Source organism: Ischnura elegans, chromosome X (assembly GCF_921293095.1).
Source record: "Ischnura elegans chromosome X, ioIscEleg1.1, whole genome shotgun sequence".
Lineage (NCBI taxonomy): Eukaryota > Metazoa > Arthropoda > Insecta > Odonata > Coenagrionidae > Ischnura > Ischnura elegans.
Genome location: NC_060259.1, coordinates 90663870 through 90808048, shown reverse-complemented (window position 1 = coordinate 90808048; position 144179 = coordinate 90663870). Strand labels below are relative to the sequence as shown.

The 144179-nt window shown below is 37.9% G+C and overlaps 6 protein-coding genes across 7 annotated transcripts; 4 read left to right on the top strand and 2 right to left on the bottom strand.

The window, feature by feature from the left end:
* Positions 1 to 11321: 11321 nt before the first annotated feature.
* On the top strand, positions 11322 to 32197 carry LOC124170968. 2 transcript variants are annotated; one of them, XM_046550055.1, is made up of 4 exons: positions 11322 to 11480; positions 25625 to 27209; positions 28155 to 28425; positions 31150 to 32197. In XM_046550055.1, the coding sequence occupies exons 1-4, from the start codon at positions 11328 to 11330 to the stop codon at positions 31442 to 31444; spliced, it is 2304 nt and encodes a 767-aa protein (XP_046406011.1). In that variant the 5' UTR covers positions 11322 to 11327; the 3' UTR covers positions 31445 to 32197. The 2 variants fall into 2 exon arrangements, with proteins under 2 accessions (XP_046406011.1, XP_046406012.1); XM_046550056.1 differs by lacking the exon at positions 31150 to 32197 and having other exon boundaries at positions 28202 to 28412.
* Positions 32198 to 43808: 11611 nt separating this feature from the next.
* Positions 43809 to 52364, top strand: LOC124171428. The gene is made up of 6 exons (XM_046550601.1): positions 43809 to 43918; positions 44005 to 44033; positions 45146 to 45332; positions 47614 to 47903; positions 48763 to 49066; positions 52020 to 52364. The coding sequence occupies exons 1-6, from the start codon at positions 43883 to 43885 to the stop codon at positions 52188 to 52190; spliced, it is 1017 nt and encodes a 338-aa protein (XP_046406557.1). The 5' UTR covers positions 43809 to 43882; the 3' UTR covers positions 52191 to 52364.
* Positions 52365 to 56879: 4515 nt separating this feature from the next.
* Positions 56880 to 76205, top strand: LOC124171682 (vitellogenin receptor-like). Its single transcript, XM_046550922.1, has 5 exons — positions 56880 to 56989; positions 57075 to 57103; positions 57502 to 57685; positions 68544 to 68755; positions 75711 to 76205. The coding sequence occupies exons 1-5, from the start codon at positions 56957 to 56959 to the stop codon at positions 76045 to 76047; spliced, it is 795 nt and encodes a 264-aa protein (XP_046406878.1). The 5' UTR covers positions 56880 to 56956; the 3' UTR covers positions 76048 to 76205.
* Positions 76206 to 90194: 13989 nt separating this feature from the next.
* On the top strand, positions 90195 to 101292 carry LOC124171742. Its single transcript, XM_046551020.1, has 5 exons — positions 90195 to 90400; positions 90487 to 90515; positions 90613 to 90796; positions 95069 to 95292; positions 100928 to 101292. The coding sequence occupies exons 1-5, from the start codon at positions 90368 to 90370 to the stop codon at positions 101223 to 101225; spliced, it is 768 nt and encodes a 255-aa protein (XP_046406976.1). The 5' UTR covers positions 90195 to 90367; the 3' UTR covers positions 101226 to 101292.
* A 6994-nt stretch (positions 101293 to 108286) lies between these two features.
* On the bottom strand, positions 108287 to 115924 carry LOC124171495. The gene is made up of 6 exons (XM_046550672.1): positions 115844 to 115924; positions 115288 to 115316; positions 115075 to 115198; positions 110061 to 110266; positions 109663 to 109983; positions 108287 to 108499 (listed from the first exon to the last, which is right to left on the bottom strand). The coding sequence occupies exons 1-5, from the start codon at positions 115883 to 115885 to the stop codon at positions 109671 to 109673; spliced, it is 714 nt and encodes a 237-aa protein (XP_046406628.1). The 5' UTR covers positions 115886 to 115924; the 3' UTR covers positions 108287 to 108499; positions 109663 to 109670.
* Positions 115925 to 130898: 14974 nt separating this feature from the next.
* Positions 130899 to 137027, bottom strand: LOC124171635. Its single transcript, XM_046550838.1, has 6 exons — positions 136947 to 137027; positions 136390 to 136418; positions 136177 to 136300; positions 133196 to 133401; positions 132795 to 133118; positions 130899 to 130992 (listed from the first exon to the last, which is right to left on the bottom strand). The coding sequence occupies exons 1-5, from the start codon at positions 136980 to 136982 to the stop codon at positions 132803 to 132805; spliced, it is 711 nt and encodes a 236-aa protein (XP_046406794.1). The 5' UTR covers positions 136983 to 137027; the 3' UTR covers positions 130899 to 130992; positions 132795 to 132802.
* Positions 137028 to 144179: the final 7152 nt, after the last annotated feature.

Here is a 144179-nt window from a genome sequence, read left to right as displayed (position 1 = left end):
TTTTCATTTTTTATCCAAAAACTTCGAATAACAATCTCTAACAACTAAACGACTAAATTTAGCTTCTCTCCTACATCTCTGCTGCAAATATTTCTTGAATGTGTTCCCTCCATAGGCTAGAAAAGTGGTTCTTAGCTGAATGCTAGTGCTCCTCCCTCCGCCACCATCTAATTTTCCGAAACCTTTCCCTGTCCCCGCTCCTTCTCTAACTTCTATTAAGAAACACAATATACACCTCTCCTGACGCATCCAAAAATTAATTTTTAAGACATGTCAAATATACAATCTATTATTCCAGGATAAAATTTTATCTCGTTCATTAAAATGCGACAAAAAATTACAAGTTCATCTTGCCTTGTTATTTATCTCATTTATGTTGATAAGTAGACCCAAACATGGAAAGGTTAACGTGTTACTTGAGTTAAAATGATTTTCACTGTTATTATATTTTTGCATTCATGTTGTCACCAGTGCCTCTGAAGAAGCGACAATCAAGGGTCTTGAAAAATCAGTGCAACCTGGTCTCATGGTATGACCAGAAATTTTATTTTAAATATTATATATGTATGTTAATAGAATATAAATTATCATCTTTATTCGTTCAATATTTTCCTACACTAACAAAAATAGAGTCATTGATAGAAAAGTTCCTAGATATTCTCACTTTCACTAATAATTAGGCCGGAAATAAAAATGGAGGAATTATTTTACACCTACCAAGGTAATTGCTCTTCGTACCTTCTGAATGGCGCAGTTTCTGCGACAGTTAGTGGGTTCTGCAAGCAATGTGCGCATTTTGTTCAACCTATTCACGGCCAAACGGCTCCCATTAATTTGACAGTGACAAACGTTTAAATCCGAATTGTCTCGTTTGCGTGGCAACTCTGATGACCGCCCACAATTATCACATGAATAATCGATAAGTCAGTATAAAGACCTGAAGAACATTTTGCTTTCACGCCATACTTTCATGAACAGTCAACTATTAAGACTAAATGTCGGCCACATAAACAAATTTCAAGTTTGAAATATATCTGCCATTATGCCGGTCTCAAGAGAAAAACAAATTCACAAAGGGAAATAAGGCGGGCTATTTGACTTTCCTAACAGGCTCCTCCAGCCTCTAAATACTTTAAATATTGTAGATAAAGGACTTTGAATGCTTATAATAACATTCTTTTTTTCATCACACGCAGCTCTATGACGCATTTTTTGGAAATCTTTATCTTTTCCGTTTAAAATACGGGCGTTGCTTTAAAAGCTGCCATTCTGTTGGATAAGAGGGAATAATATTCCTGCAGGTTCTAAGGGAAAGATTTGCTGCACCCTCAACATTTTTCCCCAATGCAGAGCATATGGGATTATTTTCATCCACTTCTTTGGGATGAGAAGTCCACAAAACTTGTGACAATACAGCAATTTTTTCTTGTGGCTAAACCCGTTTCTATACACGTGTGCAATCTCTACTCCGAGAAGCCGAAATCTTTTTTCCGATGCGGATAATCCGTCAAATACGTCATACATTCATACGTCTCACAATCAGTTCATGTCCTTCTCCGCGAATTATTTTCGGATAGAAAGTTACGCGAAGCTTAAGGCTCTGAATGTACTCAATGAACCAGCATGGTCATTATTTTGAATAAAAACCAAACTGACTGAAAACACTGCACGGAAAATTAAATTGTAGCCCATATACACTTAAAACTTAAAAAACCTTCGTTACATTGGAAAGTATGGACTATCCATTTTTTGAGGAATTATTTAACTGCTTTCATTTAAATTTCATTCTGAAGCAGTTTCTGGGCACAATTTTTAGTAGCATTGAACATAGCCGCATGTTCTTTAATCATGCTCAAAATATATAACAAACTTAAACGAATACACGAAAACGTAGTTGCATTCAAATGACAAGGGTGAAACAACTGTCGTCAAATATCTACATGAATCAAACAGACTTAAGGACGGCATAACTTTCGATTTAAGATACAAGAATCGAAGGGAAAAAATAGCACCTGGCTCAACAAAACATGGATTCTCTCTTGAAGGCTCGAAAGTTAGAGGTCACACTTAAACCTCAATTAATAATTAAAAAAATAATTAAAATCACCAGAAAATATTTCACCGCAGCGGAGATAAGGATGAATTATTGCGAGGTTCAAATTTTGAAAAAAAAATCAAGCTTAAAAATTCGTACGCTGAGTCATTATTTTTCACTTAGCGATAGAAACGAGCCTGAACTTGATTGTAGCAGGATTTGGTATCTACCTTCTCACCATAAGGCAATACTGTTTCTCAAAATTTCTTTCCTTTTTATAGCTATCACAATTTACTTGATTTAAACGCTACGTACTTCATTGAATACTAAACTGATAAAATGCTCAAGGCATTTTTCACATCATCATCACTGGCTTACAATCCTAGGATTGGTTTGACGCAGCTCTCCGCTCAGTTCTCCTATCAGCTAATCTTTTCACTCCTACGTATTTCTTCTCTTTCACATCTCTCTTTACTTGTTCCATATATTTTGTTCGAGGTCTTCCTTTTCCATTCTTGCTTCCACCTGTCCTTCGACGATTGTCTTCATCAGGCCATCATGTCTCAAGATGTGGCCTATAAGGTTGTTCCGTCTTCTTACTAAGGTTTTCATGAGGCTTCTCTTCTCTCCTACTCTTCCTAGGACTTCCTCGTTACTAACTCGGTCGATCCATTTGATTTTTAATCATTCTTCTGAAGCACCACATTTCATCACATAAGTGATATTTTTATTTAATGCAAATTCCTTTGAAATGAGAAAGCAAACCCCAGACTTAGTCATCAGCGCATTCAATTCAAACCCTCAGAAGGTCCACGGCTGTACTCGCATTTGGACGATATTTTTTGGGGGCGTTACAAGGATTCTTGGAGGGTTGAACCCAGGACTCTTCGATCAGTAGCTAGTCGCTCATCCCACACGGCGACCACTTTTCCCAAATGCAAAGGTGAAACCATCAAATCATTTCACAAAATTATGCAAGTTACGTTCCTACGATCTTACGAACTTGATTCACTCCCCTATACGACGCTATCACATTATTTTTTAGTGTTTCATATGCAAGATCTGAATAAGGAACTTGAAAAGGGTGTGAAATTGGCAAAACGCGTCGGGTAGTGGAGAAAACAAAAATTTTAAGTGGAAATAAAAAAAACAGCCAGTTTTAAAACTAATTGAACTATTTTTATCGTACGAAATAGGGATTTGAACATTTAACCAAATAAGAAGAAACGTTTTTCTCACTCCATATATATCGTTTTACTAGCTACTCAACTGTAAGCCACATTTTAATCACCCTGGCCGCATTGGAGCATAAGAAGGCAAAATCCACTATTCGCGAATAAGTCAACTTTAAGTTTCCCATTTCATCTAGGTTTTCAAGCGGTATAGTTATTTCACCCCTTTCGGTCTAAAGACGCTCACTGTAATCCAAGCGAAATTATTGCCAACAAAACCAACGGGCGTGGTGAAAATCAGAGGAAATATACAGAGATCAATAAATTACATATCTTGAAAGAAGAATTTCTGGTTATTTGATAGGTAAAATATTTGGAGCTGAAAAACTTTGATGGTCCATTTAAGATGGAACAAGTTATTTTTTTTAGCACAATTTAAAATTTTTCATTCAAAAAACACAAAACTTAATCTGTAAGTAATCAAACATTTATGTCATTGGCGGACTATCTCGCGTTATTCCTTTTTTTTTGGCACATGGAGGGTACACAATGAAAATTTGTGATAAATAAACACGTTTATGGTGATCAATTCAATTTTTCCTTAAACTATTGGAATAGTGGTCACTCCCATGCTAACTTTAATCCGCCCCTTATATTCTGTCGCACGTTATTGGAAATATCTACTATTTCCTGCCATTAACATATTCCTATCCTTCCCAAATAAGGTGAGCGAAGGAAGTTATGAGGCTATTTAAGAACTAAATTTACCCTTGCACACGTGTTTTGCGATTTCTCCAAACGGGTCTTCCAAATGTTTTCACAAGTCTCATTTTCACGAGAATTTGCTGAAATTGAATTTCACGGTATTTTAGTTCCATATGATACTTTAATTAATTCATCTCACTATCCTCGCAAAATGTAGTAAGAGTAAGTGGTGCAATCAATATTCCCTTGATACTTTATAAATCGTTGTCGTTAAACTGTTAACTGCGGTCAAATTATCCTCCGAAAAATTCAGGGGCCATTATGAACGAATGCATATTTTCAAAGCAAGCATTTTTATTTCTCTCAAATGTATGATAAGAACTAGTTGGTTGGGCAAATAAAGGATTATGATGAAAAACAATGTTTCCTTCGGTTTTCTTCTTACCGATGTAAGATAAAATGAGTTTTTAACTACGTGGTCACGTAGTCACAACCTAACGGAAAAACACTCGAATAGTGTCGTGGTAGTTTCAAGGGTCGTACCACTTTTTCTTGCTGAAAAATTACTTGTGGCAATTAAAGTTTCTTCGCCATTCCTAAATATTATGAATAACGTTAATTATGCTTTGTGATAAACAATGTAATGCTGAAAATAATTAAGCAAATAATAACACTTCCGAGATTAAATGAAATCGAGATGAGATTATCGTGCCATAATGACAACAATGATTGTAAAACCTTAAATTTGATGTATTTAAGTTCAGTAATTAGTCTAAAAACCAATACGGTGGCCTTCCACGCAATAAATTGAGAAGTAACACGAAAATATCATAAAAAGGATGTAATGCCGCGGTTCTTTTTAACAAGTTAACGGCTGCCCCCGGCAGTTTCTGAATATCAAGTTCCGTCACTCTCCGAATGCAGTATTATTATTACATAATAAGTGAGAAAATTTATTGCTTTAAATGTAAAATACTTGAATGCTGTAATTTTTAAGAATTTTTCACATATATAGTTGGTCTAAGGAAGACCTCTATGGACTAATAAAATTAAAATTGATCGGGTTCGTGTGGTGGCTAGAGTGTTGGCTTCCCATCCCGTGGGCTCGAGTTCAAGTCTCGGCAGTGGCAGAGAATTTTCTAAGACTGCCCGATCCCTGCTTGAATGTTGAGTGGAGAACACTTCAAGCGCAACACTCCGTCCGTCGGATGGGACGTAAACCGTGGTCCGCTTTTCGTTAAGAGCAGGCTAATGCCGACGCCGGGTTTCTCTCCACCCTTCCTTAGCCATCCTTCCCTCATGGCGCAAATGACCTCAGCTGTCGGTCGCCTCCTCCAAATACCATACCAAAATTGAAATTGAATAAATAGGGGCGAATTAGTTACGAATCAAAGTTTTCGGAAAATTCAGCGACAGATAGACTTCAATGCATATTCTAGAGATAAAATTTCAGAAAGGATTCCACGCTGCAGCAAGCCTTTTTGGGGAGATGACCCGAAAAATTTCTCGAATTTACCCGTATAAATTACTAGCTGCAACCCGCATGGCTCAAATGTGTGTTGGAGCTTAAAATCTAAAGTGAGCTCTAGTAGAAAAGGTAAATAGTACCTAAGTCTAGTACGAAGCACTCACTTCATGAGTTCAATTGCATTGCTGATTGTAATTTATCATAAAAATAGATATATCCTGCATTTTTCTTTATTTTCGCACCTTATATTTCTCCGAAATTGATCTGAAAGAACACGTTTCAACTCTGTGTATGAATCGAATTTGCAGAGCAGCCTGTGTACGAACTTAATAGCTCGATAAAAATGCTAGGTACAATTTCTCACAAAATTATTTGTCAAAATCATTAATATTTTTAATTGTATTATATTCATTATACGGAAAAAGTCATATCCTTCGCGAGCAGTCTCAACCCTTTCATTAAAAAATGTTCTTCAGAAAGCAAAATAAGCTCAAAATCATTAAAGCATTTAACAAACTGCCAATGCGAGCCACCAAGGTCTATAAGAATTTACGTACAACACCTGCAAATATAAGAGAACTCTATGCACCTTATACTGTGTGTCAGGTCTAAATTCCAATAGATTCAGAGATAAACTCGATTTAATACTCTGTTCATAGGATAGATTAAAGATATCAGAGCATGTATTCGTGTACAATATTGGGTTATCACACCGAGATATTTGCCATGTACCTTACCAATTCTTTACTTAACAGAGAGTGCCCAGCATTGTGTGACCTATCCATACATCGACGGATTTGCCATCAAAACACAGACACATGCGAAATATCTCGTCTTAGAATTCTAGCCTTTTGAACAGATCTATGGAAAGGTATTCTCCTATTTCCCCCTATTTCGGTATTTTGAAGAGGCATTAATGCGTGTTTAACTAATTCCGGTTTTTAAGACCTAATTTTCAACTTGCAATACTTGCTGTAGTGTTAAAAGCTATAAAATTTACCAGAACATTTTAAAACTATTTGTGAATATATACATGGGATTCCAAAAGCAAATGCTCCATTTGCATTTTTAAAATAAGCGTATTTCATTCACTAACAGTGTAATAATATTAATCATATCTTTATGCGATGGAATTCAAAACTATGGCATTTCATAAATTTTTATATTTTAAAGTCGCATATAGCTATGAATTACACAAGTCTTAAAATAAGTGGTGTAAAGCTAGGTCCAAACAAAAACTCTTGCAGTAGAAAAATTTTACGTAGGGTTCAGAATAATTGAAGTTTATTTAAGAAGTAATATAACCTTCTCCTTAAAGTGAGTCATAAAAATGCTTACGAACATAATCAGTATGCGTCTTAAGAGGCACCATTCTCAATTATTTCCGGGCCTGTAAATGTCCGTATCCCCGTATATTCTTTTGCTCTAATCCAGGGCCCACCTGCACAAGAATCTCAGCTCTGGGAATAAACGATGGGAATTTTTAAGAGCTTAAGAATATAGCCTAAATTGCATGTTAAAGCAGGAAAAATAATAACATTTCTTAACACTGGCCATGGTGCTAAAAAATATAATTTTGCAGCATGGGAAAAATTATGTATATAATTCGTTCGTCATTGAGACAATACATGGCATGGTGTGAGAAATGCAACAAAAAATTTATTTACCCAAAAGACTGGGACCATCTCTGAGGTTGAACTGCAACGCAAACGATTCATTTAATTACATTTAACACCAGGGAAAATACGCACCAAAGTAATATGCTAATACCTACTATACTAATAGAAATGACTAAATTGTTCCATTTGATTTCTTAAAACTAAATTGTTTAAAATTTTAAGCTGAGACACAAAAGTCGAAAAAATTGAGAAATACTTTAATATTATTGACAACATAATATCAAAAAAAATTTCACCTCAAATAGATTTCTCAGGCAAATTAAGCAACAAATCAATTTCAAATCATCAAATCGTCGCCAATGCAAAAAAAATACACAAAATTACGGAGCCTGGTTACATTTCTGACAAATTATTTATATCTGGTGGCTAAAGTTAGTAAGCATTGGACGATAAAGTGAATTCTATAAAAATAGAACCATATCTACAGTAACTGAAGTGAAAGATCTTTTATTGGTCTTAACCCATTAATGCCCAGAAGATTTTTTTCAAAATATTTTACTTTTTTTGCTTAAATTATGATTAGACATCACCCCTGATGTGGGAAGAAATGTTTAAAAAAATCTCTGTCATTTGCATAGTACTTAATCCTATACGTATCTTAAGATACATCTGGGCACTTAAGGGGTCAAAAAAATGTACATTATCATTTAATTGTGTTTGTGCACGTTTTTGCTATATAATTCATTACTGATGCCTTCATCACTGTTTTTTGAACTTCAATTTTAATTTTTATCCATCAAATAATATAATGTTGAGTATTATTACGTGAACAATTTACATTTGCATTTTGAAATTTTACTGCGGTGTGACCCTGTATCCCAGTTTTCTATACCGTAGCCATCTCTGTACAACTGATACATCAACTCTCATCTATAATAAGTGAACCATCATTTTTATTCCTGACTGTTGTCCGATAACTTGCCAAGAATTGATCGCACAGGTCCACTCCACCCATGTGAGAATTGTATTCTGCGATCGCCAATGGCATTGGAATATTATTTTTTTTCTTTTCGGAAACAGAAAAACAAACAGGAGTTTTCATTTTACTATGCATGCTATCAGTAATCATGGTAACTATTTATTACTCATCGTTAGAAACTTTTCGACTTAACTTCAGCAGTCCCTCTTTTGATTTTTGAAATGCAGCTTTTTCTGGAAGGTTATATACATAATTGATTCTATTGTCACGAAGTGTTCCAGTGCCACACAAGCTCCTTCCAGTCAACTTTCTAAGCAGCTTCTCTGATGTGAATAAGTTGCCAACAAATATATTTGTACCTGGTGGTAATTTACACTCATCCATGAGTCCTAAAACTACATCTCCTCCTTGACCAAGATCTGTTCTCTCAAGATTGGCACCAGCATGATAAAGGTTGACTTGATTCAGAAATACACCATAATTACATATAACCCAAATCTTACTGATTTCCCTCTAATACATTGCTTGCAGCCGTATCTACCATAGTAGGGGTCGATTGATTCATCCACCAAACAGTATCCTCCAGCGATTACAATTTTGAAAGTCTTGTTCAAAATCTCAAACAAAAGTTGAACTTTATATAACCTAACCTTGCCATCATTCTTCCCATTATAATAATTATCTGCCAGATGCAGAAACCTTAAAATTTCTTCAAACCTGTTCCTTCGCATTGACTGAGAAACTATTTCGGTGGTGCAGTCTGGAGATGATCTCCGATAAAGCGATCGACTAGGTACACGGTGATAACCTGAGAGTAGCGATATTCCAAACACTTTATAAATCTCTTCGATTTGTACCTACGAATGAACTGACATTTTTAACAAATGTTCAGAAAACTTGTCTTGAATTTTTCTGCTGACAGTGTTGATGGTAGAGCTATTTCAGATATGTTTCACCTCTGCTCCATCACTAAGGTACGTCTTCTCTTCTCAACGGTAAATGGGAGCTGTGCTGTTTTCCTGACTTATATAGCAAGGGGTGCGCTACAAAAGATCATACACAAAAGAGACGGTAGAGAAGTTTTTAAAGCACCGTTTCCTCATTATGTCAGGTGTATCCATCAGAGACTCGAACTTGAATACTAAATACAAATTTTTGGGTGACATAGTATGGTGCATAGTTTCCTTACCAATGTTGACTGAAGTTACTTATTTCCTACACTGATTTCCGACTTGCAATCTGGATTTCATTGCCTGCGGAAAGTTTAACGAGAAAAAAAGTAATCAATGCATTCCACCGTCAGCGATACAGAATACAAGTGATGCCAGGATAGTGGCGGATACACATGGGGGCCAAAGGGGTGCGCGCCCCCCTCTTACGGGGCCGCCCGCATTGCCTAATATTGCAGAACTACAATTGTAACTCATTCACATCATAAGATGGCATTGCCTTATATTTTAAATAAAACTTTCCTAAACTTTGAATGTGACTTGATTATTTTTCGTTACGATACAAGTAAAGGTATCTCAAGATATCTTTTGCGCCCCCCTTGAATTTTTTCTGTTTCCGCCACTGTGCCAGGATAGGCAACTTGATGTCGCGAGCATTTGTGCCTCCAGAAATTCAATACTGATTCATGTTATGCTTCCAATGAAGGTAATTTATTGCAATTCAAATGAGGATACAACACACTATAATTCTGAGAAAAAACCTGTTTTTGCTGTATTTACCTAATTGTTCAATATTATCTTTCATGAAATGGCAGAAATATAAAATTGTCTTTGAGGTATCACATAATTAAGTTTATAAAATAATTATTTACTTATTTATTCAATAAATATAGTGAAATATACCTGTAAGTCAAAACTTGAGTTTTTAGTACCACAAGTGCCCAGACGTATCTTTAGATATGTCAAAACTTTACTGACTAGTTTTGTCATGAGCTTGAAAGAAAAATGAATTTCTTTAAAATGATAATATTCCTTATACATTTAAAATAAAACAGGTAAAAACTGGATTCGGATAACTCAATACTTTATGCAAAAATTAAATTTTCACATGACCATAGCGTAGCCATTTCCGAGTAGTTCATGACCAGCCATGTGAAATTAAGCATAACAATTGCAAATATAGAGTTTAATCATCTAAATCACTTGTATACCATTTGAAGACTTTCTTCTGCCATATTACGTAAAGAAATTGCATAAAAAATTAACTAAAGAGTATATAGGAATTTTTAAAGTATGACGTATCTAAAGATACGTCTGGGCATTAATGGGTTAAGCAATTCTTTCATTCGGTGAAAATTAAAATATTTCACAAACGCTTACATTCTCCAAGGAAAACCTATCCTTAGGAGAAATGCACATCATTAACTAAGGCAAAATTTTATAAAAAGCTTGAAAAATGTTCCAATACGTTTCGAGTCTTGGCGGTAACCTATGTAGAACGTTAGCATGAGTCTTTTATAGATGAAACTGCTCGTTCAGGTGGTAGAAAACCCGACGCAATTTCGGAAAATTCGGAATCCCGGTGAAGGAAATTTACTGTTCCAGCGTGTACTGTTCCAGTCTTCTACTTCTATAAATGCGTTCGACAAAAATAAAAAGAACGATGGATCGATATCAGAGCTTAAGTTTCTGAGTTCTTTGCAATCACGGCGTTTTTAATAAACATATGGAATAACTAATCTGTGTTAGAATCGGGAGCAGATGTAAGGGGGAGGTCTAAGGGGTCATTACTCTACTCCAAATTTTTTCAAAAAACTTTAATTTTTATTATATTAATAGTTTTTGTGTCTTTAAGGGCTTAACATTGCTCAATGAATACCAATGAAAAGAGGCTCCAAAATGCGTAAAAATTGTCAGTTTAAAAACGTTTACAAATCTCTCCCAGGGGTATTCCATACTCCCCGGACCCAGGTTATGACACCCCCAAATTTGATCCTGAATCTGCTGAAATGCTGATTAGAATTACTACATGCGGAAATTCCTCAGAAGATCAGGCCCAAAAAAATGGCCGGCAAAAAACCCACTATGAAATTAACGCAAAATTACCAGAACCCTACGAAAATATGTCACAAAGGGTTACGGAGTGAGTGACGTCCAGCGGGAATTCCAACAGGCTCCGCTGTTTAATCGCGGTGTTTAGGACGAAATAAAAACGAGAAATGGGAAACGCTGAGGACTGGGGGAAGTAACCAAATGCCTGGGGCCCCCACCCCTTACACCCTTCAACCCCCGTCCCCAGGGGTGGGGGCGGACGCGGCCTGCGCATAGGGGCCCCGTCCGCGGGGGCGGGGCGGCCGAGACACCGGGGGCATAAAGGCGAGGAGGCAGGCCTCCACAGCATGCACTCCTGCCCCCGGCGTCGAAGCGACAGCACCCCTGAGAGCTCCAAGCGAACGCGACTCCCAGTGGAGGATCAGAGGAGCGCCGTGAAGATGGGAAAGAGCGGATCCAGAGGACCCGCGCGGCTACTTCTGCTGCTGGCCGCAGCTCAAGTAAGTGCACGCATTTCGGAAACGGACGTCAGCCCTTAGCCTCCCAAAGTTTCAACGGTCAGTGGCCAGTACAATCTTTGGATTTGAGTAGCATCACCGATTCTGTTTACCATACATTTGGTTCAAATAGGTCTTGAAGAAAAGGTTTGGAGACTTTATATTCAGGCGTCAGACCCTAGATTCAACAAGTCTCAACGAATAGTGACCAATACTAGCTTTTGAGTTTGAATGTCATCTTCGATACTGAATAATATTTGAGTTGTTTCAAATACGAATATGAGCGTGTATAGACTGTTTCTAAACTCATGTCAGCCCCTAAATTCACGAGTTTCCAACGATCAGTGACCAGTAATATATTTTTGTGCATGAATATCATCACCGATATTGAGTACCACATATTTGATACAAGTTAGTGGAACGTTTTGTGACAGTTTCTAGAATGACGTCTCACCTATCACTCACGAAGTTGCAACGATCAGTGGCCACAAAAATTTGCAATGATGGAATACATACTTCATAAAATTACATGGTGAAAAGAGTTTAGAAAATAAGATCGATTTCAGAATTTTTCAAGATTGAAGTCATCTTTTACATTCACTAAGTTTCAATTCAAATAAAAAGTACAAAATTTAACGCTTGGATATCATCACCTACATTGAGTAGCAGCAGTAGTATTCTATACAAATAAGTGAAGAGTTTCGAAATAGCCCTGCGCGGATTGGCGTTCGAGCATAAGAATACGCGGGAACTCTTTTTAGGTCGTCTTCGACTGCGGCATTTTTAGGCACAAAAATTAGAAAGAATGGGTTGATGCGATTGCTGAATGTAATAGTTTGATAGTTGCCTCCTAACCCTATGTGTTTGGGTTAAAATCCTCGTGGTGGCTATGATTTTCAGAAGTATTTCGTCACCTGCGTAGATGTTGTGTGGAGGATACTTCGAGCTTAGCACTCCGTCCATCCGCCGTTTAGTCGTAGACCTCTTGTCATCATCGTTGAGAGAAAGCTAATTAAATATTCATAAATGGCAGGCCTTTTATTCAAGAAATTTCCACGGTCTTTGGAGCTTCAAAATAATCAGCAGTATTAAATATCGTACATTTGTTACAAGTCATTGGAGCTTACGAGACCGTCGGCACAGTTCAGAGCCCATACGAATGGGTGAATAGGGACTTCTGATGGGTCGCCTCCGTTTGCAACATCTTCGAGCACAAACGCTAGGCTTTTAGATTTAGACAGTGTCACAACGATCAGTGACCATTCTTGATAAATTCACCGAGTCGACAGCGCGATATTTGGTGTTGAAATATCATCACCATATTGAAAACCATACATTTCATTCAGGTAAAGAGTGTTCCAAGACTGTCCAATGCGGATAAGCGGCTCTAGTCCGAGAGATTAGATTAGCACAAGAGCTGTTCTCTGATTGTCTTCGTTTGTGACTGAAGATGTAAAAGTGTTTTATTTTTATATTATAACGAACAGTGGCCAGAAAAAATTAGTGTTTCGATTACCTGATAAGGGAATTCTCCTGTGCCTGCGAAAATTTAGCCTTTGACAGTGCTGGGTTCAACTACGGCGTAAGCTTTACATTTTCACCGACGTTTCTGTTTCCAACTCCAAGTTCCAAGACATTGATTTTCTAACACTTTTTGGAATAACATAAAACGCCAAGCACCGAAACACATGTAAAAAACATAGCCACCAAAATTTCACTGAACACTGTCCAAAAATAGTTATAATAGTTGAGTTTCGTCTCCACGAAATATCATGCACGTACAAACTTACAAGACGAAGGGAATTGCTTTCGAATTTTTAATAAACGGGGATCATTTATATCATTGGTATTTTATGCATCATCAAATATAACTCTTTGAAAGCTTTCTTCGTTTGTATCCAGAGCAGTAACTCCAAAAATAGGTCCAAAGAAACAGATTCCCCATTCCCCTAAGTGTATGCCTTCAAGTGTGGCGAAGACACAAGCACGCATTGTACTTAGTTATAATAAAAAGTTATAATAAAAAGTTCCTAATGAAGGCTTGGATGTTGACACACCATTGTGGTCGTGCATAATGTATTGCCAAATTTAAAATAAAATTACAAGAAGATCACCGAGTTGGAAACGTACGGGAAAATTAAATATTTCACATTGCTGTTTTCGGATTTCCCATCAGGTTTAGGGTTACATTTATGCCAAAATTTTTATCTTCAATAGGTTATCAACCACTCACTCTATTAATTCAAAACTAACTTTGGCGTCATTTTTGGGAATAACATCATGTTACTTGAAAATTTAAGGCTCAAACAGCAACTGCTAATTTCAATACTTGAACTATAAGCGTTCCTAAGCCACATCACTTTCATTATATGTTTGCCTTGCACTGCTATCCTGACCAAGAAAACATCAAGTACAAAAAGAACCTTTTACAAGTTTTCCCTCCAGCCAAGGGTGAATTTTTGGTCAATATCTCGTTTAATAACTTGATTATTATATGCGAGGAAAATGTGTCTCAATGCGATTTTTTCCACACTATATCATGTCCGTTGACCTCATCCTAGTCCCCGCAAATGCTAAAGCATATTAAGGAACTAGCAAAATACCACATCGACACCCTTAATAATATCACCGATTCGGAGATAAAAGCATTGGCGCATGTTCAGATCTTGACCCGATGGAAAACAGATGAACCCACCGCCAGCAAAATTCGCTGGGAAATCACAAACGACAAAAATCACACGATTACTTAAATTCTCAAAGGGGCTCTCAAAGCAATGGAATGGAGATTAAAAGCTTAACCTGCTACTCAGGTGAGACAGCAAGAATACCTGTTAACAACTTCCCAACAACGGACGATTGCTTAAATTTCTACGTAACCATCACGCGAGCATGACGTATGTTTGCATTTCTCTTCGTGCAGATGAGTTAGGCCACTAAGTTATTTCTGAGTTGAAGATCGAAACTTTGGAGATTTCGGTGGGAATGTTAAGAATAACTGGAAGTCAATCACACGGAATGCGTACTCTTATTTCAGGTCGCTTTCAAAATATATTAAATTAGGATTTAAGGGGAAAGTCCCAACAACGGCGATAAAGTTCCCTTACGCAAAGATGACAACAACATCACGACCTTCAAGCCCTACTTGCTGAAAAATTACTTAATTCTAGAGATGTACTTAAGGCTTCGACCTTATCATCAACGTAAAGAAGCGTGTAGTGCATGTTCTTGAGTTCCCAATCAAATAAGGGACCCCACGATCTCCTTTTCTCGAGCCAGGACTCTAGGATTAGCAACAAGGAAGGAGCTCCTGATCCATAAGAAAATAAGATACAAGTTTTCAAGGAATTTACTTCGTCTAAGAAATAACTTAGAAATGACGGCAAATAGAAGATTGCTCAATTTTCCACGTGACGAATGGAGCACTATTCTCGAAAGATCTACTTAATATGCGAAAGTAAGGATCGAATTACCTGAGGGTGAATTTCTTCCGCTCCTGATATTTGAAAATGGGTCTACTACGCAGGAAGAGCCAATGAAAGCTGATGTTTCATTATAACATGTATAGTGATCTTTGCTGAGGCGACCAAGATAATATGGGAATTATAGTTCGTATTACCTTTATTTCCTCGGGCATCTGCATGCTCATCTCAGACACCTACTAGAATGAAAATTAAACTATGAGATCTTGCACTCAATTGACTCAGTGTATTATATTCATCTCAATTACTTCGCAGAAACAAATCGTCTCACGATTGTTTGGAAACGTGTGACGTAATGTTTTAATTCCGACTTAAATAAAAAAATTCATCCTTAAGCAAAAAGACTATTCATTTACTTAAATTCCCACTACTTCAATTGAGCAATAACTATCATAAATCTTTAATTTTCCAATTCTTACCTATTGCATCCATCAGCAGGAATTTTTTTAACTATGCCTTCAGTAGCCAAGAGTGTGTTTTTACAATGTGAAAATTATTAGAATCGTTCAGTCCTAATTCATTCTTACCAAGATTCAATGGCGTTCAATACCACACTTAAAAGCATCTCATTTAGTGATTTTCAGGGAATAATTTACATAAAACCGAAACATTTTCAGAGTGAGAACAATAAACGCACTACCCAAGAATAGATACGTGCACTACGCCTTAAAAATTAAAAAAATATGAGTTCATTTCTTTCGCGCTCTGATGCGTTTCTCCTCGCCGTCCTTAATTCCGAAGCATATGTTTCCATGAGATGCATTATCATTACAACTACGCTTGGTAATTTTCGTAATGGTTGAGCGAGTACGTTAAGAATAGTGCCCATGCAAAAAGTGAAAAAGTAATTTTTTCAGGATAAGCTTTTAAAGGTCACTTCATCTTTCTTTAGGCCACCGTATTCAGAATTTTCATTTTTCACAACGAAGTTTCCACTCATTTTTCGAGAGTCTGTGAAACTTTAATACTGCTTAAGTATTTCTTGCATAGGCGTGAATGAAACACAAAAAGGAATTCAAATTTGTCCAGCCAAATATCTTCCTGCAGAATAAACTAAATCTAAGGCAACGTTATTAACGTAGCCCAAGAATGAAGATCATGCATGGACTTGTAGCGACTTCTCATACTCAGTGTTCCAGAATGATGCCAAGGTAGAAGCATTTCATCGAAATCTTAATCCCACAATCAGTGTCGAGAGAGAATATCACGATTTATAATCCACTTGATAGGTCAGATGGAGTATCTTTTGTTGCTTCTTGAATGAATATTGAGTTTTTTAATAGAAAGTTAAATGGATATACATAAAGTATTCAGCTTTCGTCACCTCTATGTGAAAGTTTCCTTCAATGCAGTTGAGAGTAATTCACATTTTAGGTTCCCTTCTATCAATGCGTACGATAATGGTCAAAGTCAGATAATTAAAAAAAGACGCTCTTTATACACACGGCATCATAAATAATAACATCGCATTACCTACTTCGATTCATGACTGACATACCAAATGCTACCCCACATATTTATAATTAAATTTCGGCCATTTCCAAAACCATTAAGTTCATCAGGAGAACATTATTACATTCTTGGATTTCGTAGACGAAGAGGGTAAATTAATAGTTTTTAACTCACATGAAAGATTATATAAGGTCAGTATAGGTCATTGTGGCATAATTCCATGCCGATACAGTAGAAAATCAAATCCGGATGTTTTAGATGAAATTTAGGCTTCTTAACCTCTCAGGCCCTAGTCCTGGCAGTGTAAGAGATGTTGACAGGATTCTGGCATGTATTCGATTGTAGCACGGAGGACACTCCCAGAACAGCGTTTCTTCCACGGAGAAGAGAAAAAATTACTGCTGCCCGCCTATAATACGCTATCGTCACCCATTTCGGGTGGAAAGGTGTGATATTGGAGGGAAGTGAACGAATTTCAATCGGATCAATTACGTCGATATGACATGGGCAGTTGAGTGAAGGGGAAATGTAAGAGCAGGTAGAAAGCGAGTCTGGATGGCAGTGCCCTTTAAGAAAGGTGAAAGTAAGGCCAAGACCTAATCTTCCACATTGGTACCTAATTGGCCGCCGGCAATACTCGTAAAACGTTCGAAATCACCGGGATTTAAACGAAGGCACTTTATTCGTAACACTAGCAATATATCAAACCAATCCTCAACTTTTGTGGCGAATAGACTGACGTCACTATGCTAGCATCTCGGATAATTTTTCCGATATTCCTCCTGATAATATACCCCTCAGCGGGCCGGTACCCACGCGTCTTTCTCGGAGCTGTTGACTTCTGCTAACGCCTTCATTTTCAAAAGACGAAATTATTGAATAGAATCACAGTATAGTACCTAATTAATAGAATTCCGTAGATGGAAGTGAAAGGTGAGTTGCGACGAAAAGAAACTTCTCCATTCAGCCACTCTCTCGCCCGTTTCAATCAAGAAAATCATAAATTGTTGTCCCCCGCTTTACAAAATTTCGTGACGCCATTGCAGTTCTGGCTCATAATGGATAAACTTTTGCCGATGGATGTAACTATGCACAAAATGGTAAACAATAAAGAACCATATGTTCCCGAGTTGGGTTGACCGGCACAGAAGGAGTGCGTGACGTCACCAAATTGAGTGTAGAGAATCTCGATTTTATTCGCTGTGAATAGCTCCAGAAGTCAGCGACGGATTGAAAAATGGAGAAATACGGGTATTTTTGTTGTTATATATTTTCCAAAATCAGCACTTTAAATAAAATGGCCAGCAAATGCATCTGTTAGGGTGGCCAGTTATAAGAGCGACACTCCACTTACCCTTTGCCAAGAGCAGCGTACTGTGTCTTTAATTTATTTTTTTCACATCTCAATGCTTATTACGCCCTCATTCTTCAAAAGGACTATTTATTATAGGGAGAAACGCTTTTAATTTGTGAGATGTTTTTTTTCCAGCATGTTACCTATTTTTTGTGATCTACGTCCTGATATGACGTCATCGAAACTAGGACGTTTTCGCTTGCTGTGGACATCATGCGGGCTTGTCGCCCCTCCACTACACAGTCGAGATCAGCAGAAGTATCTAGCACCAATATGGATTTAAAATGTGCAACCTATCTCGAAAATGAAATAGTTTTCTAAATGACACAACCTAGCATGCCCCATACGCCTTTTGCTCGCAATTTTTGTGGGGACTTCACATTATCGCAGGGATGGTTCTATTACACTTTTTCAGGGACAATTCTATTCACGGAAATCTATTTCACAGGTCACAGATTGTTTTATACTCTATCACATATTGATTATTATTTCAGCAAAACAGTTTTACTAGCGCGAGTGAAAAAACATTCATTTCAATGAGAGTGAGATCAAGATACGTGGGTTACAGTCATTCAGGGGTCACTGTTTGTCTTTTATATGAGTTACAAAAGTCATAATTACCTAAATAACTAAGGGAATCACGACGGGGAAAGTGTTATTGCCGTGACTTCCGGAAATGTGACTACGGACATTACAAAAAAACATACCCTTTGATGCAATTCCAGTGAAAATAAATTTTGATTTTGCCGCCAAAATTCCTCCCTTACTTTCAATTATTTTCCATAAGAATATAACTGAAACCCAATGAAGCGTAGTCAACATGCATTCAATGGAGTATAAGATAGCTCACTGGGAATTGAAGACATAAAAGTCTAGCACTGAGTGATCGTACGATACAAGAAGAACGTTGAGCTCAGTATGCATATGAGGGTATGTTTGACAGCATGTCCTTCATAAAAATATTCGTATAATTTTATCGAAAACTCAACAGATTTAAAATTTAACGCTCCAGATTAGGACTCTAATTTGGAGTTACTAACATCTCGACGTTTTTCGGGCTGAACGTGGACAAGTGAAGCTATCCACCAAGCTCCAATCTTAAAGACCGAAGTAAAAATATTGACGGTTTTAGATTGGTGCTGTTTTTCAAAAAATATTCTAGGAAACTACCATAAAATTCATACAGCCTCATTTAAAATATTTAAATACGGTCAAGAGCCTACTCAACACAACCCACTCCGAAAGAAGTTTTGCAAGTAAATATTTAAATTTCAAGACTTACCTGATAAAAGTTACAACCGAAGATTAATATTAGTTTTTAAGCAAATAATAAGAATACACAACCCCCAATGAGCAGTCCATATTTCTTAAATAATAAAAAAAACTAATGTCAAATATAACCTAGCACTGAGTAAATGAGTGGCTATGCGGCAAATGTTAAATAATAAGGTTTTTAGAGCTAAATTGCTCATTTCAAGCATTCTCTAGCATAAAACCTAGATTAAGGAATTAATAAAATTAAAAAACGCTTGAAACTGGAGGAAAAACAGGTAGTACTTGAATTTAACTGGATTACCGTAAACTATATTCGCGCTATGAACTTCATGGATTTAATTGCCAAGCTCTCAACCTTCTTAAAACATGTGATTGACATCAATGAATGTCATGCCCAGTTACAGAACAGAATTGTCTTCGATTAATTTCTCAGCACTCGCTAGAAGGAAGCACGGTTAAAGCACTCAGTACGGGTTGGGGTCCTTTTTGAACTTGTGCAAAGAATCCATGAAGGGAAGGCAACCAACAATGCCCCTACCGAATGATCGCTTTCTGTCAAAGTAAAAAATTACTTGAAGAATTCAGAGAAATGTACTGAGAAACAGAAGACTTCTACTTGGATTAATGAAGTTTCAAGGCAATAATTCGTAAATAAAGCTTCAATATACCTCCAATAAACATTAAACTCCATTTTTGCACTGATTTACACATAATAAATTTTCAATAAACGCCGGTTGGATCCTAGATCAGCTTTTATAATGAAATTACTTAAATAACAAATTAAGACAAATAGTCTTTCTGTCCCTCTTTATGAAACATTTATGAACCATAACAGATGTCGCATAACCTAAACCTTTGCTTTTACACATAGTTTCACTTTCCGCCTCCATACGATACATCTTACTCAATCTTTCAAATCAAGTTGTTATATTCATTTAGAGCTCCTTTCTCGTCAGCACCTCAGAAAACATTTTTTCAAGCACTCATTAGCCTCGATTTGTATTAAAATAGCACTTAGAATCAAAGTAATTCCCCTCTTTTTCGTACCGTTTTAACGGAACGCAACCTCTCCGCAGGAATGTAATTGTTATCGCTGGGAAAATACACCTTTACACGGGGTAACATTGATGAAAATATAAAAGTCAGAGTGGATGCTAATACCCAATGCTAGTGGAAAAAAATATATTATTTAGCCATTGCACAACACAAAATCATTTTCAATATCTTGATCTCTACTGTCAAAGGATTGATTAAGCTTCTTAATAATTTCTTGAATCGGAAAAATAATGATACATAGATATGCATGCGATATTGCGCCAAATTCATTTCTTGATCGGCAATTGGTAAAAGGGGGTAGCTGAAAGTCAATTGCTACCTCACTAGGTAAAGGATCAATAGAAGGAATTTAAAATACCCCCTAATGTAACCATGCGTAGTATTTATATCCTTCAACCAGTACAAATTAAGCAAGAATCATTAAAAAAACATTAATTGGGAAATTTGTGCAACAAGTGGCGAAGATTAAAATAAAAAATATGCCCAACTAGGAAAAACGTACCGTCAAAGTAAAATAGTCAGTTTTCAACAAAAATATTTAGCTTCACACAGAAATTTTGCTTCAGAAAGAAGTAACTGGAAGATTATTTAGAAGCATCAGTTGGAAGTATCATTGAATCAACCTTCATTTCTCTCGAGAAGGGGGTTGAATATTAAATTCAAGACTTCTCCATCATTCTTAAACCGTTTAAGAGAGTGGTCTTAGCGAAGGGACTAAATCATCACTTTAATCACTTTCACTGAAACGTGGCCGTTCTAAGCCAAGTTTTTAAGCTGAGATGCTGAACACAAAGAAGCACCGTACTTCTGGGAGAGACGGAGGTAGCTTTACCCGAGGATGCACACTGCGATGCCCGCATTGAAAAGGCGGTGAATGCCTCAAAGGACACCCGCAAGGAAGCTGGTGGAAAAACCATGACAAAGCTGATATCTATACATATAAAACAGGATGTCTGTTCGCTATGCGTTTCCTTACGGCTCCACGGATTGTGACAAACGCTAGTACGTTGGACTATCTCATGCTCCCAAAGCCAGTAGTGCTACTTTTGATTGCGTCCGACGCCTCCTTCGCGTAGTTATCTCATTATCGTCCGTTACCTTACGTCATACAACTTCTGTGGCTGGACATCCTGCCGGACTGGTGAACCACTAAACACTCTCGAAGGGTATAACACTCAGGATTCTAAACTCTATATATTGATCCTCTTGATGGAAACCTTTTTGTAGGGGTATGCATTCACATGATAGTTTTGGTATTCGCACGTACGACAACACATAATGGTCAATGTTGTAGAGCAGAGTATAAGCTGATTCCGTGCGCGGTATACAAAACTCGTCTTTTTCCATTGTTTGCCATTAGATATGTATACCAGCATCCTATCTGCTTTGTTCCTTTACTTTAAAATCCTGCCATGAGATCATGAATTCCAACTTTCCCAATTCTCTGGGTATTATCCTTCCCGAGCAACGCCGGGTAGCCTGCTTATGGTTTATAAAATATTCTGTATCAGAAAAATTTTTGAAAACTTGTTAAAATTTAAGTAAGATATACGTACATTTTCAAAGCTTAACTAGCAGCTAAAATGGGGTTTGATAATATAAAATATCATTATCAGGATGTAAACATACTTTTGAATTAGTACTAAGGTCCAGCATACGTAACAGGTGTCTGTAACGCAACAATCTCTGGTATGTGATATAGTAAAGCGTAGTTGCTGAATAAGTTATATGGCATAGAAACGTATTGTAGTGATAAAGTAAGTTATGTAAAATTATCTGGTTCTCAAAACAATATTGCAATGTATTTTAAGGCATGAACCAGTGGGTGAAAGCGAATTCATTCTTCAGAGTTTATCCGGAGATGAATATACAGCTATCTATTCTTGCTAATCATTCATTCCAATGCATAAACATCTGCCTTCATGCCCCAAGCCCATTAAATGCAGCCCTTGTTATTAGCCAACCTTCCCCCTTCTGCCTGTCTGTATTTGTCACTTTTAATTTTTATTTTCTCTGCTTGATTTTCGATACTTTCTCCCCCGTAATTTCTTAGCGAGGAAGATCTAGATTTAAGCAATTTCACTAGAAAAAAAATAAATTTTCAAGTGCTCTACTGCATAAACTGGACAAAGGCCGCCAAGTGCGTTCGACTCAAAACAGTTTTTTCTGTTGAAACATCCCTCTTTCTCGACCAGAAATAGTTCCCTCCAATGCTCCACGAATGCTGCATTTTTATACTTACTTAAAGGCCTGGTTACACGATGTATTAACATGCACAAGTTCATGTTTGTTTGCGTGAATGTCTTTTGTGGACCAAAATGAAACATGTAAAAATGCATGCACAAAATTAGAACATGTTCTTTTTTTCCGTTCATGAGTTTGCACAAGTTAGGTGGTTACACGTTGCGTTTTCGTGTCTATTCACACGTTCACACTTTTAGACATTAACTTGTACGTGTAAATGTACCGTATAACCAGGCCTTAAGACTTTTTAGATTTTTATTGATCCATGATAACCGTATTTTTACCTTATAGATTCAATGTTTTGCGATGTATGACCTAAATTAGTGTACGATATTTTATCAATTACCCGCTGTAAAATAGTGACGGACCCAATACCGATGATAATATGAAAGTGATATTCAAATGGTATTCTGGCAGCTGTTACATTTCCAATGTATTTTGTAGTATTGCTATTATTTAATACTCTACACCTTGAATAGACTAGGTGAAACTATTTTAAAGAACACTACCTCACAAGTTTGAAACAAGGAATGTCTTGAAAAGGTCCTGAATGAAAAATAAAATATGTTTTCCCACATAAAATTGTGGAACATGATTTTATGTGGAAAACATGCTTTAATTGTCATTAAATGTGAATAAATTCCATAAAGTAACGCCTCAAACCATCAACTTGAAAAGGTACCATTAAGTTCATGGCTACTGAAATATTCTTGTAGGCATAACATTCATTTGGTTTGGTGCTTCTATAAAGTCACGGCCACCAATGGCAAAATGAATGAATCTATAATGCATATGATCCAGCAATATCGCGGAAAAGGAATTTTTCACATGATAATTTTCCGCAATGATCCAAAGATCCAAGGGTGAGAAGTCCCAACCCTTTTTCCATCGCTCGGCGCGCTATGTTAGCTAGAGCTGTGTCGTTCATGAATGAATCGTTCATTTCGAACTGTTCATTGGCATGAACCGAATGAATCAAAATACGCTCCTCGTTCTAAAGGGTTCATAAAGAATCGTGTGGTTCATGTCATTCGTGTGATTCACGTGGAATCAAAGAATCATTTAGAATCGAAGAATCATTTAAGTATTGAAGAATCATGTACAAATGTAAGAATCATTTGAACAATCGTCACAGTAGTTGAAGAAAGGTCTTGAATAACTTTGCGGGCCGCGGATGACAGTAGGTTTTTCTAGTCATTAAGAGCATTGGCGGATCCAGAGAGCCTCTATTTATTACCATATTACATTTATTACCATTATACCTAGAGTAAATTTTATTCACCAGAAGTTTCCTCCCAAGCCCCCCCACCTAGCCTCCTACATAGTCGCTCGTCCAGTTACCGTAGCTGAAATCATCGCTGGCACCGTCTTTCAGTCAGTCTAACGCACGGCCGCAGCGAAAGTAACGCCACGTTTGGCTTTTGATAGAATGGCGGTCGTAAGCTGTGAGCACTACGTAAAAAGTGATAAAAAAGGGGACGGCGGAGTCACCGTACTACTCAGAAAATGATGGATTGAGCGCACACTCCTTTGTTCCGGAAACACTATCAGAGGAACTGAGAGAATTGATTGTGTGATTCAGGCTTAACATAATAGATAAACTCTCTGAATATCCAACTGCAAATGGTTGTAAATTAAAAACTGGGGAATAGTTAAGTGAAAAGTTCCAAAAATCTGTGACTCAACAAAGTGTTAAGTAAAAACGATCGATAACCATTATTTGCCGTTAGAGAGACAAACTCCAAACGCGGACTAAGCGAAGGCATTGAGAATGGAAAGGGCTGAGGTCTTCTTGCTCATTTCCTTACGAATTCCTTGTCGATCTTGAGAAGCAATAAGAGCTGGAGACTCTCTCTCGACACAATAACGCTGGCTCTTTGCCATTCTCGTCACTCGAAACGAAGGGACGAGCCTTGACACATCTCCTACTTTCGACGTCTCTTCGGACCGTTGGCAGTAAAAACACACCCTCCGACAAGTCAAGTCAAGGCTGTCAATGAGTTCGAGATTAGTTTCTTCAAGGGAAACCATGAATTGAGAACGATGTGCTGGATACTTCAAAATTAACTGAAAGCCAAAGCTATTCCTATTAACACAATTCAGCATAAGATGTAATGGAAAAAATGTGATAATCGAATAAGTATAATAATTGAAACAAATTAATTTTACTGTAAATTACGGTTACATGCGTTTACATTGTTTCTTTACTGATAAGTATTCTCATAGTAAGGATCTACTGAAATTTACCCGTGTACCAGGATTTCTGTATAATAAAATAATGGCTTCCAACGCTTCAAACGAAGAGCACAAAAAATTCTTTCCACGCACATTTCTGGCACGGATTTCTATGATTCCGGCAATATTGCGTCATTAAGATATTCAACACATTCATTTGCGACACCAACCAAAATTTCGTACATAGTCATAAAATCACGCATTATATGAGATGACGTCAACCGTTAACTTCAAGACATCTAGTTGAATGAATCGTAAGTTTAATTCCACTAGATTTTTCAATGGTCTTCGTAGCTAAAATATCTAGCGATGATAAGTTGCTTTTATATTACCTATTCTGTTTCTCAGACCTTATATTACCTATACAATTTTTCATTATATCTCACTGTTATTTTTCGAAAAGCTACCATGGCAAAATCTCGACAAACTGCCCCATGAACACCAAACCTGTAGTTATGCATACTTGAGTCTGAAAACAATATTATCATAGATTTATCAAATGGGGTAAAATTCCTTCAGAACAGAAGAAATTTATATTCATCACATCCTCATTGTGTGTAAACACAAAAAAGTATGTGAATATGGCAGCGTGGCGAAAAAAATCCACATTCATATCTTCAGTTTAGGCTTGGAGCTATTTATACGTCATTTATTACATCCAAACTCTACTTTTCTCCATCGTTGAACAATTTCATTTCTGAACCCAGAGTATCTATAAGCATATTTATTTTTATCTACGAAGGTATTTATTTCTGGCAATGGGGTTTTAATGTTACCCGACGCCATTGTGTTATGGTAGTATTGTAAAATAACATGTATAGGCAGGGAGTAAGTTATCACTGATGCATGAAAAATTTATGCTTTCAACAATATTAATTCAAATAACACATATTGCTTTAGTTTTCCATGGTTTCTCTAGTGTAGATATATATAATAAGTAAAATACTGATAAAATCTTTCTGTCGAATTAAAGAATAGAGTTATGCGTATTCAAACCGTAAGTAATTACCGAAGACCTGACTTCATTGTTATCCCATCTCTTTTCCAAACAGGTTGTCTTTGGGGAAGGAGCCCATCAGAAGTCCAGCAGCCACGTGATTCCTGAAAGACCTCAGATACTAGACTCCACGCATGGAATCCAAAAAAGATCAGTATCGATCCTCGCTCGAAACGGAGATCTACCATACTTTAGGAAGGAATGGAATAAGAAACTCCACCCTGGTTTCCGCGGCATGAATGTGGAAGACAAGGACGAAGAAGACGCCCCAAGCAAACGCTACGTAGGTTCTCTGGCGCGGGGAGGTGGATATCCAACTGTACAAGGCAAACGGACGATAGGAAGCCTGTATGACACACTTGAAGATTACAGCCCGGAAGAGGAACCACTCGAGACTTATATACCAGAGGATTGGTCAGGAGAGGACGATTCTGGCTTCTCTCTAGGGAAAAGAGGAGGCATTAGCTCCTTAGCAAGGGCTAACAGCTATGGTCCGTACCAGGGAAAATATGGTAAATGGAAGAGAAGCGTGGCAGCCCTGGCGAGGAGTGGGGAGTTACTGTCAATAGGGAGGGGATCCAATCAAGAAAGAGACGGCAGTGGAAGCAGTGCCAGCAAGCGGGGACTTGGCTCCATACTCAGAAATGGGGGGATATCAACAATAGGGAAAAACTCTGTGCACATGACCTCAATGGTGAATGGAAAACGTGGAATTGAGTCCCTCGCGAGAAACTACGCTCTCCCTTCCATGATTAGCCAAGACTACGACACCAAATCAGACCTTCCAGAGGAGTTTGATGAGTCCATCGCCCTTCCCTTGAATGAACCAGCTTACGAAGAGATAGTCCCAGTAGAGGAAAGTGAGGAGCCGAAGGAAGTGGTCGATGCTGAGGAACTGATAGCAAAGCGCCATCTCGGCTCGTTTGTCCGGACATACGGATTCAGGCCAGGCACGAAGCGAAATATTGGATCAGTTTTGCGCACTGGTGGATTTGGATACACTGGGAAGAGGAACGAAGAATTTTACCCTTATGAGCTGTTCTCCAATGACAAGAGGCACTTTTCTTCACTGCTGAAGAACAATGCAGCGTATGCGCCCCACAAAAGAGATGACGATGATTACTTCGACGCAGAAAAGCGACACCTGTCCTCTATACTCCACGACCGCATGGCGTATGGCAAAAGATATTTGGGATCGATTGCACGCCAAGGGATGCTAGGTGGTCGCCATGAGAAAAAAGATAGCTCCGACTGGGGTTTCAACGAGGGACAGTGGACCAGGGGGGATTCTAGTGTGGGGAAGCGGAGCATTGCCGACGGTGATACTGGCCTTCCTAAGGGTGAGACTTATTTTGATCGGCAGGACGACGTAAGAGCGATGAATGAGACAGCCGAGGACGAGCTCAAAAACGCCGCTGGATCCGGTACCTTAACGCGGCCAAGATCCTCTCGCCAAGCCCAAGGCGAGACAAAGAAAGCAAATGAGGACACTCCTAAACACAGGCAACGTAGATCATTAGCGGCCCCGTATGGATCTTCGGATGAATATCCGATGCCAGTTTTGCAAAATTCCGATTTCTACGACTTAGGGAATCAGGATGAGGAAGAATGGGAGGGTACTCCGGGGAAGCGTTTTATGGGTAAGTTGCAACATTTTTCAAGGGTTTTTCAAATATTTGCAAGCATTTATGTGTGCAGATAATTAATGTCCCAAACTTTCTCATATTAAAATGCAATGGAGATACCATGCAATTAAATATATGTATATTTTTGTAGTACTTTCAAACTTTATGACTATTTTATCACTTTTGTTCGTACTTTTTGCATGTCAACTTAAGAAATGTGCTATTATTTAATAATCTCAACAGTCTACCGCGTGAAAATATCTGTTAAAACTTTACCACCTGAATTTTACTTGATTTTGAGTAGTTTAGTACCTATTCAGTTTTACTTTACTTTAAGCTTGCATATATGTTCCTCACTAACCCTGTTCTCTTTCGGTGAATGGTAAAATTTTGCCTGTAAGTAAGTAGATAAAAGTTTTTACGCATCATTTGTACAGAAGTATCTTTCCAAAAAGGAACATCCTCATAGTTCCAGTTTCAGCACGCAGGAAACCATCATTATGGCATGAATTATATAGATATTTCAGCATGGCAAGTGTGTTTTCAGTAAAAGGTCACCTAAAACAGCCTCTGTTACCCTATCCTGAATATCCTGCACCTTCGATTTTGCTCGTAGAACATACCAAAACTTTCGTAGCATAGCCGCTTTTGTAGTGCATAAAGGAGCAGTCGTAGGTTCACCGCAGTAGTAGATTTTAATCCTCCGTAATGAAGCATGAGTGTGTTCGAGTGTGGTAGATGAGAGCACCCAGTAGAACTTTGCGCCGATGACATGCCCCTCCCCTCCCGCCTGAGGCAAGTCGACGTGATCCGACATCCGAAGGGCAGGGAGGGCGCGGTAAGCCCTCGATAACCCACCAAGCCCGTCCTCGAAAACTCCCAACAATGTCTCCTCACCTACCCTGGCATCGCCCTTCCTCAAACCTGCCCACCCGCCTCCTCTTCGCCCTGCCCGGCTAGATAACACTGCAGGGTCGCTGGACCGCTGGGGTTGGTTCCCTCGGCAGTTTCCCCGCGCCGTGACGCCGGACGATGGCTCTGGGGTGGAGGCGACGCAGCTCGCGGACAGCAGCAGCCGGAGTTGGGAGGCGCCGCCGGGCGCCTTGTTCCAGCTGCATAAGCGCCACATCGGGGCCCTGGCGAGACTCGGGTGGCTGCCGGCTATCCGAAGCCAGAGGCGATTCTCACGCGGGTTGGGAAAGAGGAGCGGAGAGGAGTATTTTGGTGGAAGGTCAGGATGAGTCGATGGATGGAGTAGTTGCACCAAATCCACAAGAATCGTCGTCGATAGTCACCCCTTACGAGTAACCCTGTATACAAGTAGCAGCATTCAGGGTTTTTGGTCATGCATAGAATGCCCCTTAATGCAGTAAATTATGGGTGAGGCCAATTGATCACGTAGCTGCGATTATGGCATTGATTTCACCAAATCCTAATCTCCCAATGTTTTCAACCTTATTCCACTAAACTATATGCTAGGCAGAACATTTCCGAGCATCATAAAATGGAGTATGCATTCGTCCCTATAAAACGAGAAAAAAAATATGACGAAATTTTATAGATAATTTTGGCATTGCTACTACCGCTCCAAACTGAGAATCTTTGGTTTTTAAACGGAAAATATTCAGTTAAAAGTAGCTTTTACTTCGTAAAACTTCACAAATTTATAGGTTTTTTTTACATTATTTAGCCATGAATTTCGTTCTTTGAGCTTTGATAGAAAAATCTAATATTTGGCTGATGCTTGAGAAGTAATAACACAGGTATCTTGTATCAGTTGAAGTTAATAAAAAGTAACTTCAATAATCATTCCTTTCCATATCGGTTGTGACCGTATTTTCTTTGAACATTTCTTAGGAAATCATTACAGCGTTCAGGTATCCACGCAGTGTGAATGAATCGCGGGGTCTGAATTCGCAAGGGGTGTACCAATATCATTGATAAGAAAACGAGATTTTCCTCGTGCATTCAACTAAAAAAGAAAAATCTACATTAAGCCCATGTTGTCACTTCACATATTTCCTCAATTTAAAATTTCTGGTCAAAAACATTATTTAAGTACTCCTTTGATGCGCCAAGCACCCAAAATTTAATGACCGAAAAAGCGTTCAAATATTGTTCTTAAGTAGTGCTAACATATCAGTGCTTATGTTGACCAATTTGATGTATGGGTACTTTATATTTAGCTGTAAGCATTAGTGCTGCCTCATCATATGTTATTAAATAATGCCACCATTTGAACTAATGTTCTGAAATACCATAACATATCATTAGTTTGAACGTGAATTAAGAAGTAATTTCTTTAACCATAGAGTAATCCTTAGAATGGGGAAAGTATTTTCCGTCATAAACGATTATGATAAGGTGCAAGTACATATCACCTCTATTTTTCTCAAGGTTTGAACTCAGATTCATAATTATATTAGGCTTTATTCACCCACTAATGCAAAAAAACAATAAATTTTATTTTGGTGATAGTTGGTGGTAGTTAGATTGAGAAAGGTATCGACTAGACCCAACTAGAGCAGACACAGAGACGCCAATTGATGCATAAAATCAGAAAAAATAATGCGTAATCGTATGTTTAAATGTTTTGGAAAATTAAAATAATGATTTTGGTACTATTTAGGAATGAAATTTTATCCAAAACGACAGTTGTCAATTCATTCAAGTTGACATTTATTTCATAATACTACACTATATAGAACTGACTTTAAATCAATGAGATGCCTTTCAGCCATACAGAAAATGAAATAGCATTTCAGAAACATGGAGCATCATCTGGCATGCTACTCAACATAGTTTAAATGTTTTGGAAAATTAAAATAATGATTTTGGTACTATTTAGGAATGAAATTTTATCCAAAACGACAGTTGTCAATTCATTCAAGTTGACATTTATTTCATAATACTACACTATATAGAACTGACTTTAAATCAATGAGATACCTTTCAGCCATACAGAAAATGAAATAGAATTTCAGAAACATGGAGCATCATCTGGCATGCTACTCAACATAAAAGGTATCCAGCAGGTAAAGGCGCATATAGTTCGCACGGTAACTATAAAAAAAACCTGGAATCGAGCTACCATCCCGCGATGATTAGCAGAATTTATCTCCCACTCTTACTTGGATAATAAGTTTAGTTTCCTATTTTTTTTTTATTGCCAAAATCGAAAGATTATTACTCCTGGAGTACGTATATCACGTTTTTATATTTTTAAATGACGATATCTATTTTTCGCGATTAAATGAAAAGTGAAAACTTTGGAAAAGTTGGATAAGTAAAAATCTCCGGAACCATATTTCCGATTGACCTGAGCAATCACGAAGTGGAGGAGAACAGGTGTTGAACCACTGATGACAAGGCTAAGGCTTCTTGCCCATACCGCTATTTGGGATGGCCAGTAAAAAACCGGCCGATATTTTATCGGTGTAGCACTGCTGGCACGTACGGCTTGGTCGTCGTGATCCACAGTGGCAATGGCCGGCTGCAAACCAAACCAAATTTTTATCTTTATCGATGTGAGTGTGCAAGCTTCCATGCCATCCAATTGTTCACTATTCGAACGTGGGCGGTCGGTATTTGAGTGGCAGTCTAAAATCAGTGCGCATGCAAAAGGCCTTAGCCTAAGAAGAATCTTAGCCCGACGTAGCCTAGTTAGAACTCTCAACCTAGCCTCGGTGGGTTATTATGTGCTCTACTCACCGATTGTGTGAGGCTACAGCAATCGAAAAACCGGGTTCAAAAATAAATATTATTTCCCTACTTAAATTGGTATTGCAATTCATTACTTTAGATAATTCACTCAGTTCGAGTAGTACCTAACTCAACTTGTTCATTCTTTATCCTTCTGGCTAAGCAAACCATGGATTGGGCATTGAAATACATGTTTTATCCCTTGAGCCCGCTTACCTTTCCCGCATTCTGATATCTTCGTCTCGTCCAAAAGGGAGGATTCCACATATGGGGCGCAGCCGGCCGCGTACCAACACCCACGGCCAGAGCCCATCTCGGCGGAGGCCGCGCTTGCAGTGATGCGGTCCCAGCCGCCGCCGCCGCAGATGAGCGACTCCCTGATCGAGGAGGTCCTCGAGTCTCCTACGGCGCAGTGGTCTGGGGGCTGGGGGCTGGACCCGCGGGACGAGGAATCCCTGGCGGAAAAGCGCTACCTCTTGCTTCCCGCGATAGACCATCTGCTCCTGAGGAAACTCTATCCTAGGCACATGCTCCCTTTGCTAGTCTAGTAAACAAAAAAAAATTTTCCTTTACTATCTTGATGGTTTGACGGTGATCAATGTAGGCCAGTGGTGATTCACATACCATGTATATCTTTGGCTGCATGTTTTTAAAAAATTAAGCTATCCTATATGAAAAAGATCGTGTAAATTGATCATTTTCATGCGATTCAGGTGAGTTATGATGAAACCTGCTGTATTTTTTAAAATATAGTAAAATTCATCCGTAAAGACAATAATGTCGTGAAATAAGGAATCAAAAAAATGAAAATTTATGTTAGTGGGTTTGTGTTTCTCTAGTACACCTTTGGAAAATAAGGCAGTTTTGTGATCTTTGACAATAAATATCTTGATATGAGGTAATGGCCATGTTTATTGGGCATTCATTCATTATGTTGTATAGTTTCAACAGATATTTTGATAAATATTCCGTCAATAAAGTATGGACAAAAGAAATACCCACTATCGGTAACAGTTCTGCTGGTATTTAAAAACCTAGTTTGGAGTTATTGAAGACCTCTGTGAAGATAATAAGGCATACAGATGCTTACATCAATATCACTTAAATAAATGTGTCTAGCCTTCACATGTATTTTGAATAATTTTAATTTGCTTCGGGAATGCAGACCTAAATACTTGGGGCTCATTCTTGAGGAAGTTAAAAATGTAATGAGTATCACTGTAAAAGTTTTGAGCTCATCACGATATACTTCCGCTTATTGTAATAATTGTGCGTGCTAATAAATTGTGTATGATGATAAATGAAGCTTTAATTTATTTTAAATATACTATCTTAGCCATGACAAGGGACTCACGTCTGATATTTCGCGGTACTGAACACCAAGCACTCATAGTGACAAAAAATAGACGCATAAATCATTATTCTCACATAGGAGGGAGAAAGAAAATCGTAGTATAGTCTTTTAAATTAACACCATGAAATATTTAGGACACTCATAAGTATTATTCAGTCAAAATGTAAATAGTTCCATAAGTCGATTCTGAATAATGAATTCAATCCGATTTCACCGCCTTTTCCTCTTCATTTCCTAAGCAGTGAATGCACATCACCTCCACTACCTTAGTTTTATTTACACCTGATTTTTCAAACCTTTACGCAATATCAGAAAAACAAATTTGAGCCTATTGAGACGAGCTCCGATAACACATTGTCATACTAGATCATTATAGGGAATTCAAATTGAGAGCTGTTTGTTTTTAGTGAACTTCTTGACTGTTTTTTTAAATACTTACGTACCCACTTATTGGCCCAGATTAAAACAAAATGTTCTTAAACCTACTTATTTTATCGGCAAATTCGTTGAAAATTATATTTTTTCTTCATTGCAATTGGAGTGCAAAAACAGCCAGTTATTTTCATTTTTAAGAAATCAGAGAACGGAGACATAAAGTTATGACACCACTCGTGTCGTGTAACATCGATCAAGATAAGTTTGAAGTTCAATCACTAATTAGTCTTAATTTTAATCTTAATTGACTCAATTAGAACATATTTCTGACACTTTCTGTAGGCTAATGAATAAACTACAATGGCCTTCGGATTTATAATCCAGAATAATATTTCCCAGGGGGAATTCCACTCGCATATCTGGTATTTTCACATTGTTAACTCTCTTATTCTACTACTCATTATCTTAAGTTTTCATTTATCGTGATGCTCACAAGTAGGTGCATTTCACGTGAACCGGTAGTTTCTTCATTATATCGTAATGAGTAATAATGTATTCCCTTCGAGAGAATATATAGCACATTAATTAATCTCTATAGATAATATTGCATCGATTACTGTGCTATTTGTTTACTCTGTGTAAACTTTGGCTTAACATACTCAAATTTTTATGAATAAAATCCGAAACTGTGAAACGGATGCGAATTACAGCAAAAGAAAGGAATATAAGTGATGGGAAATTTTCTTTGTAAGGTATGAAGTTGAAATAAAGCGCCAGCTAAAAAAATATTCAAAAGTCAGTTTATCGACAATTTTAAGATTAATTGATTCCGTTCGGAAAAACATCTCTCTTAATGTATCTCTTCTATTGGACTTGGAAATATAGTGTGACTCTAATATTATGTTCTCTGTGTCGCTCTTAAAGATATCCATTCTCAATTGTTCAAGCAATCTAAGCCTAGTGCGCAGCCTCCGAGTCTCCAGCGGCTCCCGGCCTAATTTGCATAACATCTGGGTAACGCTGTGGGTACGCCCGTAGGAGTTTTTGACGAAACGTGCAGTCTTCCTTTTTTTATTCAGTTTGCGGATAAAGTCTTCCTGCACCGGATCCCATATGCTCGCTGCATATTCAAAGTGCGGTCGGACGAGTGCAAAATAGCACCTTTATGTTACTTTCTCATCCGAAAATCTTCCCACAATACGCTTGACAAATCCCAATTTCTTCAGGGCTATGCCGCAAATATTCTTTATATGTGTTCCCCACGTGAGGTTCGAGGTCATCGTAACTCCCAGGTACTTCACTTCGTCTGTTGCTTTTATGTTAATACCATCCACTGCATAAACATGGTTATAGTTGGACGAATTGCGCAAGAAATGTACCGTCATGCATTTGCTCGGATTAAGTTCGAGTCCCCACTCTTGGCTCCACAAATGAACGTTGTTTAAGTCCGATGATAGAATTTCATAATAAGAGTTATCAGTAATTTCGCGATAGATGACAGAGTCGTCAGCAAATAAGCGAATTTTACTGCTAATGCGGGAGCAGAGATAGTTAATTTATATAATGAACAACAGGGGGCCGATTACGCTTCCTTGTGGAACACCTGATGTAACTTGTACAACATCAAAGCTAATTCCGTAAAGAACTACTTTTTGTTTACGATCACTGAGAAAGTCGCGTATCCAGTTTACAACTATTTCGTTTTATCCACATGACTGTAATTAGTATAAAAGTTTGTTGCGAGATACAGTGTCGAAAGCTTTCCTAAAATCTAGAAATACTGCGTCAACAACAACATCGACCAAAAGGATTTAGGATTTTCTTAGAGTAATTCACCGAGTACTTTTTTCTTGAACTTTCGCATTGCAGTTCGCATGGATTTCTTGGTTATTGAGAGTTGTGCAGCGTAACTTTCTTTGGCTTCAAGTTCCTTCGATTTATTACATAACGTAATGGACTTTCTATACACGTTGTATAATTTTCTCTGTTTCCTAAGTTCCCTTCTGACATCGTTGTTGTACCAGTGCGGTTCCTTATTATCACACTTCAGTTTTTGCGGAATATGTTCGTTGGTTCCTTGGCGAAGAATTTCTAAGAATTTTTTCCATCATGCACATGTGCTTTTGTCCTTTGATGTTGCTACGAATATTTTGTAGGAGTCATTAGGCATCTCGTCAGATTTAGTGAAGTTGCATTTATCAAATAAGTAAATATTGCGTTTTGGTTTTACGGCTGAAACTACATCAATTTTTAATGCCGCAAAGATTACTCTGTGATTGCTTATACCGCCAATGACATCAACTTGTTTTATCAACTTAGGATGGCTTACTGCTAAAAGGTCTAATATGTTAATTTCTCTCGTAGGCTTGTCAACTACTTGGGCAAGAGAGTGATTTGCAAGTACGTTGAGTAAGATCTCGCTGAATTCGCTATTCCTTGAATTCGGTTTTACAGTGTAAGTATCCCAGTTTATGAATGTAAGTATCCCAGTTTATGAAAATCTCCCCCGATTGCTATTACACTTGTACTGTCTCTCTGAGAAAATGCGGATATTCGATATCCTAGTTGGTAGATAATATCAACTTCGGAGTTCTGAGGTCTATAAAAAGAGCAAAACCCGAATACTCCTTTTGTGTGGTTGTTTAATTGTACACCATACAATTTCTATTTCGTTGTCAATTATTTCGTGGGCGGCGCAATGTAAATGCGATTTAACTGATATAAAAAATCCGCCACCTGTTCTATTGCGTCGATCGCATCTGTAAGTTTTATATTCTGGAGGAAAAACATCGCTTATATCTTCCGAAATAGAGCTCTGACGGTTCTGATTAGCAATAAGTGAAGGAAAGGAGAAGAGATGCTTTCGGATATGTCCCTGAGGAGGCTTTATCTTTTACTATCACCACTGAGCTCACAAAGAATCAGTACAATTCACCAAGACGCTTCCCTCTTAGTTACGGTCACTACCTGTATCCTGGCTATGTGCGACTTCTAAACGTAAAGGGTGCTGTATACCCTGAGGAAGTACGTATCACAGAATGCATGTGCAAATGGAGAATACCAGCTTTATTAAATCATACGGAATCACGGATACTGGCATCCATTTCCACTGCTCTCTCATCCAGCAATGGTATATATTAATCTGCAAATATGAATCTGGCGGAAGTTCAGGCCGTGCGCAATACCAGCGGAAGAGGTGGATACTTCAGATAAATAATTATTTCTGAGATCCATGGTTTCACTTCGCTGGCTGAGTGATGCAACTGATACGAGTTAGGGGTGTTATCTGTTTCATACCTTGTTTCTTATTGGCCAATATGATTACCGTATAATGGAGAACTTGCACATTTTTTGGAAAAAAATAAGGAGATAGATGACGACGAGTCTTGCACAACGCAAAAAAGCCCGAGGGCTAGGTAACTCTTCGTTCTTGAGATAAAAATTGCCAGAGTTGCCAAAATTCCTACGGCGCGAAGAACGGTCTCTGACGGGGGAGTGGTCAATTCGGGTGGGTCTGACGTCACAGCTGTCGTTCCGGGGGCTCCGAGGCAGTCCCGCAGCGGCGGTTGCTGTCGGCCCGAACGGCGACCGCCGCGCCGACCGCTTCCTTGGGAGTCAGGACAGCATCAATCGGGAGAGGGAGGCCGCGACGATACGCTGAGAGCGATGTTTAACGATGAGTGTTTTTTTACGATGCTTTTACGCGAACATCTGCATGGATGTAACTTCTACAGCAGGAGGTTCTCCTTTGTTGAATGATGTCACGGCGGGAGAAATAATGCGCTAATACCCCAATATTTATATAATTTACACAACCAGGTTCGACGCTACCACGACGATTTCCCTTGGGAGGTTGTACCCTGGATAACTTGGTAATCCGTTCGTGATTTAATTAAATACCGTGGAATAAGGACACAGTGCATTATTTATTCCTTCTACAAAGCTATATCCCCCGAGTAGGCAGCTCTGATGTCTTATCGGTTATGGAACCCTTGGAAGTAAAGTTTTCCCACAGAGGTCTGTCCGTTTGAAAATGAAAGCGAACCGAGGTTGATAGGTTATATCTTAGCTAAAAATGATTACATGAAGAAAATTAAGCATCAATAAATTCCAGTCGAACATTAAGTTTGTTAAATGAAATTAAATTATTTTTCGCACTTTAAGTCAATTTTTTGCGTTTAGATTAAAAAATGAGCCCTGTTCTTCGACTCCGTGGCGAAAGGTGTAATCTTGGTGGCGCGTTAATTTATTGTCGACTCGTATAATACAACATGCTTCCCAATGAATTACATTTGTAGTATTTGTAGCATACTGATAAACTTACTTATTAGTTACTTAATGTCTTCGGAACCATTTGAAAAAACAAAATTATTTCGGAAACAGGTGAGTCTATCAGAAATCTTTCTATCAAAAAATAAGTTGGCAAGAGGAGAACCATTTTTGTATCAATATGTCGAGATACTCATCCACAGAGACGCAAAAATATTTACATAAGATGATATGAGATGGTCAATACTGTATTTTTACAATCTGCAGTGCTGCGACATGCCAAAGTAACGCTTCTCCTACACAAAAAGGACACCCCAGCGAGCCAAGAGGGCCTCCTTCCTTCGGCAAAAAGCTACCTCTACATGTTGTAGCTACATTAAATCATCCTGCATTGATCATCTCATGTATTTTTAGCTAAATTAATGAGTTTGGCAATGCAAAAACCGCTCTACTCTGCCGACAGATTTTTTTCGATGGAGACAGAATCTCCGTTTTCGGAGATACAGCTGTTATCTAATTATTTTACAACTAACAAACTAATGAAAATTAGAATTGTAATTTTTGACATTCTATTAACAGTATTAAAGCTTCAATTAATAAAAAATTATGATCTATTATTCGTGACTACAATGAAGCTGCATATCAAAGTTACACCGTCCGCTGCAGAGTCAAAACCCGGGCCTCATTTTTTCAATTTCAATTTATTTATTATCGTGGGGCATTTTGGCCCATGAGCTATTTTGCAAGTGAACAACTATTCAATAGAAAGCATTTAACAGAGGTACAAAGAAAACAATAAAAAATAAACACGACAGCAAGGCTCAGTAAATTTAAAAAAAATGAAAAAAACAAAGGAGCAAAAATTTTCAAAATATAAAACTTTACAAGTATACATATAAAATTCCATATGTACCCATACGTAAACGTACCGAAACGAACCCATTTTTTCAATCGTAACGCAGAAATTTCAACTAAGATTTCACAAAACATTACCTTCCACAAGCTAACGTGAAATAAAACAAACTCTCTGCGGATTAATGTATTTTTCTAACGGAATTATTGGTTAATGAGTTATAAACTTTCAAACTTATTTTGAAAGGAACAGGCTCCACGAGAAACTTTTGCTGCTCTTTTTTTTTGTATGAATGTTTTGTATCATTTTTATCCACGCTCCAACGGTGCAATACGAAATCATAACTCAATTATTTGTAAAAAAAATTTGATTAGATTGGTACTTGTCATCTTCATGCCCCGATGCGAAGAATAAAGGATACGTACCCATATGCCAATGAAGATGATTCTGGTTACTTAGAGACGTTATCAAAGTATATTTCAACAAAATACATAGTTTATGTCCCGAATCTTACCGAACAATTTCGTTCATTTTTGCAGCCGCATATTTTTCTAAAGATTTTTGTTTTATACTCTTAAACTATCTTTAGTATATTCTCTGATGAAAAATAGGGGACCTTATATTTCTCAAACTAAAGATAATGTATACTTTAGGTTCGTATACAGCGTGCCTGAAAAAAAGGGTCCAGCATTTTTCGACATTATATCACACCAATATTAACCTAAATATAAAAAAAAGTGAATGAAAATGTAGATAAAGTACCGTACTATTGGAATGTAATTTTTTTATGTCATTTAAACCCCTACAAATCTCTACCAGCAGCTTAACTCTTAAGTTTAGGAAGAAATGCGAGATCGGATGTAATTTTGGAAACTTGGTCATAATTGGTCCTCCGTGTCTTAGCAACGGATGGAATCCATAAAAAATAAATTTCATTTTACACGATAAAAAAGTATTTTTGAGCATATGCACCAAGTTTCAAGTCTGTAGCACAAAAAAACGCTATTTTGGACTCGGTCAGGCATTTTTCCGATTTCGGACCACTGTGCTTCGGTTTGAATCACTAAATGCGAGAAACTAGCCCTTTGAAATCACAGTATTAACAGAGTAATATTCGAAAAATATCCATGAATGTTTATTTGTATTACTTTCACTTATTTTAGTCAAATTGGAAATGCTGCACGCATTCAGTAGAAGCTTAACCCTCCGTCCGTCACAATGTGGATCGATATTAATCGCGCGACGCCTCACAGACACCATTTTGGAATGGTTTAAGAAAATGAATGCAAGTAGAAATAACTGTTTTAAAAGCATAATATCATTCGTAGAATATTTAATTCCCTTTATACGAAACAAATTTGTGCATCATAACAACGAAGATATTCATATTATAAATAGACTAGAATAGATTATTTTGACGTTTATTGCAGTTTTATTTATGTCGGAATTATATCGCCATGTTTTAGTTGGACAATAAATACAAATATTTTCTGAATTATCCAAGAAATTGAACTCTTTACTATTATTACATTTGTATGTCGCCATTCCGATCTTTTTCACCCACAGACGTAACACGTCCTGCGGGCTGTGCAATTTTCTTCTGCTTCAGTTTTCTCAGTCTCCTTTCGCAAACTTTTACAAGTACCCTTACACAATTCATTCCTTTCAATTTCATAATTAATTAATGCACTAAGTTCTTATGTTCTTTTTTTCAGCTCTGCTTGCAAAAAAAGTAATTTAAGATCTCTTTTTTATGTGTTCCGCCAATAATACTCTAGCCAGATATTTCATAAAATAACTTCTTTTACGAAGTTTCTGGCAATTATAATTACTCTATAGATAAACTATACGGCCATTTATTTCTACTAATTTAAACAATTTTTAAAATACCACCATTATTCAGCGATTAGAGTTTTTCGAAACAGAGTATGTCGCGCATAACTTATTCACCACGTCCGCTCCAGATTTCTAGCTTTGTAGAATGTAACAATGTAACGTTCTTTCTTTGGCCGTACCTCTTGTTTCATAAATATAAGAACCATGGTACATCGATGAAGATAACTGGCCATTTTTTCTTGCTTTCGTATACATGGCACTAAAGTGCACTCTTTCTGAAAACTAAAACGGGATTCCAATGTCTCCATTCTTCCAGTGCTACCGCGTTGGTTGTTGGTTCAATACCACAGTTTCGCTGGCGGCGGCACTGACCAAATCGGGATTTTAATTTTTGGCGACCTTGTGTGGCAGTGAAGGACGGTGGTAGCTACCTTTTATTTTTCCTAGTTATGACTTCGTATGTAAGCTCGCCACTTTTTAGAATATCTGTTACTAGATCATAACAAGTAAACCAGTTATCTGCCGCGACGTTGCGTCCACTGGCTCGAATTAGTACACTGAAAAAACACTTTGGATATGAGAATCGTAGGTTTGGGTATCACACCCAAAGCTGAGGTGAAGGAAAGGACTTGTCCATACATTTGGTTGTGTCACCCAAAGGGAATGGGTGATGAGGAGTTAGATGTTCCAACTACTCCTTTGGTTGCTACATCCAAAGAAGATGGACGAGTACTTTGGGTGTGAGAACCAAAGCGTTGGGTAGCTCATCAGAACAACGTTTGGATGCCGAATGAAAACTTTAGATCACCTGCCCAAAAGATGGCGCCCCTACCCCTTCCTCCCTCCTGTTCAATTCCACTACACCTTAGTATTGTTCTTTTTCAACACATTTTGAAATGGGCCACTAAGACAGTGCAACTAAAAAATGAGAAAACCTAGCTCTGTGATTATCATAATATCTATTATCACATAATTCAACATATTGTAACATGCGCGGGTGGAAAAATAAATATCCATATTTGTAGAACACTAGAAAGAACATTTATTTCCAATATATAAACACACAGTTACATGAAATTCACTCTAAACACACAATTTTTCTCAATCTCTTCTTGTTCATTCTCCTTTCCTCGTCAATAAACTCCGTGCCAACGCTCTCGACGATTACTCCGCAAGGCTCCCGATGAATCCACCGTTATAATATCATAAAAAGTGCACAAAACACAGTGAATTAATATCATTACCAAATTTTATGCCAATAACATAAAATATTATTAAAATACAATCACAACATATTATAAATATCAACGGGAAATACAAAAAAACGTGAGACAATTTAACCTCAATAAATAAAGGTCAATGTTAATAAGCACAGCAGCACTTCCGACTAAATATGATCTGAGAGTTTGAACTTTGTTTTAATAAGCACATAGAGATAACAATGGGAATATGAAGAACTCATAAGCAAAGGGTGGTAGTGCGGGCAATTAATGCAACATGGCGTTGAGAATAAACACAAAATGGCCGTGAGAATAAACAACAACTCGCAACTTACCAGCGAACACATGGATATAGGCTCCAAGTCCAGCCTTCGATAAGAAATTCGCCGTCCCCTCGTCCATAATCTCGAGCAGCAAGAGCAACGAAGCACAAGCGGCAGCAGAGTTCGCCCATTTTGCCCACAACAAGTCCACACGTGTCTACGGCTTCCACGGCTGAACACAGAACTGCGGGTGCTAGAGAGCTTCATGAGATTTCCACCAGAGCGCGTAACAATAGATTTAGATTTCGTACCTAAACCGGTTGAGTGCGCTAACCATAACTTTGGTTCTCCCATCCAAAGGACGATGACTGGACGTGTTTGGTGTGACATTCTTTGCCTTTGGTTCTCACATCCAAAGAGTTAGTTCTGACGTCGCATGATTCTTGATGGCGCATCCAAATCTCCCCGCCCAAAAGGGTTTAGGGTGTAGCATCCAAACCTGTTCTCTCAGTGTAGAATTGTCGTTTACAACAAACTTTTTACTACACCATAAGGGTTATTGCTAACCTGAAATGGGCCATCTGGCTGTTTTCCAGCATATATCTCTAACTTTGATGAGTAGAAACTCCGCGAGTCTATCAATAAAAATATTTTTTATTCTATGGTTTCCTAGTTTCATGGGGATGTACTAGCGAAAACCGCACCGCCCTCTAAATATTGCCAGCGTTTCATCAATAGTGATGCAATCACTCAAATAATACCATTCTTGGCAGCTATAGACAAAGAATCCAAATGCTTCCCTCATTGGACTAAGTTTATTTAGAGCTTTCCTTTCATTCCTTTTTTATTTGCCATCAAACCATGTATACTGCAAGAGGAAATTAAAACGTTTCCGAGCCATTACAACGGGGAAAATGCCTACCCCTGGGCCATCATTATTCCACAAGATCTCTTACTTCACTGATGTCCGTCGAAGTGCAATCTCTTTCCCTACAATAGTCGGTTGCCTTAACGGCAATGAACTTATTTGTATTTTCCACTATGAGAGCTAATACCTATATTGTCTATCATAAAATTAATTTGACACTCGAAGACGGTTCTGAAGATTTTGCTTTTCCTTACAATCCTGATTTTTCGATCAATACATGGTGAGAGCGAATTTCTACACTTCTAATTGAACTCTATAATTTCGTGACTTTCTCACTATCTTGTTCCACATCTGATCTTTCCCCAAAACAATGTTTTTAACTGTATTTTTTTCTTCCTTGCCGATTTCTTTCTCACTATCTTGTTCCACTTCACTGTTGGAACTCAAAAGAGTCTTCTTTACTATCATTGCTATCAAGAGCTTCCGATACCTCTGAATTAGTTGATTCTAGCAAAATTCCCTCAATATATTGACAATCCTTTTCTATCATCGGATTCAACATAATTCTTTATGAGTGCAAGACTTGCGTCATAGAGGCAGTCCGATGATTCATCTACTTTATTCCTTATACTAATTTATACTTCTACTGTTTTTTGACAAAAAAAGAATACTGAAGTTTCAACTTACGGATTTTGCTAGGAACATAGAAAATAATTTTCAATTTCATAATTTCACTTAAGATAGAATTATTGATTTTACACACATTTTATTTTTGAAAGTGCGTTCAGTTGAGCTCGAATAAAAAAATTCTCCTATTATTTTGAAACACTAGGTACTATCCGGTTCAACAAGAAATTTTTAATATGCATATTTATCGTTAATAATCTGCTTATAGAACTATGCAACACCCTGAAAGCTACCATAAAAGTGTGCGGCTTTGGTTGTGGGGAAACGCAGTTGCATATGCCAACGTCTACTCAAATTATGTGACAACCACATCAAATGTTACTCTGTTTTTTTTCAATTGAAAACAAAATTAAAACTATTGTAATGAATACCGCGAAGGTATTAACATATAACTTATCTTAGCTCAAGTTGCCACGTGGCGTCTACCAGATACCAAAAGTAACAAAACATCAGTATTTAGAACAGAAATGTGACAAAAAATATAATCATATTTGTGAATATTTCAGAGGCATAAAATAGTAAGATACAAGGAAGGTGAGTTTCCTAACTATGAAAACACGAAAAGGACAAAAAAATGGCTTGGCATCTGGTAGACGCCGCGCAACCAACGATGGTTAACGGTGTAGCTAAACATTCCCATAAATACTGAATTAGAAGTAAAATTTATCGTTCCCTTTTATTTGGAGCAATGACGACTGTTCTGTCTCCATTGTTGCCTCATATTTAAGAGGAGACGTTAAAATATGGAATCCCACCGAAACCCAAGAATTGGAAATTAATGCAAAAGCAAGGAGTGAAATAATTCTTTTTCTTATCGAATAAGGAAAGGTTCAACCGAAAGCAGAAGTAATAAACCTGTTCGTGGAGATAAATTGCTAAACTCCTTTCAGTAAGGACTATCAGTGCACTCAAAAAGTTTTCCCCTTCTATTCAATATGACAATATTTCCATTGGAAGCTTTCCAATCAAGGGTTCTTGAGTAAAGCATTCACATGGAGTACCTACGCCGGGGTGCCTTATCTCGAAAGCCATAAAACGTAGTCGGAAACCATAAGGAAAGATGCATCCAAACATGCTAGTTGTTCGGAAGCTGATTGGCCCTTTCCTTGGAAAGGGTAATAAAGGTTATGATCCAAACCTCTTCCTTTACGACAAACACTGCTCTTAGCATCACCTATATAAAGGTATAAGTCAGAACGAGACTCCAACTACAGTCTGCAGTCAGCGGTCTAGGAGATCACTCAGTGCACCGAGAGCCACAATGCACGCGTTTTTAGGAATTGCTTTTTGCCTGCTGGTGAGTCAAAGTTAGAGTTTACCTCTAAAATATCGATATCCAGTTTCTTATCTTACATTTAACATACACCTCTAATATTCTTCTAGGCACTTCATTCTCAGCTCGGGGTAGCACAGTGAGTACAAATACACCCTTCCCGATCGTTTCAAGAAGTAGATGTAGAGCTTGTTTAAACAAAGGAAATAGTATTTATTCTTTTTGTTCTTTAACGTGATCTCATTAGCAACTCAGACCTGGGATTCGACAATTTCATTCGATGACGGCTTTTGGTTATAATTCGAATAACGAACCAAATTCACGATGAATTAAGTGGTAAAGAGTTCCCTGCAGTCGACTTTATTAGATTATACCCAATTACCACTACCTATTGAGACAATATATTTGAAGTATTTTTGTATTTATAACCTTCCATAATTTTTGCGCATACGTATGCGGTCATTTTGCCTGTAAGTGAACATTATTTTGTCATCGATTTTCACCATCAAGATTCACTCAGATTACGTTTGTAAGACGAACAAATATATGCATAGCTAGCGCGTACCGATGTCTTTTTTCTCATCCAAGAGCCATTCTACGAGAGCCTTTACATCTACAATGCAAAACTTTGTTCAAATAACGGCTACCAAGTCTTGTTGTCACTGTGCAAGAAAATAATATATATATTGCATCATAAAACCAATCCCATGAAATAAATAACTCCAGTTCTTTAGGCCCATGCCATGGATTACTTCTATTTCTTAGCAATCCCGGAACAACATTACCGCCGCTACTACTATTCGTGAATGAGGTACTATTTGATTAAGAATTTTGGGCAATGGTACTTCATTAATAGTTTCTCAGGTGTATTTTAACGCGTATATAATTGAGGAAGGGAATTAATATTTCAATTAATTTGTAATGACATTAAATCGCTCATATAAAACAAGAGATACCAAAGATTTGGCTGGTTAAACCTAAGCAGCAATCAAAAGGCCGTTAAAAAATAACCGCACATGAATATTTTCATGCATTTAGAATGGCATTTCAACATGAAATTTTCATTCGCAAAACAATTTCAATAAGGAAAAGTGTAACAAAAAGAATAAATACTACTTTTACCATGCATACAATTTCATGAGCCAATATTTCGAGTTAGCTCCGTAAAAGTGCAACTCAGATCACCCAACTTAGGTATGCTCTTGAATTGCACTTTGGCCAGCAAGGACATCGGCCCTTATTTTTTTACAGACTGACGCCAGACCGAGAAAATGGCTACTTTTGCTCGGAGGAAGCAATGAATCCATTCCCAGGCGACTGCCGCAAATACATCGTATGCATCCGCAACAAGGACGGCAGTTTCTCAGGAGCCGTGTCCGTATGTCATGAAGGAGAGGCCTTCGACAAGCGATCGCGCGCGTGTGTGCCGGCGGATCAGGTGAGGCTCTCTTCACGGTCACGAATGTTATCAACATGCGTGTTAACCCATTATAACCCAATGTTGCTTCTAAGTAACATCAGAAGTTCACACATTTTCAGCTCTATTCGGGAAAGATTTTAACATCGAGTTCTTTTACGCTGTTAAGTTTAATGGTGCAATATGTAGCTGCCACATAATTATAATGAATTGGCATTTTTTTACATTTTATCAAATGAGAAGTCTTGAAATTTAATTTCTTCGTAAAGCAGCACTAGGTTAAAATGGGTAAGGCAAGGCAGAACTACCAAAGGGTACCTCTTGTGACTCTCCGCATGAGCCAGTTTCTCTTTGCGCCTTATTCCCTTTCACTGAGTGCTTAAACCTCGGAATGAATAAGAACAAAACCAACTGCCCCGTCGCATGCAAACAAGAAGGAAATGCCAGACTCCAAGATCACGCAATCACTAATGAATGTGATTGGTTGATTCAGATGATGGCGTTTGGCCCCTCGTCATTAACTTTGAATTGAAAATTGGTTTCCATTGACCCATTTCCGCCCACCGTAGCCATGTGGCCACATTCTACCATTCTGTGCAAATAACGCTCTTAAAACCCGCACTCCTTTTTGCCGTTGAACTGTCACAAATATGTTGATGGAGCTTGCAATAACTTAATTCCCTTGTAAGCTTTATTTTTGAAGTCGGTCCAACTAAGTTTAATGACGGAGAGAAACCGGTGCAAAGCGGAAATTCAATATGGACGTGTAATATCTCTAAATGCTTACAAATATCATTAAAGTAAACAGAAAATGGTACTCTATAAATTATTTTAGGTTTCCTTGATCTAAAAATATACTTTCCTTAAATATTCATCCTTCCAATTAAAAGTCACTCTTAGATGTTGAACAACATTACAATCTGACCTCGTTACCAGCAACTGTTGTTATATGGCTACGGGTAACTTTGACGAAACAAGTAGATGTATCGCTAGAATATTTCACTAGATTACTAAAGACGAGCACAGGAGCAACGTACCTAAATATCTTCACAATCGCTTGCAGAAAGTTTTCTAGGCAGAAATGGGTTAAATTCAATTCTCACGAAAAAGTCTAAGGACTAAAATAAAATATATTTATAAGGATAAAATTTGCAAACCTATTCCATTTCTAATAAAAAAAACTGTGGCCTCCTCGTCGCAGTGACATTTAGCGCTCTTCGTCTTACCTAGTACTGAAAACTTTGTTCATATCAAAATGCTGGCAAGTTTATTAATGTCACCCTGCCTACAATCACTCTATTTATACGCATGTCAACTGAGGAGTCAACAGGAAGGTTTATTTGGTCGACGCGATCGATGTAAAATTTTCAGTTATTACAACTACACATGTTATTCTGAGGGTCATTGTATTATTCATTATCGAATGCTGGCTTGGACTCAAAATTTTGATAGCTTTTATTTCTTGCCACTTACGCCTAAATTGCCGAACTGTTGCACGAAATAGTCTCTGAAAATTGTCATTTTGCGTAAAAATGATAACGTGGCGTGGAAAGGAGAGTAGAAACCTAGTACCCTCAGAAACCTAGTCCTTACTACTGAAAATAGAAAGGGGACAACGATTTAATGCCTTAACCGATGTGTTAAGGGCTACCGAAATACAAATTATCTCCTGCAAGAATATTTAAAGAAAATAGGGTTGAACATACTTCTAATTGTTTAATACAATAGCGCGAAATGAACCTTTCCTTGCCATTTACAAGCTTTTGCTTTCTCTAGAATGCTATTGATTTTCTAAAGTTTTGTGTGTTAACTCTTTACAACCTTAGAGAAACTTAGCCTTTCTGTCACTGAATTCCGATTTGCTGGGATGGATGACCCTATTTTATGCTAGGCTTAGTCTCGGAAAACTCTCCTTACACAAATCCCATTTTCCTCATAACTACCAGGGAATAATTGCCTCTCGCAGGCTTCGTTTCGTATCTGCAACGAGGATTCTGTACATAGATGCTCTTCCCAAGTATAATCAAAGATGGATTGAAAACCGATTAAAAATACTTATTTCGTACTCCCTTGATCATAATCACTTTGAAATATAAATTTATGTTACAAGGGAGTTAATAGTCTTATCGGAGGCACAGATTTGATTTTATTTGCGTCCAAATTTACGGAAGTTAAGTCACAAATAATTCTTGTTTCTGTTAACTGGCCGTTGGGGCTGAGCCATTGGACGGTGGAACGAATTATTATGGCTTTCAGCATTACGCTCGGATACATTCTAAAAAGAGCTACTATTTTTCCACAGGTAACTTGCTCACGGAGAGTTGCTCGTCAACTCGTTGCATCTCCACCAAAGTCTGGATCACCTTCAAACGGTTCTTCTTCAGCAGCAGATTCCTGCAATGATGCTGCTATATCTTGTGTTGACTGCACTACTCTACGGGTGTGCTCGTATACATCAAAGGGATTCACCAAAATGCAAGATATTAACTGCTCAGAAGGAAATCAGAATTTATTTTGTGATTCTGATCTTTTATCCTGTACCGAAAAAATACCTGTGACATGTGATGTGAATTATCAGTGCACAAGCAGCGGGTGAGTGATTGGTGCAAGAATTTTCCAAATACCAGTGGATACTGCTCTTAATATGAATTCAAAATTTTCTAATTACGATAGTATGTATGCATAAAATATTTTTACTATTCAAGTAGACACTATTCTATGAAATAATTTTCACGTGGAGATGAGTTCATAGGCCCTAACGAAATATAATAAGCTCTTCCTAACTATTGGTCACTGTATGCCATAAGAAAATTACTCACCAAAGCTAGCTCACCAGGGCATTCAAATGGGCTGGTAACTGTTTATAATGCTAGCGAGATCCATATCTGCACTTAAATATGAAGTACATATTAATGGCATGGTCGTGAGCGAAACTAAAAACATTTACGACGCCGTACTCGGATTCTAGCAATAACAAATTGCTGTATTTCCGGACCATTGGCATTTAAACTGGTTGATATTAATGTAAAATACATAGTTTTTGAAGATACTTTTACCAATACCTCCAATATGAGAGCAGAAAAACAGTTTTTCGCTAATCTGCTTCGGTCTAAAAATGTTATTTCTCATTGCTAATTCCCTACTTTTTTAATAAAACAAAAAAATCATGGAAGGCTACTCGGGTTATCCACCAGGTAATGACAAAAAGTATGCCAATGTTTCTAAAACCTAGTCTGTTTTTATCCTCAGGGCTGGTTTTCATCCTCACCAGCCTTGAGGAAGGATAACGGCTGGGTTTTCGAAACTTCATCGACTCGGTGAAACAACATAGGAGACTTCCCTGAGGCCTAAAAAGGACAGGAGAATAATAAACTAATGACTATGGCTCACTTTGAGGAGGTAATCTTGACTTTTTGAAAAGTAAATCAAACTATAATCATCTTCCTTCCAGGTATTTCCCTGACGCAACGGACTGTTCCCTTTACCACTACTGCTATGAAGCAGGAACTGATAAACTGGCAGCGGAGGCACATTACTGCGAATCTGGTCAAGTGTACTCCACATCGCAGAAAATATGCGTCGTAAGAAAAACCGCCGCTGACTGCCACGCGGCAAAATGCCCGGCTAATAAGACCCTAGTGACCAGCTTTCCTGGAGAACCATCGTTCTACGTCGTCTGCATCGCTGGAAACCCTCAATTTGTGTATTACTGCGGTGACAACAAGGAGTTTGATGCGATGAAAGGCGTATGCGAAGTAAGTAAAAAAAATTTAGAGTTTATTTACAGTCATGCAGAAAAGGCGGACTGGTTAAATAAAAAATGTGCCCCTTACTGCCCTGAAAAACAGCCTCGGTGTTCGGCCGCAGTCGGTCGGCCGCGAGAGAGTCATTTCCTCAAGGGGCACTGCATAGAGGAGGACTAATTCCATCCCTCGGAAGGCAGACTTCTGTTGCCTTTTCGGTCGCATTTTACTCGGTTTTCAAAAATTTCCATGCGCGGTTATGAGTGCAATGCGATCCACTTTTTTCCAATATTTTTCATTACAATATTTGTTACACGTTAAACATGCGAGGCACAGCATTGAAAAGTTTTTAATTTGATAGATCATATCATTATATTCATACATTTGGGTCAATACCCCTGATTTTACCTTATTTCCCCGTAAAACTTGGATCATTTTGTCCGTCAGCGACGCGAGTGTCAACTTGTGTAAACCCATTTAAATGCAAGGTGATCGACAATAAACTATCAGGCCGACCTGAGGATCCTCTATTGAAATATTAATGAAATTCCTATTCCACATTTCTGACGGAGAAATGGGCGGAGAGCTCGCACTATGGCTCGTCCGACCGCCATAGATATCGTGCCATACTTTTCGCATCTCCTCAGAACGCTTCTAATACCTGAAAATTTGTAAGCGGACGCCCAAGTAGCTTACGAGTAGCTTAAATACGTTTATACTCGCGGACACGAATATTGCAAAAGAAGACAATAGCCTCAGGGCTCTTGAATGTCGCTTTATTTAAACTATAGGCTATATAATTTCAAATACGGAACATAGTTTTACAAAAGTTTATATATTGGACTTCATTATAATAAGAAAACGCAAAATTCTTATATAGAGGGATTGGCATATTGTTTTCCAGTTAATTTATTGTACATAATTTGATGCACAAAATTAATGGTAACAATATGATCAAGAAACAAAAAAAAACAAATAAAACGACATTCAGCAGACTTGAGGATTAGCCCCGAGTCGGAGCTCAAAACGTCAGCAAAAATGGAGTATGCAACCCGGTGGGAATCCTAAAACATTCGTACGTGCGTTCACATGGATATTAAATTGAAACAGATCACAGAATGAAAGAATTGTACATTGTACACAGAATGAAACAATGTATGTAAACAGAGGAGGGAAGAAAAAAGGATTCCAACATGAACGCCGAGTACACTGACTTATTGACATTTGGTAAATACTTATGGACTTGAGCGTGAAAAATGGGGGTGTAAATAAAAGGCACGTTTGAAGCAGATATACGAGTTTAATTCGTTACCGATAGATGCTGCCTTTTAAGATGTTTTTTTTTCATAGCAAACAATGACAGTGAGTATTTCTCGGGTTTCATACCGGTTGAGGATCCTACTATTCAATTCCTGAATCACTCAGGACAGTGGGCAAGTTGCATATCGAAACGTCGGAAGGAGAAATGGAGGATCTCATCCGGTGTGAGACACGAGAAATCTTCACTGATTTCTAAGATGTTTTAGTTTCACCAGTCACTAAAAATGAACCTATTACCAGCTAACTCGCCATTAAAAGGTAATGTTGACTCTATCGATCTGTTTGTCACACCCTATAATCACATTCACTTCCGCTAAAGGCCGTTTTACACGGAGAGCGTCATTGCGCAATCTGACTTTCGTACGAAGGCGCAGTCAAAATTTCGTCGTATAAAGCGGTGAATTGCTAGAACGCATGCGAGAATGCATAGATGCGAGTTGGCAAAATAGTCCCTGCTCTAACTCCGAGCTCGCACTCTCGCAATTTCCAAAATGTTTACAGTGCTAACCTGCGGAATGACATGCCCCGAGTGAAACTGTCCCAATGCTCTGCGGCATCTTTCGCTTTCCGAAATCAATTGGAGAGATTCGAGTTCTTGATACAAAAAATATCACAACTGGACTTGAAAATTAAAATTTAAATGCGTGAAACTTTCCAGCATTGCCAAATTCAGCATTTTAAAGCTTTAATATTTAAGATACATTATTAAACCCAGCAACATATATTTTCATTGAACCTTCATGGAAAATTTTCAGAATCTAACTACAAGTTATTAAAAGTTTGCCTAAGCTACAACCGAAAATAATGAATTATAGGCATTGTCGTTAGCACTTGGGGAGGTTGGAGTAATGTGTTTCGGAAGGAGGAACTACTTGGAGGAGATTAATCTGTCATGATCTTTCCAATATTTAAGGGGCGTTTGAACCCCTTCAAAACCCTGGCTCACAACTACCTCGCTTGAGTTCATATTTTAACGATTAGATGATTCCGAAAAACGTTCAACCAGGGGATGTGGCAAAAAACTTAGACCACTTGATCCATTGAGAAGACAGTATTAAAAATGATCTTCGTGACAGAAGGCTCCGTACTTCGTATGAATTATAACAGGCTAGAAGAGAGAAGGTGGTTGGGAACTTAACGTTAGTTATTAGCTTTTCACCATATTTATTGGAACCAAGGGCGCAAAAGGACCGAAATTAGAAGGCTTTTCTTAAAATTAGTGTTTATTTTTTTATTAGAATTTGTAAATTCACACCGTAAAAATACACCTATTTTAATTCCATAGTGAATGCGATGCCAGCATAGACCTCTAACTTGGGGAAACGCTACTAATACCTGAAGTAAAGGAACAGTTTGGCTAAAACACGTTGTATTAGTACTGGTAAAGACTTCTGCGGTATGAAAAAAGTTGAAACTCCCAACCTCTTTCGATTTAAGAAAAAGCAATGCGGTGGCTTCCAAAAAATATAGAGAGACGCTATCTGGTTTCTAAATAAACGCACTAAAATCTTACTCGATAAAATGTACTTCGGCTGGCGTAAAAATAAAAATCAACCACTGAACAATCTGTAAATTTGGAAAATGAGCACATGAACAATGATAAACAGCCGCAAGCATAATGATTTAAACCTTTTCTTTATTGCAGGTGAAATGCAAACAGGCTGGAAGGATACCTAGCGGTACGGATTGCATGGGCTTTTACGAGTGCACCGCTAACAAGGTCGGCGGGGGATTTACAGCCGCTTTGAAAAAGTGCCCACTCTACACTAAGTTTGACAGTGCTACACAGGCCTGTGTACCAGGAAAATGTCCCTAGAGCGTGGGAAACATTCGGTGCAGCACCTCCTCACCAATTCAGCACCCAAGAAAAGTTTACATTATGAATGTATCAAAAAATTGTTAATATCCCGTTAAAATATCCCAAAGCTCAAATCGAAGGATACTGATCTGTAATCCTCGAGACTTCACAGAATAAATGTCTTGAATAATATGTGTCTACATTATCATTGAAGTCATGAATAGGGTAAATTACTATTATTAAATTATATTACCGGTTAAGATAGGTTAACAAGAGCAATGTGAGAGCTTTACTCAGTATCTCTCCCGTCCCAATGTTGACTGCGCACAATATTGATGACGCCGAGATTTTCGGGCTGCGTCCGTGCATGTTGTGAGCAATCCACAATAATTTCGCCAGCTATCCTGCTGGCGTCCTCGGGCGAAGGACGGCAAGAAGCTTGGTCTACGATACGAGTTCAAAATCTGTATTTGAGAAAGAGAGAGAGGGAGAGAGAGAGAGGGAGACATAGAGTCACTGAAGCATGTGAACATGGCGGGCGAACGTGGTTGAGGAGGAGGGGGAGGGAAGGGGGACTGCCTCAGTCGTCTGTTGCGCCGCGTCGCGCGAGCCGATTCGCTTAGCGCCACTCTTGGCGCCAGGCTGCGCGGGCCGCAAAGCCTAAATGGTGAAAGATACGCAAAACTGACGAAATTGTGTCCTATGGAACATAACTTACCCTGATTACCCTTATTTTGGCAGTTTTCGCGAAATCGTCTGATAAATTAAAGGTGTTGGTATTTAGGCAACTCTCGCTAACTAATTATTTAAAATTTTCCGAAAATCCTTTTTTGCCTATCCTTGTTTACCCGAGGGTCATCGAAAACCGGTTGACGATTTTGAAATTTTAAAAACAATGTTTTTTTGGGGACAGCCTATCGTGTTCCTCCCTTATATAGGGAATTTTGGTGCGAATCTGGGAAATTTCGGGAAGACAATTCCAGGTTTTGGCACCATAAATCCCTGGATGAGTTTCGCCAGCTATCTTGATGGCGCCCTCAGGTAAATGATGGCAATAGGCTCGCGGTCCTATCTAACAGAGGAAAATTTGGTGGCAAAATCTATCATGGATTATTCAAAAACATATGCGGACGCAGCCCGACAATGTCGAAGTCATCCACTCACCGCCGCGGAAAACTGCGGACAAAAATGCACAGTATCGCCTACTTCCTTTCATTACAAATGATAATCCAATACTGTACCTTCCCCTCCCCAGCAAACCTAACGTCCTTTCCTGCACAGGCTCTATCATAACTCAGTCAACATTTGCTCCAATCAAACCCTCTACTTCCTCCATGTCTCATTGAGGAGTTTCCTCTCCTTGCCCAACATGCCCAGCACTTCGTTGTTCTCCTTCTCGGTCTACTCCACCATCTCATCTTATTCCCTCCACCTGCCTTTAGTCGTTTCTCATTCTCCTTCCACAGTGTCCCAAGCTTGCTCAGCTAAGTCCTAAGAGCAAGATGAGTTTGCGAGTCGTGTCGAAAAATGTGCTCGCAAACTCATATATAAGACGGACAATTTCGATGCACCGATACCTCTGCCCTGTAGATGCCAATAGGACGGACTCCTTCACGAAGTGACTCATCAGGTGCGAGTGAAAACTTTTCTTTTCGTTCTCTGCAGCACACAAACACCACTCATCGCTGCTCTAATATTTTAATGAGTGAGGATGTCATCGCGTCACTGTGGAATAAAAAATCCTCCCCCACGAAATGTAAGAATCCATTCAGTGAATCTTGTGACAGTCTCTGACGGATCGCTGGGTTCCACTAGAAGTGCAAAGTCTCCTATTGATTGCTTTTCGGTGTCTGCGAACGACATTATTTTATGGACAGTAGTAGTGTCTACAAGTCCATTCATTTCACGAATCTCGCAGTCATTTGAGAGAAAACGCGATGCTAAACTCACCGACGAGTGTGAAATTATAGCTTTCAATGGGTTGCTTAAATTAGCTGGGTAACTCTGCTGAGGGCACAATATGTCCAAGATCTCTGGGATAAAAATGGCATGGAAATTGCAGGAATAGAAGGATGGAAATATATATAGTTTATTCAAAAATGCGCTTAAACAGATTTTTATTTTTACTTCGGAGTATCCGATTTGATTGTATGAATGACAGGCAACAACGGCGGGATTTGGACAAATTCGCTTATTTTCGTGAGTTTTTTGAGCTGTTCGTTCAAAATTGCGAGGAAAATTATCAGACAGGAATCTTCAACACGATATACGAAAAGCTGGTTCCTTTTGAGGGAAATGCCCATATCGTCAGTTCATTCGCAGCAAGCCAGCTAGATATGGCATTATAATTTTTGAAATGTCTTATGCCAAAATTATGTGCACTAAAACTATGTAAGTGTGCCTAGGGATTCAAAGGGGGGGTGAATCTAAACTGCCATTAAAGCCACATACTGTTGTGATAAGTCTAGTTAGGACAATAGAAGATACAGGAAGGAATGTGACAGCAGATGATTTGTATTCCTGCATTCCATTACTTCAAAAACTTAAGTCAAAAAAACCACCTTCCTTATGCTATGATAAAAAATAATAAGGAAATATCTTTGCAGTTGCTGAAAGTAAAAATAGAAGGGCAAAGAGTAGCTTTTTTGCATTTAGTAAGGACATGAGTCTCGTATCCCTAGTCCCAAAGAAAAATGAAAATGTTATTTTACTTTCGTCGATGCATCACGATAGAAAAATTGACAACAGGTCGGGGAAGTGCAGATGCCAAAAATAATCACTATGAATAATTTCTCCAAGGCAGGTGTTGATACTGTTGATGTAATGTGCGGAACATATTCACCCATTATCTAGAAGTTGCAGGCGGTGGCATTTAGTTGTTTTTCATAATGTTAGATGTTGCTGGTATAAATGCTCAAAATATATGCTTTTCCCAGGGTCTCAAATTTTTCGCAGACATTTTTTAAGGGTTTTTGGTATAAATTTTGCAACAATGTAAATTTAAAAAAAAGCAGCGCTAACAAATTTAGCAAAGCACTTTTACAGAAAAATATCTGAGACAGAGCACCCGATAACAAAACCTAGGAATGCTACGGAATTGGCGAAAAGAGGGAAATGCACAATATCTCCAAGGACAGATTACATAAAAAATTTTAGAATTAACTCTAAGGAGTATATTTTCGTGAAGTACATGAAAAATATATGTCATAAATGTTTGAATGAGGCTGATTTGTACAGAGTAATGAATAAGTTTTATAGAGTTTTAAAGAGTTTTTTGCATTATTTTTAGAAAATTTCATAGTTAACTTAAAAGTAATTGTGAAATATATCTGGTTATATGTATTGCCAGCCATAAAAATGGAAATAAAATATCTACATTTTGCTTGGATTAGTGTAGAGTAATTTCATATATTTTCTAGGGGTAAAAATATAGGGTAAAATTCAAACCAAGTTATCATATCATTGCTGATGACAAATTCGTACAAAATTAAAACAAGATCTCAATTAATATGCCTACAAGTGTTCCTAATGTTGAAAAAAGAAATAAAATATTTTATAATACCATTACACCCAAGAATGCAGAATACCACCAAAATTTACGCAAAAATGCGATTATCCAAGAAAATCAAGTTAGCAAGGAATTGCTGAAGATTTTCAGAAAATGTCCAAATTCAATAGTACTTACATGCAAAATTTTGGGGGTGTACCGACACCCCACGCGCCTGCTTAAAGGTTAAAGTTCTTGTGGACTTTTATTAATCGAATGAATTTGATATCATGACCGAATTTTCACAGCATCAAGTCTCACATTATGCCGTTGGGAACACAAAAATGCGCCGAACATTCAGGGCGAAAGAAAGGAAGGCACTCACCATGACCATGAATACGTGGAAGCTCGAAAGCCTTGGCTTAGGATGAGATGAGTTCGAACCTCACCTTTTTCATATCAACCTATATTTAAAAAAAATGAGTGATTGGTATCAGACAACACCTAGAGCTCACCGAAAACATATTCATGGTTGGAAAAAATTAAAATTCCTCCCAAATAATAGAGAAAATTTTGTTGTCAGTCAGGAGTGCTATGTGGAATGATGTCATGAGAATGTCCTTGAGAACAAATTAAACGTAGTGAGACTTCTACTTTCTAGGTGCTCTCTCAGTTAGCCCCGTAATAAATGTACGGAAAGTTTCATACCCTTTCATGAAATTTTCCGATTAAACCAGAACATAATGACTGTTAAAAAAGGGGAACTACGGCACTGTTAATCTATTTTATCTGACGCTCCCTCATTTTTTTATACGGGCACCATTTTCTCATTTTCTTATCATTACCAGCTACTTCAAGTGCTTCCGTTCGTATTGCTGCAGATTATAGATCACACCAACGTTAAATTTATCATCCGATTTCCATGATAAGGTTTATCATCAAGTTGCTTACGGATACGAGGCGATCGAATTTGCAAGAGATAGCTGGAATAATCGCAAGCTTAATTCTTTCCTAAAAATTTACCCACTATATTTCAATTTCAGCTCCTCCTTGACATTCACGCGACACAATTCTGTCACCTGTCACTTCCTCTGAATGCAATGACGTCCAACGATGAAAAAATGGTGCGAACACGAAATCTCCATTGATTGGTCACAGAGAAAAATGTTTCTCAATTTCAGCATGTTTCCGCAGGGGAGGTATATATATGAATGTCGCCGCAGCCTCTTCAATAACATATCTAGACAAAATTCCAACTATTAAATATAAAAGAGCATCCATTCAAAAGATAAGCACCATGCAGACTGATAAAAGCTTATATTTCACGTTGGTAGTTAACAAAATATTTCTAAAATCATTATTCATCTTATTTCAGCGAATTTATTCACAAACTGAATCCTCTTTCTTTTGGCCAGGTGATCCTAGGATTTACTGCATTTGCCAGGTAAGAAATGAAGAACTTTTTTTGTTATTCGCCTCAATCGTTTCAATGCATACATGGATTAAGTCCTTCTTGCATCGACCAATTTTAGTGGAGAGGCTCATATATGCCTATGGTACAATATGCACCATTCTCTTTCATTTGTAATTCAAATCTAACCCTTATGTAAATGCATTTTATACCACATATGAAGCACATATAAAGTCAACAGTTTAGTATGGCATTGCAAAAGGGTTTATGCAAGTTATTCTTTGGAAATGGAAGTTTAATACTCGATATTATCTTGTGGAGAATAATTCTTTACTGAACGCCATGAGACGAATAGTTTACCAGTAGCGCATCATTTGATATTATGAATAACTCAACATATTCGATTTTCTCCATGAAAATCATCCCATCAGTTCTGAAGGAAGCGTGCTGGATGAAAGCTGCACCCAGCCAGGTCTCACTTACCACCCATTCGATGACAAAATGTTCCTGGTTTGCTTCGATGAAGGTGAAGACCATTATATAGCAAAGGAATACCCCTGCGCATCTGGAAGAACATTTTCTAAGGAGGAGCTAACATGTCTTCCATCAAATGAGGTAAATTTACGTATTCATTAGTAAACATAGCAAATATTCAACTGGCACTGTACGCTGAAGATCCCAAAAATATTTGTGCCAGAGGAAATCAATTAATGGGACCATGTGCAAATATTTATAATCCTGGGTTCAAAAGTTTGGGATGAAAATAATTGGCGATGTCGTTCCATACTTTCAGTATACCCAGTATATTTAAAATATAGCGCACTGGCATTTCAAAAATGTTTTCATGCTGAAATACTTGGTCACCACGATGTAATGCCAAGCGCATGCCAAATGCATGTGGTAATGCCAAAATCCAGGATCACTGCGCTACCCATCTTTTAGTATGTACTGAGAACATGCATAAAATATTTAAAATGAAGATTTTGGTACAATTTCACTCGTTACATTGAGTCTATATCTGAAATTGTCAATTCTATACCTCCAACGTGAGGCAAGCCTACCATATGAAATCCAGCGCAGAAGCACTTAAACCGCGAATTAAGTAAAATGGAGCTCCACTCATAAAAGTTGAAGGAATAAATAAATTTTCAAAGTGAATATGCTGTAGTAAAACCATTGTAGGACAAAATAAATCACCTTGTAGAAAAAGCAATGTTTTTACTCCTTCAGCTTCTACGATAAAGGCAAGGGGACTACATATTATACAAATTATTTGGTTTTTGAAATCCCAGTTTAGACGAATGCTAAAGGTCAATTTTAACCTCATTTGAAAAATTCCAGATTGGCGCCTTGCGATTCCACTCCACGTGACGTCACAGAGACCTAGTTTATGTACGAGTAGATAGGAGTTTTACGTCGTATGAGATTACCAATGCAAGCATGAGGCACAGAGCTCAGGGAAACATGTCTTAATAATCACCTGTTATAACTACCAGAGGTCGGAAAGTTTCCTGCGTTTGATAGGGTATTAATAATCCTTATTCAAGCCAAGCGCTACCTGCTAGCTGGGTACTCTGCTACCTGCTACCAGCGTGCATCGCAGCTGCGCACATGTTTTCGCCCTAAGGTCACCTCATACGGCGAGAGCTGGAACCAGAATGGCGTCACACGGGTTTTTCCCAGCATTCCTACTTAGCCGTCGCGTTTTCGCGCGCTTGAAATTTTTCGCTTTTCGTTTAGTTGCGAAAAGTAGATATCGACATTTAAAAATCTAATAGCGTGAAATGCGTACTCCAGGAGTAATAGTCTTTCGAATTAGGCAATAAAAAATATATATAAACCACTCTATTCCACCATGTCACGTCCGCTACAATTACTTATGGAAAGCTGCACTATATCTACATCTACATAATACCCCGCAAGCCGCCTAAAAGGCGTGTGGCACGGGGTGTTAGGGCACCAGCCGTTTACAGCCCCAAAAGAAATGAAGTGCTCTAACGAGGTTGGGACTAGCGTTTATTAAAGTCCTTTATGGTTCGGGGGAAAAACGAATTCCCATATCTATCCGTTCGGCAAAACATCTCTCTTAATTTATCACTTCTATCGGACCTGGAAATATAGTGTGGCTCTAATATTATGTTCTCTGTGCCGCTCTTAAAGATATCCATTCTCAATTGTTCAAGCAATCTAAGCCTAGCAGGCAGCCTCCGAGTCTCCAATGGCTCCCAGCCTAGTTCGCTTAACATCTGGGTAACACTGTCTGTACGCCCGTAGCCGTTTTTGGCGAAACGCGCAGCCTTCCTTTGTATTTTATTCAGTTCGCGGATTAAGTCTTTCTGCGCCGGATCCCATACGCTCGCTGCATATTCAAGGTACGGTCGGACAAGTGCAAAATAGTACCTTTCTTTTACTTTCTCATCCGAAAAGCTTCCCACAATACGCTTGACAAATCCCAATTTCTTCAGGGCTATGCCGCAAATATTCTTTATATGTGTTCCCCACGTGAGGTTCGAGGTTATCGTAACTCCCAGGTACTTCACTTCGTCTGTTGCCTTTACATTAATGCCATCCACTGCATAAACATGGTTAGAGTTGGACGAATTCCGCAAGAGATGTACCGCTATGCATTTGCTCAGGTTAAGTTCGAGTCCCCACTCTAGGCTCCACAAATGAACGTTGTTTAAGTCCGATGATAGATTTCCATAGTCAGAGTGATCACTAATTTCGCGATAGATGACAGCGTCGTCAGCAAATAAACGTATTTTACTGCTAATGCGGGAGCAGAGATCGTTAATGTATATAATGAACAACAGGGGGCCGATTACGCTTCCTTGTGGAACACCTGATGTAACTTTTACAACATCAGAGATAATTCCGTCCAGAACTACTTTTTGTTTACGATCTCTGAGAAAGTCGCGTATCCAGTTTACAAATGTTTCGTTTAATCCGCATGACTTTAATTAGTATAAAAGTTTGTTGTGAGGTACAGTGTCGAAAGCTTTCTTAAAATCTATAAATAGTGCGTCAACTTGTCTTTTCGATTCACCAGATTTTATAACTTCATGAAGAAAGAGAGCTAGCTGTGTTTCACATGATCTATTTTTTCGGAATCCGTGCTGACAATTATGGAGGAAGTTACGTCTGTCTAAGAAAGTCATGATATTGCTAACGATGATATGTTCAAGTATCTTACCTATAATCGATGTTAAAGAAATCGGACGGTAGTTGCCTGGGTCATGTCTGTTTCCCTTTTTGAATATGGGTGTAACGCTTGCAATTTCCCAGGTTAGCGGTAACTATATATATACGTAAAAATCTGCGAGAGGACAGGGAAAATGACAGAGCTTTCAGATGAGTGAGGCTTGGAACCGCCAGGGCCACGGAGGCTATATGATAGGATTCAGATTTTAATGAGCAAATAAGAAAAGATATCGTTTAGAGTGACGTGGTAAACATAATTTTACAACCTCACTATGATTCCAAGTCCAACAGAAACAGAAAAATAAGAAAGTTATTTTGCTAAATGAGAAGGTATGGGAATTCCTTTTATCCTCTAAAAATTAAGGAATTAAAAAGTTTGGAGAAGTCACGGTGGAACCCAAATCACTCAATCATGAACCTTATTTTAGTTAGAGGCAGGTAATCTAACATTCTCCACCACACGCCTAAAGAGGCGGCGTGTGGGGTAGAGCATAGATGTAGAAGACCATTTCAGCAGTATTTCTACGATACAATGATAAAATTTAGCTAATTTTGAAGGCGATGAAATCGCACTCCAAAAATTGAGTACAACGCAACGGCATAAATATATGACATTTTAATTAGTCGTAGAGGGCGTAACTTGGTGGAAATCCATAATAGCACGAATACAAGGAACAAGAAGTGACGCCAAACCCAGCTCCAACCCCAACCCTTACCTCCCCCTAACCAACGACTCCTGCTATATATATACTGGCAATTTACCTAAATCTTCACCTTGATAATGTTACTCTGTAACGAAACCATGGTCGGTGCTAATAAAATATTATGTGGAAATAGCAAAGTTCTTGATCCTTGTATTCGTGATATGACATTTTAATTTTTCTCCCGCATAAAAATGCCAAAGCTGCTGAAAAACAAGGAGCAGCGACATAGATATTGTTAACCTTCCATAACTTTTAGCAAAATCATTCAAATGGCAAGAGGATAAAATTTTTTTCTGCAAAGTAAAAATTATGGAAGAATATTTTAAACCAATGAATGTGATTGAATGGTGTAATGTCAGGTGTAAATTACCAGCGCAACCCTTGAACAGAATTTGCAACGATTTTTACGTGCTTTCTAAGTCTGCAGGATAACTTGGAAGTTAGTATTTGTGTTTATGAGACATTCACACACTAACATCGGACTTTTCACCATTTCAATGGTTTTTCAATAGGTAATTCATAGCCTTACTGTAGCAATTTATAAGGAGAAGGTAATTTTTTTTCTAGCGTTAATATCACAGCGAGACAATAATTTTTTAGAGGCTATGGAACTATGCTTAGTTTTAATCAACACTTTCTACCAATGCTTAATTGGCACTACAAGTACTTCCATGGAAAATTAACGTGTTTCTTTTGTAGCAAGGGAACATTTAAAGGCTAAAAACAATACACCAAATATAAAATTAAAAGGGGTAAAATTAGACTCCTACAGCTTTGTAAAAATTAGGCGCGGCAGCACAGATTTCGACCAAAGTTAGCACATAGGTGCATCTCGAGATTTGAATCCCGTAGTGCTACTTTCGGTTGCTTACCTTTGCATCGTTTCCTCGTTAACGTTTGTTACCTTACGTCGAATACAGCTTCTGCGGTTGAACACCTACCGGCTAGGCACACCTCCTGACACGTTCTATGGAAAAACTGAAATTGAAGGGTACTTCATTTACCTACTTATCTTCTCGGAGCAAACCTTTTTACTACGGTATGCGCTCACACGTCATTTTTGGTCTACGCACGGACACACATAAAGATCATTGTTGTGGAGCGGTGTTAGTGTGGAAGCTGATCCCGTACGAGGCAACCGGAATTCTTTTTCTTTAATTGCTCGCTGTTCACCGTCTTCCGCTCACAGTCTTGCTCTAATTTTGGGACAATCATTTGGAGGAGACCGTCACAGTACAGGCTTTAACACGTTGACCGCCATGATGTTTTTAGTAGATATGTCCTCTGACGCCATTGGTGTTTTTCAATCCATTAACTATTCCCGGATCATAAAACATTGAATGTGTTTTTGTAATTTACTTTAAAATAAATGTTTAAAATCTGATGCCACTACGGTCATGGCCCATTCGTTAGCAAGAGATTCTGGTCACTCTGGCGTCAGAAATCCACTTTGAAACAGTTGCTCGGAGGCCGATCACTATGAACGGCGTGGCGTGACGGGAGCCACTCGACTCCGGTCATCATTGCCCCGTTCACACTACGTTCTTTTTACGCCGGTTAGCCCCGACCATGGTTACAAAACGAGGTGTGAACGCAAGTTCCCGTTAACCGTGGTTAGGATTCTGACCACCGTTTTCCGACCATGGTTGGCGGTAGTTCATGCGTGTGTGAACGCAAGTTGGTTAAAAGCTGGTTAGAAAAAGAAGAAGGCGAAGCAGCAACGAAGTGGGATAGGAGGAAAGAAAACAGAAAATAAAGCATTCGAAGAGGAGACGGCCGTTATTGTTGAATTATATTCGTCAGAATTAATTCTAAGGAAAGTGTTATTGATTCATTCCGTAATGTGTTGTATATTATGAGATTTTAAACCTGATTTAAGTTATGCGATATAGTATATAGTTCGTAGTGAATTAGCTATTAGCTCGTATTGTATTGTTACGAACAGATTGAATAATCTATATAAATATTTTGCTAGAAAGTAAAATGTGCGAAACTACCAGAATAAAAATCCGAAGGTCACAATGATTTTATTGTTCTGGTAGGAATTCTTTGTCCCAGTTTGAAAAAGATCACTTATGTCCATCCTTGAACATAAGTTCTTCCCATATCAATATAAAATATCAGGCTAACAGCTAGTCAGATTTAACGATAGAAAATAAATTTAGAAACGTCGGGTGACACTACATATCGCAAAAAATACCATGTTCTCTCTCTTATTTCATAAGTTAAATTTCAACAATCGTCACATTTCTGCAAGTTATTCGTCCGCATTTGAAGAAGAGGTAAAAGAGTTTTAATTTACGGTATAGCATCAGATTGGATCATGTCCTTTGTCAAAATCAGAAAACAATAATAGCTAAGAATGCAATGCAGCGAAAAGTGTATCTCCATCCCAAATCACTAGTGTGTCTCAATTGAGGCTCAAGTCTCAAGATTAGGTCCTCGATTTTTCTTCACATACCTACATCAATGATTTGTCAACACATCCGAATAAAGGGCAAGTAGTAGTATATGTTGTTGATATCAATCTAATTATCACAAATATTCGCTTTTATTCGTATTAAATAGAGCAGTAGAAGAATGCAAGCCACACTATGGATGAAATGATTAGTTGGACGAGCACATTTGAACTACCTTCTACGTAGCAAGGAACAATGATTGTCGACGCTGGAATGCAATTTTTAATTCATAAGCAGCTCATAATATGCACATACGTTTAAAATCATTGCAATTAACACAAGAACTTTTTCCTGCACATTCTGTATTTCCTTCCAACAAGTTATTCGCTCTTGTCAATTCATTTTTCACTTGGAATTACTTTACCACTCATCAGATGTCGCCAGTGTCTAACCATGGTAAGTGTGAACGCGCGTTGGTTCTGACGTCATCTTACGCTGTTTAAGAATGATGGTAATGTGAACGGGGCATATGACCGGCATGGCGGTCAACGTGTTATCTTTATCTAAATCCAGCTATATGACCATGAATTCCAAGTTTCGCTCTTCTAGGAGTACCTAATATCCTTCCCGAGTAACACCGGGTGGTCTGATAGTCTAAAATAAAACAGTTCTGTATTTAGGAAAATTTTCTTACTTGAGATATAGGGGGTCGCGTTTCATTTATGTTGCATTTACGTTGCAAAATATGAAAATTTCGAGGTGATAGCATAGTTTTCGAACAAGTTATTCGTAGAAAAAAACGCTGGTCGTGCTATATTGCCCAAACTTTAGGAAACATCGGGAAACGAACTTATGGCGCATCATTAAGGATTAATTTGAAAACGAGGTGGAAGTTATGAAATGTCAAAGAGAAAAAATCGATGGTCATGTTCTGGACTCGATTTTTAATGCCCCATAGTCACAGTGATTATTTCCTTATCACAAATTCACAGAATCTTTTGCATCTAATCAGCTAAAGTCGGGTTGCTACAATCATATGTGGGTTTGGTAAATCAAGGACGACTTATGGAAAAAATAACACACAGGGAATTTCAGGAAAAATTATAGAATTTTAAAAATGGTTTTGAAAACGTTGTTCATGACTGGTTGTTTCACCTGCAGCTTGCATACTAATAACTCTAAGTTAAAGGCCAAAGCATGTAAAATATTTTGCGAAAAAAATACGGATATAATATTTATCGATGAAGAGTTTTCAGTCTTCTCAACTCAATTGTGATATCAATAGAGATGTTAAAAGATTTTACTTCTTTTGGGCCCACTTACTTGACTTCGAACATATAACATGCGATTGATTTCTTATGTTTCAATTAAAGTTTATACAGATTGAAGTTATCCTAAATAAATTGAAAAGATATTTTTGAAAGTATTGAAACTTAATATTTTCCTATCCAACCTTGTGGTTATGTTGAAATAAGTCTGCAGTTTGACATTAATACCGCGCAGCTGCCCTTGTTAGCATAAAAACTAAAAAAAATACGAGTTATAAATTCAATATCCACAAATCGTGGCTAAAACACCAGGGGTAAAAGGGATAAGATCTTGGCTCAAATCCGGGGAGATACCAATGAAATTTATCCGAATTATTAAAATCATTTTCATAATGAGGGGTTGATTCCGAGTGGTTCGGAACACGGCCTGAAATTGTAGTGTTTGAAATGTTTCATTCCGACGACAAGATGATTGCTCGAAGAGAATTGTTGAAGCGAAAAATAATGATGCAACCGATACGGAGGCCTTATCAATCACTCGCAGCCAACCACTGGCAATGGAAAGATCCCATAAATGGATTTTTTTCACTAATATTCTTTAATCATTCACTGTGGTAAAAAATAAATATATCGCTATTTATCTGCTACTTGATCCTTCGCCTTTCTGTAAAGCTATTCGTGGCAAGAAAATAGACGGCTTTAACCCTTTCGGAGTTAAGTTGATTGCGTCACAAACTCCTTCGGCATAGGTCGCAGCTTTTCCTCAACTCCTCAGTATCATACGGTTGGCTATTCTTTACACTGTGTAGACCGATTTCTCCACACAGTGTAAGATTCTCCCTAAACAAGCGAATGAACTTAGACACAAATGATGTCACCAACTTATGAAACCTTGGCGGCAAATTTCGCGATTATAAACTCACTACAGAAAGCTTAATGGGGAAGATATGTTTGTTTAAAGTTCTTTTACGCTTCTATCAACCGAATGAATGTGATGAACATAGATTTCTGGTTTGAGCTAAGGACTGCAATATAAAGGTATCCAGCATATCCGCAACGGCATCAGATATCTTTTAAATAGGCGGGGTCACTCTTCGGGCCCCGGATCAAGATGTAAAAGGACATTTTTAGCCTGCTTCCTTGGAAGTGACTGGATTTTGGGAAGAGTTAAAAATGTTTTGCCGTGATGAGTAGAGCAGATGTCCCTACGTCAGGATAATCCTGAAAGGACGGGGATGGGAAAATCTGACGCCATATGGATACCAAATCAAAAGACTTTGAAAAAAGAAAAAGCCAAATTTTTGACATTAGGCAATCAAGATTAACATAATGTATTCTACAGGACAGTGGCCTCCAAAATAAAGCCCGCGGGCCAGATCCGGCCAGCGGAGGGCTTTCATCCGGCCCGCGCACTCGTTTCAAGTAGCGCGTGATTCTCGCTCGTTTGACTCTGTGAGACGCCGCTAGGAGCATTGCAGCGCTGTACTGCACGGCAAAGTCGCCTTCAACTGTTCGTAAATAAGACATACGCTACCGGATTCTTCAGTAGACGTTGGTATCGAATACTTCAGTCATCGGCAAATTTGCTATCCGGCCCGTGGGGCGATTCGGAAATTGAAATGTGGCCCTCGTGGCCTAGTAAATTGGAGACCCCTGCTATAGGATATAACCTAGAGTATTTAGCACATGGTAGGTCTCTGCGATCACTAAACTATCCTGTACAACCCGTCAAATATCAAAAAGTCGAGAACAAAACGTCCGATGAATAGATATAATCAACTTACAGGAAATACAACTCAATAGAGTACTCTTTTAATTTCATAGTTTCCCGTTTTATATTCATATACAGTAATTATCGTTTTAATATTTAGCAGAATTTAAATATTTATAATTTTTGGTATTTTTTGACAAAATGTATCAGTATGATTTCGTGCTTCTCAGTGTGTCTCCAAGATTCCCAAGAAGAAAAATACTGAGGCGCCAGCCTGCAAAACGTGCTCATAGACACAGGGTGTGCCCCTACATAAAGTAATGGTTCACGGGATTCTATTTATATCCCCACGACAACATGGTTGATTTTTCCTCAATGGATTTTTCAACTCTAGCATAAGACCCCTCCGTGTACTCACAAATGAAATTCCATGGGGGATGAGAAATCTCCAATCAATTATAGATAGAGTAAGTAATTGGAGCCAATTTTCCTTTCCAGAAGAGCATTAGAATATACAATGAATCACTGATACATAATAGGTATCAACTATGCCCGAGTAGCTCTAAACATCTTAAGGAGCACAAGCAAGCGAAGATGGTACCTTATTCATCACCAATGCGTGATACTTCGTCACTTCTATGTACTCCAAAAATTTCATACTCACGTACAATGCTAGAGGGTATCATTTTGGAAAACGGTAAATTTGTTTTTAGTATTTGTTACGGAAAGACTTCATAAAAAATAGCAAAGAAAATTGTTTATAACTGTTTGAAAAGTTCGTATTTGTTACGAAGATGTAAATTTTTGAAAAAAAAACTATTTTTTTTACTTATAAATTTCTTACCGCGCATTGTACAACTAAAATTTTCACGTAATTCCTGCATACAATTTCCCTTAAAGCCAGTCCATCAGTCGTCTGTAACACAGAGATTTTTATGTTAGCCGTGAAGCAGCACTATTGACAACGTACTTAATAATATAACTAATGATGCGACAATGTAGATTCCGAATGCAAAGCGTTTTTACCTGGCTATATGGCAGGAGCTTGACAGTTGATGCATGACTTGACAGAGGGATATTTTGATACTTGAACGTATCAGAAAATATGACAGTGCTAAAGCTTTTAGCCAGACAGAATAAATGAATTTTGATGTAACTAGTTGACATACCTGTCCTGTCTTGAAGTATTCATTGCCACTATGCATGCCTCTGGCACATAGAGAACGCACAAGGGCCACGTGCGCAGTCGGTTGACGGGAGAAGACACTTTGTAAAAATTACCATGGCTAGAGACCGATATTATAAAAATTTAAGCTACATTCTCTTAGACAAAGAGTTAAGTCCTGCTGTGAGAGTGTATATAGACAAGTGTATGGAGATATTATGCCAGATAACAGGTCCCCATACTGCATTCATATTTAGAAAAGGCCCTGAAAACCTAGGAATGCGGAGCTTCAACTATGGAGAAAAATTCCACGAAGATTTCACGGGAATGGATTGAAGTATCATGAGAAATGAGAAAACAACCAGCGGATTATTGATGTGATTGAGAATTGAGATGATAAATCATGTCAGATTATTTGTAGTCCCCGAAGTTATAAATAATCTCTGTCACCACCCACGGCAAAAAGCAGCGCAAAAATAAGCCTGTACCAAGTTAAAAGTAATTTACATTTAGTTATGACAAAGTTAAATAGCATTTACATTTTACCAATAAAATTGCACCATAAAAATCTTTATTGTAATTCAAAATTTCCATTTCCAAATATTAGACATTTTATGTATATTTAAACATATACATATATTGGAGAGTTATTTTGCTGATTTACCCGATATTTTCGTAAAATTATCAAAGCACGGATAGTAATTTTTCGAAGTGACCCGATATGATGAAAATTACAAAAAATAACTTCAGGGCTGCATTCATAATTCTTTATGTACTACAAAAAAACAATTAATTAGTTGTATGCAATTTTTGATAAATTAAAATTGACACGTAATCATCATCTATCTTCTGCTCAACAAAATTTACCACTACAATGGCCTCACTAGAGTATATCTACTTTATTCGTTTTACTTCATCATGAGGCTCAGAGTTCATTATCCCAGCATTTGAGATCACCTTTAATCTTCGACTCCGGACCAGCTGTAGGAAAGATGCGCAATAATTTTATTTGCGTCTCTTTCCAGATCGCAGCTACAGGCAGCGATGCAGTATGCAAGAACAAAGCTATGACCTGCGCCGATAACGACATGTTTGTTGTTTGTGTCCAAGAAGGTAGTGACTGGAAGCTGGTGTACAATGGAAGCTGTTCTTCAAAAAACAGGACATGCTGCGCTGGCGACTCCTGCACAGACGACGAAGCCTCATGCAAGCCTTACACGTGCACCACTGATTCTGGGTGAGATTATTCGTAAAGCAGAACTTCAGAAATCACACATCTTTCAGAAAGTCATTAAACGTGTACTAGCACTTCATTGGCACGAATTAAACCACGCCTAGCACCTGGAAGTCGTAGATGTTTAAGCACGTAAAAAATAAGACTGCATCTCTGAATTCCTCTTCCTGAATTCTCTGAACCATCTTTTCCCAACTGCGCCGATGTAAATTTGTTTTAAATCTCTTTCTTTGCAAAGATTCGTACCCAAAATCGAATCAATGATAAACATACGCACCAGCATATTAACATCATAAGGATTGCTGAAAACGAATGTTAATTGAAACGCTACCTTTGTATAGGTTATTCATACGCTCGGCCACGGGAATTGGATTGAGATCTTTAAAATGATATATTATACCTACTCCAAAACCTTTCCAAGGAAATTCTCGGAGATAATTTCATTAAATACACTGGCATGGTAGAATTTCAATCTCACTGAAGTAGATTTATCGTAGAACATTTTACTTCCTTGTATTGCAGACTGCAGTGATAGTTTCCGCTATTACGTTAACCACACGGACGGAGAGAAGTTACGTCTGAGTTAGGCTAACGTTGGTTTTAAATTAACCGTTAAGTATTGGTGCATTAAAACTCTTATCATTTCCTAACTCTCTAAAATAATCACGTCAACCACAGAGGTACTCTAGGATACATGGCTCTGAACGTAAGTAAACTTTGACGATGAATATGTATGTGAATACGTCAATGAGCTATGCAGTGATTAAAGTTAGTAAACGATAGTGGAGAATATATCGTCATACATACTGTCATTGGGAACCTAGAGACTTCAAAAGTCAGCCTAAATTGAGTTCAATCTTACATCACGATATCGCGATGCATATCTCAGCGTGGGCATATGCATGGCACAATATTAGAACGCTCTTATAATCGGCATAAATTATTCAAATGCGGCAATTTCGATTCCTTTAACGTGTGCGTTGGCGCTCTAGAACTCAAAGATTTCATCGCAATTTAAAGTCCCTAGAAAACTTCATGAAACATGAATGTCTGATGGATAGCATCTCAATTGCAATATTTAATGTGTCAGAGAAACCCTTCATATGTGTCACAATGGCAACGGTTTTTTTCCTTCGGAAGAAAATGAATATTTTTGACATCTTAGAGTCAACCAAACGGGTAAAAAAATTAATTGATGAGGAATAGCCTAAGGAAATATAAACAGCAATTAAACCAAATAACAGTCTTCCATTCATTATTTTTACCTCTATAATTCTGTGTCATGTATCGCCCTAAATACATTTACTCTAAGAGCAAATTTAATGCAATGCTAGATCCAATGAGAAAATATGAAATTCACGTGTCCTTTAATTTCAGTCCAAACATAAAGGTAGGTTTGCCTACACAATATAAAAATGTCGAGATCCAATGAAATATAAACGCGCATAGAACGATCAGGAAAGTGCTATGTAAACCGATACTCCATCCAGTTGTCCGCGGATAATCTCATTTCTGGTGTTCTGCTCTGAAAAGTTTTCATGCCTTTACAATGAAATAAATTCACTATGATTACATTTTCTTCTACACATCCTAGCTACATTGTGAAGTTTCATTTTCTTTTCTCCTGATTTTTAATGCACTATGTATTTCATAAACCACAGTTGACGAAGAAGAAACGAAGAGTTTCGTGACGTTCAAGTAAAAACTCTCAATATCTGAGTTTACTCCAAGTTTATGCCACAAAAATAGCTCGTTAGCATTATGAGTAATGTGTTGGCTTGAGCAATCACTTTTTGCCGCAAAACGTTTTGACTATCATCAACTGCAATCAATCATCTGTCACCGATTCCCTTTTGAGATTTTTGGGTGAAAGAGGAATATAACTATCAGCTGAACACAAAACTGAACGCTAACCAATTTTGCCTCTACTTTATTGCCAGAATGGAATACTTCTAAACGAAATGAATGTGATTTTACATCACGGATGTTCAGTGCTTTAAAAACGTATCCAAATCGAAGTGAACTGGATGCGCTAATAGCTGTGGCCATGAGGAAAACGATCGCATTATTGCCCATCGCGAGGACACCCACTCACTCTTTCATCCGACATGACGGAATTCTCCCGAAGAAAATATTCCGAGGGTAAACTCGTCCCCCATGCGGATCCCCGGGCTGGGAAACTCTGCAAGAGGACTCGGTCAGATTAGATTAGATTAGTTTATGCGGTGGGGGATCAGCTCCCAGGGCACTTAGACCTATAGGTCCATTGTGCTAACCACCGATAATGGATCACCCATAGAGGCCAATGTCCTTAACGAAGGACAAAAGGTCCCCAATGGGAAGATCTCTTACTTCCTTGGGCTCTATAAAAGGTGAGCCCAGGTGTCTATATCGAGTCCTCATGATTGCGGGACACTCGCATATTAGATGAGTTGTTGTTTCCTCCTCCATCTCACACCATCTACACCTATCTGAGTCTGTTATCCCCAGCAGGTGCATGTGTCTCATTACGTGATAGTGACCCGTAAGCAGGACTACTACCGTCCGCACTTGACTTCTGTTCATAAGAAGAAGTCTTCTCTCGAGTCTAGGAGAGATCTCTCCTATAAGGGTTTTTGCCTGACGTAAACCCCGTGTTTATCGCCAGATCTTTAAATGTTGGGTTGATCCCCACACTTTGATTGCAGCCATCCCCATTGATGGGGCAACTGGCACAATTGGTTCTGGGCCAATTGGATTCTGTTCAGCGCCGGCCTTTGCCAGTTCATCTGCCTTCTCGTTTCCGGTGATACCTGAATGTCCCGGTACCCAGAAATGTTCTATTTTGCAACGGCTGCCCAAAATATTGAGAGCCTTGTAGCATTCAGCCAATAGTTTAGATCTGCACCAAGGTGAGTTCAGGGCTTTTAGAGCAGCCTGACTGTCGGTGCATATATGGACTCGGTCAAGTGAGATACAATTTTTAAAAAAGGATCATGTCACGTGAGATCGCTGCCTATCCGCGGAATGCTAAGGAACCTGAAGGTGGAATACGGAGGTTCAACCTCAACGTGCTACGAATGAGCGAAATGAAGTGGCCTGAGGAAAGAGACTTCCGGCATCTAAAAAATAAAAAATCATCGCAAAATGTTAATTCTGGAGTATTATATTCTAACGTAAGGATATTGCTAAGAAAGAGGGCTGGGCTATGCGTAAAAAGCTATCACAATGAGACGACAAAAACCAAATACAAAATCATAGCTACTGCAATGGTGCAGGTTACACGTACCAGGTCAATTACGACAGTAAAAAGGTGGAGAATTTCTAGTTAGATAATAATACTGAAGTAACGAAGCAAATAATAGGCGAATAATGCTTGTCATTATAAATTGCTGGAATGCTATCGTCGGAAACGCTCATGATGGAAGAGTAACTGGGAAATATGGATAAGGAAACGATGTAACAGAGATGAGATACTCCTGGAATTCTGTGCAGAACTCAGGTTAGTGGTTACCACCACGCTATACAGAAATCATTGCGGAAAAAGAAACGGGCGGAAAACGAAAGGACAAGAACAAATCCACAAGAAATAGATGGGAGAAAGCAGCGGTTATCCTGTAGCAGATGTTGATAGCGACTATAATATAGTAATGGTGAAACATTGAGAGCTGGAAAACCTACGGGAATAGCTGTGAGTGGACTAAAGTAAGAAATTAAAGAAGTTATTGTTAGGAGACAAATAATCATGAAAAAACCATGGACCATGCATAAATTCGTACACCCGTATGATTTTCAAACCGTATGAAGACAGAAAAGTTATAAGATAAAAAGGAATATAATTTTTCGCAAGGAAGGGTAGGGAAAAGTGAATAAAGAGCACATTAAAAGACCTATAAAACTATCTAGAACATGAAAAAGTAGAAGTTCCCTATTGGATAGTAAGAAATCACAATACATAAGAAAATAGTGCGAGATTCAAAGCGCTGAGGAAAAAAATGGGGAGAGAATGATTTAAAACAAAGAAAAAGTCAATAGATGAAAGTCATATCAAGAAGAATTGTACAACGAAGGCAATATTAGCGCTAACCAGACCTAGACGCAGCTGAACAAAATCAGAAATGAAATATACTCCACAGGTGAGATTGCAAATGCTTTGCGAAAACAGCATCATCATTCATATTACGAAGAGAAAATAATTGAGAACTGTGAAGATTATAGGAACACAAACCATAATAATACTTCTGTGAAAGAGATCTGACTATAAAATATTAGCACGAAAAGAAGACGAGTTTCAGGGCGAAGATCAATTTGGATGCAGAAAAAAACTAAGGAACCATTGAGGCAATAGTAGACATTGGGCTTTCTAAAATGGATAACATCAAGTTACATGCATTACTTTGATGGCTTTGGACAATGTTAGTTGTAATTCAATTCTTAGAATACAGACAGAAATCGGAGTTCGAAAATGAAAAGGAGACTTCGTTGATTTCCACTAATTTATTTTGTCCGTACGACATGTTTTGAACCATTGAGGTCATTATCAAGTACCTGATACTGACCTGATAGTACTTGATAATGACCTCTATGGTTCGAAACATGTCGTACGGACAAAATAAATTAGTGGAAATCAACGAAATCTCCTTTTCATTTTCGAGTGATAACTTCCACATAGTTGAGCGTAATGCAATTGAACGAAATTGGAGTTCTTTGCGGTGATAGGCAAATTATCCACTGTTTATATAAAAAACAGGTTGTGCTGAGAATATGAGATATGAAAATTCATGGGGAACATATTAGAATGCTGCGATTTTCCAACGACATAGCAGTGAAAATCAGAGGTAATGAGGAATATTTATAAAAAATATTGGAGACAAATGGTAGATAAAAGCTGAAAATAAGTACTAAAGACAAAGATAAATCAATGAGGAAGAAGAAAGTAAACTAAAGCTAACTTTTAAGCATGAAATGAAAAACTGGAGGATATGATTGAATCCTGATATTTAAGAAGCATCGTAGAAATGGATGTAAAAAAAAGGGAAAGAAATAATCAGTAGAATAGCCCACGCAAAAAAACATATCGTAGTATCAAGGATCAACTTAAAGCAGGATTAGCAGGAGAGTTGATCATGGAAGTAAGGAAAAAAAGATCAGAACATACCTCTGGAATGATTCTTTCGGAATGATGAGAGCGAGGAATTAACAAAACCAGCCGATAAAACAGGGTTGAAGGGATTCAAAATTTGATCCCACAGAAGAACGAAAAATCGAACGAATCGACAGAGTAAGCCACCAAGAAGCGTTGAGAAGAGTGGGAGAAAATCCATTTGAAAACTGTAAGAAAAAGTACGAAATAGCTCAATAGGTCTTATCTTCAGAAATAATGATCTGATAAGACAATTGGCAAGGGGTAAGCGGATGTCAAGGATGGATACGGGAGTTATATTGAAGGACATAAACACGAATATTTCAAATGAGGATCCTCAAGTCGGCCTTCAAAAGTTTTGTCACCAACCACGCATTTATATGGGTTTTCATAAGTCACCATTCGTGTCGCTGACGAACAAATTGGTCCGAGTTTAACGGGGAAATAAGGTATATTTAGCTGCATTAACCGAACCTTATACACATGATGATGTAATCTATCAATGTCATTACTTTTCAATAATATTTCTCCCATTGACATACATTATACGGCAGAATAATGGAAAAAAGCACCGCATTGCACTCACCACCGCGCCGAGGACATTTTTAAAAAACTTATTGAAATGCGACCAAAGTGGCAACAGGAATCAGCCTTCTATGGAATACAATCAAACCTCCTCCACGAAGTCCCCATGCATGTGAAAGAGAAGAAATACTGAGGCGTGAAAATATTAGCTGATACAAGAACTGAGTGGGGAGCTCCGTCAAACCAATCTTCGGATTATTGACCACTGATGATGATGTTGATGGAAAAACTATGAAAAAAAGCATAGGTATATTATGTTATTTCATAATACCGAGCATTGCTATCACCAACATATTTCTCCGTTGAAATGACCACGGCTTCGCATTTCAAACAAAGTCAAAGTTCAATAAACCAACACAGTTCTTGATGGCATTTTGTATATTTCGAATAATATCCCCTTCTTAGGTACAAATGTAGGTTCTCCACAAGATCACCATTATTATAACTTCTGTCTTTGTTCATGGTCTATCTAAAATCAAAGCATTTAGAAAAAAAATACTGCCGTAATCCTTTCTGTGTTATCATTTGCAATGCATGTATTTTGATGCATAAGGTAGGGTTACTGATACCCCTCACTTGATACTCAACTTTAGGTCTCAGGAAAGAAGTTCGGGCTTCTTGCCAATGATTTCATTTCCCAATAATAGTCAGCCTCTTAGGTGGCTCCTTGTTTATAGCATTTCTTTCTTAAAATATACCATATTCATGAAATAAACATTAGTGAACATTTTCCAAGCATGGTGTTCACTTGAACTTCCTATGATGATCACTCGAAGGCTTCTAAAAAAATTGATAATCTGAATATAATAAAAATATATTAGAACCGGTTGTTTACCAATCTTTTTTTCGATATATTGCCTGTAATTTTTATTTTATTTACTCCTTTATATTTATTATAATTATTTATATTTACTTGTATTGCTGTCTATATCACTATTACAGCCAAACGTAAGTGGTTTTTGCATTGTTTTCTGCTACCATAAAGATGTAACTTAAGCTAGTAAAAACGCCATATAAGAACGCCAGTTATATTAGCGAAATAAAATTGACAAATGCCATTTATGAAATAAATTTCCCATTTGGCATTCTTAATAATCAAGCCTAAAAAACTACCTTACAATTTTTTCCTTCCCAATTGCAAAAAAATTCAGCAAAAACCAAAGCCGTTAAAGCGTTAGCAATTAGAAAATGATAGCATAACACATAAGGACCTCAAATTCACCAATTCATTGCAAACATTTTATTTTCCAGGTATTATCCAGACCCTCATGACTGCATGGCTTATTATCAATGCAAAGGAAAACAGGCAACACCTCAAAAATGCCAAGTCAATAAAGCTACGACAGTATGCTCTACTAACGATGAGTTTGGTTGTGACGATATACACACTGTTGATGACTGCCAAGAAATTGATTGCTCTGGGCGTCCTGACTACCCATTTTTTCAAGTATATGATTGCAAAAATGGAAAGCACACTGTATATTACGCTCTTTGTCTCAGTAAAGACGAGGCCCTAATGTTCAAATGTCCCCCTGGTGAAAGTTTTGTTACTAAGGAAAATAAATGTACAAAGCGGGGAGATTCATGAATAAGGGTTTAAGGCTGAAACAGGTCACCACTACATTAAGGGTGTTCGTTGTCAATATGACCGGTCAATTGTAATAAGAACAAATTTACCATTTGAATTATGTAATTATATCTTCAGATAAAGAAAGATACAAAATAAATTGATTCATTCCATGAGAAGGGGAGATAAATAATTATTATAATGATAAATACAATCAATTTTAGCTAAACTAAGTAAAATTTTAATCTACGCAAGAAGAGCTATTAATGGCAAGGATCGCAACATGAATAGCAGTCATTTGTTTCAAATTCCAATGGTCCACGGAAAAGAAATAGCACAGTGGAAAAGTATAAAATATTCCAAGTAATTGACAGCTAAAATATGTGACAAAATCATAAGATAATGTTCTCACCCAAAAAGAAGAAGACACCAAAGAATTTACAAATAAAGAGAAATAACCGACAAAATACTTCATTTAATAATTAGAAAATATAGGCTGTCTAAAGCCGCCACGAAGGAAGCGTTCAGGAATGCATTCCCGAATTTTAAAAGAAAAACACTAGTAGAGCAGTTACGGGATAACCCAAAAGCATTTTGGTCATATGTTAGGGAAGCTCAAGGTAAACAACCTACCGTATGTTCGCTTAGGAATGATAGTGGAGATGCGTTGACAAACAGTTCCGATAAAGCCATTTTATTAAATTCCTAATTCAAGAGCGTGTTCACCGAGCCTTCTGAGAACTCATCCGAGACAGTTGACAATCTCTGCATGCGAAAGACGCCGCCTATTGACATTAGTGCGCACGGAATAGAAAATACATTGAAATCGCTCAGTCCAAATAAATCACCTGGTACGGATAAAATCCCTTCTCGCGTATATAGAGAACTAGCCTTAGAAATTACCCCCTACTTGCAGATAATATTCATTAAATCCATCAAGCAACACGAAGTACCTAATGACTGGAAAATCGCTAATGTAACGCCAATATTCCGAAGTGGACACAAGGAACAGCCATCTAATTACAGAGCGATATCTTTAACGCCCATCTCATGCAAAGTCCTTGAACACATCTTAATCAGCTCGTTTTAATGGAACACGTAGACGCGCAAAACTCTTTAATGAGAACTCAACATGGCTTCAGGAAAAGTAGATCATGCGAATCCTAGTAAGCGCTTTTCGCCCACGGTATTTTAGTCTCCGGAAATGACAACATTCCCGTAGACGCGATTTTTCTTGATTTCAAAAAAGCATTTGATTAAGTACCCCACGGTAAGTTAATGATAAAACTGAAATCTTATGATCTAGATGAAGATGTCATTTCCTTGATAAGAGAACTTTTAAGCGACCGTGTCTAAAGAGTAGTATTAGACGGTGCAGTCACCAACGAGGCTAGTGTCACGTCTGACGTCCCTCAGGGTTGTGTCATAGGCCCACTACTATTCCTTCTTTATATAAATGACATTGGCGAAGTAGTGCAGAGTAAGTTACGATTATTTTCAGATGACGCTATAGTCTAAAAAAATTAATCCGTTCCAGCAAAGATGGGGATGAACTAACGAATGACCTTGCTGCTATCCAATCATGGTGCGATGCATGGCAGTTAGAATTAAATATGAAAAAATGCGTCGTAATGAATTTCTGGAAGAAGAACAACTCCCTACAACGTAGCTATATAATTCGGGGTACCCAATTAGAGACTGTTGAATCCGTGAAATATCTAGGAGTTAGACTCAATAATGATCTATCGTGGAATAAACATATTCGAGAAATAACCGGTCAAGCTAATCGTAAAATGGGTTTTGTTAAAAGAATATTAGGAAAGTGCGACGACAAAGTGAAAAAATTAGCTACTTTTCCCTCGTTATATCCCATTTAGAATACACTGCCAGTGTTTGGTACCCTCATGAAAAAGACTTAATAACAGAGTTTGAACGAGTGCAAAGAAGAGCTGCCAGGTAGGTCGTAACGAAAGCCTTGTTAGTGTGACTGATCTCTTAGATAAACTCGGATGGGAATCTCTGTCAGACCTTAGATTGAAAAATAGACTCAAATTTTTAGATAAATTCTAGAGCAATGTCTTCTCTGACGAAGTTAACAGTATATTACGAACCCAAACGGTAGATCAGATCATGTAAATAAAATAAGAGAGATAGACTGTAGAACAGACAGAGTCAGAATCTTTTTTTTTCAATCATCAATGAGAGATTATAACGGCAGCGTTAGAACTCAGAAATGACTTGTAGTGTAGCCAACTAACTTATGTATACTTGAATGCATGTTTCTGAATTTTATTATAATTGCTAACAGCATGTGGTAGTATAATCTCTAAGTATGCGCAACGTTTTTTTGGACCGTGTGGTGTGCATGTGGGAATCCAATTGCATGCTGCATGCTGGTGATTGATCACCCCCTGCCAAACACCCAAGAGGTGGTTCGCAGGGTACTTTGGAGATGCATATACATGGATATCACTCGGGTAAATCCTATTAACTCGTGTCTCATGGCTATGGCTGCCTCCGTTAAGTGATCACACACACATACAACAATTACTCCATGGGTTATACTCCGGGAGAATTGCTCGAAATCGAGCGATGGAAATGCTACCTGGACGGGAGAAGCGTACCGGTTTCTGAGTCCAAGATTCCCTTCCCAACGCAACTGAGGATTTGAGCTTCACTTCAACAAAAACCTGAGTGATGTAGAAACAATAGACACCGCTGAAATATATGAAAGAATAGAAACCGCTGGAGAGGGTGGTGTGTGGGGTTTGGGGTGAAAGAGGAGAGGCGAAATTGTGGTGGGACGTAGGGCGTGGGAGGGGGCGGAAAGGGGGGAGTTGACGGATGGAGGTAAAAGGGGGGGAAAGGTTAACTTTTGTCGGAGGGGGGAGGGGAAACGTAACGTAAGGATAACCGTTGCGAAGTGGAAAATTACTGCGAGCGTAATGTCCTTAGTGCAACAGTGAAAATAGGGAAGAATTTGGGATGGGTCCTTCGTCTATTTAGGAGTTTCCCTTTGGTTTTATAAATGAAAATGCTCTCGTAGGCGTCAAGTATCCGTTGTAAGCGCTAATTGTACTAGTAGCTGACGCAACCAATTACTTAATTCTACCATTATGATGCATGCATACGCCCTATCTCGTACTGCAAAATTTCTGGTTGCAATGATAATGCGGTACGGGGCACGAAGTGCTCTAGACTGCGGGTCGTGGCTCATGTCGGCGTCAATGATGCCACCTTCCGTGGATCTGAGGAAATTCTAGATTCCCTCCGGGATCTGAATTCCGAAGTGAAGCGGGTGGGTGGGACCATTGGAGTCGGCATTGAGCTTTCGATTTGTAGTCTTGTCCCGAGGATCGATCGTGGTTCTCTGGTTTGGAGCCGAGTGGAAGGCATAAACCAGAGGCTGCGTCGTTTCTGCACGGACATCGGAGCCTCCTTCGTGGACCTTAGGCCGGCAATCCGATCGTGTCGGATCCCTCTGAACCGTTCGGGAGTCCATTACACGGCCGAGTCGGCTAGTCGTGTAGCGAGTAGCATATTTGAGCACTGTAGGTCTTTTTTAGAGTAGAGAGTAGGGCAGAGTGTAGATATATTAGTGGGTTGAAAAATAAAGGGGTAAGTTCAAAACTTTTCACAGACAAAGATTCTTCCAGAAATGAGAATAGAGAAGTAGAGAGAAAAATCAGCGTTTCAGGTATTACATTTAAGCACGAGAAGCGTCAGTCGAGCAACACGTTCAAAGGCAGTCAAGGCTCAAGTCATTTTGAAAGTGTGTCAATAAGACATGCATTTCCATTTATCAGCGGTAAAGAGCCTGTGAATAGTCTATTCGACAAAAGCAAATCAGAATTATTCCCGAATCGCAATATTACTACTTCCGAAGTTTTAATCGTGGCTGTGGTTAATTGCCGTAGTTTAAGAAATAAGATTCCCGAATTCCACCATTTAATTCATAGTACGAAGTGTAACGTCATTTTTGGAACAGAAAGTTGGCTAACAGATGATGATTCAGACAATGAGATCTTCCCAAAACCGTTCACTGTTTATCGGAAAGATAGAATTAATCGAGTTGGGGGCGGAGTTTTTATAGCTGTAAAGAATTCAATCGTCAGCCAAGCGATAACCGTAACTGAGACCAGCGTTGAATCTGTGTGGTGTTTAATTAAATGTCCAAAATTCAAAACTATTTTATTATGTTCGTATTACAGACCACCTAACTCAGATATAACGTCAATGTTGGATTTTCAAAATCAAATAAACAGCGTAGCATCCAAGTATCCTGAAAGAAACTTGATTGTGGGTGGAGATTTCAACGTACCTTCTATAGATTGGGAGACTTATAGCTTCATTCCTGGTGGGAGGGATAAAGTGATCTGCGAGGCTTTATTACACACTTTCACATCTAATTCATTGTTTCAAATAGCATCCGCACCAAACAGAGGAGAAAATATTCTTGATTTATTAGCGACAAATATACCACATCAGGTAATAAACGTTGGCACTGTCGAAGGAATAAGTGACCATAGGGTAGTAACTGCAAAGTTTTCTCTAAATACCGATGTAAACTTTTAAAAAGAGCGTAAAGTTTTCATTTTTAAAAGAGCTAATTTTGATGGGTTTAAGAGTCATATGAAAAATGCTTTCCCCGAGTTTCAAGAATCAGTATTAAAGTTAAATGTAGAGAATACTTGGAAAGCTTTTCTTTCGCTCGTAACTTCGGGAATAAATAGCTACATCCCTAGTAAAATAGTAAAAGAAGGCAGCGAACCGAGATGGTACGACGCGGAAGTGAGAAAATCATTGAGGCGACAGAGAGCGTGTCATGCTAAAATGAAAAAAGTCAGCACGGATTTATCCGCTAATGAACGCGAGCTAATAATTAAAAAAATATAGGATGACTAAAGCCGCCACGAAGGAAGCGTTCAGGAATGCGTTCACGAATTTTAAAAGAAAAACACTAGTAGAGCAGTTACAGGATAACCCAAAAGCATTTTGGTCATATGTTAGGGAAGTTCAAGGTAAACGATCTACCGTATGTTCGCTGAGAAACGACAATGGAGATGTGTTGACAAGCAGTTACGATAAAGCCAATTTATTAAATTCCTACTTTAAGAGCGTGTTCACGGAGCCTTCCGAAAACTCACCCGAGACCGATGACAATCCCTGTCTACATAAGATGCCAGCTATTGACATTAATACGCTCGGAATAGAAAATATATTGAAATCGCTTAGTCCAAATAAATCACGTGGTCCAGACGAAATCCCTTCTCGCGTATGTAAAGAACTAGCCTCAGAACTTGCCCCCTACTTGCAGTTAATATTCAGTAGATCCATCAAGCAACACGAAGTACCTAATGACTGGAAAATCGCTAATGTAACGCCTATATTTAAAAGTGGAGACAAGGAACAGCCATCTAATTACAGGCCGATATCTTTAACGTCCATCTCTTGCAAAGTCCTTGAACACATCGTAGTCAGCTCGGTAATGAAACACCTAGACGCGCAAAACTTATTAATGGGAACTCAACATGGATTCAGGAAAAGCAGATCGTGCGAAACTCAGTTAGCGCTTTTCGCCCACGATATTTTAGTCTCCGGGGAAGACAACATTCCATTAGACGCGATTTTTCTATTCCTTCTTTATATAAACGACATTGGCGAAGTAGTGCAGAGTAAGTTACGATTATTTGCAGACGACGCTGTAGTTTACAGAGAAATTCGTTCCAGCAAAGATATAGATGAACTAACGAATGACCTTGCTGCTATCCAAGCTTGGTGCGATGCTTGGCAGTTAGAATTAAATTTGGAAAAATGCGTCGTAATGAATTTCTGGAAGAAGAATAACTCCCTACAGCGTAACTATGTCATTCGGGGCACGCAGTTAAAGGCAGTTGAATCTGTGAAATATCTAGGGGTTAGACTCAATAATGATCTATCGTGGAATAAACATATTCGAGAAATAACCGGTCAAGCTAATCGTAAAATGGGCTTTGTTAAAAGAATATTGGGAAAGTGCGACGACAAAGTGAGAGAAATTAGCTACTTTTCCCTCGTTAGACCACATTTGGAATACGCTGCCAGTGTTTGGGACCCTCATGAAAAAGGCTTAATAACAGAGTTAGAACGCGTGCAAAGGAGAGCTGCCAGGTATGTGAAAGGTCGTTACGATAGTCTTGTTAGTGTGACTGACCTCTTAGATAAACTCGGATGGGAATCTCTGTCGGACCGTAGATTGAAAAATAGACTAAACCTTTTAGATAAATTCAACAGCAGTGTCTTTTCTGACAAAGTTAACCATATCTTGCGGACGCCAACGTACTACGGAAGATCAGATCATATAAATAAAATAAGAGAGATACATTGCATAACAGACAGATTCCGAATGTCATTTTTTCCACGATCGATAAGAGATTATAACGGCAGCAATAGAACTCGTAAATAGATTGCATGACTTGTAGTGTAGCCTACTAACCTATGTTAAACTTAATGCATGTTTCTGAATTTCTATTCTATATTCTATTTCTAACATCATATAGTAGTATAGTTTGTTATTATACGGGACGTTTTTTGGACGGTGTGGTGTGCATGTGGGAGTCCAAATGCATGCTGGTGATTGATCACCCCCTGCCAAACACCCTAGAGGTGGCTCGCAGGGTAATTTGTAGATGTAGATGTAAGGCTGGGGAACGCATCGGATATTCCCTGCGGCTATTTTTATATTGAGTAATTAATCCACAGTCTACGCGATTAGCGGTATTACTTTATACCAATACATTTCAATTTACAATTAGTATTATGTAATAAAAGTATTTGTTTCAGGCGCGACTTAATGGAACCTTCTTGACATAATGAAAAGTAAACATTTTTAAAAAAAATGTGTGTGGCTGTTTATTCTCTGCCTTCTGCGCATCTTTACTAGACAATGACGTGCCACGTCGAAACCTACGTCGTAAATTAAATATTTATACGGACTTACAAAGTTTTCTTTCCTTTTCATTATGTAAAAATGTCTTTTCAAATTGAGAAATCCAATATGTGTTCTATTTAAACACCATACGTTAGGTATTTTTGAATAATAAATTATGATATTGACAATCTTAAGGCTTAATACTATACAATAGTCGGTATTCGCTATCTATGTTGTCATATAATTTGACAAGCTTTGTGTCGCCAGTTAAATCATTCATTAATTTTATTATCGCATTATAAAATTCTATTTCGGGCGATATTAAAAAATAAAAATGCTGTTGGCTAAAATTTTCAAAATTCTGGGATATTTTTTTACGATGCCATAGCGTACGTTTAAAATATTAAGGATACGGATGTGGCCCATTCGTTAGGTGGAAAGAGCGTTTCGAATGGAATTTTACAATATAAACTTGGATTTGAGAGTCATATATATTTTAACGAAAGCCCATAATTTTTTTCCGAATAACATACTTTGTAATTAGATGTTTTTCTGAGCAATGTCTGTCTGTTAAACTGATGTCCGAGATAACACCTATTTTGAAATGTCGTATTTCTATCCAGAGAGCACAAGCATTTGTATACAAATGTTATATCTTTTGTACATTTACAAATTGTACCGATTTTTGTAATACAATTTCATAGCAGCTGTATTCAAATTTCTTGTATACTGATGATTCAAAATTCAGTTGTAATAAAAAGGCAATATACAAGGTAGGTAAATATAAATTTGTAATGCCTTTTTAATAAATTTGCAATACCTTTGTAATTAATCCTTAATTAATTTTAATTATAATCTTTGCATTGTAAAATGAAGGAAAATTGATATTTATAAGTATGGCAAAAACAATAGCATAATTTCATAATTGCAAACGACTTTTATTTATGACAATATCTTAAAAATTGAAGCATGAAACTGCCTCGGTAACCATTAGTTGTTGATTTTTTAATCAAAAGAGAGGATCACAATAAAATAAACTTTGGATTCGCGAGTGCATGTATCCAGAAAAATCGCAGTTGGCGTATTTGCTGTGTAGATATTATATCACATTTTGAAAGGTGTGCTTAAAAGTTGAAACATAGCGGAAAGTAGTGCACCATTTAATTTTGATTTCCAATTAAATTTTCGTTATAATGGTTGATTTGGCTATGGACATATTGATGAATATTAGTCCACTTTTACAAGAGTATCATTATGCTAAGAAACCGATATTTAAAAAAAATGATATTATCTAAATAAAAACGTCATGAAGGGAATATGCTATTAAATCTCGCTGTGCCATCACGTGCGGGTAACCCTTCATTATACTTAAATACGATTAATTATAGGTAATTCTATTTGGAAAATACGCACTTCCAGGTGGCAATAGAATTTATGGAACAAAGTTATCATCAAAGTAATACCGGAGCGGAGCAGTATTATAGCTCCGCTCCGGGGAGCTCCGAAATGCCGCTCCACCCGAGTGCTCCCCTCCGACTTTGCTCCGAACTGCTCCGCTCCGCTCCGGCCGAAGCGGAGTGGAGCACCCCGGAGCAACAATGAAAACTCGCTCCGATCCACTGCTGCTCCAGGTCCCTGATTCAAGCTCTCTACTGATTCACAGCCAGTGGCGAATACGGTGACATTCGTCAGATACCGAATGGAGATGCCGTACGGTAAGAGGGCAGTCGCACACTTCAGAGTGAGGAGGACTTTTTTCGGCTTTGGACAGGTGGTAGCGGGTCCGGGCGCAGAGCCCAACTCCCACGCCGCGTGATGATAGCGCTACAGTCTCTATACTCATAAATGGACGTGGCGATAGAGTGACAAACAATCGAGATAAAGATAATCTCTTAAATAACTTTTTCCATAGTGCCATCTCTAATTTCACGACGAATATATCAACTCCTTTACCTCGACTCTACTAAGAACATATGCCGTCTATCTGTATTTCAAGAAGTGGTTTAGTAAAATAACTCAGCTCTAATAATTCAAAGAAATCGACAGGCACAGATCTCATTCCAGCTCGAGAGTATAAGGAATCAGCATCAGAGATGGCGCCTTACTTGAAGATAGTGTTTGAAAAATCTCTAGCGGAACACACAGTCCCTAAAGATTGGAAAACAGCGAACGTCAGGCCCATATTTAAAGGTGGGGATAGGGAAAAGCCTAGTAATTACCGTCCGATTTCTCTTACCTCAATTTCTGGAAAAATATTTGAACATATAATTTTCAGTTAGATAAAGGGTCATCTAGATAGCCAAAATCTGTTTGCAAAAGAAAAGCACGGATTTAGAAAAGGGAGGTCTTGTGAAACTCAACTTGCTCTCTTCGTTCACGATATCTTAGCCGCGGGTGACTGACATGTTCTGGTTGACGCCATACTTTTAGACTTCATAAAGGCATTCGATAAGGTTCCGCACTTAAAGCTGATTCAAAAGTTGGAAGCAAACGGCATAGGTACTCACGTAATTGGTTGGATCAAAGATATCCTAAATGATAGCGTACAGAGGGTTGTTTTGCATGGAGTTTTCTCGGATACAATTCATGTTACGTCAGGAGTACCCCAAGGAAGTGTTATCGATCCTCTTTTGTTCCCTTGTTACATTAATTGTATTACCACCGTGGTCTCGAGCAAAATCCGCCTCTACTCAGATGATGTCTACATCTACATCTACATAATACCCTGCGAGCCACCTCTAGGGTGTTTGGCAGGGGGTGATCAATCACCAGCATGCAGCATGCATTTGGACTCCCACATGCACACCACACCGTCCGAGAAACGTCCCGTATAATAACAAACTATACTACTATATGATGTTAGAAATAGAATATAGAATAGAAATTCAGAAACATGCATTAAGTTTAACATAGGTTAGTAGGCTACACTACAAGTCATGCAATCTATTTACGAGTTCTATTGCTGCCGTTATAATCTCTTATCGATCGTGGAAAAAATGACATTCGGAATCTGTCTGTTATGCAATCTATCTCTCTTATTTTATTTATATGATCTGATCTTCCGTAGTACGTTGGCGTCCGCAAGATATGGTTAACTTTGTCAGAAAAGACACTGCTGTTGAATTTATCTAAAAGGTTTAGTCTATTTTTCAATCTACGGTCCGACAGAGATTCCCATCCCAGTTTATCTAAGAGGTCAGTCACACTAACAAGACTATCGTAACGACCTTTCACATACCTGGCAGCTCTTCTTTGCACGCGTTCTAACTCTGTTATTAAACCTTTTTCTTAAGGGTCCCAAACACTGGCAGCGTATTCCCGATATGGCCTAACGAGGGAAAAGCAGCTAATTTCTCATTTTGTCGTCGCACTTTCCTAATATTCTTTTAACAAAACCCATTTTACGATTAGCTTGACCGGTTATTTCTCGATATGTTTATTCCACGATAGATCATTATTGAGTCTAACTCCTAGATATTTCACGGATTCAACAGTCTCTAATTGGGTACCCCGAATTATATAGCTACGTTGTAGGGAGTTGTTCTTCTTCCAGAAATTCATTACGACGCATTTTTTCAAATTTAATTCAAACTGCCAAGCATCGCACCAAGCTTGGATAGCAGCAAGGTCAGTCGTTAGTTCATCTATATCTTTGCTGGAACGAATTTCTCTGTAAACTACAGCGTCGTCTGCAAATAATCGTAACTTACTCTGCACTACTTCGCCAATGTCGTTTATATAAAGAAGGAATAGGAGTGGGCCAATGACACTACCCTGAGGAACGCCAGATGTGACTCTAACCTCATTGGAGACTGCACCGTCTAATACTACTCTTTGGACGCGGTCGCTCAAGAATACTCTAATCCAGGAAATGACATCTTCGTCTAGACCATAAGATTTCAGTTTTATTATTAACTTTCCGTGGGGTACTTTATCAAATGCCTTTTTGAAATCAAGAAAAATCGCGTCTACTGGAATGTTGTCTTCACCGGAGACTAAAATATCGTGGGCGAAAAGCGCTAACTGAGTTTCGCACGATCTGCTTTTCCTGAATCCATGTTGAGTTCCCATTAATAAGTTTTGCGCGTCTAGGTGTTTCATTACCGAGCTGACTACGATGTGTTCAAGGACTTTGCAAGAGATGGACGTTAAAGATATCGGCCTGTAATTAGATGGCTGTTCCTTGTCTCCACTTTTAAATATTGGCGTTACATTAGCGATTTTCCAGTCATTAGGTACTTCGTGTTGCTTGATGGATTTACTGAATATTAACTGCAAGTAGGGGGCAAGTTCTGAGGCTAGTTCTTTATATACGCGAGAAGGGATTTTGTCTGGACCAGGTGATTTATTTGGACTAAGCGATTTCAATATATTTTCTATTCCGAGCGTACTAATGTAAATAGCTGACATCTTATGTATACAGGGATTGTCATCGGTCTCGGGTGAGTTTTCGGAATGCTCCGTGAATACGCTCTTAAAGTAGGAATTTAATAAATTGGCTTTATCGTAACTCCTTGTCAACACATCTCCATTGTCGTTTCTCAGCGAACATACGGTAGATCGTTTACCTTGAACTTCCCTAACATATGACCAAAATGCTTTTGGGTTATCCTGTAACTGCTCTACTAGTGTTTTCCTTTTATAATTCGTGAACGCATTCCTGAACGCTTCCTTCGTGGCGGCTTTAGTCATCCTATATTTTTTAATTATTAGCTCGCGTTCATTAGCGGATAAATCCGTGCTGACTTTTTTCATTTTAGCATGACACGCTCTCTGTCGCCTCAATGATATTCTCACTTCCGCGTCGTACCATCTCGGTTCGCTGCCTTCTTTTACTATTTTACTAGGGATGTAGCTATTTATTCCCGAAGTTACGAGCGAAAGAAAAGCTTTCCAAGTATTCTCTACATTTAACTTTAATACTGATTCTTGAAACTCGGGGAAAGCATTTTTCAGATGACTCTTAAACCCATCAAAATCAGCTCTTTTATAAATGAAAGTTGTATAGATATGTATTCGTAAGAGAGAGAGAGAGGGAGAAGTGCCTCGTGGAGAGCTTGTAAATGGGATGAAAAGATAAAAAGGCATATGCATTTATCATAGCCTGGGACATATCCGAGAAAAATCATCTACTTTTGATATAGAAGTACTTCAAAACACATGTTTAAGGCTAAAGGCAAACTTCGACCTCTGTATAAGTTTTATGAATACTTACCGAAAGAAAAAAGCAATCCAGAGGGACACCTTGAAGGGGTAACCCGTAATTGCTCACAAAAAAGGAAATTCTATCATGAAAAATATAATTTTCCTTCTCGAGGGATCGAACCGAGAAACACCAAATACGTGCCCATTAATCCGATAGACATTTTCTTTCCATTAAAAAACGCAATTTTTCCATTCTTTCTACGTCAATTTAACATCAACAGTTGATTTAATACCATTGAAATTTCTAAAATTGCCAATTTTACACTCTCTGTAACTCGATAAGTACAACTTCTGCAGAAAACTATGGCGAGAACATTTATGTAGAAATACTCATCTGGGGTAATTTCGTTTCCTATCATCGTTTTGCTAGAGGTAACGGTTTTCGAGTTACGAAAACTGCAAAAAGTCACATTGAGTCAAATTAGGCCTTGCTCACCCTCCAGGGGTTCTAGAGAGTTGTTCATGAGGCATGGCTTTCTTTGCGGTCTATGAAGGCGAAAATAAAATTTTGCAATTATATTTTGCGAATGCGCGACTGTCCCCCTCAAAAATATTATTTCACTGGACTATTATGAGTTGCGTCTTATTCTCTGGTCCATGTGATGGTTTCTCACCCTGCTTTAAAACACTGCTAATATTCCATGCAGGTGCAAGGTTGATTTGCTCTCCACACGCATTCCTCATCCACGCTTTTTGAGCCTTACTATTTCAGAACATTTTTTATTCTCAACTCTTATGTAGTAAATTTAACTTTACCTACTTTTCACATTTTTTAAATTTTCTTCTTCCCACGTTGAATTCTTAAAGTATTTTTGAGATCAATTGTTTTTTATTCTTTCATTTCCCTGGGGCCTTAGTCTCCGCTCTCCTATATTTGAAAGCCATTATCCTCTGATTCCTCAAATACATCCTGACCTATCTTCTTGAAATGCCAGCTTACAGTTAGTAACTGTCAACTTTTTCCCAGATACAGTATGTTCATGTTAACTTCAGTTAGCTGAATTTTAAATGACATGTCTAGGTTAATAAACTATACGAAATGCCAATATCTAACTCAAGGTAGCTTTTACAGTTCCACATATGGTTCTTAAAATCTCTGCTCACTAAAAATGTAGCCAATTTGAAACATTTTTCAATCGTGTGCCATTTTCAACTTTTATTTCCTTCTACATTGAATTTTTACAGCCTAAATAGTAATATACGTCCATTACAAAATTTCAAAGGGCCTCTTCCTTCATTTTGGTTCATTATCCACATTCACTTCACCCTAGACAGCGTTCTAATATCATAAATTATAAGGGGTTCCTTCTCCTAAAACTGAATTTCATTTTTTCCCACCATCTACAGCGCTTTGGAATTTATTTTTAGTAGCCATAAATATAGGCAAGATTTCCTCTGCAGTAATACGTAAAAATGATATTGCAATTGATTATGATTGGATAAAATTGTAAAGGTAGACTTTTAAGATCAGCATACAAAGTTTTAAATACATGAGAATAGCATGAAACACAAAATGGTACAATTTTCACACCCTAAAAAATAGCGCTAATTTCCCGTTTACTTAAAAATGGAAATCATAAAACAGGTGGATAATAGTTAAAATCTATCTCCATCTTCAAACTAAGCGCAAAAATTTTAAAAAGGAACACTTATTTTTTACCTTGTTTGCAAAAAATTTTATAGCTTGAACCAGAGGGTAGTTTCCATCATTAACCATTCTGTTATTTCTTTTCTTCATGATACGGTTAGTAATTTTCGCGCCTACGAAAGTCAATTATTTTAATCTGCCCTCATGCATGCAAATGAGCATCACAGAAATAAAGAGTGTAAGGCGATCCTGTCTGGTAAAAAGTATCACGGTATATTTTCCTCATAAACCAGCTACGTTATCCCCCATAGACGTCAATCTCACTCCTACACCGAAAAAGGTCTGTTATCTCTCTATTGTCACAAGGCAGAGCATAACATATCATTAATCTTACTTGATTAAATTTATATCTCCAAAGTTCACCAAGTTAATTAGATAAGATCTTCGATACATTATCACGTCTATTAACACCACAAATTCGTTTCAGCATATCCGCAGCACTTTAATTCAATCGAACTCACCTGCTCCACAGCTAGGGAGCTCTACATTTTTCTTCATATATGTTAGACGGGAAAAATTGCAATATTTACACTGCACATAAACGATTTTTGTAGAATCACACCATTTAGAAGATAAGAATGCTATTCAGAAAGAGTTTCCATTTTACGCTGGTAATTTTTAAAGGGTTCACTAATGTTCAGAATACTCTCTTTTCAGTTGGTTAATTGGCCTATTTTTATTATATTCGCCGGACAAGGTGCTTATAGGATGTCAGGTGTTGGCGAGGTAAGGAATCGTAGGAAATCTCATGCAATGGTTGGTGAACTAAATACCATGAGTGATCCTAAGTCTTTAATTTTTTTCTTCCCAATCGACGCATAAGTTCCAGAGGGAGCAGACTGGAGGAAAGCTGCATGAAAGTCGGAATTAACAAGCACCCGCATGATCTGCACAAGTATCTGATTTGCTTTCAAGACGACAACGGCAGATACTGGGCCGATGACTACTCCTGCTCTCCGGGACATATTTTCTCAGAGAAAGAACACACTTGCATTCTATCAGATGAGGTATGGTCACATAAAGCAGCCAATAGGGTGGTTTTCTATTATTTTTTGGTTGCCGAAATCGAAAGATTATTGTTCCTGGATTACGCATTTCACACTCTTCGATTTTTGAATGACGATATCTATTTTTCGCGGTTAAACGAAAAGTGAAAAATTTCAAGCGCGCGAAAACGCGACGGCTAAGTAGGAATGATGGGAAAAGTCCGTGTGACGTATTTCTGGTTCCCGCTGCCGCCCTATGAGGTGACCTTGAGGCGAGGCTTGAGCGCTGATATGACGCTGATATTTGAGAGCTGAATTCTAGCAGGTAGCAGAGTACCCTGCTAGCAGGTAGCACTTGGCTTAAATATGGATAATTACTACCTTATCAAACGAAGGAAACTTTCCGACCTTAGACAATTTTAATAAGTGATTATAGAGAGATGTTTCCCTGAGCTCTGTGCCTCATGCATGCATTGGTAATCTCAGACGATGTAAAACTCCTATCCTCTCGTGTAGAAACTAGGTCCCTGTGACGTCACGTGGAGTTGCATCGCGTGGGCGCCAATCTGGTCTTTTTCAAATGAGGTTAAAATTGACCATTGCCATTCGTTTAAACTGGGATTTCTAAAACCAAATAATTTGTATATTATGAAAACCCTAATGGTGGGTAACGAATAGCAATCAATGCATTTCGTTTTCTTTGATGAAGGATACAACCCTATTATTTAAAGTTAATGTTAACATGCATATTTACTGCCCTCATACTTAATCTCATTATTCTTTTTTGTTATCAATCATGTGACCTCTTCAGGTAACAGTGGACTCGTCAAACATTTTATCCATTCTAATCATTGTTAGAGTCGTTATCATGACCATTATATCCACCTTTGACTTGGCAATAAAATTTTCCACGCACTTGTGATTTTGGTATGAAATTCAACGGCGCAAGATGAAATCATTTGAATTAAAACCACATTTCAGCTCTTTATTACGCAAGAACCGATACTTCCTACTTCCTCATTTAGAATCACGCTCAAATACGTCGCACGGAATCCAATGCCGAACTCGTCATCGTGGGCAAATAATTAACATTTATTGTACATACAAAGTTAAGTTAGTGTTTGGCCTTAAAAAATGGCGTTGAAAAGCCATTCGGTGAAAACCTTTTATCATTCCCCGTGTTTTAAATGTAATTATATTATTCTCAACTGGATGAGCAAACAGAATTTGTTTAAGCTATTTAGCCCATAGCATCCATATTGTCACTTTTGAAGCCTATAAAAACTGAAAAAAATTTCAAAGCATTTTATGCATTTCGTTGAACTTGAAATTTAAAAAATGGTAAAAAATATTTGAAACGCTAATTTCCCCGTAAGCAGCATATTCACGTTCTTTACAACGGGATGTATACAGTCAACATAGAAGGATATTCACAAACGCCCATAATATCTAGTATAAATTCGTCTTACCCAGGTGGAACACGAACCCGCGGATTTCGGATTGACAGGCGAGGCGCCTAGGTGGCGGCGAGACTTAGCCTCGCCGCCACATAGGCACCAAAAATAGAATCACAATGCATTAGAATTTAAAGGCCTTTATATAACGCTCATTTCTTTAGCGCTAAAAGCATCTCTATAACCAATACTTTCCCAACTATATCGAAAAAAAAATTTCCGACGATATTTCAAAAATGCTCAAATGTAAAAACTTATGCCGGGCTTTACTTCTCAGCTTTTCGGGTTGCTGCAAAGGTTATACCTGCGTGACCACCATGGATGTATCTAGGGATCTTACTAAACGAACACTGTGTCCTCTGTACACATCAGGTTAACGTATATTCATTATTGAGTTTCCATAGACATACAGAGATATAAATGAAAACATGCATTCATACAAAAATATTATCCACCATTCATACAAGACGTCCGAAAAGATATAGATCCACTAACATGCAATTTCTAAATTTGCCTCTTCAATCGGACTAGCAAGTAACTTTGCATAATTTTACCGAAAATAATCCCGAGAACATACGTCGTTAAAACAACCAGCTGTTTCCCGAGATATGCACTATTTTACTTGAAATATTACTTAAAACTAATAATTAGGGCACGTCGTCAGATTAAAATATGCTTCACATTACTATTTAACATGTCATTATCAACAATCCAGAGTTGTATATTTCTGTGCCATTCCATTTCAATGCAATGCTGATTAATTTTTTAAAGGATATGCAGCTCAGTATTTTAGAAACAAATTATATGCTCCCAAACTTTGCTTTGCAAAAATATAATCATAGAAATAGAAAATCACTTAGGTGGCCACCCATTCCAGACTGAAGTCGAGACTAGGTAAGGTCTGCCTCGACCTATGAGCTGAGAGAACCCGCGATTACCATTGGTCCTAGGTCTATATGCCCGGATAATGTATTACAATGGCCGGAGTATAGCCTAGGGGAGTAGAATAGGTGGGAGTGTAAACACGTTTTTTTGGTGGCTTAGGTGTTAAATACTCGTTACTTTCATCTAAAATACCAGAAAAAGTGACTTGTGACAGAAAATTATTCGAATGATTTGTAGTGATTCAATTTCCTCTCACTGTAAGACGTTTAGAGATTACTCACCTTGCCAACCAATAGGCGGTTCATGATGACGAGTCTCTCAAATATCACCAAGGTAGATATCAAAATTAATCTATTATTTCTGTTGCACAGCAGTGATGTCGAACGTTAGGCCGTCAAAGTGGAGTCTTGTAACCATACCAGCCCTGACCCTAGTGCAAATCTGCAAATGATATATAAAGAAATATATTAGAGTTAAATGAAATTCAGACGGAAATAATATTATATGATATTGCAAATCTGCAAATGAAATTCAGACGGAAAATTATCACGAATTGCATCGAAATACTGTTTAGGTACTTTCAATCCAGTCCACCATGTTGTCAATTTTCATGGATGACTACACATCTTGATTGCAGTATTAATATGAAAATGACATATAAATGAGATGCATTATTATTTAAATAGCTGTTACAACACACTTTGCGGAAAGGCTTTTTAAACAAACCAATATTAAAATGGTACATTAATGTATGTAATTGAAGGCGCCTGTAACACCTTGAATGCCAGAACCCAGATGACATCTTTGAACATTAACAAATAATGCAAACGATACAGGCAGGAGAGGAGGTCCTTGGTCATTTTGTGTAAAAAGTTTCAACCATTCTGACCAGGATAATTTTGGATGTTTATAAAAGTTGTAGACGACTTGGAACCAAAAGAGACAAATTTCAATCCAATTTTAAATATCACTACTACATCTTTTATGTGAAAATTATACGGTTCATCAGGGAGTTTAGCCTCAACTCAAGGCATGCATGAATGCGGTTCAGTGTTCATGCATCTTCCGCATTCAATGGCACACAAATCTCTACAGCCTTTCCGATCTCGCCTCAAGCATAGCCACTTGTAGCTTTCAATGCGCTTTACTTCTTTGCACTATTGACTAGCCGTAGCAACTCATCTAACGCTAATACCAACTCAATTACCCCAGGAAAAAATCTCGAAGACCACATCGTTAGATCAATTGTCAGAGTCAAAATTGCGTCGTGTGAAGTGGTGGATTGCTTTAGTACATGCGAGGATGCATGGACGTGAGATGGCAAGATGCCCCTGCTCTGGTTGCGTTCGTGAATTCACGCAATTTCCCGCCATAATGAGAAATAAATGCAGTTCTCATATGTTCATTTACGTGCCCAAAGTAAAACGGCCTTTACACTTTCCCCATCGATTCCGGCACAGCAAATTATACAAAGCAATTAACCTGAACTTCCTTTCCTCATTAAAACTTATTTTTTAAACTGAATGCTAATCATTGTTTCGCTCCCATATCATATAATTTGATAACTTTTCTCAATCACTGGCGATCACTCGGCTTTGGGAAATAAAAAAATATTCAACTATAATGGCTGACAATAATGCATGTTTATCTATTAATCTCAGGATCATCATTTTCATGTGCTCGATCTAATAAAAATAATTGGCCTCAACATAATGTCAATTTTCACCCCTGGTAAGTTTTGGAGTAGTAGAGATAATTGTATTTTATAGTAGTAGACAAAAATGTTATATTATTTCACCAATACTTCTCAGTTTTACGTGTCACTATAGGCAGTTTCATTCTTCATTCAATCCGTCTCTCAGTCAACGGATTAGTGTGTCCTCAAATATCAAATAGGATTTCAAAGATACGTGAAAGTCAATTTTCTCAGCTCAATAATTACTTTTCATTTTAGATGGGGGACCATTTAAAATACCAGATAGAAGGCTCATGTAATGAGAAGATGATAAGCTGCATTGACTTTAGTCACTATATTCTCTGTGACTACCAGGACGGTGCATGGGTGGAGGTGTCAAATGGCAGCTGCAAATCATTGGGAATGGAATGCTGTGGAGGCTTGGAAAGTACATGCACCAACGACACACTACTGTGCCAAAATTTTACCTGCACACGAAATGGGTAAGAAGACTAAAAAAAAGTGATAACTGCAAGTCAACACAGTAATTCGTCAGCATTCAACAGGAATTTATGAAAAAATATCCTAGAAGCCAAATTAGCCACACGTTAATTAGCCAATGAAATTTAACCGTGTGTGAGAAATGCTGTTCAACAAAGTTAGACCCGGTACCTAGCACCTCCAATTATGACTCAATAATATTTTGGTTATTTAATTATAGATAGTTAGAACGATCGTAAAAGTACTTTACAAAATAATAACAATGAAGTATAGGCACAACTAAAATAAATCTCTATATTTAATTTTCTCATCAAATAGCGCAACAAAAAAACAACATTCACTGCAGCTATAAAATAAATCTTAAGCGATTCTTATTCTTGCCTTTGAATTGAAAAAAAAACCTACTTCAGGTTAAACGTATGAGTACACTAAATCAGTTTTTTTTAAGTAAGAGGGGAAATGACAAAAATACTCCAAAAACACCCTCCAATAAAACAAATATTCCTTCCAAAACTTTTCCATAAAAAGTAAAAAAAAAACTGCTCCGCCTGAAAGGATATGCCTCTTGATGCAGTTAAAGCTGCGTTTCCAGCCGCCAATTTAATTTATAATGATGCAATTAAACCCAGCTGTTGGTCTTAAAATAATTGCCAGTCACTTAACTCATTTGAATTTAAATCTCACGCCAAACATTTCGAAAAATTGACAGTTAAAAGACCAAATTTTACTTCGACCCCAAGCTATAGGCTATTTAAATTGTGCAACATTCTCTATTGAAGGAGCTACATACCACCTATAAATCCTCATAACAGCTTATAGTCGCAATTAATGCGATTAAATAAATGATAAGTAAGCTACACTGCACAACGTATTAGAGTTAGGTTACTGAGAAGCAAAGGACTGGAATACACCGCCAAATGATCAAATATTGCAATACTGGGATGATGCTCAATTTTTTAGTCGTTCGTTCACATGCAAGCGCAAAAATACTTGTGTCTAGTCGAGCAAGCCTAAATATCGATATATTAATCCTTCATTTAGATTCTAGCAGCCTGATATCCTCCCTTTACAATTTCTATTTTCCCTGTTTCATTGGTGTAAATGTACAATTTTTCCTTCTTTGTTGCTGTAGTAATAACAATGTTTTCATTTTGTAACTATATGAGCAGGAAGTGTGTGTTGAAAAGAAAATGATGGAAGGTTCTGACCTACCAAACCTTCAATTGATGAATCAGTGATAGCACTAAGTATTTTTAAACTCTTAAGACTTAGTTTTGAGGCAGCTGAAGTTACGCTCTCAATAGGATGATGGGAAAAACATATTGGAAATGATATTCTACAACGTTAACTTGAAAAATTAAATTTTCAGTACTTTAATTGCTACGTGGTTACGGTCCATAAACCATCGGCAGTCAAGTCGGGAAATCTATATATCTCAGTCATCTGACTACTTTACCACCAAATTCAGCGTATATGCCGCAAATAGAAGTTACATTTTCCTAGTGCCTTGATTCTGCAAGATTTAAAAAGGATTAAGATTGGTGGTTCTAATAACATTAGAGATCTGACGGCCAGCACGTTAGAGCGATTCAGTGAACAAATGTTGTAGGACTTATATCGCGATAAGCTGATGAATAATTACGAATATAAAATTTGTTTCATTTACTACAAATAACAGTATCCATAATACCGTAGCTGTTAGTTCATTTCCCCAAGCATGAACATCGGATTCAATCCAAAGTATTCAAACTTTAATTTTAAATTTGTTCACATATTCACGCTAATTTTTACTGGAAATAGTGACGCTGATTTCTTCACAAAATGCTGAAATCTGACAATAAATGAAATTGATCATACTGTAATTTTGTAGGAGTAGTTAGCGGCGACAGAAAGTGTGGAAAACTACGGACTACGAAGAAGATAAAAAATAAAGTTTTATAAATTTAGGTATTCTGCTGGTTCGCGACTTAGGCGTTGATATGACAACACTGACAACGTGTGCCTCTGGGAAAAACTCGCTCCAATGAAAACACTCCAGAGTTGGTTACGTGGACGTGGACAACCTGGACTAATGGGCAATTCCATTCAGACTATGGTTTCGACATTCTATGACAGAATTTCGAAACCATGATCGGTAGTGTAGTTATATATTTAAATCTGGAAATTACTATTTGCAGTATACATTTTATCATAGATAGATCGCATTTCCACCACGTCAAGCCCGAAACGATTTCATACGCAAAACATCCAATTTCATCCCATTTCTAAAAAAATTAGCAATGAAAAACGAAAAAGCTATCGCCTTTTTTCCCTGAGCTGGTGACGTTATTTGAGTTCCAGCTCACTAACTCGGTCAGAGAAATCGTCTCACTGAGGTAAGGAAATCTTAATAACAGTTTAATGGAGAAATACGTCAGGCCGTACGGGACGTCGAGGAAAATCTGAGAAGCAGTGACTAACTCACCAAAGTTTGTGACGCTATCCACTTCTATGAAAAAGCGTTAACACAAGAAGGGCCGGGGTTTTATGGCCTCCTGGAAGGACCATTACCCGTCATTTTGATAGGTAGCAATTACTTTAAATATTTCTTCGTTTATGTTAAAAGTAATTGATGGCTTCATTAAATATATTGTTTCCTTTATTTTTAAATACAACTGATTAATTGTAATGTGACTACAATGAAAATTTTAGAATGAACAGCGGTTGCGTCACTCCTGATACCCCCTTCCCTAGTCTACCACACGCCACTCGGTATGGCAGATATTCTGCTTATTTCCATTCAAAATGTGTTACGGAATTTGAAATGCATACATAAGCTGACTAAAACATCCAAATGGCCAGGCGTAACGTATTGTGGTGATTTCTTCATTGAAACACGTTTTACCGCTACACATTAAATAGAAACGCTAAACCTGTCATTTTGACGGGTGTTATTCTTTCTATTAAGATATGTGGCAAAAAATCCATTTCTATGAGAACATTTTAAAGTATATTTTAAAGTACATTTTAACAGAATACGTACCATAAAAATAAAATTAACTAGGAAAAGAAGGAATAAAAAAATGGGCAATATGATTGACTGAGTGAGTGACCTCATCTTCTTGGGTTTCCCGCCGTGTTCGTTGTTTTTAATGACAACTTTGTACATAAATATTGTGTAATCGTTGGAGTGCTGTTATTCTGAGCCTATAAATGTGTTGGATTGCCTGGGAAAACTTGTTTTTCGGTTCTTATGCTCGTTAAAGCTTCATAGGAAATAATAAGAAAGAGACTGACCGGAGTATTCTCACAAAAGAGCAAATCTTCTAGTAAATGATGTCGTGGTGTAGCGGATTGCACGGTTTTCTACCAATTTCAAAGGTATGATGTCGATTCCTGCAATAGTAACTCTTTTCTCTCCACCACAAGAAAAAGGCTCGCATACTATGGTTTTCATCCTCAGAGGCAAGTCACTTGAAGCTGTCAAAATAGTTTCTATGCACAGGAATATCTATCATCAGTTGTTCAGCTCTTATAAAGGCTCATTTAATTTCACTATTAGGCTTTACATTTATATCCGGCAGAGCTCTAGGCAGCTTAGAATGTGTAGTACGCTGTTATACCGCCTTGGTGTTCATCCAAAATCAGCAAATTATGCTCATATGAGAATTAACTATTCTTCCCTAAAATCATATCCTTGCCTTACATAAGTTTCTTAGCGTACGAAAAGGTGTTTATCATTTTCTTCCGTAAGTAAGCCATCAGAATCAGATATCTCTCTTATTTTGTGCCATCTGGGTTAGGTTAAAATTGAAAATATTAACCCATAAGTTTCACCGGAAGGACTTTCGGACTCATCGTTTACATCTTCGAAAAATATGAAAAACAAAGAGATCGGTTTTATGTTCAAGTATGGAAAACGACTAACGAATAAGCAATACTGTGCAACCATACTTAATGTAGCAATTTGATAGTCTCAAGCAGAAAAAAAAACATGGCATAATATATTTTAGAAATATGATTTGAACTTACCAACGTGCTTCGCGCTCTTCAATTGTTTCGGACTGCGGAGGCAATGCATTGATCGCTGAAATTATCTCGTGCCCATTGACTTATTGGTGATCCGTAATTGCTTACGTCAAAGTATTTCGCCAAGAGAACGAAGTTACCCGAACTGAAGCGATAGGCGGGGCGAAAAGAACGAGAATAATCGCGGAGAAAATTTTCGCTTCGCTTCGAGTTGCCGTGGCGAAGGGAAGATCCGGGCGAAAGAAGAACGAGAATCACCGCGCTGGTCTCTCTCTCTCTCTAGTGTAAAGGCCGTCGAGTTTTCGTCGCGACTTGCTCAAAAAGTGACGGATCGAGAAACGGGAACAAATGGGTGCCGAAGCGTGGCCACGTGTCCATGGAATGGCCCAGATCGGTCGTTGATGCCGATTGGTCTCCTGACAGTTTGATATGCTCTCGCTGGCGAATGAGTCGGAAGACAAAAAATTCAAATTCTCATTTAAATACTCCCGAAAACTGCTATTACATTAACCTCTCCAATGATCTTTCAACTCTGTCTTCTCCCAATAGATGCTATCCTAAGTCAATCGAAAACGCAATTTTGCAGGCATTAATCATTTTCATCTTTAATTGCCATTTGGATTTCCTTTCATCAGACATAATCACTTAAGGCAATTAGTAGCTTGACATAAGTAATTATTATTCTCGTTCGTTACTGAGACCGGTAGTGATTGGAGGACATTCGCGATGCTTTGATCAGGTCCATCAATTGGTCTCAGTTGAAGTAATTCCCTGATTACCAGATGTCGAATATCTCATAATGATGCTATCTAAGAATCCAGTTGAATGGCAAAGCAGTCTTTTCTGGCCCTATCTGACCGAGGGCGATGCAGAACTGCGACTACCGATTTTTTCGGATGACAAAAGTTCTATTATTCTTGTCTAAACGCTCCGTCTCGTTTCTATAGTACTCCACATTTTCACGTTATCTGATACAACCCTCGAATATTTCGCCCAATAAGCATGCACCCGGCAGCTTCAAGGTTTCTTAGGATGTATTTAGATGGAGTGAATTCTGCCTAACTCTACTGGAATGATTATCTGTAAGGTAAGATCGCCTCGAAACTGGGCGTTCATCCCCTTATTTGTGATCCGTATCTCCGTCACCGGCCGGTAGCACTATAAACATTCATCGCTATTGTGTACCAAAAAAGCATCGAACCGTTCAGAAATATGGGTCTCTCCGTTTTACACAATGTATCACAATTGGGCAATTAATTAAAAATGGTGAACAAATGCATGAGGATCAACTGAGTCTCGTGGCTAGTGTTTTGGCTTCCCACCCGGTGAGCTCGGTTCAAATCCCGGCGATGGCAGATAATTTTCAAAGACTGCCCGATCCCTGCTTGAATGTTGTGCGGGGGATATTTCAAGTGCAACACTCTGCCCGCCCAATGGGACGTTGAGTCGTGGTCACCTTGGGACCTTTCAATAAGAGCAGGCTAATGCCGACGCCGGGTTTCTCTCCATCTTTTCTTTGATATCCTTTCTCAATGGTGCTAATTACCTTAGCTTTCGGTCGCTTCCTCTAAATATCGTAACATATGGATCAAAATTCAAGTGCTCAACCTAAAAGTGCCCTTTTTACAGTTTTTTTCCAGATCCAGATGACTGTGATGTATTCTATGAATGCAAGAACGGAATAAGTGCAGTTGGGAAATGTCCATGGGACCAAGTTTACTCGCCGTGTGACATGACTTGCACGCCAAGGACGAGCCCTGGAGATTGCAAAACATTACGCTGCGAAGATAGTACGTCCTTCCCAGCATTCCTCACTTACCCAGACTGCTTTGAATATTACATCGTATGCCTCAATGCGGAGACGTACTTTGTATTTAAATGCGATGATGGTTTTGTATTTGACGGGAAAAAATGTATTCCCTCATGACAGTGTGTGTAAATAAGAGCGCTTTATTGAAGTTGATTTCAAAATAAAACCATGAAATTCCAATTTACCCTGAAGTCTTTGAATTACAATCTAGTAAAGAATTGAATAACATTTCAGCGAACTTGAATTTTTTCCCTACATTTCGCAATTTTGGTCTTCATATCCGCTCAAAGGCTATGCGCGGAAAAAATCTTTCTTTCTAAACACACATCATGGTTGTCAGCATAAATATTGTGTACGGGATTCTCCAGTCCTGTGATTCCATTGATTACCGTCGATCGTCGTAAAAAATGGGCACTCCATTCGCTAGGATACATGTCTATATATGTATTAGCCCGTAAGAGATACGATATGCGGCAAATGTAATTGTTTATTGCTAACATTTAAGCTAGATATATATTCAATTGAGCTCAATTAATTAATATAATGCTAATTATATATCCAATAGCTAAAACAAATAACGCATTTAAATATATACGAGTGAAATGAATTCCGTTCAGAATCATAAGGAAATTCGTATTACTGTGGTCCAGTTGTACAGGAGCTCTGACTCCATGTCCAAGTTCCCAGATTGATTCCCGTCTACGGTAATATCTTCATGATTTACTTCTACTTTATTTTACAGAGCCTGCTTTTCACAATTATCTTCATGATTTACCCTGACAATTAATTCTGTGCGAGGAATTTTTTTTCTGTACCTTCATATTAGGTTGCAGATATTATTGTGGACTCATTCTTGCAAATCAAGCCAAGCATTCGAATCCAATTGCGTCATCAATTGAAATATGAACTATTTACGGAGTAGGAAAAAAATGTGACCGGAAAGCTGTATGCTATACCCATAAAAATTGACAATTATCTTGATGAAAGAATAATGAGCAAAACTTGCCTACGAGAGGCTTCTCGGAATCCCCTTGTTACAGATTGCTCGTAATCAGGTCAGCGACCGCTGGCTGAAAATATGGAAGGGCGACCCCAACTCCAGTGGAAGAAACCTTTTCCTACCCGGATCGCCGACCGGTTTTTGCCGGTTCTTTTTCAACGATTTGAAAACTAGGCTTTAATTGTAAGAATGAGTACACAGAACTTTATTGAAACTTTAAAGGAAACCAAGTGCATTTGTATCTTAAAAATGCGTTCCGTTTGCGACACGGAAATAAAATAATTCAAAGGAAATATCCGTGTGAAAAATTGGAAAAATCAGATGCCGCATATGAAAAAGCCAAAGACATCTACCGATTCTAGCGCCACTAGTGGCAAAAGTTAAAGTGCGATTTAATGCGCGGAGACTGAGTTTAAAGGGACTCCTCAAAGGTGCATCAAATTCGTACAGGAGGTGAAGAAAAAATCTAAGTTATACTTTGAAAATAAAAAGTCAAGTGACAATTCCTCTCTTCATCCATTTTTATTATATATTTCAGAGCACTATTTGCGTTAAGTGAAGAATGGATCATTAAAATTGAGGAAATACCGCTTAACGAGGTATCCCTAATATTTTCATAAAATATTGCAATGAAATCAAGGGCGTGCCTAGCGAGGGGCTGGAGGGGGCAGCTGCCCCCCCTAGAAGCAAAAATTGCAAAAGTCTTTCAGCAAAATCAGAACTGAATTGAAACGAAAGCATTCAACAAATTTTTTTTAAACCCACAAATGATATGTATTAGTATAAGATATGTAACTAAAACTTTTTCAAGGAAATAATCTCATAAACTAATGTCACAACTTGGTTTTCCCCTCCCCTAAACCATGGCTTGCCCGACCCAGACCTTGGCTTGACCCCCTCCCTATACCATGGCTTGCCCCCACCCCCAGACCATGGCTTTCCCCCCAGTTACGATCCCGGGTACGCCCTTGAATGAAATGACATGCAAACAATTTCAGCCCCTTTCCCCTATACGAATATTCTAAACGTGTCACTAAAACGTTTACTTTGATCCCATCGGTGAGCTTTATATGACATCTAGTAATTTTCTTCAGATTCGACTACAGTAAAAATGACTACGAGTGCTGGGAGTGCTTCATTAAGGGCAAAGTGTTGTCTATGGAGGAGAATACAGGATCCAGGTACTAAGTAAATGCAAGTACCCGACTGAAAAGTAATTCAGATAAACTATCCACACGGGTGGGATTTACTATGCTCAACTTTTAAAACTTGAATTTTAAAACACGTGATCATTGAAAGAGATTTCTGCACATAAAAAATTTTGATCACCAAATATAAAATTCAGTGGTAGATACCTACTTGCAATTGCGAGGAGTTACATTGGAGAGTTATGAATTTAATAAATCATATCCTCATGAATCTAAATTTTGGTTCACACCCCTAATTGCACCTTATTTCCCCGTGAAACTCGGATGAATTTGTTCGTCAGCGACGCGAGTGGCGACTTTTCTAAACCCATTGAACCCTATCACGGGCAAGGTGAGTCTCTCGGACTCATCGCAACAAATTTTTAACAATATATTTTGTAACTGAAATGTCAGCGTGGCGTAAATTTTTTACTTCATATTATTACTTCTGTTGGTTACTTCTGGTAGTTAGTTACTTATTACTTACTTCTGTTACGATTTGAAGACTGCGTTAGATGTGGTATGCTGCAATTTGTAAAGGATTACTGCATTCTATCGTTATGGTTTTATATTTCAATTTTGAGTACTTATGTTTTATTTTTTACGCTTTATTTTCTCTTGCCCTTTCATTCATAAAGTAAGAAGATTGCTTTGGCAGTTTCAGCTCTTTCAGCGGTTGCTGGAGCTTTAGTTAATGACATTCCAAAATGACGCAGCTGGATGAGACATTTTGTTTTGACGGAGGTACTTCTTCATTCGTATTTTATAAAACCGGAGCCTTGTTCATTCATAAAATATTTGTTTGTTGTTTTTTCTTGGCAGGATATTGTGCATTAGCTAAAAAGAAATAAGAATGATTTTAGGAAATTCTTCAGATGTAGGGATCGACATTGCCCCTTCAGACATATCCAATGCCTCTTTAGACGCCGAAAGTGACGATCATTAGTTAGCCTCGTCCATCAGACTATTACTGACAAAAAGTTACAATGGCAGTAAGCATAATGTAACTTGTAACAGCTATTGTGCAGACCTTGAACTGGCCAAGTGAACACCTTTAAAATGGATTTACTTTAGTTGCGACAGTTTTAATGAATGAGATATTTCTTCCGTCTGCCTTTCTTACAAGTAGGTCTAAACCAGAAGGTTCAGCACTCTTTGGTTTTAGGGAGAACGCCTCTTTAGTTTCGTTTGTCCTGAATTAAATAAGAGTGTAGCACTACTTCCTGGTGAAATGATGCAGAATGGGAAACCAGGAATAATCTCTTACTGCAATGAAGCAGAGGGAGGAGTAGAATTTCTTAGACCAATTAGTTCGCGAATTTATGTACAAAAGAAAACAAAATCGCTGGCCATTCGAATACTTAATGAGTGGATTACATATGGGTGGAGTTACGCCATACGAAATCGGGTGCTCCCTCAATCCGAATCGGGATAAAAATTAGCTCAATAAGAGGCAAATATTCATCCTTAGCCTTGCAGAAGGGCTTATATAAGCACAAATACAATCTCGCCTATTGCAAGGCGTTCAGCGAGCTACACAAGCAGTAATTGTCATTTTTCATGCTGCGGCGGGAAATAATTCAACCACTGAAATTCCAAAGAAAAAGAAGAGATGTTTCGTATATCCATAAGCTACAGGTAGAATGAAAAAACAATTTCCTCATGTGCATATGCTGCATGCCTGTTTGCAGCGAACACAGAAGAAAAACTTTTTTAAGTAACGTAAGGATTATGCGCGATAAACAAATACTTTAGACTATAGTGACAATTCCCTTTAAATCATCACAATGAACGTTTGGGGACCAATAATTTGTATTTTTATGTTTTGTAAACAAAAAAAAGTTTAAAAGTCTCCTGGACTCGATGACCGACAATATGGAAAATTAGTATGCAATGTAAAACGTTTGTTCAAGTAAAAATAATAATTTTTATAGAAAACGCTTCTTTAGTACTCAATAAATACTAGGTGATGTGAAAACTAACATTTTTCACTGCTTAATAGTTTGAATGAAAAGAATACGTTACATGAGTCTAATAGACTCACATTGCCCGGATAAGTCAGAAAAATGTCTTGTTCGTATTAGGGTTAAACTCGAGGTGCATGACAGCACATTTAGAGGCCGACTAGAGGATCCTCTTTTGTAATACTCGTGGTTTGTATTTTTGCTATACTTAGCTGCAGTCGCGGAAAATGATAATCAAAAATTCTTCAATGGCATTGGGTCGCCAAGACAGTTCAGTGCCATGACCACAGCCGCGAAATAATTTCAAAGAGGTATTAGGAGAAAAGGTAGGTATGTATAGTAAGTAGGGTTAGCTAAGGGAATGCACACTAAAAACGATATTCATATACATTTCAAGGCGGAGGGGGGTTTAAAACTCTTGCTTTCTCTTCTCCCTGGGCCCTTGACCAGGACCTTTATAATGCTGATATAACAGGCAATTATCATCCACGTGACTTTGAAATGTCGGCTTTAAACCATTTCCACCCACTGCTCCGAAGCCATACGGCGACATCCAACCATTCTGAGCATATGAGGCTCTTGAACAAAGCCTGCACTTATTTTTTCCCTCGAATAGCCACAAATATGTTTTTAAAACTTGCAATAACTTAATGCTCTCATAATTTTAATCTTAAAGCCGGTCGAAATAAGCCCACTGACGGAAAGAAATGGGTTTTAAAACGGAAATTCAATATGGACGCTTACTGACTGCAATTTACATGGAAATATTATAAAAGTAAACGGGAAATGACATTGTATAGGTTATTCTATCTTTCCCTCGTCCAAAAATATGTCTTCTCTTAAAGATTATCCTCTGTAGCAAGTTCACTCGTGGAAATTGGACAACATTAGGTTATCTCATTACTGACCTCGTTACCAACTAATGTAGCTGCATGGCTTCTGATCATTCTGGAGAAACAACTTTATATATCACCATGAAGACACCGAGCAACCTCAATAGGGAGGACGGATACCAGCTTCCTAATACATGGGGAAGAGTCCTCAAGAGTAAACCCGGAGAGACAGGACAGAGCCGGGAGGTGCGGACGAATGAGAAGCCACCCAGGCCACCTGAACTAGCCAATGAGAAGACACCGGCCTCCGACGGGGTGCATAAGAGACGGGCTATGCCATATTTATTTATATATTTGTTTATTTATTCAGATTATATATTATTATTGTTGCGGAGATCTATTCAGTGTCTATATATTGTTAAGTTACCACCGTAATTTACCTTGGCACGTTGGTGACTACTGTTTTTGAGTCAAATGTACCGTGGTGGCCTGACGGTGGTTTTACGGGTTTCCCACCTCCTTAGGGAAAATTCCGGGCTAATACCACTCCCGTACCAGTGATTTATTCCCAGTAACGCTGAAGAGGCGCAAGCATAAAGCAGCTTCACGAGCTTTTGTTATTGTTGTTATTACAAATTCTATGTATCTGTTTTGCTCGTGAATGAACGTCTTTTGAACTTGAACTTGGACGTATCTCGTCTTCATTGACCTGAAGAAGCAATGCCGGCGAAACTGTCGTATGCAGAGATGAATCTACGCGGTAGTAACCCCGAAAACCTCCACGCTCAATACTCACCACACCGCAAAAGCTTACATAAGGATTGAAAGTAAACGAGTAGAAAACTGTGATGAGCAATGTTCGTTTCATAAGATCATTCCCTGTTATTTAAGTAATAATTTCACCATAAAACATGGAAGGGTTTACGGACTCTAAACTTAATTTCGCACCCTCTCACTTAAATGTTTTGCATATTTTACGTTGACAAAGGCTATTCTCTGGTGCAGAAACAGTTAATATCTACAGATCATTTCGCTTGAATCGGATCGGCAAGCTGTAGTGATCCCTTTTTCGTTATTAAAAAATGATTTTTGCTTATTTGCTGACGGAAATTATCTTGGCTCTCTTTGATATTCATTTGTTTAGATTACCATGGCTCCTTCACTGTCTACTTATGCCCAGACTGCCGAGGCCGTTGCAACCTTGGAATGCCTCGTAAAATTTCACATCAATAAACCTAACAAAATCTACAAACATGTTATGTAAATGCAAATGCCACAAATACCATGAAGTACCTCTTTAAACCATAGGAACTTACGTCCCGTGAAAAGATTCTCAAAAAATGGCACTTACGAATAACATAAAAGGTGAGGCAACAATTAGACTCTTCAAAAATGCATCAAATAGGTACAGAAAGTGAAGGGAAAAGTTACGCAATATTTAATCTATATTTCCTTACTTCTACATTTTGATGATACATTTCAGATCACATTTCCGATTAAGTGAATAATTTACCGTGATAATAGAGGAGGCAACGCTAAATGACGCATTCTATCTGTTTTCATTCAAGATATGAATAAATGAAATGTAAAGTATTTTGGCCCCATCTCCAGCGTATATATTATGGTCCACAGTTTACGGAGGCCTCACCAAAACCTTTACCTTGACTCGCCACAATTTTCCTCGATGAGCTTTCAAGGAAACTTGGTAATTTTCTCCCGATACGAGTACAAAAAAATATGACTCTGCAAGCGCATGGCGTTGTCTCTAGAGGAGAGTACAATATTCAGGTACAATTGACCATTATGAAAGCCAATTCAGATATAATATCAAATGTAGTGGGCCTTACCATGTTCAAGTTAGTAATCTTAAATAAAAAATATGATCATGGGAAGAAATTTCAGCACAAAAAATGAAAATTTGAATACATAACATTTAGTTTTATACTATATTATGAATGAACTGAGGATTTATTAGTTCCATACAGAATAATAAGATTTAAATTTTTACCCGTGTATTCCTCGCCGGTTACTTATTTAGGGTTATTGCCTCGGCTTTCAAGTTAAACATATGAATAACATTTATACCATTAGTTTTTGTAGAGTTTTCATTACCCATCATATTAAATTTGAACATGTTTCAAAACAATATTGAGGGAACGTAAATGCTAAGAACAAAGTTGCAGCAAAATGGTTAATATATATATATATATTTATTTATTTAATAATTAACAATTTCTCTGTGTTTAGAGCAATATCATATCAATTATAATAATGAAGTTGCTGACAATTGGGTGCTTTTATCAGACGATTCCAAGGATGGACATTGACGGGAGTGAAGGCTGCATTTCTTCAGGTTCTGGATGAATGTAGTTAACAATTCACAAGCTGTGAGAATAATTCCTAGAGTCTGGAAGAATTGAATACATCAATGGTTGAAAGGACGCTTACACATATCCCAACCATGCCTATCCCGAAGATAAATACCGGTATAGTATTGAGAGGAGGAAACCGAAACTAAGGACATATGCCTCATGTGGGAAGGACAAGATAAGAAAGTTCTATGATATAAATGATAAGATATGATCTCAAATATCAAGCATTGAGTCCTCTATTAAACCACTAATATGTTTGCTAATTCCTCGTATGGAACAGCAAAAATAATCAGAGCTGGATATTTTAGGCAAGATTTGATCGATATTAGCATTAGACTAATTTATTCAATATCATTACGTTTATAAGTAGTTAAAGAAATGTTTATCCAGCATATGAGTTCTTCACCATGAATATTCCACTCTGAAAGACTGATTTGCACGGAACAGTTTGCGATCGATCCCCCTCCCCAAATAAAACTCCCCAACAGAAACTCTGAGTGAGAAATAGTTTCTTTACTGATAGGCGTTATTTTGGGGATTTTTATGAGTAATTCCTATGCCAAATTCCTAGAAGCGTTTGGTTATCATCTATTAGTTCCCACAGCCTTGAAGCCGACTGGTCAATTAACGCACGATCATTCGTGAACCACACTGTTTAAGCATTATTCCACCATTTAAACAAAAAAAACTCAAAATATCCCTAGCCATCCTGCACTGCATACACAAGGCAAAGACAAAAATGGACAACCTTGTCTCACAACTCAGCCATTGCTTGCCCACCCGTATTCTCCGTTGTATACTTCTCAGCTTTGAAGTCTGAGTCTTACATTGATAAACAGGAAGTCACCTACAACTTTCTTTTTTTTGTTAGTGAAATAAGAACTTGGTGAGAGCACTTAGCCGATAGAAATTTTTTAATACTCCAATATAAGCATGTCGTAAATGCTCAAGAAGTTGCTGAAGCTCTGGATTCTTCAACTCTCTCGTTTTTCCGTGCTTCAATCGATACTCTTGCGCAAATGATCTGCGAAAATGTTTCAAATCATGGATATTATCATAAAATATATTTACAACCAATTTACATTTTAACACGGCCTTTGCTGAAGATTGCAATTTCAGTTTCGAAAATACGAGGAATTTGTCGAATGGATTGTTAACCTGAGGTACTTCCACAGTAAAGTTAAGATAAAAAGGTTACCCTTTGGACTATATGCATCCTGGAATCGTCTCATCATAGTGTCCTTGAGGGCACCGGAAAACATAAGGTGGTGCAGTGGTGTTCACACAGTACATGTAAAACCGTGGATCATGGTTCAGTGGAACAAATTTATTTGCCTCTTTGCATTGCGTCGTATAGCAGTCCGTAGGAGCATTCCTTTTTACACAACCACCAGTATAATTATTCGCCGTCGACTGGTAGACCTGACTATCAGGGCAAAGCAAAACTTGTAGTTTCAAATTATTATCCTCTTCCAGACATCTGAAGTACGTCTCGCACTCCAAAGGGTTAGGGAAGAACCTAGAAAAAAGTTTTACTTGATTAAGAAGTTCTTTTCAGCCACTATTTGGCAACATTTTGTAAGAATTTTCCCTCACCCTTTACTCGTGCATTCCTGATGCGGTGTACACTGCAATGGGGCTTTATCCACACACACGCTTTTTACTGGATCACAGTGGCCAAATGAGCACTTATTGCAGAAGAGAGGATGATAGGTACCCGAGACATTTTGACAGAGAAGAATATATTTGCAATCGACGCAGGCCTGAGTGCTTTCCTTGCAGTCATCACTCGTCACGCTAACCTAAGAGAGATGTGACAAAGTATTAATTATTCAAGTAGCTGTAAATATGCCCATAATTCCTTCCTAATATGTGAAGGAAAATGGACGACAAGACAAGAGTTCTAGGAGCGATCGTGCTCAAGAACGAAAGACATTACAGGCAATAAAGAATTGGTAATCTAGCAATAAAAAATAATCCATTCATTTGATTTCTCGAGTTTAATCAAGACCATAAATAAATTTTTATGTGCTGGTAAATCCACGGTGTTTAGAAACACGAAAGGTGATTAAGAATGATGAGGTTGTTAAGAAGAATGAAATCATTAATTATCACCCCGAAGCTGAGCGACTAATACAAATGTTGACTGTCGTGATTCCTAAAGCCTCTGAAGACCGAGGAAGAGTCGTGTAAAAATGTATTTTTAAAAGGTACTGATCTTCACTGTAGACTTCAAGCCATCCGACAATGGAAAATTGGTAAAAAATCAATTAAAAGATTCCACCGATGAAACAGACGAAGAAGGCTAAGAAAAAGCGTGTTATAATTAAAAAATAACGTCTTAGTTTCTCAAGTGAAATGAAGACCATTACGTCTTATCTTAAATTGATGTGATTATTCGACGAACACACATTCACGTTCTTGGTGTTAGAAACTCTACCCAAATGAGAGACAAAACAGTAAGCTAAGAGTTGTTAGGTGAGGACGATGCCCAGGAAAGTGAATATCGCGTATGAAGCGAACAACTCTGAACAATTTGCGGGAAATCGTGCTTTTATCCTGAATAAGAGGGAGTAACCGGTATGCTATGTACGGTGAAAATAAAAAAAATTGGGATCACGTTTGAGGCGCATTCTAACGGCCTGATGATCGTCAATTTTTTCTCTACAGTGCTCATAGATTAGCATGCAAAAGTTAAAGGACTTGCAAAAACAAACACCGAAGAGTTGGGGCACATTATTTAAAAGGCCTCGCAACACAAAAACAGCATTGATGGAAAAAGGCATCTAAAAATACAGCATATCCAAATTACACTGCGATAAAAAAAGATGTAAAAACTTTTGATTCCCCAAATATACATAATACGTATAATAGTGACATACTTGCAATGTAATGGATAACTTAGGATCAATAATCTCGTTGAAACACATAAAAATAAGTTTCGAAACATAAACGAAAAACACATAAAATTAGGTTTCACAGATTAAAATCTTAAAATGATAACTGAAACTCATAGGCTCGGCTCAAGTACTCGCGTTACAATTATAAACGCGAATTCCTCAGGGTTTTTAAGTTTCGGTATTCAAAACGGTAATATAACACAAGGAGTTTTCTTGCCCGAAAAACTCATGGCAAGTTTTAACCGACGATCTTGGAATAGGCAACTGGAATAACAACGGAAAGGAAACCAACGTGGATATAATACTCCGCAAAAGAAATCGATGTGACTAAGAACATTTATTTCAGTACCAAAGGCCCATATTTATTTCAGTACCTTGTTTGCGGCAGTCAGCCGTTCTAGTTCTGCTGGGTTCTTCAAAGCCCAAAAATCCCATAGCGGGCCGTCCAAAGAGTAATCCTGCATCGTAATACCTGCATGCTCCAAGAACGGAATGTGTGCGAGAGATAGGCCCAAGGAATGGTGGAGAGTAGAGATGGGTCAAAAAGAACCGAACTGCCAAAACGAACTGTTCACTGAAATGAACCGGTTCGAAAATGAACCGTTCTCTAAAACACCCTGTTCACTGTTCATGTCGGCACTGCACAATTGCGGCGTACTCGGTACAGTAGGTATGATCATCAAGAGGCATTTTGAACTGCAGCTTACTCGAGCAAGTGCGTTGTGGGTACAACAGATGGCGGTTACGACGGAGGCCATCCAAGGCCGCCGAAGTGCGTCGTAGACGACCGAGCCCCTCCCCTTCTTTCTCTACTATTCCCCTCCGATAGCCACTGAACGGTTCGTTCTAACTAATATTTGAACTGATATTTAAAATATTAGTTCTTTTGAACCGTTCGAAATGACTAATATTTGAACTGATATTTAAAATATTAGTTCTTTAGAACCGTTCTAAATAACTAATATTTGAACTGATATTTAAAATATCAGTTATTTGGAACCGTTCGAAATATTAGATCAAATATTAGTTTCCTCGGGGCGTTCAGTTGGGAAATCGCGTTCATTTTGATTTCGTATTTTGAACATTTGTGGATCTGTGGATGCATCTCCAAAAATATTGTTTAAAACGCGATTCATGAACTTAGGAAACGATTGAACTCATGATTGTGGAACATTTTTTTCGGTCCCCTTACCAAGATGATCTTTGGACTTAGTTTTTGGCGCTTACGAAGAAATTTTTTAATGTGGATGCATCTCCAAAAATATTGTTTAAAACGCGATTCATGAACTTAGGAAACGATTGAACTCATGATTGTGGAACATTTTTTTCGGTCCCCTTACCAAGATGATCTTTGGACTTAGTTTTTGGCGCTTACGATGAAATTTTTTAATGTGGATGCATATCCAAAAATATTGTTTAAAACGCGATTCTTGCTCGAAATTACCATAACACTCTCCACAAACCTTACGATACCACACTAAGCTTTCATGTACTCTAAACGCATGATAAACAATATTTTCTACCGAATGACCCTACCTGTTCACTATGAACCGATATTTTGAACTGTTCTTTTTACTGAACAGGATCAAAGTGAACGGTTCATAAAAATGAACAGTTTAACCCACCTCTAGTGGAGAGGTGTGAGCACACGTCAGGCAGTATGGGCAACATAATCAGATTTCTAGTGGTATTTGGACAACGTGCACGATTCAAGTAACCCACATTTTCTTCGTTAATGCGCCATCTTTATCGCGAGAAATTGGCGACAAACTATCAACTGCCTTGACCTTTCCCAGATAAATTGATGATGCCACAAACTTATGCCGAGCGGATCGCCGATTCTCTGCCACCATTCGACATTTGTGCATGGGAGACGTGAGATTCGTGGATGTTTTCACACTCATGTGAGTGATTCCTTGCCTCAATCATCAGCTCTCCCTGAAGGGGTAAACGAAACGTCATCGCAACGACGTCAAAAACCCATGACGAGATCCAACCGCGAATCTTGAAAGAAGACACATCCGATTGAAAAATGACGTGGACGTAACATGGAATTGAGGAGTGCACTCGGAAACTGAAATCGATGCGTCCAAGAGAGAGCGCAACTGCTTTGGAATGCCCCATGTGCGACAGTTTATCGTTACAGCTCGGCAGAGGATTGATGGAACCCCGATTTCCCATTTGCGGTTCAGATTATCTCTAACGCTGAAGGTGCAATGGAGACACGCTTGTGTACGTTGATAGCAGTTCCCGCTGAAAAGAACTTACACGCGCTCTAAAATTGTCATTCTACAAATTAAATTTACTTCCAAAAGAAATGATGCTTTCAGTTTCTAACTGCCTATTTCATAGGTGGAAATATACCTGAATCTTTCCCAATAAACATCAGAATTCTATACGTGAAATGCCTGAAAAATTGTTGGTTGAGCTATATTCTAAGTGTGCACCGGAATATTTCACTCTCACATTTAGTTTACTCATTAAATACATTTTTCGTAAAGTAAAAGAAAGGGAACTTCACAACATAGTCAATATGTTTCCCGTGCGATAATCCACACAGAAGAATTTTCTATCACCAACAAACTATAGCTGAAAAGTGCTCCCAAAGAAGCGAGACATATTTATTAACAGTGAATATTGGCATATTTTCAAACCGAATCAATAATCCAGTGTCGTGAGAATTTTTTAAAAACTCTTTTCGCTGATAGTTATGGAAAAATTGGTTCTAGAATAAACATATCTGTAGGCGATTATAATAACTAAGTTTAATAGTATAATCACAAACAAATATGTTTCATTTGCCACGCATTTCTTTTTACAGCTATCAGCGATAAAGACTTTTTCATCAGTAACAGCGACTCTCAACTAAAAAATGCTCGCCAAATTATGTAGTATTAAAAAAATTCCTAGGGACGTTAAGACTTTTTTTAATTAATATAGTTCACACCTTACATTCTCATTGGATAAATTCAAATTTGACTGAGGCAAGACCATTGATAGAAGCGTCGTTGGGTGAGGCTGCTTATGTCAATCAACAAGATGGCCACAACGTCGAATTTAATATTAATTTATATGAGCGTTGAATGCACTCAAGCATAATATCACCAGCTCATATTTTTATGCAGCTCCCCAAAGCTTAAAGAAAGTAACAAAAGTCACCACATCTATAGGTAGCCGTCAATTATAACACTAATAAATACACCAATACTGCTGGTGATTTATCAACGCAGGTCACAAGACTATTGAGGCGATTTGCGGGGTAGTGTGAATGTGGAGAGCACTAGCTTATTGATGCCAAAAAGATAGTATTCTAGCAAATAAAACGCAACAGTGTTTTATAATGCAAAAAATTACGAATAGGCACAAATAATGAAGATTTTACAGGAAAATATTTTACGCATTACAAGAAAAAATAAACTCAAAAAGTGGTATGGTGCCCCAAAAGAGAATAAATATCAAGGAAATCTGACATAAGCCGACTAGAGTAAATAGAAAAATATTGCCATTTGATGCAAAATATGGATTAAAAATATTAATATCTTATCACGAGGAGTGGCCGATATCTGTACGCAAAAAACTGGGGTAGGAAACGCTCGTGGTTCGATAGAATTTCCAATGGCGTATTATCTCCTAACTCATGAACAAGAAGAATGACTCTTTCGCGCCAAAAATATTGACAATACCCGGTATTTCCATTCGGTGAACCTCACCTTTTCGTCCCCATCAACACATTGAACTTCAGCTGTTGCCCAAGTAAGAGGATTGTAGGCTCCCAGGTTATCTATATTAATATCCAGCTGTCCAGCTTTCCTCGGGCCCGCACCGTTAAAAGAACTGGAACACAGAATACGAAAATTATAAGTAATGTACCCCTCGGATTAGCAATAGTTATAAAACAAATGATATAGCTAATATATACTCACCTCTCGAATCCAATCGCCCCCCATATCGCCTAAAAATAAAGCAGAAGGTGATTATTATTCTAACATACACTTCCTTAAAACAATGACATCATTTTATCGAAGTTAAGTATATTCCATATTCTACGATAGAAACAGTATCATAAATGTCATTATTTAATAATTTCAACGACAATGAGTGTTTTTTTCTCTAAGAAAACTCGTAAACATTGAAATAAAATATAAAGTCCTGAAATTTTACTATTCGATATATCCAACTGACGGCAAACCGCCCTAATTAGGTGTCTTATCCAACGATATAAAGTTTTTTAAATCGTGATATGACACCCCCCTGCGGAGCAAAAATATTAAGTGAAAACTATTTTTTAGCATGAAATTACCAAATACTTGTTGATTCTTAGCCAAGCATTACACAAATATTACTTCGCCCTTTTTCCACCTTATACGCAATTGAATGAATATAAATCCTGGATTTGACAAAATACATATTTGAGTAAAAACAACCCGAAAATTTCCTGCCTGAGCCATCATAACTTTAAGTTAAAAAGATGACATTTACCAGGAGCGATAACATGACAGCACACCTCCAAAACATCGTCATGAGTAAAGAAACCTTAGCTGTGAACAAATCAGTGATGACCCCTCTATATATAGCACAGAATCTGGTGCGAAGAGCTTTTTTTGATGTAATAAATACGTAATCAAGTCTTCTAAGGACTTGCAAAACTCTTGACGACTGTTCGATAGCCAAAAGGAATCAAGATCCTCTTCAGATAATATCACGACAGATATGAGAAAAAAGATAAGGAAGTGAACAAGATAATTTCGAAATCACCGTTTCTCCTTCGTCGAACACGATAGAACATTATGTGATTGAAATAAGTGGCTGCTGAACTTGCGTGCGCATAAAACTCGCGGGTTCCAAAGTTGGAAATACTTTAATTTTTCAGCGTATCAATTTAATAACGACACAGTGGGTAATACTAACTCAATCACCATTATTCAAGTGGACATGCCTGTTGTGAGAGTGTCGAGTAAGGGCTTGAAGCTTAAAATGAAGATTAAAATGAACTCAATTTTGTCTCAATTTGAATGCAGGGGATAAGCATTAAATGTTAAATTTAATTACATCTTCCCTTAAGAAATACTTCGTATATGATTGCGATTTGAATGATAAGCTCCTGGTATCAACTATGAAGGCTTGAACTGTTCGAAAAAACTGTCATCGCTTTCAATTTTTTCGGTTTTTTTACATTTAAAATAGATTCCTTCCTGCTATAATAGACAGGTTCAATTTAATCCCCGCTCAGTTGTACTGAGTGTGTCATAAAACGTTCATAATGGCATGGTATTGAGCCCAGTGGATCGACTCGTTATTGGAAATCCAAAATTGACATTTTTAAGGCGCCGAATACCAAGTGTTGAACATTTATGGCCATATTCATTGATTTCGCGTCGAACATACTATTAAGGCGAAAAAAGTCGGATCATCCTATCGGCGCCATGTGGCTCACCAATAAGGTTCCTCACTGACGACATGCAGCTGACAATACCTTAATTTCAGAAGCTTTTGAAAACATGAGAACACATATGTAACGAGTTCCTAGGGCAGGTTCGCGGGGTAACTCTCTCGAGGGCCGGGTCTATAAGCCTTGGCTTTTCACGCGCACACTTCAGGAGGGAATGAAAAAGGATAGGAGGCGCCGCGCAGTTGACTGAAATACGAAAAAGCTGGACAAAGCCTCAAGTATGTTTTTTTGAGTACGGATTCGAAACTTTGCGCAGTTGTTTTCAATTAACTAATAAATGTTTTTACGCCAATCGTTTTTCATAGGTTATTTTTTTTTTATTAAATGGCCTGAAAGTTGAACAAATGGTTTTTATTGGATTGGATTTGGATTTTATTCGAAATTCAGCATGTTAAAACTAATGATACACCTTTTGTAATAATGCAATAGCAACAACATTATTTATTATTTACAATATCATTAAACGGTTTTTTAATGTTAATATTAATTATTTTTCACGATTAAGTTTTAGTACATGTGGCCGATAGGATACAGCAGGAGGACCCTGTTTTTCATCAAAATTTTGTGTTTTTAAAATGTAGGATTATAAAAAAGGATCACCAAGTTACCTCGAGATATTTCCACCAGATAAACAACAAAGCCTGTAGAGTGTGATACTTATAGGAAAATTGCGGCTGCCAGCAACTCCGAAAATAAGATCAATTTTTCGAACGTGAGGCACAGTCATGAAGCTCGTTGCTGGCCACGAGGAAGACCGTGCTCGACGGACGTTGGAAAGTAAATCTTTTAAAGTTAGTGAATTGTAAATAAGCTATTACATTAGTGCCACATTTATTTTAATATTCATATTAACTAATTTATTCACTGTCTTGCGATATTTATCTTCGATGCGATGCATAATGGTGGACGCTGTTTGTCGTCGAATTTTTATGTTCGTTTACGATTATAAGAAAACGATCACCGAGTTACCTCGAGGTATTTACGTTAAAATTACATAAAACTTTTTAGAGTGTCCATCAAAAGAAATCAACTTGCGCGCCGCTGACATGATAGCCCGACGACGTCTCCAGGGACAGGATAGGCATGGAAGCGAAGGGATGGGGAAATGCAACGTTTTCATAGGGTCCGCGGGGCCCACTACTGCTAGCGAAACCACGATTTGCGGTTTCTACAGGAAAGAAAGATTTCCCTACGAGAAAGAGAAACCCTACGATTCTCCGTAGATGCTGTAAAACACAGCACGTCAGAATTTGATCGGAAAATAAATACACACATTCAAAAGTTATCAGTATATCGCTTTCCATTAAATATACATATTTATCCGCGAAATCTTATGGAATTGCTTATACACACGCATAAAAGGCACATTGTATCCTGAGCACGAATGCTTTTTTCATAAAAAGAATGGCAAATATCGGTCCAAAAACCAGCGCAGCCATCTGTAAACTTTTACGAATTCGATCTCCGCGTGATATTCAGCAATATTTATGAGACATGAAGCCCTGGTTAACCCTCTACAAAATTAATGAAGAGGGCCAAATTCGAAGAAATTGTAGAAGCGTTAAATATTTCGCTGCGATCCCCGCATTAGTGATGGATAAATCGATTTCAATTAAAATCGGAAATCGAGTGTTAACAGTGAAGGAGCGATGGAGATCGAGCTATAATCTTCGAATGTAAAGCCAAACTTCGACATTGACCGCTGTAGCGAATTCGCTCTACAACGCCGGAAAGATACTCTTCCACAAACCGACCGATCAGGACGCACCTGGCCAAAACCAAGGCCTACATAGGACGGGAAAAAACTTGCATCGGACACTTCAAAACTTTCGATTCTATTCCTCACCACTACAAGCATTATGCTCCAAAATATTGGAAAAAGTGGATCGCATTGCACTCATCACGCGCTGAGGACATTTTTGAAAACCGACAGAAATGCGACCCATGTGGCAACATAAATGAGCCTTCTATGGAATGGCATTGGACCTCCTTCACGCAGTCCCCTTGATTTCGATCTTCGATCTCAGCTACGCTACCGCCGCGCGCTTAGTGCAGGCAAAGACCACGCGAGTGAGAAGGAGAGGAGGTGGGCACTGCCTACAGGTCAAGCTATGTCTACTGTTGAGTGCATGAAGTATACATTATAACTAGGGATGGACGGATCCAGGATTTTTTTCGGATCCGGAGTCTGATCAGATCCTTGATTTTCGGAGCCGGATCATTCGGGTCGGATATTTTCGGATCCTAATGCATTTTCAAATTCCTGACGCTGAGATTCCCCCGATGATGGTTCAATCTCTTGGGAAGAGTCACACTATGTGCCAGTCATATTTTGCCTTTTTTATTTTCCACGGCTGAAATTCTTCAACGTAACCTCTGCGAGAGCTTTCAAACAAAACGGTTCATGAGTAAGCCAAGAATCGCATGCGACGGCGCATTTGAAAAGAGAGTCGAAACTCTTTCCGCCCTTTTTTTCATTCACCGAAGCTATTATTTAAAATTTCGGATCCGATTTCTCCCGCGACTTTGGATCCGATGTATCCGATGAAGGGCAATATCCGCGGATATTTGGATCCGAGGTATCCGATCCGACCATCCCTAATTATAACCCCGAAAACACTGGAGGTAAGATTAGCCTGGATAGCTTGGTGATCTGAGCATCTGCCGGGAAAGAAGAAGGTCCGTGGTTCGATTCCCGATTCAAGTGAAATTTTTCCGTGTGTTTTCGGCCATCTCCATCCCCACGCCAAACTGTGTCATCGTCCTGTTTCTGTTTACATCGTTATGTTTCTGTCTCTTTGTTTCAGATTGCATATTCGCCCGTGGTGACTTGTGTGAATGTGAATTTGAACTGTAATGTATTAACCATATATGAGTACGTCAGTTGAACCACGTTGTTTGTGTAGCTTTATATCGGCGTCGCACAATGGGCTGGAATCGAAAAAAGCCGGCAAAGACCTCAAAAACGATTTGTTTGAGTTAGGAAGTTAAAACGCCGAGTATATATTCTCAAATAATTGATGAAAATATTTCCTGATTTATACTTTCCGATGTTCCCACGTTTACAATATATATAGGGTCGAAGTTGAAGTAATTGAGCGAAAAACGACCAAACTTTATTTTTCTCTGAAATGCCCACTTTATCCTTTTGCAGCGGTTTTATGAATTGCGTTATTGATAAAAATGTTATACCATCTCAATAAAAATTTCTTTTCCTTTCATTTGTGAGTTTCAAAGATTTTTTGCTAACCATGTATAACGAAATGGCAGGCCTTCTTTTCAGCCAATTTGTATTACACACACCGAGAGTAAAAGTAGATACTTCCGCCATAATTCCCCTAATTGACTCATACCACGCCTTTTAATGATTTTTCGTTATATTCCACATTGTGAATCTAAAGTATAATCCCGTTCATGCTCGCAACTCCGAATTTGTCATTGTCTTTACGAGCATGCGGTCGACTCCGGTTCTGGCCGACGACGGCGGAGAGTACGGCGACGGGGCCAGCGTGTTGATGCACTATGACCACATTCACTTTTGTACCATGATAATCGATATGACAGCGATATGAAATAGTCCTGAATAAGTAAAATCAACGAAAATTTCCACGAATGACACTTATCATGCAAATTCCGAGCACTGCAAGAGGTACGAAAGACTTCTTTGAGTGCATTTCATACATTATTGCGGAGAATGGACTTATATTGTGCACTTAGAGCAGTGAAACGTGCTTCTCTCTATCAAGGCACGAGCCGTCAGCTAGCGTTGCATGACCTCCATTCCCCGTCCTCGACATTTGCCTTGATAAGGCTTGCAGACAAGGGTAGTCCGTATCCATGTGGGGATCCCCTTACTTTAATATATTTTCATTTGTTGATGTTACTACGGATAAGTCAAGGATATCATCCAAGTAGATATTTTAATTTTTTTCTACGACTACAATATGTAATTTGAGTGCTTGAAATGGATTATAAGCATTTTTTTAGCCTTTGCGAAGTGAAGTTAGGACAAAAATTTAGAACTAAAGAATATAACTTTTATAGGTTGCGTAGAAAAGGTCATCAGCGGCCATACACAATGCATTTCGTAAAATTAATACATGCGTATATCTGAAGTGCATGCAGGCAAATAAGCAGCATATAATATTTGTATAACTGCCACAGCGTAATCATTTCATAAATGTAAGTAATAGTACAACCTCAATTAAAAATCATTTGGATGGAATTGGCATGCATGATATCACTATGAGCAAAATACGTATTATTCCTACAGGGAACAGCAAAGGGAAATGAACTCGCAATGAAGCAATGACAATAATTTCGTTTTCATTGATCAACCGGATTAAGGGCGATTAATTGCTCTATTACCATTAGTTTTATGGACATGCATATCAATTCAAGCGAAAAAACTGAAAAACCACCCGGCGGGATTCAATCCAGGGACCCCTGGGACATCATCCGCAAACACAGAGGTCAGCATATTTCTAAATAATATAGAACAAGCGAAGATGAAATTGCATGCAGTCAGTGTGCCTTTGAAAAGCAATACAAATAGACCAGTCACGATATTAATGCGTGAAAGGTTTTTTCTTTCGTACCGGGCATAAATTTATGCTAAATATCTCGATATCGCTTCCGTGAGTGTGCCTTGAAAACTTAGGCGAACCATTGTGCGGGGTATCTTAGGTGCCCCATTTACATTTCATAAATTAGTATATATTGTATTTTGGTCTTCCCTTTAATTCAACTCAAAGGGTCTTTTTTCACGATATAATACCTTGTTTCTTTTAATTAAAAATACATTGTTGATTACATTTAAGGTTTCGCATTGATTTTTGTGAGCAATCGTAAGAAAATGTCATATTTTTTCTTTCGAAAATGTACATTTTCCAACATGCTATGATAAAACACATATAGAAGGTTAAAACATGTAGAATATTGGTGTTATTGAAGTTAGAGTACAAAAAATTATTGAATTCGACATTGATCCCGTCATTTAAATAGCAAACAAGTATTTGTTTCTTCCCCATGAGAGCCGCTAACTTCTATATAACATCCAGTACAATACATTTTTTTTAAATATTCTTTTCTATGAATCGAAGCAGCAACGCATTGATCTACTAGGGATGATGATTTGCGAGTCATCTTTTCTCTTAAACTCTAATAAACATTTTATTTTAAAAATATATGTATTGCATTTTTAAAATTTTTACAGTGAGGCAACTGTTTCCTTTGGAGAATAATATTTAGAGAGAATCCTACTGAAAATGACCTAATAAAAAACTCCTTTTACTTCGATAATTTGTTTCCTTTTGTAATGTTTTAGGTTCAAATCAAATTCAGTGCATCCTTGTATATAATTTCCAAGAATATTCAATATTCCCACCATTTTGAGCTATGGACCCGTGCATATTCCCGTGTCATTTTATCCCCATTATCAACTGCCACTTCGATTTGGTTATAATGCCTTATTATCTCCGGTTTGAACTTATTTTATGGACCTGCTTTTCAAAGTAGTTGTGCTGAGTTGACGAAAGAATTATGACCTTTCTTTTCCTAGGGAAACAGGACACTATAATAAGGTTATAATAAATCTTTTTTAACACAAGATTCTCATATTTATTTGCTAATCTTTCTTGATATTTCACAAATAGTGCATATTGTATACCTTTTGTATTGTAAACGTTTATCTACCGTATTTAAATATGTTTAACGAGAGTGCTGCGCCCGCTCCCAGCGGGCTTCCCCCGCTCTTTTCAATGCAGGTCCACAGAGGGAAAGGCAGAGTCTTATGTGCAAATTTAATTGGAATGTTCATGTAAAAATTGAGGTCAGAGGACCTCTTTAAACACAACATTGGAAGTAATTACACTATCCTCTGTTAAACGCACACGATGACTCATACATACGTATCAACAGGAGACTTGAATAGGGAATCAGCCGCATTTTGATAAAAGTTATTTAAAGAATGCGAGATATTGTTGCAAATCGGTTTGTGCGCCGTTAACGTCAGGAATATTTACTGGTTTCTTTTTTTTTATTATTAAAAACCAATTTTAGGAAACAATAGCAATATTTAGGAAGTAATATATGCCGTAGCATGTTCTCTGATAAACTCTGTGCATTTCGGTACCTCATTTGTAGAATTTGGTTGCGTATAAGTTGAGAAAAAGGTATCTATACAGTAGAAATAATTTAGAAGATTGACGCTCTCGAGGGGTTAGGTGGAAGAGGGGACTTCTTAGTTTCATGTAGAATGGAAGTTAAGATATTGCCACTTGTAACCCCACACCAGGTCCCATACTAGGACCGCACTACGTCGTTTACTAACCGTTGTCCATGACATTTATTTTTCCTTTTTCCAATCATGCAGGTGTAAAATTGAGAAGAGAGAATGCAAGACAGAAGCGCATACTGTAACGCCACCTTTGCTATTATTGCTCTCTAGTAGATTTAAGTGGAAATATCACTCGCGTATACGAATTGGTTCCAACAACTAAACTTTTAAAATGCTCTTTTATTTGATATATATTTGTAACGCGACACTATCTCTCTCATTTTTCAGTCCACAACCCACAACAACCAAAAAACCCGTAGCAACGACCTTATCAATAAACATAAAATCAATAAACACAAATATGACGGCGATACAATACCCAGATCTCGATTCCATAACGATCCGATTTTCTTTTCGTGCATACTTTGAATGGATATTTTCCACCAACATTGGCAAGCGGATCATCTACCGTGATGCTAAGCACGGCATATAACAATGAATGCAATTCGCCACCAAATTGATTCAGTCTAATTTCTCATTTTAATTCTTTCAAAAGCGTCGCCACTCTTGGAGCATTCTTTTCATTTTGAAAGTAAATTTGGGGCTAATCACTCATAAAATTTATAGTGGAATTGCAGACGAGGTCTTGGTGTTATATGCACCGTGTCCTAGTTCCGCAAAATTCGTAGGATTTCCTAAATACATAATATCGGCTAATTTTGTAACAGTTAAAATAATTTTTAATCCGTATAGGTATTGGGGGTAGTTGTGAACTCATCTAAAAGAAAAATTGTCCCCTGAAATTATGGAATGAAAAAAGTTTCTTTACCTAAAAAGACACAATAATATTTGTGAATTAGTCGCCAAAAAAGCATGTAAATCCAGTCATAAAGAATGGAGGACAACGATTTCTAGATCGATATCAACGAAGGTGAGGCGCAGTAACTTGATAGAAGACAGCAACTTCTCCAAATTCACGAAGCTACATTGGTGATGAAGTTGGTGTCCACATATACCGGGGTGAAGAGCTGAGATGAATTTATGATAAACACAGTGGCTTTAAGGTTTAAAATATGATTTGTGGCAATCATAAAATATACTTTATGGAATGAATGAAAGGTTCAGTGATGAAAGAATGCTGGGGTAAATGAATTACCCCACACACGCAACAAGTCTCACATTTTATGACTTCCCGCCAACAGCTGTACAGAGTACCTCAGTTACTCCACCATTAGAAAATTAAAGTTTTCGAATGGTGGAATAAATCTCAATGACTTGGGGTAACAGAGTTACCCCACACAGTCACGGAAGGGATGTTCAAACTTCAAATGAAAATGAATATTTAGATGCAATTACGCTTTAGAAATATTGAATATATTTGAAATATTTATTTGCAAACTAATAACAGTTACAACTTGAATAGAAACTACGCAAAAATAGGGATTATGAATTGCATAACATCGATGTTGTATAACTTCTCATTTGATGAGAGAAATGCAAAATTATTTGATAATGGCTACCCTTAGCAAACACGTAGGGAAAAATGAATGTCACTACGAGGGTGAAATCAAAGTGTCTAAAATATTTTTAAAAATAATATAAATTGCACTGAAAATCTTTATTAATGTTGTAAACTGTATCTACATCCACATGATATCCCGCAAGCCGCCCAAACAGCGTGCAGCGGGAAGTGTTTGGACACCAGCCGTTTAAAAATATTGTCGTGTCCTCTCGGGGACAGCTCGACCAGGGGCGACTCAGACTAGGGATCTTGACTGACGCTGAGGGATTCGGGACTGCGAAGGTGGTTCTCTCGGAGGGACAGTATCGGTGAGAAATGAAATATACGGAGTTTGCCGCAAGGAGTGTATTTGAGATAGCTGGTTGTTGAACAAGAGTGATCTCCGCCCTCGGCTACTCCGGGTCAATCGTAGAGCTTCCCTTCCACGGCCCTGTGGGCCCCCGCTACGCGGGTCCCGACTCTTGACGAAATGACCAACCAACTGTCCCCAAATACACTCCTTGCGGCAAACTCTCTTGTCTGAGTCGCCCCTGGTCGAGCTGCCCACGAGAGGACACGACAATATAAAGCAAATGTTCAAACAAAATTGCGGATATCATTTACTAAAGTCCTTTATGGTTCGGGAGAAAAACGAAGTCCCATATCCATCCGTTCGGTAAAATATCTGTCTTCATTTATCGCTTCTGTCTGACCTGGAAATATAGTGGGACTTTGATATAGTGTTCTCCGTGTCGCTCTTAAAGATATTTATTCGCAACTTCTTAATTAACCTAAGCCTAGCGTTTCAGCCTCCGAGTCTATAGCGGCTCCCAGCCTGATTCTCCTAACCTCTGTGTAGCGCTTCCTTAACGCCCGCACCTTCTTTGACGGATCGCGCAGCTTCACATTCCATTTCACTCAGCTCGCGGAACAAGTCTTTCCGCACTGGATCCCATGTGCTCGCTGCATATTCAAGGTGAGGTCGGACGAGTGTGAAATAACACCTTTCTTTTACTTTCTCATCAAAAAATCATCCCATAATAAGCTTGTCGAACCCTAACTTCTTCAGGGCCTTGCCTTTTAATATGAAGCTATATCATGTATATAACTTCATGAGCCCTCTTCATTAGAGCCCTCTCATTAATTAAAGCCTTCTTAATCTCTCATGCAATTATTTTAAAATACGCATTTGAAATAAAAATGCTATTTGTACTTGGTATTTCAAATACACGACCTGAATGTACTTATCTTGTATTTTGTATTTCAAATACAAATTTTTGGAGCTATCCCATTCTTAAATAAAAGAAGCATTTGTTAAATACCTTTGAAGCAGCTTTAATAACACGTCTCTATCATTATGCTTCACAGATTACTTCGTTTTAGTTAGAATCGTTTCCTTCATATTTGCAACTATCCATAACGTGCCAAGGTAGGTAATACTTTTTAAAGATCTCTTAGTCTCAATTCAAATGTATTTTTCATTTTAATATTAGAGGTGCATACTTCCTGGGAGAATCAGGAAGTGCACACTGGGGTCCAGTGGACCCCGTAACAGTTTTTATTTTTTAACTTACCAATTAACCGATATTTTTTAGCGTTGATGGCAAATATCATAGTGTCAGAACCTTTGAAATAGCAACGCATGAAAATATATTTTCCGAAATATCTATAACCATTAGGGATGTGCGAGTACTCGAGAATTCGAGTCGAGTCGAGTAGTTGGAGCTAGACTCGAGTGTTTCAAGTAGTATTACGAGTGTCGAGTCGAGTAGTTTCAGTTACAGAGCTGTAGAGGCAACTAAGTTCAGAAATATGCCGACAGGAAGCACTATCATGGAACTCATGTAACAGTATCGTTTTTAAAGTCGATCTAATGCCTTACCCTAGGAGTTTCAACTTTTGTATACGTTACAGTCAACCACAATAGAAGTCGATGTGGGCACCGAATACCTTTTCGTCAGCCGCGGCGGCCGACCGTCTCCCGACCTGACGGCGTAATCGGAATATACCGCTGAATCGCGAACAGTCAATTCTTTTCTATTTCAGTGCATTACTTTCTTTACACAAATGCCGAGAGAATACGAAAAAAAATTTAGGATTATGGAAAAAATGTAACTTTTAGATGTAGCGGACAATGCCGGTTTTTCCCTTATTTGACGTCACAAGTGGTGCCATCATTTACCCTTTTTAGTACTATATAATTGCGTTTTCGTAATTTAGTTTATTGCATTTTTGCGTTTAGTTCCCTTGTTGAACTAACAAAAAAGAGTTTTTTATGGTCGATTAAACGAAGTAAGAAGTTAAGGAAAAAATATTTTGTGTGCAGAGCTAAAGCTAAGTTCTATAGTTCGTTCGCTTCGTCCACTTAAATTCGATGAAGATTTAAGATCCATTAGAATCGTTGATATAATGTTAATTAAAATTACCAAGGCTCCCAAATCCTGCAACTTTGGTGAGAAAGTACGTCCAGCCACACAAGTTTGTTGCGAAAGACAATTTTCTGCAGGCAGTAATACTGTAAAATGGAGACGCCGAAACCTGCCGCGTGAGCATGTAGAACAATTAGTTCTTCTGCATTTGAGAATTGTAAAGGATCAAATATTACATGATTCATTTACGTGTATAATCTTTATAACAATTGTACAAATGCCTTTACTGAGGGCTCTTTGAATACATACATTAATTAAATTGACGACATATTATTAGAGGTAAATTCATTTCATTTGTGCTAACGGCACTGCTTGAGACATTAATTTTCATTCGCCTCCTTATTATGATTCAATTACCACCATCATCCCTCGTTATCTTTTCCTTTATACATCAAGTTAAGCGTTCCAAATAGAAAAATCGCAAGGGGAATTGGAAAAATGAGAATATGTTGGAGAATGCATTGCTGTATTGCCTAGTTAACGAATTGCCAAACTCGATTCTACTAGACTCGATATTCGCGAGTAGTTTGCAACTCGACTTGATACTCGACTCAATATCAAAAAGTACTACTCGCACATCCCTAATAGCCATAGCAAAAAAAACCGTTTCGTTATGAAGTTTTGGAAAATAACGCCGAAATTTATGTATTAGTAGAATATTATTTACTGACGCTTATTTTGTAAACTTACAGAAAAATACTTTTCACAGATAGTGCTCGACAGTATACAGTTCAAGAAAAAAAAGTTAAATGAACTTTTACTCTCGAAAAATTGTGTTACAAAGTTTGAATTAGTCAAATTTCAATATGAAAATTTTTTCCGTTCTTTCCGTATATTTTATAATGGTCTTTTTGTGTCATTCATATTGGATAAACACTTGATTTGCATTACAAAATGCTCATAAATGGACTAATAAAGAGACATTACATCTAGTTAATTATTTAGTCCTGCGCAATTAGTACACAAAGAACTCCTATGCTCGTCGTACATGGCAGATATGCATAGTGACCATTTAAGTTGAGTTTTTTCGGTCCCTATCCATAGGGTAAAAGCTACATCGAGCCTTACTTTGAAGACGTTTCTGTTGCTTAACTGCTGGCTCGTCAATACGTAGTATTTCGTGAATTAAGTGCCTAATTGAGGCACGCATCATAGTCGTAATTACTCGTTAACGCAGGTGTGGTTCTACAAGTGATAATGCCAAATTCTTCAAAAATGTCCTTCGATTCATCTTCTCATTACCGTCATCGCAGCAATACAGCACCATTCCTTTAACACCAGCCTGGTCAAGCAAGTCAAAGAAAATTCGTACCGACCACGGAGGGTTTTTCTTTTGGTTACATACTCATGGCCCAATTGGTCAAAATTCTCCGTTCCTCCTTTTATGGTATAGTACTCGGTAATAGTCTCTAGCCTCCAAGTTTCTTCATTGGTTGCTCAATCCAAATGAAATTATGACAGAGGAAGTATAATTTTATTACTTTTTGGTGCGTTCGACTCATGGATAATCTCAGGGTCAAAGGCAAATCGTGGCGATCCAACAGCTGCACTACTTGTAAATTTGTCGGAATTGGTCGCTTATTCCTACGAATAGTGCCCTCGATAGTGATAGATAAATCCGATAGCATACTCTTCACCTGCTCCACTGAAGTTAATCATTGAGTTTTATTCCTAGCCATGCCAGGAATAGGTGATGATAATGTCCTGATGTAATATGAACCGTTTTGCCTGGGTCAGGAACAACTTTTCTTATGTAAGGTGTAGCATTTCCTATATATAATATTCTCGCGTGGTTCATCATGATAATTTTTACGCCATACCTCCTCGGTTTCCCTTTCATAGATGTATTCGGAGTAGGCATCGGCCTCTGAACCCGAGGAGCTGTTCGTTGACCGCGCAATACTCATGGTGCGTGTAATATTCCTTACAAATCGCTACAAAGTTTTCCCAATTTTACGAATTGCTGAACACTTAAAAACCTTCTTGCGCTCTGATCTCGCAGTTGTATGGAACCGCTGTAGAGACATGGTTCATCGGTGCAGTGTAGATCATTTGACTCATTTGACCACAGTTCATAAAGGTTCTTGCAAGTTTTCTGTACCCCAGGAAATACAAAAATCCAAAGAATACCTCTTTCTCCTCGATGTGTAAATCTTTTTGATAAGTTTGCTGACCTGCCATTCCTAAACGCTGACGTTGTCATTCCTCATTTGTGGGGGGTATTATCTTACTTCGCAAAGCGTTATCAAACAACAACTACCAAGCTTAAATAGGAGTTTTGACATCATGCGCTGCTCCTTTTGTTCTAGTCCAATTTTCGTAGCCTGATTCTCCCTTGTGCAAGAGAAAAAATAAATAAATAGCTACTTAGAAGTAGCTGTTGTACTTCAACAAACTTGCAATTTCACAAAAAGATTATAATCGATACTTGTTAACACTTACGTACGAGAAAACACACATTTCACGATATTTTTTACCGCATAGGTATAAAGTAAACATATATGTATGAAATTTAAGAAAAAGTGATGATCGTTTACATTCCAAAAAAAGCTATTTGAATGGAATCGTTGAAAAATGAAAAAATCATTAGGATAAAATTTTCGATGAAGTCTGAATTTCATTTTCAAATTCAAAAACACGCATGACATTCAAAAATTTCATCAACTGAACATTGGGGTCTGGCGTACCGAGAACATTTTAAATATTTTTTGTATTACACATAGCATGTAAATAACTGCACCACTCGCATTATTTGCTTCTTGAAACATGGAAAGGAATTTACATTGGGGTGAGCTACCCATAATTCACTTTTCGAAAAAGTAACAGGAAAGAACTTGCTGGGGTCTACTGAACCCCAGTAGGCACTTCTAGGGTTAAAAGGTATTTGAAATATTATTTGTATTTCAAGCACTCCTCGGTCTGTATTTTGCCCAGCTTTTCTCATAGATGCCTCAAATATGAGCAGGAAGGGAAAAAGTTAAGCAGTTTGCTGAAAAATTCATATTTTAATAATATTTTCTCACTTCAAACATGTTGATCATAAATTTGAGAGCATTATTTGGATTATGTAGAGAATGAATCACGAAAATAGATGAAACACCACTAAATGAGGCATTATATCTATTTTCACTCAAAGTAATGAAGAGATAAAATGTGAAGTATTTCGGCTCCATCTACTGTACATAAATTCTGGAGGCCTCACTAAAACGTGTACGTTGATCCTCAATTCGCCTCGGTGAGCTTTCAATGAAACATGCAAATTTTCTTCCGATTTCAGCATATCAAAAATGAGTTTGGGAGTGCTTCCTTAACCGCAAGGTGTGTGCCATTGTAGGAGAATGCAAGATTCATGAACAATGAAAGTACAAATACATAGCTGAAAGCCGATTGCGATTTACCTCCCCCTAAAGGGTCTTTCTATTTTAAACATTGAAAACTTTAATTAAAAAAAAAGATCATTTGAAGTAATTTCAGCTCATACAAATGAAAATTAGAAACCATAACATTTAGTATTACACGATATTATGAATGAACTGAGGATTTATTAGTTCCATATAGAAAGACATGTTGTAAAACATTTTCTCGTGTATTGCTCGCTGGTTACTTATTAGGGTTATTGCCTAAGGTTTCAAGAAAAGGAAACACAGTTATACCATAGATTTTATGAGTCTTTCCTCGTCATCATTATGAATTTCAACAAGTACGATAGCAACACAGTTGATCTGGGTTTATCAAAGAACACATTGGAATCCAAAAAACGTATTTTTAAATATATATTTGATCATTAAGTAATGACCATTTTCTCGGTGTGTCGAGCATAATATATCATTATTAATACAGAAGCTGATGATGATTGGGTGCTTTTTTCGACTGATTCGAACCATGTATCTTGACGGCAGTAAAGGCTGCATTGCCTCAGGTCTGGAGAAATCTAGTCAATAGTTCACATGCTGCGGAGATAACGTCTAGATCCTGAAAGGATTGAATAAATAAGTTTGTAATAATAAATAAATATCATTGATTGAAAAGATGTAAGTTTGAGAATGAAATTACAATAAATAATTATTCGATGCGCATATTTGATGCATTCTAAGTTTGTGAAAAACATTTTTAATTTACAAAAATTCATGTCCACTAAGTTCCAATTTTTTCAATGGAGATTATTACCTGAACCATATTTACAGAGACTTTTTCATAACTGCTCAAACATATGCCTAATGATTTGGTATTCAGAAGAGGCAACTGACAGACATGCGCTTATTTGGGAAAGGACAAGAAAAGAAAGAACTAGACATACGGCACTGGATGGAAAATGTTTTACGCAAAGTAAATTTTTTTAAATTGGAGGAATGTAAAATTTTGGTGGATAAATTATAATTCTAAAGGCCAATTGTAATGCCCTAAATATTCCGGATGATATAAGATACTTACACAAACTAATATATAAAAATGAGCCCCTCCGGCCATCATAATACCGCTAATATACAAGCTAATACACATAGTAAGGCAGAACAAAAATAACCAGAGCTGAAAACGTTTTGGCAGGATTTCAACTGGCATTGGATTCCGACTAATTTCATTGATGTCATCACGTTTATAACTGCTTTCAATATTTGCTGAAGTATTCCGCACCCAAATAGTAACTGTTACCTGACAGTAGCTCACAGTGAAATTTTGTCCATTTAAAAAACTGCGTTATTTGCGCTGTTCTTACGATTAATTTTTACACCATATTCCTATCAATATTTCTGCAGCCCTTTCACCGACTGGTCAATTAACGCCTCATCATTCCCTCTGCCTCTCCGATATTAAAATCATTCCAACACTGAAACCCTTGTCTCTAATTTATCACACGCCTTCCTTGCCATCTCCTCTCCACACACAGCCAAAAAAATAGTGGAAAACCTTGTGTCATACCCAGGGCTGAGCGATATTTCAACTACAAGCATTTTAAATTACTTATTTGAAATACATTAAAAAATGTATTTTGTATTTTAATTACACATTTTTGGTATTTTTCCCGTTCTAAAATAAAAAACAAATTTGTAAAATAATTTTAGGTAGATCTGATGACAATTCTGAAATATTATGGTTCAAAGATTACTTCGTTTTCGTCAGCGTCATTTTCTCCATATTTGCAACTATCCAGAAAGTGCCAAGGTGGGTTATATTTTTTGAGAATTCTTATTTTCCTTAGATATGTATTTTATATTTTGAAAGGTATTTAAAAACCTATGATGAAGTTTGTTTTTGAATGTCCAAGTCAAAAGTACTTTGTATTTTGCATTTGATAAACATTTGGAGCGGTATTTTGTATTTCAAATACTTCCCGGACTGTATTTGGCCCACTCATGCTCACACCTCTGCCATTGCTTCCCACCCACATTATACGTCATGCACTCAATTTTAATGACTCAGCCATGCATTGATAATCAGGGAATCATCTACGACTCTCTTCCATTTCCATTGGGGAACAGGAACTTGGTATGAGCTCGTAGCTGATAGAAAGTTTTAAAACGTACCAATGTATAGATCAAATAAATACTTATAAAGTCGCGAAACTGCTTTATTCCTCAACTTGCTCATTTTCACCTTTCCATTGATGCTCTCAAAAAACTGATTATTGTAAACGTTCCCAATCATGGATTTTATAAATTATTACTTAACACTAATAATAATATCAGCAACCTCTTTAAAAATTACAACATCACAATCGCAAATGTGACGAATTTGATGGAGGAGTTGTTAAAGTAAAGATAAGATAAAAATCTTACCCTTTGGGCTAGTTGCAATCTAAAGTCGTCTCGTTGAAATTTCCCTGTGGACACCGGAAAATAAAAGGTGTTGCTTTGTCACCCGAGCAGTACAAGTAAAACCGGTGATCACAGCCAAATGGTAAAAATTTATTATCTCCCACATTGCATGGGGTCCTACAGCAGTCCGTAGGAGCAGTCCTTTTCACACAACCCCCAGTATCATTATTCGCCTTCGACTTGTAGACCTGACCATGTGGGCAAAGCAAAACTTGTAGTTTCAAATCACCATCCTCTTCCTGACATCTGAAGTACGTCTCGCACTCCAAAGGATTAGGGAAGAACCTGGAAAAGATGTTTTCTTTATTAAGAAGTTCTTTTCAGCCACTATTTGGCGACACTTAGTAAGACTTTTCCCTCACCCTGGACTCGTGCATTCCTGATGCGGTCTACACTGCAACGGGGCTTTATCCACACACCTGCTGACCGTTGGGTCACAGAAAGTTGTTGAGCACGTAGAGCAGAAGAGGGGATGGTACGTACCCGCGACATTTTGACAGATAAGAAGACTGGTGCAATTGAAGCAGGCCTTCGGGCCACCCTTGCAGTCCTTTGTCGTCATGTTAACCTAAGAGAGATGGGAAAAAATATTGATGATCTAAGTAGTTACAAATAAACGCATGATTGAATCCAGTGAACGACGGAAAGGAAGATGGATGACGAAGAACTTGAGTGCAATCTAGGAGAGATAAGACTCAAGAATGAAGGACGTGATAGGCAATAAAGACTTTTTAATTTAATAATAAAAAAATAAAATAAAAAGTTAAAGAACATACTTCTTTTATAAACAGTATAAAATGCACTGTAACGTAAAAAAAATATTTCAACTAACGGAGAGTAGAGCGTGGTTGCTGATTAGGTTTATTATAAATGAGTCTAAAAGAGCGTGATGGGTGAGTAAATAATTAAATCGAAACTTGAAGCTTGCACGTGGTGAAAGGGGACCAGATTAGCAAGCAATTAGTTACGCAGTGTCTTTCGTTGCTAGTAAAGTGAGTAAGGATGAGAACCACACTTTGTACTTCAAGTGATAAAAAAATTGTTTTTCATATTCAGGACAATTTACATTGTTTTAAGAATAAGCATGTTTTGAAAATTTTTATTTATTTTTTCTTCTTAATAGATACAATATGAAGAAAAAATTTAAAATAATTTTTTAACCCATTGTATTATTATTTTCATAATTTTATTTCATAAAAGTTAGGTCTATAAGGCTACCAACATCTTCCTCAAAAAGTGCAAAATAGCAAAGCATAAAACGACGGGGGACGTGTAAAGTTAACTTCTAAACAACATTTACGATAACAACCGACTGCTCCTCGACTCGAACTTGTAATCTTCTGGTGTATACGGTGGCGTTAACCGTTGCGCGAAATGACATCTGCTGTAGTTATTATTAATGAAATCATTAATTCTTACATATAAAATTCTAAGTGACCATGCATATTCAAAGTAGAAAATATTAGCTATATCTGAATCATATTGTCATCATCATACTGTCATAGTTGAATATAACCAATAAAAAATTTTCTTCGTCTTATTTTCACTTTATTATTATAATGCATGCTATTGGAAGTTAAGTAAAATATAACCTTTGTGAGCATCAACGGAGCATAATTATCAGATGTAACACCTGGTCACGAAAATATACCATATTAAGAGATACTTAGAAAATATTTGATCGGGACACGGGTTGGGATCTCATTCAAGTCTAGCAACATAAACAAATTGAATATGGCACTAATGATAAATCTCTAAAATGATTGCATCTAAACTTCGCTCATTACAGAGATTTCCCTGGCGATAACGACATAGCCAGTGGATGCAATAGCAAAAATATCTTGATAAACGGTCAATCTGCATCTAAATTTAATGCTAAATTCCAATAGGCTTTCCGTTTAATCCTGCCTATATCATACTCCCTATAAAATGGAACTATAATTCATCCTCTTCCATTAAACGTGAGAATCCTGGACTTAAAATTATCTCCTCGGAGGCTGAAAACTATCACAAAATGCTATTTTCATAAAGTATAGCGGAATATTTCACTCAAACATTTCATATCCTTAAAAAAACTCACTATTGCATAAAATAAAAAAGGGAAAATCCGCAACATAGAGAATATTATAATACGAGCCAATTTAGGCAATAAAGATTTCTATTCCTAATAATAATTTGTAGCTAAGTGCATATCTATATCGAATGCATCGATACAAAATAGACATTCTTCATGCCATGCACTCAACGTAAGGCCCATCTCACCGCACCAACGTCTATTTTCCCATTGTTTTTGTAAATAGACATTAGTACGGAATGCTCGCAAGGCTGACATTAGATCAAGGGCGAGCAAACAATATTAATAACCTATTCGAGCGAGATAAGTCTTTCTACTTATAGCTATGGAGAAAAATGCGAAATAGGAGGTAAAAGATGTAACTCGTACGTTTCATAAGCCAAATTGTAACTGTTGTCAAAGTTATGTACATTTCCTAGGGACATTTCGAGTTATTTCTATTATTATCTTCTGCCATAATCATCGGCTGAATAGTAACGGATTGAGGAATGGCCATTGATATACCGATCGACGGGAAGATTGCCTAAATTAACCAACAATTAAGACACTGCATTCATAAATCGTTTTTAATAATAATTAATATCCCTGTATAATCCACCCAAACAAAATTTGACTGGCTCCTGCTTATGTGCCGCTCCCCGCCGATAAAATATTAAGCAACGTCATTCCCTTCTTGAAAAACAAAGTGAGCAAGCGAGAACACAGCGTGGAGTGAACACAGCACTGGCTATTTGATTTAAAAAAATGGTATTCTACAAAGTATGCATCCAGCAATGTTAGGTTTTAAAAAACAATAATTTGGAACAAACACAAATTGTAAATTTTGAAGTCATATGTAACGTAGTAAGGGAAAAATCGCTAGAAAAAATGACATGAGGAACTACAAAGAAAATATATTTCAGGGAAAACTGAAATAAGTTCACAAGGCGAAAGAGAAAAACCTTGCTATTCCACGCAAATATTCTCGACACTTCAATCAACAAAGTAATCCGATTCATAAAATAGGAGTGAATTTTAAGCTAGAGTCCAAAGTACCATATTACAGCATAAAAAGAAACCAAGTATACGTGTATTATAAAATATCGCCGTGTTGTGACGCAGACATAGCATAATTCTTAGGCGTTTTACGTGTGAAAAAGGGCGTAAAATCAGCTACCGTATTTGTATAAATAAGAATAAAAATACCATCCTAACTCGCAAACAAGGATAATGACTTTTTTGCGCCAAAAATAGAAACAACAGCTGGTATTTCCATCGAGTGAACCTCACCTTGTTATCCCCAGTACCACATTGAACTCCAGCAGTTGCCCAATTGAGAGGAGTGTTGGCTCCTAGGTTGTCTATTCGAATATCCAGTGATCCATATTTCCTCGGGTCCGCACCATTATAAGAGCTTGAATACATAATGCGAAAGTTATAAGTAATAATCCCCTCGGATTAGTAAAAGTTATAAATCAAAAGATAAAGCTAAAATATACTTACCTCTCGAGTCCAATCGCCCCCCATAACGCCTAAAAATAAAGCAGAAGGATATTATTATACAAACTTCACTTCCGAAAAAAATGACATCATTTTATAGAAGGTAAATATATTCCATATTCTACGATAGTAACGGCATTATAATTGTTATTATTTAATAATTTAAACGACAATGAGTGATTTCTTCTAAGAAAACTCGTAAACATTGAAATAGAAATGAAGTCATGAAATTTTACTATTTGAGAAATCCAACTGAAGGCAAGCCGCCCTAATTAGGTTTCAACGTATATCCAACGATATATAGTTTTTAAAAGCATGAAATGACACCCCCTTGGGGAGCAAAAATATTAAGTGAAAACTTTTTTAACATGACTTGGCCAATTACTTGCTGATATCTAGCCAAGGGTAAGATTTCATTGATATATGTTATTTCACCCATTTTCCAACTTTTATGAAATTGAATGAATCCTGGATTCAACAAAATATATGTTTCAGTAAAAACGACCCAAATATAACGTTTTGGTGCCTTCACAGTTTATAGTGAAACAGAGGACATTTACCAGGAGCGATATAATTGCAGCACACCTCCAAAACATCGTCAAGAATATCCAAGTGTAAGGTGCGGATAAATCAGTTATGACCCCATTATATATAGCAAATAATCTGCCGCAAAGCGATTGATTTGACGTAATAAATACGTAATCAAGTCTTCTTAGGACTTAAACAAAAATTGTGACAACATATTTGATGGTCACAAGCGCTTAAGACCTTCTCCAGATAATATCACGACAGATATGAGAAAAAAAGATAAGGAAGTGAACAAGATAACTCCGAAATCACCGTTTCTCCTTGGTTGCACACGACAGAACTTCATTGCATTGAAATAAGTACTGCTGAACTTAGGTTCACATAAAATTCGCGGTTCCAAAACTTTGCAATGCTTTCGTTTTTCAACGTATTACATCGATAACAATAGAGACGGTAGTAATAACTAAATCACGATAACTGAAGCGAACTGGCTCGCAATGAGCGTGTTGAGTAAGGGTAGGAGGTGATTTGAATGAACTCAATAGTGTTTTAATCTAATGCCGGGGAAAAGCCTTAAATTTTGAAATTTTCCTTTAAAAAATATCTCGGGTATGATCGTAATTTGAATGACAGATCACTGGGATGATTTTTGAAGGCTTCAACCGTTCGAAATAAATTGCCATCAAAATCAAGTTTTTCACATTTTAAATTGATATTCTCCGGGTATAATGGATATATTCCGACCAGCTTCATTTGCCGTACGAGTGTCATCATGGCGTAGTTCTAAGCAGTGCAACTAGCGACTGTTAACCCAAAATTGAGTGTTTTTTAGAACGCTGAATGCTTCGTATGAATCTTCAATGTTTCCAATCTCAATATATACTATTATCGAAAGTATCGATAGTTAATACTATCTAAATATAGTATAAACTACGGAAAGCAAAGTGTACATCCATCTTGGTATTTTTAGTCAATTAGTTGGTTAATTGATAGCAAAGCTCACATGGAGTGAGTCTGGCTACACAGTTCGAGGATACCCATTGCTCGAGGATTTCGAGGATGTCATTGTGAGGGAAAAGATAACTATCCTCTCTAAAGAAAGGATTCTCGTGTTTTCCACCGGGTAATTGGCTGCATGTCTCCCGACGTTTCGAAGAACGACTTGCTCTCATCCTCAGAGGATTCTCCCTAAGGAATCCTTCTCCCCTCCCCTCCTTTCCTTTTCGTGATTTTGTTACAAATAGGACTAGTTCACAGAACCCGGAACTCTTTTAATATGATAAATGTACGTGTCTTTATCCACACAAATTAATTTAAATCGACCCAGGTTTCAGCATATAAGGATACTTTCGAGGTCCTTGAAAATGGCACTATGTGCTGAAACCTGGGTCGGTTGAAAGAAATATGTTTGGACACAGAAAGATACCACGCATTAACCCGTTAACGCCTAGCGGTACCAAATGGTACCAGCTGGAAGTGCAGTGTTAAACGTAAATTTTTTTTATTATTCATCGTAATTTATTAGGATTTTTGAGAGTTTTAAATTGCTGTGAACATTTTTATTGCCATTTTCCGAAAATAATGCTATTTTAAAGATGAATTTAACGCATTTAGAGCCGTTTGAAATTTGAAAACTATCAACTAGCCCAAATACACGGAATTTTTTACAGTAAGCATTTCATTTTCTTTACTTACGCTCCATGTATTGCTAATGCAAAGGTTTTATTATGTAATTACGATTTTTGTTGCCTGTATATCTCGTATAAAGTATGATTATTTGATGTGAGCCTAATATATTTGGGATGTTATGATGCAAAATATGCTGGTGGTGCCATATTGTACCACTAGGCGTAACTCTTAGTGGTAAAAGGATAAATTTTGCACCAAATGACTCAGAGTTTCAATGAAATTTAGATAAATGATTTCCATAAAAATCGCAGAAAGTTTTTAATTCAGGCGTTACCGGGTTAATTGATGCGCCGCAGGCGCATTCCCGCTGTCCCGGTGAACCAGTTCACCCTAACCAGCCAGTTGACATTAGAAGGGTTTTGTGCGCAATTGTTTACACAGACAGATACTTTCATTATGCTAAATATCAAAGACTAGCTGGTCGCCCCGATTGGTCGGGAAGGATAGAATTCAAAGAAGGGGAAACTTAAAAAATGGAATTAATGATCGTAACGTCGCGACGTTACGATCATTAATTCCATTTTTTAAGTCGCGTCGTAAGAACGTAATGGGAAACACGATTTGTGGGAATATACGGTTAAAAGGGCAGTCAGAAGGTTATACGTGAGCTATTTACGAAGAAGTTGCGAGAAAAGGCATTATTAGAACTGGAAGTCGCCAAATTGGCCTTCATTTCGCACACAGTGCGCACAAGGATATATAGACATGGCAGAGTGAATGGGGATGTTATAAAAAGAAGAGTGGGTAAGCAGAAGGGTTGGGAAATGGGTGATAGGTGGCGTTGAGCGCAATTGCACTGTTCGGTAGTGAGAAAAAAAATGCTAAGGACGCGTCGGACGCAAGCGAAAATAACACAACGGGTTTTGGGAGCATGCTATGAACATATGCACTATCTGTGGTCGCAATTTGAGCAGCTGTATGGAAACGCATAGGGGACAACAAACAGACATCTTGTTTTATATGTACGGATTTACACCGGATTGCACCGGAAACTTAATCATATAACCTGGAACCACTGTAAACTCCAAATTTTATGTATCAATAATACTCAAAAGACTGAAACTCTGGGTACAATGCCTCCGGTCGGACATTGAACGCAACTGGAAGTTGCACCATGAAAAAGCGCCGGCACACAGTGCCTTCATCGTCATTCGAAAATTAGTCAAAACAGGGGTGCCAACGATCTTCCAGCCCTCGAGTACCCCGAGCAAGAAACATTTTTTCGTTTCCACGCCTCAAAATAGCCCCGGATAAAAGACACGGATTTCGCGGTAGTGTACGGAATCAAACTAGCTTTTCTGGATATCAGACAATTACTTATACCACTTATATTTTATCAGAGCGCGACCCGGGTTTCAATGGATTATCATCATCTCCAGGCGCTAATTATGATTTCTTTATCTTATTGTAACTTAGTTAACTAAGTTACAATAAGATAAAGAAATCATAATTAGCGCCTGGAGATGATGATAATCCATTGAAACCCGGGTCGCGCTCTGATAAAAAATAAGTGGTATAAGTAATTGTCTGATATCCAGGAAAACTTATAATGGAATACCACAAAGTAAATCAAGAATTAGTGAATTTTGGAATCAAACAAGCTTGCGCCGCGGTAGCATAGGACATTCCAGAGGAGGCCTATCGCAACGCGTTCCAGAGCTGGAAGTTCCTCTGGACCCGATGTATCAACGATGCAAAAGGAGCCTGCTTTGCATATTTTATACACTTGTAACGAAGAATTCAATAAATTACTGGCATTACTTTCAGGACAAATATTGCGCATGAAGAGTCATTTCGGGAGGGTGCTTAGAGAATGAAGATATTATTGCTTCTGCGCTCGTTGATGTCACCGTCTCGTAACAAAAAAAACTGATTGAGACGATATTCACGTTTTCTGATCTGACCCGGCATCTTTGAAAGCAGTCCTAATCATAAATTGAGTTTCCCTAGCGGTCTTTCCAGTTTCACGCAAAACTTTTCGCAAATTGTAACGAGCGCTGCATTTTTGACTGCATAACATCAGGGACAAATGGAAATCTATAACGATGGAGTAGGCTATGGTGCCCTTAGTTTTTATTACGCAGCTATATGTTCTGGTGAACTACTTCTACCATACTATAGTATAAGTTATGATTCATTAATAACATCGCAAGATGAATTCATTAATCAAGTAAGGATTTTAGCGCTTACTGCCAACGTTTATCAAAAAAGCACACTTTTTCTTTGCAAGGACAGCATGAGTTGAGCCAAACGAAGCTTAAAGACTTTTAAGGTTGACTTGGGTAACTGTTTACAGCGCAAAAACGTTTCTTGGGCTGCAAATAGGGTTCACGAATGATGCTGTCGATTCGATAAACTTTCCAACTTCAAGAAGAGTTCTTACTGAAATGTCTCGATTCACCCAGTGCAAAGACCATGAAATTACTTGAATTCGAATCACGGGGAAAATATTAAGTCATCGACTATTCAGAATTTAGAACGTTTATTTCACGCCAGCGTCGATCAATCAATGAGTTACTGAAACTAGAACACGCGTTACACAAACAGAATCAGAAGATAGATAGAAAACTTGATTTCGATAAAATCGAAGATCGAGTTTTAACAGCCAAATATCGAGGAAATCGAGATCAAGCTATGATTTTCGAGCTTCGATCCAAACTCGATTTTTCTGCTTCAATCTTAACCATGTCGTTCGATCTCAGCTAATGCCTCTTTCAGATTACGATTGTCCGAGCGATCGTCCTAACGAAAGTTGGCCGAAATAGCAGTGTGAATGCATGTCCTGACAATAGTTACCGTAATTCCGAACGTTGCCACTTTACGATGGTTAGGCGCCGGGAGACCGGAAGAGGAAGCGACAAAGGAAAGACGAAGTTCGTGAAGCTGCCTTAGATCTATTATTTTCATGGCTTTGTCCAAGCAAGGAAGAATTTGGGCGGAAGAAAAATAATTCATTAAATACACGTTGAACACAGCAATATCTTGACCCTGGATACCTCAACAGCTCACCGAACCGTCAATTTCTCGTTCAATCAGATGTCAGCACTAGAGGGCAGCAGAGGTTTTAACCATAGTTGTGTGAATGCACGATAGTTCCAACGATTGTTGGAACAATCGTAATCTGAACTGGGCATAAGCAACCGCCGCGCACTGAGCGCAGCCGCGGAGGGAAAGGAAGGGGAAGTGGAAACTGTGTGCCGGTCGAGTCGTTGAGTGCATGGAGTAAACATAGTAGGAATTGCAATATATTAGCCATGTTTGAGTACATCAGTCGAACTCTGTTGCTGGGTGTTGTCTTTGGTTGGCGTTAAAATTGAAAAAAGCAGGCCAAAACCTCAAAAACTATTTTTGAGACATTTTGAAACTTCGAAAAATATGTATTCTTAAAGAACTTGTGCATAACTTTCCACAGTTATTCTTTCCTGCGCCCTCGCGTTAACAATATACATCAGGTAAAATTTTGCGAAAAACAACCAACTTCGATTTTTTCTTAAAATTGCTAACTCTTTCCTTTTGCAGTGATTTCATGAATTCCTATATTGACAAAAAAAAGTTGCACAACCTTAATGGCCACTTTTTGTCTTCTGTTCGGATAGTATCCGATGATTTTATTTTGTTATTAACCAAAGATATATAACAAAATGGTAGAGCTAATTTTCGGCTGATTTCGGTCTTCCTATGAAGCTTCTACGACGGCTGTTTTTTTAAGCTCCGATCGTAAGCAAAAACACCATATTGGCGGGTACTGGGCGGATAGGGCAACTGCGAGTCCTCCGCATCACGCGCTCGAGTCATTTCTAACCGTGTGTTGTCAGTTTAAGGTTTTTATTAACTACACCGCCTCAATTGATTCTCCCGCCAAGTGTGCACTGCGGAGCGGCAGCCAGAAAACTCGCCGAATTGCTTCATCATTGACATATCTTAACCTTTACGCCCATAAAAGAGAAGTTTTTAATGCACTGTGGTTAGAATGTGATACACAGTGTGAAACTTAATTTTTATTCCCGTTCAAAATAAAAGAAGGGACATACTGACTTCTGGAAGTGTTCTGATCCATGAAAACGCCCGTCAACTCAGCGCTGATGCAGCCCTATTGCTACGTGAGCAATTTCAATGGGACATTTTCGATCAGCCACCGTGCAATGTGAACCTAGTGCCGAGTGACATCTATCTTTGAGCTGAAATGAAGACGTGGCTAGGAGGGAAGTATTCAAATGGGCATGAGCTTCAGAGCAAAGGCAAATTAATTTTGAGATCATTTACGGCAACATTCTATGAAGAAGGTATAGTAAATCTTGTCCACAGGCACGACTAATTCCTCAATTTCCGAGGCAATTTTGTCGGAAGACACCACAAGTGTACTCAATATTTAGCAATGAAATAATTTTTAATCAATCACTTTGTCTTCTGTTAATGACCCATCTGAAAAAACAGCACTCGTACTTGGTGAATCTAAAGTCAAATCCTGCTCATATCAGCCACCCCGATTTTTTCATCGTTTAATTCGAGAGTGTGGTCGACTCCGGTTCCGGTGCATGGTGACCCCTCTGATGGTGACATGAGGTTCTATTTAATATTTATTCTAACATTCTACATAGTGCCCCGCAAGTGACTTCAACAGTGGTGCAGTTTTAGGACACCAGCCTTTTGGAACCAAAAATAATCTTATAAAGAGTAAAATGAACTTCGTGTCAGCAATTTACGAAACGGAATTTAAATTCTATTTATAATCAGTAGTTTTGCTAAACTTAGAACCGCAAAACATCAAAATCCAACGAATTGGTTTTCAACTTTGAAAGCAATTAATATGAAACAGCAGGTAAACCACAATATTTCCATCATCAGTCAATGAATTGCAACGTGAAGGCAACATAATAATGCAAAATTTTAAAGAAGAAGCCATTCCTTTGATTTCTCATTGAAACTTCATAAAAGTCCCATTCACGGCCATTCAGATGCGCTCCATCTTTCTCGCCGTACACTTTGACATCAGCTTATCCAACCCCGTGCTCAAGGAAACTTCAACGCAATGCCGGAAAAAGTCTTGTGAAGTGGACGCGCGACTGGGATTAATTCCCTTTGGAATTCCAAGAGTTCACTGTACCACTCGCTAACAGTCGAGTTATTCAAGTGAAAGCACTTGAAACATTTTTTCTTATGCTGGGTAGTTCAATACGATAAATAGGAAGTAGCATACGGTCTCTTGGTTGGAACTTGAGAAACCAATGACCTTGTTATGGGGGTGCCTCTCTTCGCGCCTTGTCTCCATTTCATGGATTATCATATTTGATAGGCTTTTGCACAAAGAAAAAAATCAACGACCATTTTCCACTCATATAGCTTAACGATCTGATATATAACCCAGAAATGAAATAAAACTATAAAACTCAGCATAGTAAGCAAGGTGGGTACAGCGAAATAGGATGATAAACGAAAAGATAGGCATACACCCCTTTCCGTCATAAAATGGCAAAGGCATAATATATATGCAATTACACATTCTCCATTCGTCATATGTTCAGGCGATTCAGTAAGGAGAATATATTTATGCTCTTTGAAACAGCTCCACGATGATA

Coding starts and splice junctions, on each gene's coding strand:
- LOC124170968 (XM_046550055.1), top strand. CDS start 11,328: ATGCACTCCTGCCCCCGGCGTCGAAGCGACAGCACCCCTGAGAGCTCC. Junction 27,210..28,154: donor TCCGGGGAAGCGTTTTATGG/GTAAGTTGCAAC, acceptor CTGCCCGGCTAG/ATAACACTGCAGGGTCGCTG. Junction 28,426..31,149: donor GAGGAGTATTTTGGTGGAAG/GTCAGGATGAGT, acceptor CTCGTCCAAAAG/GGAGGATTCCACATATGGGG.
- LOC124171428 (XM_046550601.1), top strand. CDS start 43,883: ATGCACGCGTTTTTAGGAATTGCTTTTTGCCTGCTG. Junction 47,904..48,762: donor TATCAGTGCACAAGCAGCGG/GTGAGTGATTGG, acceptor TCTTCCTTCCAG/GTATTTCCCTGACGCAACGG. Junction 49,067..52,019: donor CGATGAAAGGCGTATGCGAA/GTAAGTAAAAAA, acceptor TCTTTATTGCAG/GTGAAATGCAAACAGGCTGG.
- LOC124171682 (XM_046550922.1), top strand. CDS start 56,957: ATGCAGACTGATAAAAGCTTATATTTCACGTTG. Junction 56,990..57,074: donor AAAGCTTATATTTCACGTTG/GTAGTTAACAAA, acceptor TCTTTTGGCCAG/GTGATCCTAGGATTTACTGC. Junction 57,104..57,501: donor GGATTTACTGCATTTGCCAG/GTAAGAAATGAA, acceptor TCATCCCATCAG/TTCTGAAGGAAGCGTGCTGG.
- LOC124171742 (XM_046551020.1), top strand. CDS start 90,368: ATGCTATTCAGAAAGAGTTTCCATTTTACGCTG. Junction 90,401..90,486: donor AGAGTTTCCATTTTACGCTG/GTAATTTTTAAA, acceptor TCGCCGGACAAG/GTGCTTATAGGATGTCAGGT. Junction 95,293..100,927: donor TTTACCTGCACACGAAATGG/GTAAGAAGACTA, acceptor CCCTTTTTACAG/TTTTTTTCCAGATCCAGATG.
- LOC124171495 (XM_046550672.1), bottom strand. CDS start 115,885: ATGACGATGTTTTGGAGGTGTGCTGTCATGTTATCGCTCCTG. Junction 115,317..115,843: donor CTGTCATGTTATCGCTCCTG/GTAAATGTCATC, acceptor CTTTATTTTTAG/GCGATATGGGGGGCGATTGG. Junction 110,267..115,074: donor GTGTTGATGGGGACGAAAAG/GTGAGGTTCACC, acceptor CATCTCTCTTAG/GTTAGCGTGACGAGTGATGA.
- LOC124171635 (XM_046550838.1), bottom strand. CDS start 136,982: ATGTTTTGGAGGTGTGCTGCAATTATATCGCTCCTG. Junction 133,402..136,176: donor GTGGTACTGGGGATAACAAG/GTGAGGTTCACT, acceptor CATCTCTCTTAG/GTTAACATGACGACAAAGGA. Junction 133,119..133,195: donor CAGGAATGCACGAGTCCAGG/GTGAGGGAAAAG, acceptor CATCTTTTCCAG/GTTCTTCCCTAATCCTTTGG.